This window comes from Phyllobates terribilis, unplaced genomic scaffold, assembly GCF_046119375.1.
Source record: "Phyllobates terribilis strain yellow unplaced genomic scaffold, ASM4611937v1 Scaffold_11__3_contigs__length_659146591, whole genome shotgun sequence".
In the NCBI taxonomy this organism is placed as follows: domain Eukaryota; kingdom Metazoa; phylum Chordata; class Amphibia; order Anura; family Dendrobatidae; genus Phyllobates; species Phyllobates terribilis.
Window position 1 is genome coordinate 586,761,831 of NW_027362771.1, and position 144,179 is coordinate 586,906,009.

The 144,179-nt window shown below is 48.7% G+C and overlaps 2 protein-coding genes across 6 annotated transcripts; one reads left to right on the forward strand and one right to left on the reverse strand.

Annotated features, from left to right (window-relative positions):
- Positions 1-8,445: 8,445 nt before the first annotated feature.
- On the reverse strand, positions 8,446-49,965 carry CC2D1A (coiled-coil and C2 domain containing 1A). The gene is made up of 29 exons (XM_073654353.1): positions 49,780-49,965; positions 26,540-26,666; positions 26,214-26,314; positions 25,985-26,050; positions 25,769-25,900; positions 25,441-25,699; positions 25,229-25,347; positions 25,053-25,125; positions 24,719-24,787; positions 24,424-24,554; positions 24,070-24,142; positions 23,781-23,938; positions 23,574-23,661; positions 23,273-23,445; positions 23,087-23,197; positions 22,804-22,862; positions 22,115-22,231; positions 21,968-22,035; positions 21,835-21,893; positions 21,699-21,750; positions 21,520-21,619; positions 21,359-21,449; positions 11,290-11,421; positions 11,131-11,183; positions 10,983-11,043; positions 10,778-10,904; positions 10,395-10,471; positions 10,183-10,230; positions 8,446-9,913 (listed from the first exon to the last, which is right to left on the reverse strand). The coding sequence occupies exons 1-29, from the start codon at positions 49,846-49,848 to the stop codon at positions 9,893-9,895; spliced, it is 2,814 nt and encodes a 937-aa protein (XP_073510454.1). The 5' UTR covers positions 49,849-49,965; the 3' UTR covers positions 8,446-9,892.
- BRME1 (break repair meiotic recombinase recruitment factor 1) lies at positions 49,964-117,411 on the forward strand. Of its 5 annotated transcripts, none has more exons than XM_073654356.1 (9): positions 49,964-50,106; positions 50,530-50,566; positions 51,453-51,616; positions 70,187-70,927; positions 71,151-71,264; positions 71,757-71,846; positions 74,238-74,341; positions 97,718-97,789; positions 116,957-117,316. In XM_073654356.1, the coding sequence occupies exons 2-9, from the start codon at positions 50,542-50,544 to the stop codon at positions 117,054-117,056; spliced, it is 1,410 nt and encodes a 469-aa protein (XP_073510457.1). In that variant the 5' UTR covers positions 49,964-50,106; positions 50,530-50,541; the 3' UTR covers positions 117,057-117,316. The 5 variants fall into 5 exon arrangements, with proteins under 5 accessions (XP_073510457.1, XP_073510458.1, XP_073510455.1 ...); XM_073654357.1 differs by having other exon boundaries at positions 49,972-50,090; positions 116,957-117,320; XM_073654354.1 differs by lacking the exons at positions 49,964-50,106; positions 50,530-50,566 and adding an exon at positions 50,391-50,525 and having other exon boundaries at positions 116,957-117,401.
- The last annotated feature ends 26,768 nt before the right edge of the window (positions 117,412-144,179 follow it).

Genomic DNA, 144,179 nt, shown 5'->3' on the forward strand with positions numbered 1-144,179 from the left:
AGTAGTGTGTATGGCCCCCACGTGTCTGTATATACTCCTGACATCCCATAATGTGATCAGTAGTGTGTATGGCCCCCACGAGTCTGTATGTACTCCTGACATCCCATAATGTGATCAGTAGTGTGTATGGCCCCCACGTGTCTGTATGTACTCCTGACATCCCATAATGTGATCAGTAGTGTGTATGGCCCCATGTGTCTGTATGTTCTCCTGACATCCCATAATGTCATCAGCAGTGTGTATGGCCCCATGTGTCTGTATGTTCTCCTGACATCCCATAATGTGATCAGTAGTGTGTATGGCCCCCACGTGTCTGTATATACTCCTGACATCCCCATAATGTGATCAGCAGTGTGTATGGCCCCCACGTGTCTGTATATACTCCTGACATCCCATAATGTGATCAGTAGTGTGTATGGCCCCCACGAGTCTGTATGTACTCCTGACATCCCATAATGTGATCAGTAGTGTATATGGCCCCCATGTGTCTGTATGTACTCCTGACATCCCATAATGTCATCAGTAGTGTGTATGGCCCCATGTGTCTGTATATACTCCTGCCATCCCATAATGTGATCAGCAGTGTGTATGGCCCCACATGTCTGTATATACTCCTGACATCCCATAATGTGATCAGTAGTGTGTATGGCCCCCACATGTCTGTATGTACTCCTGACATCCCATAATGTGATCAGTAGTGTGTATGGCCCCCACGAGTCTGTATGTACTCCTGACATCCCATAATGTGATCAGTAGTGTATATGGCCCCCATGTGTCTGTATGTACTCCTGACATCCCATAATGTGATCAGTAGTGTATATGGCCCCCATGTGTCTGTATGTACTCCTGCCATCCCATAATGTGATCAGCAGTGTGTATGGCCCCACATGTCTGTATATACTCCTGACATCCCATAATGTGATCAGCAGTGTGTATGGCCCCACATGTCTGTATATACTCCTGACATCCCATAATGTGATCAGTAGTGTATATGGCCCCCACGTGTCTGTATGTACTCCTGACATCCCATAATGTCATCAGTAGTGTGTATGGCCCCATGTGTCTGTATATACTCCTGCCATCCCATAATGTCATCAGCAGTGTGTATGGCCCCCACGAGTCTGTATGTACTCCTGACATCCCATAATGTGGTCAGTAGTGTGTATGGCCCCATGTGTCTGTATGTACTCCTGACATCCCATAATGTCATCAGCAGTGTGTATGGCCCCCACGTGTCTGTATGTACTCCTGACATCCCATAATGTGATCAGTAGTGTGTATGGCCCCATGTGTCTGTATGTACTCCTGACATCCCATAATGTGATCAGTAGTGTGTATGGCCCCCACGAGTCTGTATGTACTCCTGACATCCCATAATGTGATCAGCAGTGTGTATGGCCCCCACATGTCTGTATGTACTCCTGACATCCCATAATGTGATCAGTAGTGTGTATGGCCCCCACGAGTCTGTATGTACTCCTGACATCCCATAATGTGATCAGTAGTGTGTATGGCCCCCACGTGTCTGTATATACTCCTGACATCCCATAATGTGATCAGTAGTGTGTATGGCCCCCACGAGTCTGTATGTACTCCTGACATCCCATAATGTGATCAGTAGTGTGTATGGCCCCCACGTGTCTGTATGTACTCCTGACATCCCATAATGTGATCAGTAGTGTATATGGCCCCCATGTGTCTGTATGTTCTCCTGACATCCCATAATGTCATCAGCAGTGTGTATGGCCCCACATGTCTGTATGTACTCCTGACATCCCCATAATGTGATCAGCAGTGTGTATGGCCCCCACATGTCTGTATGTACTCCTGACATCCCATAATGTGATCAGTAGTGTGTATGGCCCCCACGAGTCTGTATGTACTCCTGACATCCCATAATGTGATCAGTAGTGTATATGGCCCCCATGTGTCTGTATGTACTCCTGACATCCCATAATGTCATCAGTAGTGTGTATGGCCCCATGTGTCTGTATATACTCCTGCCATCCCATAATGTGATCAGCAGTGTGTATGGCCCCACATGTCTGTATATACTCCTGACATCCCATAATGTGATCAGTAGTGTGTATGGCCCCCACATGTCTGTATGTACTCCTGACATCCCATAATGTGATCAGTAGTGTGTATGGCCCCCACGTGTCTGTATGTACTCCTGACATCCCATAATGTCATCAGCAGTGTGTATGGCCCCCACGAGTCTGTATGTACTCCTGACATCCCATAATGTGGTCAGTAGTGTGTATGGCCCCCACATGTCTGTATGTACTCCTGACATCCCATAATGTGATCAGTAGTGTGTATGGCCCCACATGTCTGTATGTACTCCTGATATCCCATAATGTGGTCAGTAGTGTGTATGGCCCCCACGTGTCTGTATGTACTCCTGACATCCCATAATGTCATCAGCAGTGTGTATGGCCCCCACGAGTCTGTATGTACTCCTGACATCCCATAATGTGGTCAGTAGTGTGTATGGCCCCATGTGTCTGTATGTACTCCTGACATTCCATAATGTCATCAGCAGTGTGTATGGCCCCCACGTGTCTGTATGTACTCCTGACATCCCATAATGTGATCAGTAGTGTGTATGGCCCCATGTGTCTGTATGTACTCCTGACATCCCATAATGTGATCAGTAGTGTGTATGGCCCCCACGAGTCTGTATGTACTCCTGACATCCCATAATGTGATCAGCAGTGTGTATGGCCCCCACATGTCTGTATGTACTCCTGACATCCCATAATGTGATCAGTAGTGTGTATGGCCCCCACGAGTCTGTATGTACTCCTGACATCCCATAATGTGATCAGTAGTGTGTATGGCCCCCACGTGTCTGTATATACTCCTGACATCCCATAATGTGATCAGTAGTGTGTATGGCCCCCACGAGTCTGTATGTACTCCTGACATCCCATAATGTGATCAGTAGTGTGTATGGCCCCCACGTGTCTGTATATACTCCTGACATCCCATAATGTGATCAGTAGTGTGTATGGCCCCCACGTGTCTGTATATACTCCTGACATCCCATAATGTGATCAGTAGTGTGTATGGCCCCCACGAGTCTGTATGTACTCCTGACATCCCATAATGTGATCAGTAGTGTGTATGGCCCCCACGTGTCTGTATGTACTCCTGACATCCCATAATGTGATCAGTAGTGTATATGGCCCCCATGTGTCTGTATGTTCTCCTGACATCCCATAATGTGATCAGTAGTGTGTATGGCCCCCACGAGTCTGTATGTACTCCTGACATCCCCATAATGTGATCAGCAGTGTGTATGGCCCCCACATGTCTGTATGTACTCCTGACATCCCATAATGTGATCAGTAGTGTGTATGGCCCCCACGAGTCTGTATGTACTCCTGACATCCCATAATGTGATCAGTAGTGTATATGGCCCCCATGTGTCTGTATGTACTCCTGACATCCCATAATGTCATCAGTAGTGTGTATGGCCCCATGTGTCTGTATATACTCCTGCCATCCCATAATGTGATCAGCAGTGTGTATGGCCCCACATGTCTGTATATACTCCTGACATCCCATAATGTGATCAGTAGTGTGTATGGCCCCACATGTCTGTATGTACTCCTGACATCCCATAATGTGATCAGTAGTGTGTATGGCCCCCACGAGTCTGTATGTACTCCTGACATCCCATAATGTGATCAGTAGTGTGTATGGCCCCCACGAGTCTGTATGTACTCCTGACATCCCATAATGTGATCAGTAGTGTATATGGCCCCCATGTGTCTGTATGTACTCCTGACATCCCATAATGTCATCAGTAGTGTGTATGGCCCCATGTGTCTGTATATACTCCTGCCATCCCATAATGTGATCAGCAGTGTGTATGGCCCCATGTGTCTGTATATACTCCTGACATCCCATAATGTGATCAGCAGTGTGTATGGCCCCACATGTCTGTATATACTCCTGACATCCCATAATGTAATTAGTAGTGTGTATGGCCCCATGTGTCTGTATATACTCCTGCCATCCCATAATGTAATTAGTAGTGTGTATGGCCCCATGTGTCTGTATGTACTCCTGACATCCCATAATGTAATCAGTAGTGTGTATGGCCCCCACATGTCTGTATGTACTCCTGACATCCCATAATGTAATCAGTAGTGTGTATGGCCCCCACATTTCTGTATGTACTCCTGACATCCCATAATGTGATCAGTAGTGTATATGGCCCCATGTGTCTGTATATACTCCTGCCATCCCATAATGTGATCAGTGTGTGTATGGCCCCCACGTGTCTGTATGTACTCCAGACATCCCATAATGTCATCAGTAGTGTGTACGGCCCCCACGTGTCTGTATATACTCCTGACATCCCATAATGTCATCAGTAGTGTGTATGGCCCCCATGTGTCTGTATGTACTCCTGATATCCCATAATGTGATCAGTAGTGTGTATGGCCCCATGTGTCTGTATGTACTCCTGACATCCCATAATGTGATCAGTAGTGTGTATGACCCCCACGTGTCTGTATGTACTCCTGACATCCCATAATGTCATCAGTAGTGTGTATGGCCCTCATGTGTCTGTATGTACTCCTGACATCCCATAATGTGATCAGTAGTGTGTATGGCCCCCACGAGTCTGTATGTACTCCTGACATCCCATAATGTGATCAGTAGTGTGTATGGCCCCCACGAGTCTGTATGTACTCCTGACATCCCATAATGTGATCAGTAGTGTGTATGGCCTCCACGTGTCTGTATGTTCTCCTGACATCCCATAATGTGATCAGTAGTGTATATGGCCCCCACGTGTCTGTATGTACTCCTGACATCCCATAATGTGGTCAGTAGTGTGTATGGCCCCCACGAGTCTGTATGTACTCCTGACATCCCATAATGTGATCAGTAGTGTGTATGGCCCCCACGAGTCTGTATGTACTCCTGACATCCCATAATGTCATCAGCAGTGTGTATGGCCCCATGTGTCTGTATGTACTCCTGACATCCCATAATGTGATCAGTAGTGTGTATGGCCCCCACGAGTCTGTATGTACTCCTGACATCCCATAATGTCATCAGTAGTGTGTATGGCCCCCACGTGTCTGTATGTACTCCTGACATCCCATAATGTGATCAGCAGTGTGTATGGCCCTCACGTGTCTGTATGTACTCCTGACATCCCATAATGTGGTCAGTAGTGTGTATGGCCCCCACGTGTCTGTATGTACTCCTGCCATCCCATAATGTGGTCAGTAGTGTGTATGGCCCCCACGTGTCTGTATGTACTCCTGACATCCCATAATGTGGTCAGTAGTGTGTATGGCCCCCACATGTCTGTATGTACTCCTGACATCCCATAATGTGGTCAGTAGTGTGTATGGCCCCCACGTGTCTGTATGTACTCCTGACATCCCATAATGTCATTAGTAGTGTGTATGGCCCCCACCTGTCTGTATGTACTCCTGACATCCCATAATGTGGTCAGTAGTGTGTATGGCCCCACGTGTCTGTATGTACTCCTGACATCCCATAATGTCATTAGTAGTGTGTATGGCCCCACGTGTCTGTATGTACTCCTGACATCCCATAATGTCATTAGTAGTGTGTATGGCCCCCACCTGTCTGTATGTACTCCTGCCATCCCATAATGTGATCAGTAGTGTGTATGGCCCCCACATGTCTGTATGTACTCCTGCCATCCCATAATGTGGTCAGTAGTGTGTATGGCCCCCACGTGTCTGTATGTACTCCTGCCATCCCATAATGTGATCAGTAATGTGTATGGCCCCCATGTGTCTGTATGTACTCCTGACATCCCATAATGTGATCAGTAGTGTGTATGGCCCCCATGTGTCTGTATATACTCCTGACATCCCATAATGTGATCAGTAGTGTATATGGCCCCCATGTGTCTGTATGTACTCCTGACATCCCATAATGTGGTCAGTAGTGTGTATGACCCTCACGTGTCTGTATATACTCCAGACATCCCATAATGTCATCAGTAGTGTGTATGGCCCCCACGTGTCTGTATGTACTCCTGACATCCCATAATGTGATCAGTAGTGTGTATGGCCCCATGTGTCTGTATGTACTCCTGACATCCCATAATGTGGTCAGTAGTGTGTATGGCCCTCACGTGTCTGTATGTACTCCTGACATTCCATAATGTGATCAGTAGTGTGTATGGCCCCCATGTGTCTGTATGCACTCCTGACATCCCATAATGTCATCAGTAGTGTGTATGGCCCCCATGTGTCTGTATGCACTCCTGACATCCCATAATGTGGTCAGTAGTGTGTATGGCCCCCACGTGTCTGTATGTACTCCTGACATCCCATAATGTGGTCAGTAGTGTGTATGGCCCCCACGTGTCTGTATGTACTCCTGACATCCCATAATGTCATCAGTAGTGTGTATGGCCCCCATGTGTCTGTATGCACTCCTGACATCCCATAATGTCATCAGTAGTGTGTATGGCCCCCATGTGTCTGTATGCACTCCTGACATCCCATAATGTCATCAGTAGTGTGTATGGCCCCCATGTGTCTGTATGCACTCCTGACATCCCATAATGTGGTCAGTAGTGTGTATGGCCCCCACGTGTCTGTATGTGCTCCTGACATCCCATAATGTGATCAGTAGTGTGTATGGCCCCCACGTGTCTGTATGCACTCCTGACATCCCATAATGTGATCAGTAGTGTGTATGTGTGCCCTCCTGCCGTCTGGACATGCTCCTGATGGTGGACGGTGCCAGTGATCTCCAGGCCAGTCTGCGGCTCTCTTTTTGGTGTCGGCTGCACTGATGATACAGAAGGTCCCAGAGGTCCTCACTTGGATTCAGTCCTGGGGACCATGAGGAGCAGTCTCGGGCATCACGCCATCATTATCCAGGAGCGGTCTACACTCTGCCCCCGAGGCTGGGCATTGTCCTGCACCAGGAGGAGCCCATGGCAAACGAGGTCTAACAATGGCTCAGATTTCATCCCATGACCTAACAGCAGTCAGGGGAGCATTGGCGTCATGAGCAGGTTTGTGGGACCCTCCAAGGATTTGCCTCCCCTGATCCTCAACTGAGCCCCCACCATACCGGTCCTGCTGATTTTACCGGCAGAATAACGTTCACCACGACGTCTCCAGATTCTTTCCCGCCAGTCATGTGCTCAGTGACTCTGCTCTCATCTGTCAAGAGACTGGGGCACCAATGGTGGGCCTGGCAATCTGGCCTTCTCTGGTAAACGCCAATCAAGCTGCCTGGTGCTGGACTGTGACCACAGATCCCAATACAGGACGTCGGACCCTCATGGAGTTTTTTCCAACACACCCTTAGCTGTAGGTTATTTTCTAGGCTCTGGCCATCTCCTCCTGTCCCTCCTCGCACAGAGGAGTAGACCACGGTCCTACCACTGGGTTGATGCTCTTCTATGGCCCATAATGACCCGTGTCCTGGTGTCTGCTCTGTGCTCTGCAGACTGTGCTGGGAGATAATGGAAATCTTCTTGTGATGGCACATATGGATGTACCACCCTGGAGGAGCCGGACCACCTGTACAACCTGAGTGGGCTGCAACTACCACCTCATGTTACCAGTAATGACCAGGACACGTCCCCATTATTTACACGGCATAGGTCATACTTGCCAATTCTTCTGGAATATTCAGGTTCCTGCAAAAAGTAAAACCCTCCAGGAGATTCTTGGTGGAAGGCGCCAGAAAGCTCCATGATCAGATGAAGCTCCGCCATCCAAACACACGTTCAGGGGGACAGTAATGGGTGATCCTGGAAGTAACGTGCCACCACCAGGCACAGCCCAGTCGTCGATTCCTGAAAACTATGGATGTGACATATGGGATGAGGAGAAAAACTGTATGATTCCAAAATAAGGGGTAAATGTAACACTGTGGAGGATGAAATAAACTGAAGTGACCAGTGCCAGGAGGCTGCGGCAAAAGGTAAAGGAAACATTCGTGCATTAATGGGGCCATGTTGAGAACATGCCACCTGCCGTATAAGACATAGCAGAGCTGGAACCAGGACGCGTCCACCCTCAGAAGGGTGTAGTGATCTGATCCCGATCGGGGCAGTAATTATTCTGTATGAGTCACCTATAGGAAAAGGGAGATCTATCCAGGCACTGCAATATACAGGTTTTTGTAGGGCGTGCTGTAGGATGTGTTTTGTTATTCATGCAATACTCCAGATGAATACGCTGGTGGTCTACGAGCACCATACAGGACCCCCGCCAACCCTCCTATCGGCTGACGTGACCACACGCAGTGTTAGATATATATAGAATTTAATGTGTCGATCGTGGCATATACAATAACTACACTATGCATAGTATTCATGGCGATAGTACCGGGCACAAGGCGGTGGTGGAGGCAGCCAGGGTCTTCACTGACACGGTATATAGGACGATGCTTGGTAGTGATACGGCAGAGACCGGAGACAGACGTTTATTAGTAAGTGATGATGTGACAGCACCTGACCCAGAGAAGCCATGGTATAGGGGAGTTAACGTCTAGTGCCGGCTATTGGGGGGCTACCCTGTCAGACATGAAGGACTGGGACTGCTGAGAAATGGAAGATCAGTGGTGTTTGGGGAGAGCTCAGCCCCCCGGGACCCTCACCGCTCGCATGGTTTTTGGATGAAGCGACTACCACTCTGTAGAGTTGGGCAAAACGGCTCACAGGAGAATGTCAGGGTCACTGTATACAGCGGAGTATTGCAGTATATAGGACAAGCGATCAAATGATCACTAAAAATAAAAACATCTAGACAGGAGAGCCCCCTATAGGTGGCACTAGGGAGCACTGCTTCCTCCTTGCATACATTGCTCCATATGGGGGTTATGGTGCCGGTGTCGTCGGCCGCCTGGTAAAGGAATAGGACAGCGGTTTGGCAGCAATATGGCCATCCTGTGAGGACCTGACCGTGTACGATTGCTCCGCATATTTGCTATATGATGTGTTGAACCTTTCTGCACCCCGCTGAGGTTGCCCGTACACACCGTCCCAATCATCCTGCACTCAACGCAGGGGGGGTTAGGGGCCGTAGAGACGGCAAACTGACACTAGACAGTCCTAAGACACAGCGGTCATCTAAAGCAAGAAAAAAAAAGGATAATCGTGCACCGAGAACTTCGTGTTATCTACTTTAACCTGTGATAAGCCCCCTGAGGTTTTATAAAAAGTTAATTCCCCCCCCCCCCCCAGGAATAGAGCCACTATCCTTCATTGGCTGCGTCTGGTACTGCAGCTCAGCCCAAAGAAAGTAAATGGAGCTCAGATGCAATATCAGACTTAGGATAGGGGCAGAGGGGGCACAAACATGACATTGGTGCAATGATGTCACACATTCACAGCAGCGATGATGATGTATGACGGCTGCCATATTGGTATAATGCCTTTATTACTATTCTTAGCAGCAGCTAGGTGATCATGTATCGTATAATTTACACATAAAAAGCTGACGGACTGATGAGGATGAGCGCTCGCACCATTCTCATGTAGTGTGGATGGGTCTGATACAGGCAGACGCAGCAGTACAGTACTAGGGCGGTGACGACACGCGCTCACACAACAATGCATGCTCACTAGTGCCGCAGAGCGGTAAGAAAGTGCTGGAGAGGTCTGATTGTCACCGGAGATGATGGCGTGCCAACATGGTGTGTGTGCTCGGAGGGATAAGGCACTGGTCCCCAACTTCTATTGGAGTGTATGTGGGGGAGGGGGGTATGTAAACATCTGGAGGAGCCTCCTGGGGTGAGAATGCCTCCCAAGGGACGAGAGAGTCTCCAGGAAGGAGAGCCTCCCAAGGGGCGAGAGAGTCTCCAGGAAGGAGGAGAACCACCTAAGGGCGAGAGTCTCTCACATCTGCAACAGTCTTCATCTGGACATTTTCTGCAGCTGAGGACAAGAAAGGAAAAATCACTATTCAGGCAGGACCCTAGCCCATCAGCCACGTCAGTAGTCTGTGGCCGACGTCCCAGAGCCCTGCGACCCGCCGGCATCCCCGGAACCTCTTCTCATTAGTAGGACACAGTTGTGCCGTACACATGACGTGGCACCAGGCCTATTAATCAGAGGAGAAGCCAGAGGTGGCTACTGCACCGGGGTCTTAAGAATCATTTTGCTCCACACTGGCCCACATTGCCCGGCGCCCGCCATGTACCCACCTCGTTGCCTACAAGGTTCCTCTTGTATAAAGCCTCTTTTGCCGCTTCCTATAAAGGTGAACAGAAAGGGATGACATGATGGGTTGCCGATCTGCAGCGCTGCACGTGGCGGTATATTCTCTACTTTCCCATATGGCGCCATATGGCCTGGTGTCTGGTCTGTACCCCACGGATCTACATGATGTCCATGCACAGGACGATTGCCCACTTACCCTGTTCCCCTCTTGACCCAGACGCCGAGCAGAATCGGAGTAAAACTGCAGGTAGCGGTCCAGCTGCCGGACATATTCTGAAATGAGCAAGAAATACAAAGAGATGCAAAAAGCCTCTGACAAGTGCACCCCCTACAGTCCTGGGGGTGACCTACGTAGGGAGCCCTGTAACCTGGGGTTACTTATCGGGGTCTTCTCACAGCAGTAGTTAAGCTGTGGGGGGGGGGGTGCAGGTTCCGATGTCTGAGGATCCCCATAGAGTAAAGATACAATAACCGCAGATTTCGGCAGGTGTATGGGGGATTTGTAGGTGCACAGTCGCCTGATACACAACCTTCAGGGAGAGCAGATCCTGGTTCGCCCCCCACCGCCCTGGTGCTCACCGGCGCGGATGGCAGGTCCTCCCTGGCGGAGCTGCAGAACCTGTTGCTGGCTGCGTTGAGTGACATCATTAAGCAGCGTTATGAGGTCATCAGGAGGGGCGCGGTGCTGCTGTCTGTAGGCGACAATCTGCGGGAGAAGACAAGGTTGGGATCAGAGGATACGGGTGAGAACGAGGTCTGTAGGGAGAGGCACAGATATACTCGCCTTCTTCTCCAGCTTCTCCTTCTCAAACGCCAAGACGCTCAGGCAGTGGAGGGTCTGGGGGCTGAAATACAAGGACGGGGGGTTTATAGGTCGGGTACAGAGGGTACCACGTCACTAGTCATGCCAATCACGTACCCATTGCACTCACCCACTGGAAGGAGATTTCATTTGAGTTGGCTGTTTGGGTTTCGAAACTGGAGCCTGTAAAATACAAGAAGAGGTGTCAGAGTCCCCCCAAACAATCTACCGCTAGGAAGGCTGGGTGCCAAAGGGTGGGGGGCCGGGAGTCAGACCCGAGCGTAAGTACCGGAGGAAGGGCGATGGGCTCTATCACCAGCCACTTCTCTGTGCTGCTGCTCAGCTGCTGAGACGTGAAGGGTTCGCGTATTCGGACGCACACCTCTAGTTTACCCCCGGTGGGTCTGCGGCCCTCCATCACCTGGAGGAAAGAAGGGATGGGATATGATGGAGGAGAGTAAGGAAAATGGTGTTGGTCTGAAAAGGAGGAAAAAGCAAAATGGAGGAGCTAACACCTACTCAGGGTGGCGAGGAGGTGGTAATACCTACAGGGCGGAGGAGGAGGAGGAAGAGGTGGTAATACCTACAGGGCGGAGGAGGAGGAGGAAGAGGTGGTAATACCTACAGGGCGGAGGAGGAGGAGGAAGAGGTGGTAATACCTACAGGGCGGAGGAGGAGGAGGAAGAGGTGGTAATACCTACAGGGCGGAGGAGGAGGAGGAAGAGGTGGTAATACCTACAGGGCGGAGGAGGAGGAGGAGGAAGAGGTGGTAATACCTACAGGGCGGAGGAGGAGGAGGAAGAGGTGGTAATACCTACAGGGCGGAGGCGGAGGAGGAGGAAGAGGTGGTAATACCTACAGGGCGGAGGCGGAGGAGGAGGAGGAGGAAGAGGTGGTAATACCTACAGGGCGGAGGAGGAGGAGGAAGAGGTGGTAATACCTACAGGGCGGAGGAGGAGGAGGAAGAGGTGGTAATACCTACAAGGCGGAGGAGGAGGAAGAAGAGGTGGTAATACCTACAGGGCGGAGGAGGAGGAGGAGAAGGAAGAGGTGGTAATACCTACAGGGCGGAGGAGGAGGAGGAGGAGGAGGAAGAGGTGGTAATACCTACAGGGCGGAGGAGGAAGAGGTGGTAATACCTACAGGGCGGAGGAGGAGGAGGAAGAGGTGGTAATACCTACAGGGCAGAGGAGGAGGAAGAGGTGGTAATACCTACAGGGCAGAGGAGGAGGAAGAGGTGGTAATACCTACAGGGCAGTGAGGAAGAGGAGGGTAATACCTACAGAGCGGTGAGGAGGAGGGTAATACCTACAGGGCAGTGAGGAGGAGGAGGAGGAGGGTAATACCTACAGGGCGGTGAGGAGGAGGGTAATACCTACAGGGCAGTGAGGAGGAGGAGGGTAATACCTACAGGGCGGTGAGGAGGAGGAGGGTAATACCTACAGGGCGGAGGAGGAGGAGGAGAAGGAAGCGGTGGTAATACCTACAGGGCGGAGGAGGAAGAGGTGGTAATACCTACAGGGCGGAGGAGGAGGAAGAGGTGGTAATACCTACAGGGCGGAGGAGGAGGAAGAGGTGGTAATACCTACAGGGCGGAGGAGGAGGAGGAAGAGGTGGTAATACCTACAGGGCGGTAAGGGTGAGGAGGAGGGTAATACCTACAGGGCGGTGAGGAGGAGGAGGAGGGTAATACCTACAGGGCGGTGAGGAGGAGGAGGAGGGTAATACCTACAGGGCGGTGAGGAGGAGGAGGAGGATAATACCTACAGGGCGGTGAGGAGGAGGGTAATACCTACAGGGCGGTGAGGAGGAGGGTAATACCTACAGGGCGGTGAGGAGGAGGGTAATACCTACAGGGCGGTGAGGAGGAGGGTAATACCTACAGGGCGGTGAGGAGGAGGGTAATACCTACAGGGCGGTGAGGAGGAGGGTAATACCTACAGGGCGGTGAGGAGGAGGGTAATACCTACAGGGCGGTGAGGAGCAGGGTATTACCTACAGGGCGGTGAGGAGCAGGGTATTACCTACAGGGCGGTGAGGAGGAGGGTATTACCTACAGGGCGGTGAGGAGGAGGGTAATACCTACAGGGCGGTGAGGAGGAGGGTAATACCTACAGGGCGGTGAGGAGGAGGGTAATACCTACAGGGCGGTGAGGAGGAGGGTAATACCTACAGGGCGGTGAGGAGGAGGGTAATACCTACAGGGCGGTGAGGAGCAGGGTATTACCTACAGGGCGGTGAGGAGGAGGGTATTACCTACAGGGCGGTGAGGAGGAGGGTAATACCTACAGGGCGGTGAGGAGGAGGGTAATACCTACAGGGCGGTGAGGAGGAGGGTAATACCTACAGGGCGGTGAGGAGGAGGGTAATACCTACAGGGCGGTGAGGAGGAGGGTAATACCTACAGGGCAGTGAGGAGGAGGAGGTAATACCTACAGGGCGGTGAGGAGGAGGAGGTAATACCTACAGGGCGGTGAGGAGGAGGAGGTAATACCTACAGGGCGGTGAGGAGGAGGAGGAGGTAATACCTACAGGGCGGAGGAGGAGGAGGAGGAAGAGGAAGAGGTGGTAATACCTACAGGGCAGAGGAGGAGGAGGAGGAGGAGGAAGAGGTGGTAATACCTACAGGGCGGAGGAGGAGGAGGAGGAGGAAGAGGTGGTAATACCTACAGGGCGGTAAGGGTGAGGAGGAGGGTAATACCTACAGGGCGGTGAGGAGGAGGAGGAGGGTAATACCTACAGGGCGGTGAGGAGGAGGAGGAGGGTAATACCTACAGGGCGGTGAGGAGGAGGGTATTACCTACAGGGCGGTGAGGAGGAGGGTATTACCTACAGGGCGGTGAGGAGGAGGGTAATACCTACAGGGCGGTGAGGAGGAGGGTAATACCTACAGGGCAGTGAGGAGGAGGGTAATACCTACAGGGCAGTGAGGAGGAGGAGGTAATACCTACAGGGCGGTGAGGAGGAGGAGGTAATACCTACAGGGTGGTGAGGAGGAGGAGGTAATACCTACAGGGCGGTGAGGAGGAGGAGGAGGTAATACCTACAGGGCGGTGAGGAGGAGGTAATACCTACAGGGCGGTGAGGAGGAGGAGGTAATACCTACAGGGCGGTGAGGAGGAGGAGGTAATACCTACAGGGCGGTGAGGAGGAGGGTAATACCTACAGGGCGGTGAGGAGGAGGAGGTAAAACCTACAGGGCGGTGAGGAGGAGGGTAATACCTACAGGGCGGTGAGGAGGAGGGTAAAACCTACAGGGCGGTGAGGAGGAGGGTAAAACCTACAGGGCGGTGAGGAGGAGGAGGTAAAACCTACAGGGCGGTGAGGAGGAGGAGGTAATACCTACAGGGCGGTGAGGAGGAGGAGGTAATACCTACAGGGCGGTGAGGAGGAGGAGGTAAAACCTACAGGGCGGTGAGGAGGAGGAGGGTAATACCTACAGGGCGGTGAGGAGGAGGGTATTACCTACAGGGCGGTGAGGAGGAGGGTAATACCTACAGGGCGGTGAGGAGGAGGGTAATACCTACAGGGCGGTGAGGAGGAGGAGGAGGTAATACCTACAGGGCGGTGAGGAGGAGGAGGTAATACGTACAGGGTGGTGAGGAGGAGGAGGAGGTAATACATACAGGGCGGTGAGGAGGAGGAGGAGGTAATACCTACAGGGCGGTGAGGAGGAGGTAATACCTACAGGGTGGTGAGGAGGAGGAGGTAATACCTACAGGGCGGTGAGGAGGAGGAGGAGGTAATACCTACAGGGCGGTGAGGAGGAGGTAATACCTACAGGGCGGTGAGGAGGAGGAGGTAATACCTACAGGGCGGTGAGGAGGAGGAGGTAATACCTACAGGGCGGTGAGGAGGAGGAGGTAATACCTACAGGGCGGTGAGGAGGAGGGTATTACCTACAGGGCGGTGAGGAGGAGGGTAATACCTACAGGGCGGTGAGGAGGAGGGTAAAACCTACAGGGCGGTGAGGAGGAGGGTAAAACCTACAGGGCGGTGAGGAGGAGGAGGTAAAACCTACAGGGCGGTGAGGAGGAGGAGGGTAAAACCTACAGGGCGGTGAGGAGGAGGAGGTAATACCTACAGGGCGGTGAGGAGGAGGAGGTAATACCTACAGGGCGGTGAGGAGGAGGAGGTAATACCTACAGGGCGGTGAGGAGGAGGAGGTAAAACCTACAGGGCGGTGAGGAGGAGGAGGTAAAACCTACAGGGCGGTGAGGAGGAGGAGGTAATACCTACAGGGTGGTGAGGAGGAGGAGGTAATACATACAGGGCGGTGAGGAGGAGGAGGAGGTAATACCTACAGGGCGGTGAGGAGGAGGTAATACCTACAGGGCGGTGAGGAGGAGGAGGTAATACCTACAGGGCGGTGAGGAGGAGGAGGTAATACCTACAGGGCGGTGAGGAGGAGGGTAATACCTACAGGGCGGTGAGGAGGAGGAGGTAAAACCTACAGGGCGGTGAGGAGGAGGGTAATACCTACAGGGCGGTGAGGAGGAGGGTAAAACCTACAGGGCGGTGAGGAGGAGGGTAAAACCTACAGGGCGGTGAGGAGGAGGAGGTAATACCTACAGGGCGGTGAGGAGGAGGAGGTAATACCTACAGGGCGGTGAGGAGGAGGAGGTAAAACCTACAGGGCGGTGAGGAGGAGGAGGTAAAACCTACAGGGCGGTGAGGAGGAGGAGGGTAATACCTACAGGGCGGTGAGGAGGAGGGTATTACCTACAGGGCGGTGAGGAGGAGGGTATTACCTACAGGGCGGTGAGGAGGAGGGTAATACCTACAGGGCGGTGAGGAGGAGGGTAATACCTACAGGGCGGTGAGGAGGAGGAGGAGGAGGTAATACCTACAGGGCGGTGAGGAGGAGGAGGTAATACGTACAGGGTGGTGAGGAGGAGGAGGAGGTAATACATACAGGGCGGTGAGGAGGAGGAGGAGGTAATACCTACAGGGCGGTGAGGAGGAGGTAATACCTACAGGGTGGTGAGGAGGAGGAGGTAATACCTACAGGGTGGTGAGGAGGAGGAGGTAATACCTACAGGGCGGTGAGGAGGAGGAGGAGGTAATACCTACAGGGCGGTGAGGAGGAGGTAATACCTACAGGGCGGTGAGGAGGAGGAGGTAATACCTACAGGGCGGTGAGGAGGAGGAGGTAATACCTACAGGGCGGTGAGGAGGAGGGTATTACCTACAGGGCGGTGAGGAGGAGGAGGGTAATACCTACAGGGCGGTGAGGAGGAGGGTATTACCTACAGGGCGGTGAGGAGGAGGGTATTACCTACAGGGCGGTGAGGAGGAGGGTATTACCTACAGGGCGGTGAGGAGGAGGGTAATACCTACAGGGCGGTGAGGAGGAGGGTAATACCTACAGGGCGGTGAGGAGGAGGAGGGTAATACCTACAGGGCGGTGAGGAGGAGGAGGAGGTAATACCTACAGGGCGGTGAGGAGGAGGAGGTAATACGTACAGGGTGGTGAGGAGGAGGAGGAGGTGGTAATACATACAGGGCGGTGAGGAGGAGGAGGAGGTAATACCTACAGGGCGGTGAGGAGGAGGTAATACCTACAGGGTGGTGAGGAGGAGGAGGTAATACCTACAGGGCGGTGAGGAGGAGGAGGAGGTAATACCTACAGGGCGGTGAGGAGGAGGTAATACCTACAGGGCGGTGAGGAGGAGGAGGTAATACCTACAGGGCGGTGAGGAGGAGGAGGGTAATACCTACAGGGCGGTGAGGAGGAGGGTATTACCTACAGGGCGGTGAGGAGGAGGGTATTACCTACAGGGCGGTGAGGAGGAGGGTAATACCTACAGGGCGGTGAGGAGGAGGGTAATACCTACAGGGCGGTGAGGAGGAGGAGGAGGTAATACCTACAGGGCGGTGAGGAGGAGGAGGTAATACGTACAGGGTGGTGAGGAGGAGGAGGAGGTAATACATACAGGGCGGTGAGGAGGAGGAGGAGGTAATACCTACAGGGCGGTGAGGAGGAGGTAATACCTACAGGGTGGTGAGGAGGAGGAGGTAATACCTACAGGGCGGTGAGGAGGAGGAGGAGGTAATACCTACAGGGCGGTGAGGAGGAGGTAATACCTACAGGGCGGTGAGGAGGAGGAGGTAATACCTACAGGGCGGTGAGGAGGAGGAGGTAATACCTACAGGGCGGTGAGGAGGAGGAGGTAATACCTACAGGGCGGTGAGGAGGAGGGTATTACCTACAGGGCGGTGAGGAGGAGGGTAATACCTACAGGGCGGTGAGGAGGAGGGTAAAACCTACAGGGCGGTGAGGAGGAGGAGGTAAAACCTACAGGGCGGTGAGGAGGAGGAGGGTAAAACCTACAGGGCGGTGAGGAGGAGGAGGTAATACCTACAGGGCGGTGAGGAGGAGGAGGTAATACCTACAGGGCGGTGAGGAGGAGGAGGTAATACCTACAGGGCGGTGAGGAGGAGGAGGTAAAACCTACAGGGCGGTGAGGAGGAGGAGGTAATACCTACAGGGTGGTGAGGAGGAGGTGGTAATACATACAGGGCGGTGAGGAGGAGGAGGAGGTAATACCTACAGGGCGGTGAGGAGGAGGTAATACCTACAGGGCGGTGAGGAGGAGGTAATACCTACAGGGCGGTGAGGAGGAGGAGGTAATACCTACAGGGCGGTGAGGAGGAGGAGGTAATACCTACAGGGCGGTGAGGAGGAGGAGGTAATACCTACAGGGCGGTGAGGAGGAGGGTAATACCTACAGGGCGGTGAGGAGGAGGAGGTAAAACCTACAGGGCGGTGAGGAGGAGGGTAATACCTACAGGGCGGTGAGGAGGAGGGTAAAACCTACAGGGCGGTGAGGAGGAGGGTAAAACCTACAGGGCGGTGAGGAGGAGGAGGTAATACCTACAGGGCGGTGAGGAGGAGGAGGTAAAACCTACAGGGCGGTGAGGAGGAGGAGGTAAAACCTACAGGGCGGTGAGGAGGAGGAGGTAAAACCTACAGGGCGGTGAGGAGGAGGAGGGTAATACCTACAGGGCGGTGAGGAGGAGGGTATTACCTACAGGGCGGTGAGGAGGAGGGTATTACCTACAGGGCGGTGAGGAGGAGGGTAATACCTACAGGGCGGTGAGGAGGAGGGTAATACCTACAGGGCGGTGAGGAGGAGGAGGAGGTAATACCTACAGGGCGGTGAGGAGGAGGAGGTAATACGTACAGGGTGGTGAGGAGGAGGAGGTAATACATACAGGGCGGTGAGGAGGAGGAGGAGGTAATACCTACAGGGCGGTGAGGAGGAGGTAATACCTACAGGGTGGTGAGGAGGAGGAGGTAATACCTACAGGGCGGTGAGGAGGAGGAGGAGGTAATACCTACAGGGCGGTGAGGAGGAGGTAATACCTACAGGGCGGTGAGGAGGAGGAGGTAATACCTACAGGGCGGTGAGGAGGAGGAGGTAATACCTACAGGGCGGTGAGGAGGAGGAGGTAATACCTACAGGGCGGTGAGGAGGAGGGTATTACCTACAGGGCGGTGAGGAGGAGGGTAATACCTACAGGGCGGTGAGGAGGAGGGTAAAACCTACAGGGCGGTGAGGAGGAGGAGGTAAAACCTACAGGGCGGTGAGGAGGAGGAGGGTAAAACCTACAGGGCGGTGAGGAGGAGGAGGTAATACCTACAGGGCGGTGAGGAGGAGGAGGTAATACCTACAGGGCGGTGAGGAGGAGGAGGTAATACCTACAGGGCGGTGAGGAGGAGGAGGTAAAACCTACAGGGCGGTGAGGAGGAGGAGGTAAAACCTACAGGGCGGTGAGGAGGAGGAGGGTAATACCTACAGGGCGGTGAGGAGGAGGGTATTACCTACAGGGCGGTGAGGAGGAGGGTAATACCTACAGGGCGGTGAGGAGGAGGGTAATACCTACAGGGCGGTGAGGAGGAGGAGGTAATACGTACAGGGTGGTGAGGAGGAGGAGGAGGAGGTAATACATACAGGGCGGTGAGGAGGAGGAGGAGGTAATACCTACAGGGCGGTGAGGAGGAGGTAATACCTACAGGGCGGTGAGGAGGAGGAGGTAATACCTACAGGGCGGTGAGGAGGAGGAATTAAAACCTACAGGGCGATGCGGAGGAGGAGGTGGTAATACCTACAGGGCAGTGAGGAAGAGGAGGGTAATACCTACAGGGCGGTGAGGAGGAGGGTAATACCTACAGGGCGGTGAGGAGGAGGGTAATACCTACAGGGCGGTGAGGAGGAGGAGGAGGTAATACCTACAGGGCGGTGAGGAGGAGGAGGAGGTAATACCTGCAGGGCGGTGAGGAGGAGGAGGTAAAACCTACAGGGCGGTGAGGAGGAGGAGGGTAATACCTACAGGGCGGTGAGGAGGAGGGTATTACCTACAGGGCGGTGAGGAGGAGGGTAATACCTACAGGGCGGTGAGGAGGAGGGTAATACCTACAGGGCGGTGAGGAGGAGGGTAATACCTACAGGGCGGTGAGGAGGAGGAGGAGGGTAATACCTACAGGGCGGTGAGGAGGAGGAGGAGGTAATACCTACAGGGCGGTGAGGAGGAGGAGGTAATACGTACAGGGTGGTGAGGAGGAGGAGGAGGTAATACATACAGGGCGGTGAGGAGGAGGGTATTACCTACAGGGCGGTGAGGAGGAGGGTAATACCTACAGGGCGGTGAGGAGGAGGAGGTGGTAATACCTACAGGGCGGTGAGGAGGAGGAGGTAATACCTACAGGGCGGTGAGGAGGAGGAGGTAATACCTACAGGGCGGTGAGGAGGAGGGTAATACCTACAGGGCGATGCGGAGGAGGAGGTGGTAATACCTACAGGGCAGTGAGGAAGAGGAGGGTAATACCTACAGGGCGGTGAGGAGGAGGGTAATACCTACAGGGCGGTGAGGAGGAGGGTAATAACTACAGGGCGGTGAGGTGGAGGAGGAAGTAATACCTACAGGGCGGTGAGGTGGAGGAGGAAGTAATACCTACAGGGCGGTGAGGAGGAGGAGGAGGTAATACCTACAGGGCGGTGAGGAGGAGGAGGAGGTAATACCTACAGGGCGGTGAGGAGGAGGAGGTAAAACCTACAGGGCGGTGAGGAGGAGGAGGTAAAACCTACAGGGCGGTGAGGAGGAGGAGGGTAATACCTACAGGGCGGTGAGGAGGAGGGTATTACCTACAGGGCGGTGAGGAGGAGGAGTTAAAACCTACAGGGCGATGCGGAGGAGGAGGTGGTAATACCTACAGGGCAGTGAGGAAGAGGAGGGTAATACCTACAGGGCGGTGAGGAGGAGGGTAATAACTACAGGGCGGTGAGGTGGAGGAGGAAGTAATACCTACAGGGCGGTGAGGTGGAGGAGGAAGTAATACCTACAGGGCGGTGAGGAGGAGGAGGAGGAGGTGGTAATACCTACAGGGCGGTGAGGAGGAGGAGGTAAAACCTACAGGGCGGTGAGGAGGAGGAGGGTAATACCTAGAGGGCGGTGAGGAGGAGGGTATTACCTACAGGGCGGTGAGGAGGAGGGTAATACCTACAGGGCGGTGAGGAGGAGGAGGTGGTAATACCTACAGGGCGGTGAGGAGGAGGAGGTAATACGTACAGGGTGGTGAGGAGGAGGTAATACATACAGGGCGGTGAGGAGGAGGTGGTAATACCTACAGGGCGGTGAGGAGGAGGAGGTAATACCTACAGGGCGGTGAGGAGGAGGAGGTAAAACCTACAGGGCGGTGAGGAGGAGGAGGAGGTAAAACCTACAGGGCGATGCGGAGGAGGAGGTGGTAATACCTACAGGGCAGTGAGGAAGAGGAGGGTAATACCTACAGGGCGGTGAGGAGGAGGGTAATACCTACAGGGCGGTGAGGAGGAGGGTAATAACTACAGGGCGGTGAGGTGGAGGAGGAAGTAATACCTCCTCCTCCTCACCGCCCTGTAGGTATTACTTCCTCCTCCTCCTCACCGCCCTGTAGGTATTACCTCCTCCTCCTCACCGCCCTGTAGGTAATACCTACAGGGCGGTGAGGAGGAGGAGGAGGTAATACCTACAGGGCGGTGGGGAGGAGGAGGAGGTAAAACCTACAGCGCGGTGGGGAGGAGGAAGAGGTAATTCCTACACGGCGGTGGGGAGGAGGAGGAGGTAAAACCTACAGGGCGGTGCAGAGGAGAAGGTGGTAATACCTACAAGGTGGTGATGAGGTAAAACCTACAAGGCGGTGAGGAGGAAGAGGAGGAGGTAAAACCTACAGGGCGGTGCGGAGGAGGAGGTGGTAATACCTACAGGGGGGTGCGGAGGAGGAGGTGGTAATACCTACAGGGGGGTGCGGAGGAGGAGGTGGTAATACCTACAGGGGGGTGCGGAGGAGGAGGTAGGCAATGTAAGTGAATTACCTCCAGGATGTCCCGGATCTCACAGTTGCTCTCTAAAGTCTCCAACTTGAGATGTGCGGTTCCCAAAGTTCGGTCGTTCTTGAATAGCCCCCTATATATACAGCACGGCATTAATACGGAGTATAACCAACTGTCCTGCCAGGTTATCACCCCTCATTTACCCCTTCTGGATGACTTCGAATTTGATCCCCTTTGCTTGTATCGCCCTCTTCAGGCCGCGGTGGTTGCGATTTATCTGCAGGTTGAACTTCTCTTTATAGACTGGAGACAGAGAAGATCCCGTGAGTCGGGGGGCACAGACATGTGACATAAGCGCCATGTGCCCCTCGCCCCAACAAACCTGGGGAGTTGGTCCCTTTGATGACGCTGGTCTTATCTCTTTGCGCTTCCTCCTGTAATGATGAGAGTACATATTTGTATCCGATGGGGATTATTACTTTATGGGGCGGCGAATCTGTGTGATCAGCTCCTCTTACCAGACTGGGATAAGCAAATTCAAAGCGCACGTAAGTGTCCATATCACTGGGCGACGACCCTGTAACAAGACACGGATCAGCTGAGAACACAGACGGACGAAGAGCGGACAGACGCGAGGACGACAGGACCCACCTGTGGGTAAGTTCACCGCCTTATTCACATACAACACCAGGTCCGAATTGGTCAGTTCTGGAAATATCCTGCGGGGGCAGACACGAGTCAGGAGTGGCCCGGACCCCTAGATACATATATATCACTGCTCGCCATACAATTACTCACTTGACAACACTGATGGTCCGCTCCTCATAGTGACAGTGCGGCACTGGAAGCCCCCTGCTGTGTGCCTGCTTCACCGTCTCTATGTACTTCATACACTCCTCCGCCAGCTTCTCGTATCTGAAGATGAAGAAAAGGGGGTAAGAAAGTGTGAAGGAAGAGGGGACCTCGCAGGCAGCGAGAGGCGTCCCAGAGTGAGGGGCCACGAGCCGGGCAGCGACAGGCGTCCCAGAGTGCGGGGCCACGAGCCGGGCAGCGACAGGCGTCCCAGAGTGCGGGGCCACGAGCCGGGCAGCGACAGGCGTCCCAGAGTGCGGGGCCACGAGCCGGGCAGCGACAGGCGTCCCAGAGTGCGGGGCCACGAGCCGGGCAGCGACAGGCGTCCCAGAGTGCGGGGCCACGAGCCGGGCAGCGACAGGCGTCCCAGAGTGCGGGGCCACGAGCCGGGCAGCGACAGGCGTCCCAGAGTGCGGGGCCACGAGCCGGGCAGCGACAGGCGTCCCAGAGTGCGGGGCCACGAGCCGGGCAGCGACAGGCGTCCCAGAGTGCGGGGCCACGAGCCGGGCAGCGACAGGCGTCCCAGAGTGCGGGGCCACGAGTCGGGCAGCGACAGGCGTCCCAGAGTGCGGGGCCACGAGCCGCTCACGTGGGAGATACAGAAGAGACATCCAGAGAAGTTGGGGTGTACTCACTTTGCCGTCTCCGTGATGTTTCCCAGATGAGTGAACTGCTGAGAATACGACATCGACATCTGAGAGGAGAGAAGGAAGTCATCAATAACCAGAGAATCTGCACCGACTACCTGACAACGGTGCCTGCAGGGAGGGGGCATCATCCACTGAGTGATCGGCCCGTGCAACAGGGGCCACAGGGGGATGTCTGGAAGACTGGGTCAGAACATCTCCAAGGTGGCCAGACATGCCCTCGCCACGCTCGCGGCCAGACTCGCCCTCGCGACTCTCCCAGGGGTCTTACCTCGTGCTGCTTCTTCAGCTGCTCCATCAGCTTGGCATACTTCTCGCTGCTCTGCCCCTTACTCTGCCGGTCCAGGGTGAAATCATCCTGGTTTACAGGAGCCGGAGGGACCTGAGGAAACCAGCGACAACTCAGCTCCTGTGTGCTGCAGCGGTTGTCAGATCTCTGACCACACCATTTTCTTACCTTGGTGATATCTACTGGCAGGCCTCCCCGTGCGGCCTCGATCATGGGGTCCAGGCCCTTGGATTGCCGCAGGTACATTTTCGCCCCCTCCATGTCTTTGTGCTGCTTGGAGCGGAGGGCGGCCGTCAGGAGCAGCTTCTTTCTTCCTTCTAAAAACTGAAGCTGCTGCTGAGCTGCAAGAAGGGAGCAAGACCCAAAACGGAGGAGAAGGAGAGAAAAAAAAGTAAGATGCCTTTAATCCAGCATCGATGGATCAGATAAGTGCCGGATTATTAGGCAGGGTCCCGGACTATAAACGCACCTTTTCCGGAGAGTTTGGGACTCTTGGGGGGAGACGGTTTGGGTGCAGCCAGCGGCAGATTAGACCCAGGTCCCGGGCGGGCGACAGGCTGTAAGGAAAATATGAGTATTTGGGGTCTATATAATGTATTGTTTCATAATGGGGGGTCCTCGCTGCTAGCACTAGAAGCGGTAATGGTGGAAGACCCCTTAAAGCACATCACATAACCTTTGGAGCTACGACGGGCCCTTTCTTTTCCTCCTCGTCATCATCATCGTCGTCACCATCTCCATCCTGCAGATTGGCCAGCTTCATGGCCGTTTCCAGCACACCAACCAGACTCTGCTCCTGGGGGAAGGCATCAGACCCTTGGATTGGTGGGAAACCTAAAGAGCAGTGAACAAAATGGTAAGGTAAAGCATGGAGGACAAGACAGGGGCTAAATTGTGAGGAGTACATGGACAGAGAAACATGGGGGTTGAGGGGGGGGGGGTTCATCCACGTGACCCCTACAGACCTGGGGGCACGGGTAACTCGGCGAGATTGACTTGTTTCCCAGCCTTGTGGCTCCGCACGGCGTCTTGGTATTGCTGCAGGGAGGCGAGAGACAAGACGGAGCTTCTTAGGATTAGAAATCGGAGTGAACGTTTGTCTTACACTTTGTGGTTCAATGTCTCAACTGTCTTCAAGATCTCTGCTTGCTGTCAGTGAAGACGAAAAGCCTGGAAAACTCAAATCCAATACTGATCACAGCCCGGGGGGAATCCAGTGTAACGAGGCCTGTGCAGGCTGCAGACAAGAACGGCGCCATTCACTGCCAGCAAGCAGAGATCTTCAGCTGCAGAACTTTCCCCAGTGACCCCGGCTGCACCTTCACAATGCGCTCGTGCATCCGCGCCTTGCGCTCGTCTCCCTTGGCTTTTGCCTGCTCGGCTGCGCTGCGGTACCTGTCCATCCTCTGCTGCAGCGCCTCCAGGGTGTCCCGAGGAGGAGGAGGCAGACCTGCAACAGAACGGCTATTCTTTATTCCATAAGGACCTTCACTTATAAGCTCGCAGGTAAATATTGGCCCCTGGTGGGCCGGTGGGGCTGCAGCCAAGTGCTATAGCGTCCGTCAGTCACAGTGTGACCATTTCTCTATATCCAGCAGGGGGCGTACAACTCACCAGAGGACAGGGAAGGGTCTGCACTCACTGGGGATTGAGGGGTCGTCACCTTACTTGGGGCCAGCTGAACTGTGTAGGCAAAAAAAAAAAAAAGAATACATATGAAAATACAATCCCATAATAGAGTAATATGACAGGCTGTCAGTATATAGAAACACTCACCCATCATGATATAGCTGATGTCTTCCAAAACCAGCGCCACGCCTGTCTATGGCAGCTTAGTCCTATTCACTTAAATGGAGAGGAGCTGCAATACTGGACACAGCCTGTAGACAGGTGTGGCACTGGTTTTTGGGAAGAAAGCATGTTTTTTTTCTAATAAGGGGGGACTCACCGGGTGGAGGGGGGAGGCTGTCCAAGTCCAGTGTCTGTCCAGAATCTAACGCCGACAACATGGGATCCAGAGACTGTAGGAAGGAGGACGGGCGTGAAAGTTGGGCGACAAGCCATTAGAGACAGGCTTCAGGAACGCTGGGTGACCGTAGTATATTGGGAGGAGGGTGTACTTACTTTAGCCACGCGGTAATACTTGGTGGCCCGCTCAGTGTCCCCCTGCTGCTTGCTTTGAATGGCCGCCAGCTTATACTCTCTCTGCAGATCCATCACTCGCGTCTTGTTCTCATCCGATGCTGCGAGGACAGAGTGACAAGAGGGACCCCCGTTACACCGCGGCCCACCACGAGGTTACCCCTGTACCCTGGGGCATATCCCGCGCTGCTTACCTGGGCTTGGCGTGGCTGGGGCAGATGAGGTGATGGGGGCAGCAATGGTCACCGGCTGCAGAAAGCTTTGAGGTTTGATGGCCACCGGCGGAGGGGTCTTTGCTGGTATTCCGTTCACTGCAGGGGGGTCCGGCGTGATGACGGCACTGGGCAGGGGAGCAGGAGCACTGGGGGTTTTGCCGGCGGCCACGGGGGGTGGGATGTCTTCTGCGGCCACAGAGCCGCCCTTTTTAACTGTACGCAGCATGTCCTCCAGAGTCTGGTGGATAGAGGGAGAGTGAGGGAATGTCGGGCGGCGGGTACGGAGGGGGCATTACCGGCAGCGCACCTTCACGCCTCGCTCGTATCTCCGGACTTTGCTTCCTTCCCCGGCCTGCTTGGCATTACTCAGGGCTTCCTTGTACATGGCCAGACGCTCCTGCACCGTGCCCTCCATGCTGCCCGCTGAAGCTAGCACAACCTAAGGGGACACAAAAAAAAAACACATATTGGCAACGGGTCCAGCAGGATTTCTGGGTTTGGCACGAGCACTGAGCATGTCTACCTGTGAGGGGAGAGTCGTCACTTTCGGCTCTTCTTCCTCCTCTGCCAGGACCTCATTTAGTTCTGCCTGTCGATGATAAGGAGAGCTGACAGTCTATGGCCGTAACAATCCACATAGATGACTCCTATTGTACACCCTCCACGAGGGCTACCAGCAGAGCGCTCACTCCCCTCTCCGCAGAGCTCGGCTGACAGCTCTCTTGTGTGCACGGCCAGGACTCAGGACTCACCATCAAGTCTTCATCGTCATCCACATCGTCATCAATGTCCTCGTCCACATCTTGCATACAGAGGGCGGCCATGCGCTCAATGTGCTCCATGGGGAGGGGGTCTGGAGGGAGAACGGGGCAAAACATTGATAAAGACGGGGGGCAGCACATCCTCAGACAAGTCACACGACCGGCCAAGATTACTGAGCACGTCTGGCCGATACATACGACTCCACGACAAGTTGGGGGAAACCGTCCATTACTCAGAGTTCTCCTGGACCCAAGGTGCTGCCACTGGACCAGCAGAACTATTATAGGACATGTGCAGGAATGCTCCCATTACTCACTTTTTCCTTTGGGCTTCTCCTTCCGTGCAGCTTTGTTCGCCCCAGTGATGGCCATGAGCTCGGCCTCCAGACTCCCATCATCATCATCCGAGTCTCCAGCATTGGGAAAACCGAGGAGGAACGGGGCCTGAGGGGCATGTGTATATACGGTAATGACAGGGGTGTGTGTGTGTGTGTATATACGGTAATGACAGGGGTGTGTGTGTGTGTGTATATACGGTAATGACAGGTAGGTGCCTGTGCGTGTGTGTATATACGGTAATGACAGGTAGGTGCCTGTGTGTGTATATACGGTAATGACAGGGGGGTGTGTGTGTGTGTGTATATACGGTAATGACAGGTAGGTGCCTGTGTGTATATACGGTAATGACAGGTAGGTGCCTGTGCGAGTGTGTATGTACGGTAATGACAAGTAGGTTTCTGTGTGTGTGTATATACGGTAATGACAGGTAGGTGCCAGTGTGTGTGTATATACGGTAATGACAGGTAGGTGCCAGTGTGTGTGTGTATATACGGTAATGACAGGTAGGTGCCTGTGTGTGTGTGTATATACGGTAATGACAGGTAGGTGTGTGTATATACGGTAATGACAGCTAGGTGCGTGTATATATACGGTAATGACAGGTAGGAGCCTGTGTGTGTGCATATACGGTAATGACAGGGAGGTGTGTGTATATACGGTAATGACAGGTAGGTGCCTGTGTGTGTGTATATACGGTAATGACAGGTAGGTGTGTGTATATACGGTAATGACAGGTAGGTGCCTGTGTGTGTATATACGGTAATGACAGGTAGATGCGTGTGTGTGTGTGTGTGTGTATATACGGTAGTGACAGGTAGGTGCTTGTGTGTGTGTGTGTGTGTATACGGTAGTGACAGGTAGATGTGTGTGTGTGTGTGTGTGTGTGTGTGTGTGTGTGTGTATACGGTAGTGACAGGTAGGTGCCTGTGTGTGTGTATATACGGTAATGACAGGTAGGTGCCCGTGTGTGTGTATACGGTAATGACAGGTAGGTGCCCGTGTGTGTATATACGGTAATGACAGGTAGGTGCCTGTGTGTGTATATACGGTAGTGACAGGAAGGTGCCTGTGTGTGTATATACGGTAGTGACAGGTAGGTGCCTGTGTGTGTATATACGGTAATGACAGGTAGGTGCCTGTGTGTGTGTATATACGGTAATGACAGGTAGGTGCCTGTGTGTGTGTATATACGGTAATGACAGGTAGGTGCCTGTGTGTGTGTATATACGGTAATGACAGGTAGGTGCCTGTGTGTGTGTGTATACAGTAATAACAGGTAGGTGCCTGTGTGTGTGTATACGGTAGTGACAGGTAGGTGCCTGTGTGTGTATATACGGTAGTGACAGGTAGGTGCCTGTGTGTGTGTATATACGGTAATGACAGGTAGGTGCCTGTGTGTGTGTATATACGGTAATGACAGGTAGGTGCCTGTGTGTGTGTATACGGTAATGACAGGTAGGTGCCTGTGTGTGTATATACGGTAATGACAGGTAGGTGCCTGTGTGTGTGTATATACGGTAATGACAGGTAGGTGCCTGTGTGTGTATATACGGTAATGACAGGTAGGTTCTTGTGTGTGTGTATACGGTAATGACAGGTAGATGCCTGTGTGTGTGTATACGGTAATGACAGGTAGGTTCCTGTGTGTGTATACACGGTAGTGACAGGTAGATGCCTGTGTGTGTATATACGGTAATGACAGGTAGGTGCCTGTGTGTGTATATACGGTAATGACAGGTAGGTTCTTGTGTGTGTGTATACGGTAATGACAGGTAGGTGCCTGTGTGTGTATATACAGTAATGACAGGTAGGTGACTGTGTGTGTGTGTATACGGTAATGACAGGTAGGTGCCTGTGTGTGTGTGTATACGGTAATGACAGGTAGGTGCCTGTGTGTGTGTATATACGGTAATGACAGGTAGGTGCCTGTGTGTGTATATACGGTAATGACAGGTAGGTGCCTGTGTGTGTATATACGGTAATGACAGGTAGGTGTCTGTGTGTGTATATACGGTAATGACAGGTAGGTGCCTGTGTGTGTATATACGGTAATGACAGGTAGGTGCCTGTGTGTGTATATACGGTAATGACAGGTAGATGCCTGTGTGTGTATATACGGTAATGACAGGTAGGTGCCTGTGTGTGTATATACGGTAATGACAGGTAGATGCCTGTGTGTGTATATACGGTAATGACAGGTAGGTTCTTGTGTGTGTGTACACGGTAATGACAGGTAGGTGCCTGTGTGTGTATACACGGTAATGACAGGTAGGTGCCTGTGTGAGTATATACGGTAATGACAGGTAGGTGCCTGTGTGTGTATATACGGGAATGACAGGTAGGTGCCTGTGTGTGTATATACGGGAATGACAGGTAGGTGCCTGTGTGTGTGTATACGGTAATGACAGGTAGATGCCTGTGTGTGTATACACGGTAGTGACAGGTAGATGCCTGTGTGTGTATATACGGTAATGACAGGTAGGTGCCTGTGTGTGTATATACGGTAATGACAGGTAGGTTCTTGTGTGTGTGTATACGGTAATGACAGGTAGGTGCCTGTGTGTGTATATATACGGTAATGACAGGTAGGTGCCTGTGTGTGTGTGTGTGTGTGTGTGTGTGTGTGTATATACGGTAATGACAGGTAGGTGCCTGTGTGTGTATATACGGTAATGACAGGTAGATGCCTGTGTGTGTATACACGGTAATGACAGGTAGGTGCCTGTGTGTGTATACACGGTAATGACAGGTAGGTGCCTGTGTGTGTATACACGGTAATGACAGGTAGGTGCCTGTGTGTGTATATACGGGAATGACAGGTAGGTGCCTGTGTGTGTATATACGGGAATGACAGGTAGGTGCCTGTGTGTGTATACACGGTAGTGACAGGTAGATGCCTGTGTGTGTATATACGGTAATGACAGGTAGGTTCTTGTGTGTGTGTATACGGTAATGACAGGTAGGTGCCTGTGTGTGTATATACGGTAATGACAGGTAGGTTCTTGTGTGTGTGTATACGGTAATGACAGGTAGGTGACTGTGTGTGTGTGTGTGTGTGTATATACGGTAATGACAGGTAGGTGCCTGTGTGTGTATATACGGTAATGACAGGTAGGTGCCTGTGTGTGTATATACGGTAATGACAGGTAGGTGACTGTGTGTGTGTGTGTGTGTGTATACACGGTAGTGACAGGTAGATGCCTGTGTGTGTATATACGGTAATGACAGGTAGGTTCTTGTGTGTGTGTATACGGTAATGACAGGTAGGTGACTGTGTGTGTGTGTGTATATACGGTAATGACAGGTAGGTGCCTGTGTGTGTATATACGGTAATGACAGGTAGGTGCCTGTGTGTGTATATACGGTAATGACAGGTAGGTTCTTGTGTGTGTGTATACGGTAATGACAGGTAGGTGCCTGTGTGTGTATACACGGTAATGACAGGTAGGTGACTGTGTGTGTGTGTGTGTGTGTGTGTGTGTGTGTGTGTGTGTGTGTGTGTGTGTATACGGTAATGACAGGTAGGTGCCTGTGTGTGTATATACGGTAATGACAGGTAGGTGCCTGTGTGTGTGTACACGGTAATGACAGGTAGGTGCCTGTGTGTGTGTACACGGTAATGACAGGTAGGTGCCTGTGTGTGTATATACGGGAATGACAGGTAGATGCCTGTGTGTGTATACACGGTAGTGACAGGTAGATGCCTGTGTGTGTATATACGGTAATGACAGGTAGGTGCCTGTGTGTGTGTATATACGGTAATGACAGGTAGGTTCTTGTGTGTGTGTATACGGTAATGACAGGTAGGTGCCTGTGTGTGTATATACGGTAATGACAGGTAGGTGACTGTGTGTGTGTGTGTGTGTGTGTGTGTGTGTATATACGGGAATGACAGGTAGGTGCCTGTGTGTGTATATACAGTAATGACAGGTAGGTGCCTGTGTGTGTATATACGGTAGTGACAGGTAGCTGCCTGTGTGTGTGTATATACGGTAATGACAGGTAGGTGCTTGTGTGTGTATACGGTAATGACAGGTAGGTGCCTGTGTGTGTATATACGGTAATGACAGGTAGGTGACTGTGTGTGTGTGTGTGTGTATATACGGGAATGACAGGTAGGTGCCTGTGTGTGTATATACGGTAGTGACAGGTAGCTGCCTGTGTGTGTGTATATACGGTAATGACAGGTAGGTTCTTGTGTGTGTGTATACGGTAATGACAGGTAGGTGCCTGTGTGTGTATATACGGTAATGACAGGTAGGTGACTGTGTGTGTGTGTGTGTGTGTATATACGGGAATGACAGGTAGGTGCCTGTGTGTGTATATACGGTAATGACAGGTAGGTGCTTGTGTGTGTATACGGTAATGACAGGTAGGTGCCTGTGTGTGTGTATATACGGTAATGACAGGTAGGTGCCTGTGTGTGTGTATATACGGTAATGACAGGTAGGTGCTTGTGTGTGTGTGTGTATATACGGTAATGACAGGTAGGTGCCTGTGTGTGTGTGTATACGGTAATGACAGGTAGGTGCTTGTGTGTGTGTATACGGTAATGACAGGTAGGTGCCTGTGTGTGTGTATATACGGTAATGACAGGTAGGTGCCTGTGTGTGTATATACGGTAATGACAGGTAGGTGCCTGAGTGTGTGTATATACGGTAATGACAGGTAGGTGCCTGTGTGTGTGTGTGTGTGTGTGTGTATACGGTAATGAAAGGTAGGTGCCTGTGTGTGTATATACGGTAATGACAGGTAGGTGCCTGTGTGTGTGTGCATATACGGTAATGAAAGGTAGGTGCCTGTGTGTGTATATACGGTAATGACAGGTAGGTGACTGTGTGTGTGTGTGTGTGTGTGTGTGTGTATATACGGGAATGACAGGTAGGTGCCTGTGTGTGTATATACGGTAGTGACAGGTAGCTGCCTGTGTGTGTGTATATACGGTAATGACAGGTAGGTTCTTGTGTGTGTGTATACGGTAATGACAGGTAGGTGCCTGTGTGTGTATATACGGTAATGACAGGTAGGTGACTGTGTGTGTGTGTGTGTGTGTGTATATACGGGAATGACAGGTAGGTGCCTGTGTGTGTATATACGGTAATGACAGGTAGGTGCTTGTGTGTGTATACGGTAATGACAGGTAGGTGCCTGTGTGTGTGTATATACGGTAATGACAGGTAGGTGCCTGTGTGTGTGTATATACGGTAATGACAGGTAGGTGCTTGTGTGTGTGTGTGTGTGTGTATATACGGTAATGACAGGTAGGTGCCTGTGTGTGTGTGTATACGGTAATGACAGGTAGGTGCTTGTGTGTGTGTATACGGTAATGACAGGTAGGTGCCTGTGTGTGTGTATATACGGTAATGACAGGTAGGTGCCTGTGTGTGTATATACGGTAATGACAGGTAGGTGCCTGAGTGTGTGTATATACGGTAATGACAGGTAGGTGCCTGTGTGTGTGTGTGTGTGTGTGTATACGGTAATGAAAGGTAGGTGCCTGTGTGTGTATATACGGTAATGACAGGTAGGTGCCTGTGTGTGTGTGCATATACGGTAATGAAAGGTAGGTGCCTGTGTGTGTATATACGGTAATGACAGGTAGGTGCCTGTGTGTGTGTATACGGTAATGACAGGTAGGTGCCTGTGTGTGTGTATACGGTAATGACAGGTAGGTGCCTGTGTGTGTATATACGGTAATGACAGGTAGGTGCCTGTGTGTGTATATACGGTAATGACAGGTAGGTGCCTGTGTGTGTGTGTGTGTGTGTGTGTGTGTGTATACGGTAATGACAGGTAGGTGCCTGTGTGTGTATATACGATAATGACAGGTAGGTGCCTGTGTGTGTGTGTGTGTGTGTATACGGTAATGACAGGTAGGTTCCTGTGTGTGTATATACGGTAATGACAGGTAGGTGCCTGTGTGTGTGTGTGTGTGTGTATATACAGTAATGACAGGTAGGTGCCTGTGTGTGTATATACGGTAGTGACAGGTAGGTTCCTGTGTGTGTATATATGGTAGTGACAGGTAGGTTCCTGTGTGTGTATATACGGTAGTGACAGGTAGGTGCCTGTGTGTGTGTGTATATACAGTAATGACAGGTAGGTGCCTGTGTGTGTATATACGGTATTGACAGGTAGGTGCCTGTGTGTGTATATACGGTAGTGACAGGTAGGTGCCTGTGTGTGTGTGTATATACAGTAATGACAGGTAGGTGCCTGTGTGTGTATATACGGTAGTGACAGGTAGGTGCCTGTGTGTGTATATACGGTAGTGACAGGTAGGTGCCTGTGTGTGTGTGTGTGTGTGTGTGTGTATACGGTAATGACAGGTAGGTGCCTGTGTGTGTATATACGATAATGACAGGTAGGTGCCTGTGTGTGTGTGTGTGTATATACGGTAATGACAGGTAGGTGCCTGTGTGTGTATATATATACGGTAATGACAGGTAGGTGCCTGTGTGTGTGTGTGTGTGTGTATATATACAGTAATGACAGGTAGGTGCCTGTGTGTGTATATACGGTAGTGACAGGTAGGTTCCTGTGTGTGTATATACGGTAGTGACAGGTAGGTGCCTGTGTGTGTGTGTATATACAGTAATGACAGGTAGGTGCCTGTGTGTGTGACGCGCCCCTGGGCCTGAGTCGCGCAGCGTTGCGCACGCGGGAGCCTACCCGGAGCCGGATCAGATGGGGGTAGTAGTCTCGTGGCGGTGACCCGGTCCGTGCCCAGGGAGTCAGACTAAGTGGCAGTCTATTAGCAGTAGATGGTGGATGACTACGCCACCCGTTGAATGCAGCTATGGAGCTGCCGCTGCAGGGCAGACCGCTGAGGCCGGTGGAAGGATGGTGCAGCGTGGATGGTATAACCCCCAACGGGAGGGGTATGGCCTCAGGGCAGCCGACGTGGATGATGGGGATAGTAGGGACCACTCAGAGACGATGCGGTGTAGTTCAGGGTCTTTACTGGTGACAAAGATAGACCCTCCCGGAGTACTTGCTAGCAATCGGGGCCTGGTCAGTCCTTGAGCAGATGGGATCTCCCCTGGCCAGGCGGAGTTGTAGGCCTTCCCAACTAACTGTACTCTTCTGGCTACCTTGCTAGAGGCAGGTAAAAGTAGCCCACGTCCCTGAGTGTACCGTGTGGTGCTCACCCGTATGGCCGGTGACTCGGGGCCTTCTAATGGCTTCCGCTCCACGATGGCGGTGCTGGTCCCACGCGTGTGACCGTGCCTTCGGGTTTCTGGGCCAGAGGACCTGCAATCCCCTGCCGGTCGGTTTCTGCTGCTGGGTAGAGATTAGTCCCCACAGCCTCGGACTCCGGGTCCGGTGATACTTCTCAGTCAGGGCGAGCTCTGCAGCTGCCAGCCCCTGACTCCTTGTATCACTGCTCCCACAGAGCTCCTGATATTCTGTTCCTATATTTGCTTCTTTTCTCTGTCTCTACTTCTTCTCTACTCACTAACCCTGCCTCAGCCCTAGGTTTATATAGGGGAAGTTCTTCCCCTCCCAGGACTGGGCAGGAGGTGTGGCATGCATAGGATCCCTGACCAAGAGACCTCCCACCTGCTCTCAGACGTAATATCTCTATCACTTTGGCAACCAGACCCCTGGGGTGTCACATTCCCCCCTAGTGAAATTTAGTACTCCGGGACTAAACATATTTTTGGAAAAACATAATAAGGTATAACAATAACAATACAATAAAGAAACACATAAAGGTGGTCACGGCATGTCCGTAACCGGGTGCAGTCTTTGAAGAAAGCAAGGTGTCCATTTCACCAAAACAGGGAGACGTAACCAGGTAGGGGTCTGTCCTGCCCCGAGTCCTTAACAGTCTTTAGTCCGTCCTGGGTTACGCTCCAACTATGTACAAAGGATTCCCGGTAAATCCACCAAAGTCTCCTATAAACAACTAGAAACACATAATTATACACAAGCAACAAGAAAAACAGGTAACCACAAATAAAACAATTTATACATTTCAAATCCTCCAACGTGCGGGTAACTGGCCTCTAGTGGCCCTAGTGGACCTACGGAGCTGACTGTCTAGCCCTGAACTACAGGGTGTAGGAGCTGTCAAGGGTAAACTGGGCAGCTGTCTACCGGCTCCTTGGCTCACTAGGGGTACGGCAGGCTCACTATAAGCAGAGGGTTGATCCTCCTGTTCTGCTTGTGTGGAGTCTTCTGCCTCCTGGACCGGCTGCTCTTCCAGCTCTACCTGTCGCTCCGTAGGTGCTTGGGATGCTGGTTGGAGGAAGGTGAGTACGGGTACCACAACTGCGCCATTGACTTGAGTCCAAGACCGAGGGAAGTCTCCGAGCACAGTACTAACCATGTCTTCCCTTTCCTCTACGGGTCGAGGGTCTTCTTGTTCCTCTTCAGGGTTCCGTAGCTGTTCGGGACACTTCTTCAGGTGATCCCGGGATACAATGGTTGTGGTTTCCCCTCCGTCTTTACTGATGGTACAGACCTTTGGGTTGTCGTGGCTTGAGGGCAGTACGGTGTACGGGTCCTTCTCCCACTGGTCGTCCAACTTGTGGAGCCGTCTTTTTCTCTTCAAGACCTGCTCTCCGGGTACCAGGGGAACAGCGGGAGCATACTGGTTGTAAGTTTTCTCTTGTCTTTCCCTAGCCTGACAGAGACTTCGCTCCACGCTCTCCTGTACTCTCCGGTACTGCTGCTGCCTCTCTGTGTCCCAGTCTGCTTCTGGTGAGGTGTCCTCGGGTGTCAGGACTCCCATTTCCAGGTCAACAGGTAACTTACCAGGTCTTGCCCTCATTAGGTAAGCCGGGGTACAGTTGGTGGAACCTACCGGGATGTGGTTGTATAGGTCCACCAGATCGGGCAGCTTCTCAGGCCACAGACCGCGTTCTTCCAGGGGCAACGTTTTCAGAAGATCCATTACCACCTGGTTCATTTTCTCACAAAGTCCATTAGTTTGCGGATGATAGGGTGTCGTCCTTATCTTCCGGCAGCCATACAGAGTGCAGAATTCTTGGAAGACCTCCGCTTCAAAGGCAGGTCCCTGGTCTGTCAACACTTGGTCCGGGTACCCGTGTGGACGGCAGAAATGCTGCTGGAAGGCTCTAGCTGCTGTTCGAGCTGTTAAGTCCTTGACGGGGACGACAACCAAGAACCGGGAGTAGTGATCCACGATGGTTAGTGCGTAGACGTAGCCACTTCTGCTTGGGGTCAGTTTTACATGATCCAAGGCTACCAGTTCCAACGGCTGCCGGGTGACGATGGACTGCAGGGGAGTCTTCTGGCTGGCACGGTCCTTCCTTCTTAGGTTGCACGGGCCACAGTCTCTGCACCACCTCTCGATGGTTCCCCTCATGCCTACCCAGTGGAACCGCTCGCGCAGCAGGAACTCCAGCTTCTTCCATCCGAAGTGTCCAGCCCCGTCGTGGTATGCCTCCATCACCATGGCTGCGTCTCTTCGTGGCACCACTACTTGCCAGATTAGTTCATGCGTCCGGGAGTTAACCATTCTGCGGCACAACTTCCCCTTGTAAAGGAACAGTCTACTCTTTTCTGCCCACAGTTGCTTGGCTTCCTCCGGAGCGTCTGGGTCAAGGCGAGCCTCTGGCCGAGTCAGCATCTCCTTCACCAGCCGGACGGCAGGGTCACTGTCCTGCGTTTCCGCCCAGTTGTAGTGAGGTAAGGGGTTAAGCGTAGCGCCTTGCTTACTCCTTACCCGATGGGAATACTGGATAGTCCCATGACGGTGAAACGCGGGGAGTTCGACTTCTTCCAGTCCCTCTGGATCTTCTCCTATGTCCGGTAGGTTTGGCATCCTGGACAGGGCGTCCGCGTTGGTATTGGAGCGTCCTGCCCGGTATTTGATGGTGAACTCGTAGTTGGACAGGCGGGCCATCCATCTCTGCTCTAGGGCACCGAGTCTTGCCGTGTCCAGGTGTGTCAACGGGTTGTTATCCGTGTACACGACGAACCGGGAAGAAGCGAGGTAGTGCTTAAAGCGTTCGGTGACTGCCCACACCACTGCCAGGAACTCTAGCTTAAATGAGCTGTAATTCTCAGGGTTTCTTTCGGTGGGTCGCAGTTTTCGGCTGGCGTAAGCGATTACTCGCTCTTTCCCCTGCTGGATCTGGGACAGCACGGCTCCTAGCCCGATGTTACTTGCGTCGGTGTAGAGGATAAAGGGCTGGCTGTAATCCGGGTACGCCAGGATTTCATCCCCCGTGAGGGCCATCTTCAGCTGGCGGAAGGACTCTTCTTCTAACTTCTCCCATCTGAAGGGCGGCTTCTGGTTCTTGGCCTTCCGGGACTGGCCTATCAGGAGGTCTTGCATAGGCGCTGCCTTTTTGGTGAAACCGGGGATGAACCTGCGGTAGTAGCCTACCAACCCGAGGAACTGCCGCACTTCCTTTACACTGGAGGGACTTGGCCATTCCTTAATTGCGGTGATCTTATCAGGGTCGGGAGCCACTCCGTCAGCGCTCACCACGTGTCCCAGGTACTGCACCTTTGGTTTCAGGAGGTGACACTTGGAGGGTTTCACCTTTAGGCCGTAGCTTGCCAGAGCTTCGAACACTTCCGCCAGGTGTTTCAGGTGGTCCTCATAAGTCTTAGAATATACGATGACATCGTCCAGGTACAACAGGACCGTCTCGAAGTTTCTGTGGCCCAGACAGCACTCCATTAATCGTTGGAAGGTTCCTGGTGCGTTGCAGAGTCCGAACGGCATACAGGTAAACTCGCTAAGTCCCATCGGGGTGGTGAATGCGGTCTTCTCCCGGTCCGCCTCTGCTACAGGAACCTGCCAGTACCCACTAGTGAGATCCAAGGTAGAGAAGAAGTTAGCAGATCTTAAAGCAGCCAAAGACTCCTCTATCCTTGGTAAGGGGTACGCATCCTTGTGTGTGATACGGTTGATTTTCCGGTAATCTACACACATCCTCATGGTGTTGTCTTTCTTTTTGACTAAGACTAGTGGAGCTGCCCAGGGGCTACAGCTATCCCTGATCACCCCAGCCTCCTTCAGGTCTCTAAGCATCCCCTTGGCGTGTTGGTAGTGTGCAGGGGGTACGGGTCGATACCTCTCTTTTATGGGAGGATGGTCTCCCGTGGGGATGTGGTGTTCTACCCCCTTGACTCGCCCGAAGTCTAACGGGTGTTTACTAAACACTCTCTCGTACTCTTGAACCACCCGATAGACTCCCTGTTTCTGGTGTGAGGGAGTGGAGTCAGTACCCAAATGTAGTTGCTGACACCAGTCCTCCATTGTTTTCTTAGAGCCGTTACCTTCCTCCGGGTGAGATGGAGGCAAGGGTTCCACAGATTGTATAGCATTTTGGTTGATGGTATATAATTTGGCTAGCGTGGCATACCGGGGCAGGTACACTTCCCTCTTCCCGATATTGATTATGCGAACGGGCACCCTCCCATGGCGTACATTAACCACCCCCCGTGCTGTCAAGATGGTGGGCCTACTGTCTGAGTAAACTGGCTCTACCATTGCCTGGTAATCTCTACCTCTCAGACCAATAGCTGCCCGGCACCAAATCATCATTTCACTTTTTGGGGGCATGGCAATAGGGAAAGGGTCACACATTCTCACGCTACCAATCTCACCGCCGGAGAGTTCCACCTGTTGCCGTCGCATCAGTGCCCGGATCTCTTTTTGGAGCACTCGCTGCTCGCCGGAGCTGGCGTTCTTGGCAACCTGCTGTAAAAGGAAAATCACCTCTGCAAGACAATTTTCAATTACATTAGTTCCTAGAGTTATCTTTGGGTGACTCTCGTGTTTGTCAATGTCTACAATGATCAGTCCCTGTGCTGCCAGTTCAACTCTACCAATTTTAATGGTCACCTCTTTAAATCCGATCTGTGGCACGGGCTGACCATTGCTGGCGATGATACTCAAATCGTCGTCAGGGTAGCGGGTAATATCCGAGTCATTCCAGTACTGCTTGAAGAGCACGTACGGGATGGTGGTGACCTGTGATCCGGTGTCCAGTAGGGCACTCATAGGAATGCCATCCAGTACCACAGGCAAGACTGGACGTCCGCCCACATATTTGTCGCGCCAGTTCGATGGGCCTGATGATCTTTTTCCTAGGGGTTGGCCCTCTACCCTAGGTTGTGCCCGTTTAAAGGACAGTACCTTGCCATATGTCCGGGTTGATTGCAGCGGCAGCAGATGGGTTGTCCGTCCTCGTTGTATCGGTCGCTGGGTCTTCCTCTGGCCGGTGGGGTCCTCCTTGGTCGACGCCACGGGATGTCCTCCGGTCCGGATGCCAGCTGGATCTTCCCTGGAGTGGAAACCTGTAAAGACTGCACAGTTCGGGTTAGCGCAGCAACGCTTTTAGCTAGCTCTTGGACCTGATGGTGCAGGTCTGGAGCCGAGTCATTGTTCAAAGCCTGCGCATCAGCTCCCACAGGCCCTGCCGACAAGGGCGCCGCCTCCTGGTGGTAAGTGGTAGTGGGGCGTCTGTGGGTCACAACGCCACCTGGTGCCGGTTCTCGGAGCACCCGGATGGCTCTGTCCTTGAACTGTGCAAATCCCAGATGAGGGTCCTGTAAGGCCATTGCCCGCAACTGGGTTCGGTGGGCATTGCAATATAAACCCTCTATAAATTGTTCAGTTAACAGCCTGTGCTCGTCTCCCACGCCGTCAGGGTCGGTCTGCTTAATGGCCCTCAGGGCCTCTTGTAGGTTCAGGGCATAGTCCCTTATACTCTCATGTGCCCGCTGTTTGCACCCGTAGAATCTAAGATTGATCTCGGCTGAGGTGCGGGTATCAAAGGTGTCCCTCAGCCGGGTTAGTATCCCTGCGACAGTCCTCCCCCCAGGTGGCCAGGACTTTACCTCCCTTTGGGCTGCCCCGGTTAATTGGGCCACCAGGATGCTCACTTTTTGCTCTTCTGTGAGGGGGTACACCTGGAAGAGGCTATCCAGTTTTTCTCTAAAGTCCTGCAGGGTATGTGACTCCCCTGAGTACTGGGGTAGCCAGGCTGCCCCCGGGATATAGGGCATGGTGAAAGGCATGACCGCCACAGCGGTGGCGCTGGCGGGGGTTGGTGCGGTGAAGCTCTCCTCCGTATCCGACATCCTTCTCCCCCCTAGTGGACCGTGGCCTACCTTGCGATGATCCTCTTCCGTAGGCCGCGGCTCCGCAGTGGATCGTCAGGGTTGAGGACCTTCCGTCGCGCTCCTGTGACGTCGGCGTCTGCTGGGCTCCTTCCAGGACCTTACGCGACGTCCGGACGTGAGGCGGGGCTTCAGTTCTCGCGCGCTTTCGGAGTCCACGCCCCTCTTCTTCCCGCGCGGCGTCTTCAAGATGGCGGCCAACGGCGGGAAAACTCCACGGATGGCGGGAAGAAGGCTGAAGATGGCGCCGGATGGCGGGAAAACCTCACGGATGGCGGGAAGAAGGCTGAAGATGGCGCCGGATGGCGGGAATCTTCACGGATGGCGGGAAGAAGGCTGAAGATGGCGCCGGATGGCGGGAAAACTTCACGGATGGTAAGTTTTAAAAGTCTCTTTTTCAGGACGCAGTACCCGGTGGTTGCGGGCACGAAATCCTGCCGACTACGCCAAAAGTTGACGCGCCCCTGGGCCTGAGTCGCGCAGCGTTGCGCACGCGGGAGCCTACCCGGAGCCGGATCAGATGGGGGTAGTAGTCTCGTGGCGGTGACCCGGTCCGTGCCCAGGGAGTCAGACTAAGTGGCAGTCTATTAGCAGTAGATGGTGGATGACTACGCCACCCGTTGAATGCAGCTATGGAGCTGCCGCTACAGGGCAGACCGCTGAGGCCGGTGGAAGGATGGTGCAGCGTGGATGGTATAACCCCCAACGGGAGGGGTATGGCCTCAGGGCAGCCGACGTGGATGATGGGGATAGTAGGGACCACTCAGAGACGATGCGGTGTAGTTCAGGGTCTTTACTGGTGACAAAGATAGACCCTCCCGGAGTACTTGCTAGCAATCGGGGCCTGGTCAGTCCTTGAGCAGATGGGATCTCCCCTGGCCAGGCGGAGTTGTAGGCCTTCCCAACTAACTGTACTCTTCTGGCTACCTTGCTAGAGGCAGGTAAAAGTAGCCCACGTCCCTGAGTGTACCGTGTGGTGCTCACCCGTATGGCCGGTGACTCGGGGCCTTCTAATGGCTTCCGCTCCACGATGGCGGTGCTGGTCCCACGCGTGTGACCGTGCCTTCGGGTTTCTGGGCCAGAGGACCTGCAATCCCCTGCCGGTCGGTTTCTGCTGCTGGGTAGAGATTAGTCCCCACAGCCTCGGACTCCGGGTCCGGTGATACTTCTCAGTCAGGGCGAGCTCTGCAGCTGCCAGCCCCTGACTCCTTGTAACACTGCTCCCACAGAGCTCCTGATATTCTGTTCCTATATTTGCTTCTTTTCTCTGTCTCTACTTCTTCTCTACTCACTAACCCTGCCTCAGCCCTAGGTTTATATAGGGGAAGTTCTTCCCCTCCCAGGACTGGGCAGGAGGTGTGGCATGCATAGGATCCCTGACCAAGAGACCTCCCACCTGCTCTCAGACGTAATATCTCTATCACTGTGGCAACCAGACCCCTGGGGTGTCACATGTGTATATACGGTAGTGACAGGTAGGTGCCTGTGTGTGTATATACGGTAGTGACAGGTAGGTTCCTGTGTGTGTATATACGGTAGTGACAGGTAGGTGCCTGTGTGTGTGTGTATATACGGTAGTGACAGGTAGGTGCCTGTGTGTGTGTGTATATACGGTAATGACAGGTAGGTGCCTGTGTGTGTATATACGGTAGTGACAGGTAGGTGCCTGTGTGTGTATATACGGTAATGACAGGTAGGTGCCTGTGTGTGTGTATATACGGTAATGACAGGTAGGTGCCTGTGTGTGTGTATATACGGTAATGACAGGTAGGTGCCTGTGTGTTTGTATATACGGTAATGACAGGTAGGTGCCTGTGTGTGTGTATATACGGTAATGACAGGTAGGTGCCTGTGTGTGTGTATATACGGTAATGACAGGTAGGTGCCTGTGTGTGTGTGTATATACGGTAATGACAGGTAGGCGCCTGTGTGTGTATATACGGTAGTGACAGGTAGATCTCTGTGTGTGTATATACGGTAGTGACAGGTAGGTTCCTGTGTGTGTGTGTATGTATATACGGTAGTGACAGGTAGGTTCCTGTGTGTGTGTGTGTATATACAGTAATGACAGGTAGGTGCCTGTGTGTTTGTATATACGGTAATGACAGGTAGGTGCCTGTGTGTGTGTATATACGGTAATGACAGGTAGGTGCCTGTGTGTGTGTGTATATACGGTAATGACAGGTAGGTGCCTGTGTGTGTGTATACGGTAGTGACAGGTCGGTGCCTGTGTGTGTGTATACGGTAGTGACAGGTAGGTGCCTGTGTGTGTATATACGGTAATGACAGGTAGGCGCCTGTGTGTGTATATACGGTAGTGACAGGTAGATCTCTGTGTGTGTATATACGGTAGTGACAGGTAGATCTCTGTGTGTGTATATACGGTAGTGACAGGTAGATCTCTGTGTGTGTGTGTGTGTGTGTGTATATATACGGTAGTGACAGGTAGGTTCCTGTGTGTGTGTGTGTATATACAGTAATGACAGGTAGGTGCCTGTGTGTGTATATACGGTAGTGACAGGAAGGTGCCTGTGTGTGTGTATATACGGTAATGACAGGTAGGTGCCTGTGTGTGTGTATATACGGTAATGACAGGTAGGTGCCTGTGTGTGTGTATATACGGTAATGACAGGTAGGTAGGTGCCTGTGTGTGTATATACGGTAATGACAGGTAGGTGCCTGTGTGTGTATATACCGTATATACAAACACACAGGCACCTACCTGTCACTACCGTATATATACACAGGCACCTACCTGTCATTACCGTATATACAAACACACAGGCACCTACCTGTCATTACCGTAATGACAGGTAGGTGCCTGTGTATATATACGGTAGTGACAGGTAGGTGCCGGTGTGTGTATATATACGGTAGTGACAGGTAGGTGCCTGTGTGTGTGTATATACGGTAGTGACAGGTAGGTGCCTGTGTGTGTATATACGGTAGTGACAGGTAGGTGCCTGTGTGTGTATATACGGTAATGACAGGTAGGTGCCGGTGTGTGTATATACGGTAATGACAGGTAGGTGTCGGTGTGTGTATATACGGTAATGACAGGTAGGTGCCTGTGTGTGTGTGTATATACAGTAATGACAGGTAGGTGCCTGTGTGTGTATATACGGTAATGACAGGTAGGTGCCTGTGTGTGTATATACGGTAATGACAGGTAGGTGCCTGTGTGTGTATATACGGTAATGACAGGTAGGTGCCTGTGTATATATACGGTAATGACAGGTAGGTGCCTGTGTGTGTATATACAGTAATGACAGGTAGGTGCCTGTGTGTGTGTATACGGTAATGACAGGTAGGTGCCTGTGTGTGTGTGTATATATACGGTAATGACAGGTAGGTGCCTGTGTGTGTATATACGGTAATGACAGGTAGGTGCCTGTGTGTGTATATATACGGTAATGACAGGTAGGTGCCTGTGTGTGTATATATACGGTAATGACAGGTAGGTGCCTGTGTGTGTATATACGGTAATGACAGGTAGGTGCCTGTGTGTGTGTATATACGGTAATGACAGGTAGGTTCCTGTGTGTGTATATATACGGTAATGACAGGTAGGTGCCTGTGTGTGTGTGTGTATATACGGTAATGACAGGTAGGTGCCTGTGTGTGTGTATATACGGTAATGACAGGTAGGTTCCTGTGTGTGTGTGTATATATACGGTAATGACAGGTAGGTGCCTGTGTGTGTGTGTGTATATACGGTAATGACAGGTAGGTGCCTGTGTGTGTGTGTGTATATACGGTAATGACAGGTAGGTGCCTGTGTGTGTGTGTATATACGGTAATGACAGGTAGCTGTGTGTGTGTATATACGGTAATGACAGGTAGGTGCCTGTGTGTTTGTATATACGGTAATGACAGGTAGGTGCCTGTGTGTGTATATACGGTAGTGACAGGTAGGTTCCTGTGTGTGTATATACGGTAATGACAGGTAGGTGCCTGTGTGTGTATATACGGTAATGACAGGTAGGTGCCTGTGTGTGTATATACGGTAATGACAGGTAGGTGCCTGTGTGTGTGTATATACGGTAATGACAGGTAGGTGTCGGTGTGTGTATATACGGTAATGACAGGTAGGTGCCTGTGTGTGTATATACGGTAATGACAGGTAGGTTCCTGTGTGTGTATATACGGTAATGACAGGTAGCTGTGTGTGTGTGTATATACGGTAATGACAGGTAGGTGCCGGTGTGTGTATATACGGTAATGACAGGTAGGTGCCGGTGTGTGTATATACGGTAATGACAGGTAGGTTCCTGTGTGTGTATATACGGTAATGACAGGTAGCTGTGTGTGTGTGTATATACGGTAATGACAGGTAGGTGCCGGTGTGTGTATATACAGTAATGACAGGTAGGTGCCTGTGTGTGTATATACGGTAATGACAGGTAGGTTCCTGTGTGTGTATATACGGTAATGACAGGTAGCTGTGTGTGTGTGTATATACGGTAATGACAGGTAGGTGCCGGTGTGTGTATATACGGTAATGACAGGTAGGTGCCGGTGTGTGTATATACGGTAGTGACAGGTAGGTTCCTGTGTGTGTATATACGGTAATGACGGGTAGCTGTGTGTGTGTGTGTATACGGTAATGACAGGTAGGTTCCTGTGTGTGTATATACGGTAATGACAGGTAGGTGTGTGTGTATATACGGTAATGACTGGTAGGTGTGTGTGTATATACGGTAATGACAGGTAGGTGCCTGTGTGTGTATATACGGTAATGACAGGTAGGTTCCTGTGTGTGTGTATATACGGTAATGACAGGTAGGTGTGTGTGTATATACGGTAATGAGAGGTAGGTGTGTGTGTATATACGGTAATGAGAGGTAGGTGTGTGTGTATATACGGTAATGACAGGTAGGTGTGTGTGTATATACGGTAATGACAGGTAGGTGCCTGTGTGTGTGTATACGGTAATGACAGGTAGGTGCCTGTGTATATATACGGTAATGACAGGTAGGTGCCTGTGTGTGTATATACAGTAATGACAGGTAGGTGCCTGTGTGTGTGTATACGGTAATGACAGGTAGGTGCCTGTGTGTGTGTATATATACGGTAATGACAGGTAGGTGCCTGTGTGTGTATATACGGTAATGACAGGTAGGTGCCTGTGTGTGTATATATACGGTAATGACAGGTAGGTGCCTGTGTGTGTATATACGGTAATGACAGGTAGGTGCCTGTGTGTGTGTATATACGGTAATGACAGGTAGGTTCCTGTGTGTGTATATATACGGTAATGACAGGTAGGTGCCTGTGTGTGTGTGTGTGTATATATACGGTAATGACAGGTAGGTGCCTGTGTGTGTGTGTGTATATACGGTAATGACAGGTAGGTGCCTGTGTGTGTGTGTATATACGGTAATGACAGGTAGGTGCCTGTGTGTGTGTGTATATACGGTAATGACAGGTAGCTGTGTGTGTGTATATATACGGTAATGACAGGTAGCTGTGTGTGTGTATATACGGTAATGACAGGTAGGTGCCTGTGTGTTTGTATATACGGTAATGACAGGTAGGTGCCTGTGTGTGTATATACGGTAGTGACAGGTAGGTTCCTGTGTGTGTATATACGGTAATGACAGGTAGGTGCCTGTGTGTGTATATACGGTAATGACAGGTAGGTGCCTGTGTGTGTGTATATACGGTAATGACAGGTAGGTGCCTGTGTGTGTGTATATACGGTAATGACAGGTAGGTTCCTGTGTGTGTATATACGGTAATGACAGGTAGGTGCCTGTGTGTGTGTATATACGGTAATGACAGGTAGGTGCCTGTGTGTGTGTATATACGGTAATGACAGGTAGGTGTCGGTGTGTGTATATACGGTAATGACAGGTAGGTGCCTGTGTGTGTGTGTATATACAGTAATGACAGGTAGGTGCCTGTGTGTGTATATACGGTAATGACAGGTAGGTTCCTGTGTGTGTATATACGGTAATGACAGGTAGCTGTGTGTGTGTGTATATACGGTAATGACAGGTAGGTGCCGGTGTGTGTATATACGGTAATGACAGGTAGGTGCCGGTGTGTGTATATACGGTAATGACAGGTAGGTGCCGGTGTGTGTATATACGGTAGTGACAGGTAGGTTCCTGTGTGTGTATATACGGTAATGACGGGTAGCTGTGTGTGTGTGTGTATACGGTAATGACAGGTAGGTTCCTGTGTGTGTATATACGGTAATGACAGGTAGCTGTGTGTGTGTGTATATACGGTAATGACAGGTAGGTTCCTGTGTGTGTATATACGGTAATGACAGGTAGGTGTGTGTGTATATACGGTAATGACTGGTAGGTGTGTGTGTATATACGGTAATGACAGGTAGGTGCCTGTGTGTGTATATACGGTAATGACAGGTAGGTTCCTGTGTGTGTGTATATACGGTAATGACAGGTAGGTGTGTGTGTATATACGGTAATGACAGGTAGGTGTGTGTGTATATACGGTAATGACAGGTAGGTGTGTGTGTATATACGGTAATGACAGGTAGGTGCCTGTGTGTGTATATACGGTAGTGACAGGTAGGTTCCTGTGTGTGTATATACGGTAATGACAGGTAGCTGTGTGTGTGTGTATATACGGTAATGACAGGTAGGTTCCTGTGTGTGTATATACGGTAATGACAGGTAGGTGTGTGTGTATATACGTTAATGACAGGTAGGTGTGTGTGTATATACGGTAATGACAGGTAGGTGCCTGTGTGTGTATATACGGTAATGACAGGTAGGTGCCTGTGTGTGTATATACGGTAATGACAGGTAGGTGCCTGTGTGTGTATATACGGTAATGACAGGTAGGTGCCTGTGTGTGTATATACGGTAATGACAGGTAGGTGCCTATGTGTGTATATACGGTAATGACAGGTAGGTGCCTGTGTGTGTATATACGGTAATGACAGGTAGGTGTGTGTGTATATACGGTAATGACAGGTAGGTGCCTGTGTGTATATACGGTAATGACAGGTAGGTGCCTGTGTGTGTATATACGGTAATGACAGGTAGGTGCCTGTGTGTGTATATACGGTAATGACAGGTAGGTGCCTGTGTGTGTGTATATACGGTAATGACAGGTAGGTGCCTGTGTGTGTGTATATACGGTAATGACAGGTAGGTGCCTGTGTGTGTGTATATACGGTAATGACAGGTAGGTGCCTGTGTGTGTGTATATACGGTAATGACAGGTAGGTGCCTGTGTGTGTGTATATACGGTAATGACAGGTAGGTGCCTGTGTGTGTATATACGGTAATGACAGGTAGGTGCCTGTGTGTGTATATACGGTAATGACAGGTAGGTGCCTGTGTGTGTATATACGGTAATGACAGGTAGGTTCCTGTGTGTGTATATACGGTAATGACAGGTAGGTTCCTGTGTGTGTATATACGGTAATGACAGGTAGGTTCCTGTGTGTGTATATACGGTAATGACAGGTAGGTTCCTGTGTGTGTGTGTATATACAGTAATGACAGGTAGGTGCCTGTGTGTATATACAGTAATGACAGGTAGGTGCCTGTGTGTGTATATACGGTAATGACAGGTAGGTGCCTGTGTGTGTGTGTGTATATACGGTAATGACAGGTAGGTGCCTGTGTGTGTGTGTATATACGGTAATGACAGGTAGGTGCCTGTGTGTGTATATACGGTAGTGACAGGTAGGTGCCGGTGTGTGTGTATATACGGTAGTGACAGGTAGGTGTGTGTGTATATACGGTAATGACAGGTATGTGCCTGTGTGTGTGTATACGGTAATGACAGGTAGGTGCCGGTGTGTGTATATACGATAATGACAGGTAGGTGCCTGTGTGTGTATATACGGTAGTGACAGGTAGGTGTGTGTGTGTATATACGGTAATGACAGGTAGGTGCCTGTGTGTTTGTATATACGGTAGTGACAGGTAGGTGTGTGTGTGTATATACGGTAATGACAGGTAGGTGCCTGTGTGTGTATATACGGTAGTGACAGGTAGGTGTGTGTGTGTGTGTGTGTATATACGGTAATGACAGGTAGGTGCCTGTGTGTGTATATACGGTAGTGACAGGTAGGTGCCTGTGTGTGTATATACGGTAATGACAGGTAGGTTCCTGTGTGTGTATATACGGTAATGACAGGTAGGTTCCTGTGTGTGTATATACGGTAATGACAGGTAGATGCCTGTGTGTGTATATACGGTAGTGACAGGTAGGTGCCGGTGTGTGTGTATATACGGTAATGACAGGTAGGTGTGTGTGTGTGTATATACGGTAGTGACAGGTAGGTGTGTGTGTGTGTATATATGGTAGTGACAGGTAGGTGCCGGTGTGTGTATATACGGTAGTGACAGGTAGGTGTGTGTGTGTGTGTGTATATACGGTAATGACAGGTAGGTGCCTGTGTGTGTATATACGGTAATGACAGGTAGGTGCCTGTGTGTGTATATACGGTAATGACAGGTAGGTGCCTGTGTGTGTATATACGGTAATGACAGGTAGGTGCCTGTGTGTGTATATACGGTAATGACAGGTAGGTGCCTGTGTGTGTATATACGGTAATGACAGGTAGGTGCCTGTGTGTGTGTGTGTGTGTGTGTGTGTGTGTGTGTGTGTGTGTGTGTGTGTGTGTGTGTGTGTGTGTGTATATATACGGTAGTGACAGGTAGGTGCCTGTGTGTGTATATACGGTAGTGACAGGTAGGTTCCTGTGTGTGTATATACGGTAATGACAGGTAGGTGCCGGTGTGTGTATATACGGTAATGACAGGTAGGTGCCTGTGTGTGTATATACGGTAGTGACAGGTAGGTGCCTGTGTGTGTGTGTGTGTGTATATACGGTAGTGACAGGTAGGTTCCTGTGTGTGTATATACGGTAATGACAGGTAGGTGCCTGTGTGTGTGTGTATATACGGTAATGACAGGTAGGTGCCGGTGTGTGTGTGTATATACGGTAATGACAGGTAGGTGCCGGTGTGTGTGTATATACGGTAGTGACAGGTAGGTGTGTGTGTGTGTGTGTGTGTGTGTGTGTGTGTGTGTGTGTGTGTGTGTGTATATATACGGTAATGACAGGTAGGTGCCTGTGTGTGTGTATACGGTAATGACAGGTAGGTGCCTGTGTGTGTGTATACGGTAGTGACAGGTAGGTTCCTGTGTGTGTATATACGGGAATGACAGGTAGGTGCCTGTGTGTGTGTATATGGTAATGACAGGTAGGTGCCTGTGTGTGTGTATATACGGTAATGACAGGTAGGTGCCTGTGTGTGTATATACGGTAATGACAGGTAGGTGCCTGTGTGTGTATATACGGTAATGACAGGTAGGTGCCTGTGTGTGTGTGTATATACGGTAGTGACAGGTAGGTTCCTGTGTGTGTATATACGGTAATGACAGGTAGGTGCCTGTGTGTGTGTATATACGGTAGTGACAGGTAGGTGCCGATGTGTGTGTATATGGTAATGACAGGTAGGTGTGTGTGTGTGTATATACGGTAGTGACAGGTAGGTGCCGATGTGTGTATATACGGTAGTGACAGGTAGGTGCCTGTGTGTGTGTGTATATACGGTAATGACAGGTAGGTGCCGATGTGTGTATACGGTAGTGACAAGTAGGTGCCTGTGTGTGTGTGTATATACGGTAATGACAGGTAGGTGCCTGTGTGTGTGTGTGTATATACGGTAATGACAGGTAGGTGCCTGTGTGTGTGTGTGTGTATATACGGTAGTGACAAGTAGGTGCCTGTGTGTGTGTGTGTGTGTATATACGGTAGTGACAGGTAGGTGCCTGTGTGTGTGTATACGGTAATGACAGGTAGGTGCCTGTGTGTGTGTGTATATACGGTAGTGACAAGTAGGTGCCTGTGTGTGTATATACGGTAATGACAGGTAGGTGCCTGTGTGTGTGTGTATATACGGTAATGACAGGTAGGTGCCTGTGTGTGTATATACGGTAATGACAGGTAGGTGCCTGTGTGTGTATATACGGTAATGACAGGTAGGTGCCGGTGTGTGTGTATATACGGTAGTGACAGGTAGGTGCCTGTGTGTGTATATACGGTAGTGACAGGTAGGTGCCGGTGTGTGTATACGCAGTACGCATTCCATATTGATCACCTCACCCCTTTGTGTGGCGGCGGCGGCGCCGTGTTCCTCTTTCCTTCTCCCCGTGCCTCTCTCCGGCCGCTCATCCTCTTTAGCACGGTGAAATCAAGTACGAATTTACCGAGCACTACTTCCGTGTCCGGCGTCACGTGACTGAGGCATAACTACAACTCCCGACGTGCCCCTCGGCTTCCTAAGCTTCACGCGTCACATGATCCGTTTTCGGCCAAGGCGGGAAGAACTGCGCGCAGAGCGGTGGGCGGAGTCTGTGAACTCTGTAGCCTTTGTGCGGTCGCAGTGAGGCGCGGCTCTGCGGGGTTGCCGCCAGGTGTGACTGCGCTCCTGTAAGCACGTAGTGTCCAACCGCTGACACATATACAGCCGTATACACAGTGTTATGGGGGGTGGTGGTGGTGTCCCTGTATGTACCGGGTCATGTGACTCCACATGCTCTGTGGCCCCTTACTTCTGACCTGGGGGCCACGGTTACTGCAGGACTGCAATACTTTTGTGCCCCCAAGTCACAGGTCTGAGGCTGCACTACTGTGCATGGCCATGTGTGACTCAGTAGTGCAGCCTCAGGCTTTGGGCCTGTAGTTGGTCGTATCTCAGCGGAGAATACAGATACTGATTTGCGGTTTTCACATATTTATGTGGCGATCTCTGGAGAATCTGGTAGTGGTGTCGTCCGGTCACTCCACCCACAGGAGAAGAGGACGGATCGCAGACCGATGGTTTACTACTGAGGCTTTCTTCTTTTTTTGTAGGTGTATAAAGCAATGAAGAGGAAAAGGAAGGAGAAAAGTGAGCGCTGTGTGCCGCCATTATTACCCCCTCCCCCGCCGGCTATATACGGCTGAGGCGTCATGGGGCAAATATCAGCGTCTCCTCCCAATATTCTCCAAACAGATGGCTCCCGAGGACGTTCAGAGCCGTGCCGGACCCCCTGTAACAGACAACTCCGCCACAATATCACCTGGCCGGAGCTACAGAACGTTTTCAGAAAGTCTCCAATTGTCTCCTGTCATCAGGGATCCACTAGATCGGATGAAATAATAAACTCGCCCCGTCCCACCGCCGCCTATTAACATTTTTGTCCTTTTTCTCTTCCTCTTCTGCTTCCATTACCCATAACTGTACTTATTTTTTAATAGAATCCTTATGTGACTCATGCCACTTATTTATTACATTTTTTTTTTTTTGCAATGACCAAAAATCTGTATAGGTTAAATAATTTAATATTTTGATAAATTGGGACGTTTGTGAACACGGTGACACCAGATCTTATAAGAGCCGTGACGGGATTTCAGCAAACCTCTGTCAGCCACCGCAGCGAATAAGCACCCCGTGATCAGGAGGCCTATGGGCACCCGAATGGCCACCTTTGAAAGATCACACCACGGACAAAGATTGACAGTGACATTTAAGGGGTTAAACAGCAGCAATCAGACCCTGCCTCAGTCATTGCTAGCAGCTGGCACTTGGGCATCAGCTCCGGAGCCTGCGCCATTCATTCACAATCACTCCATGACAGATTTAGGCATCATAGAGTGGGAAGGAGGTAGATGAGGAAATGTAAAAGTAGAGTTCCCCTTTAGTCGGGTCCCATTAGTCCATATATAAGTGCTGATTCTGGGTGGAGAATCCCTTTAATCCTCTTTCAGGTCATTTCTGTGTTTCTGCCCTTCAGATACCGGCTCGGCTTTGAGGAACGCATCGAAAAGAGGCGCCATGTCTCCCGGATCGACCTCTCAGCCTGCAGAGATCTGCGGGAAGGAAGATGACGGCAGAGGAGACCACAACAGAAAGCTGGAAGCCCCTCATCAGAACGAGGAAGAGACGGGAAACTGCCCGGCACGTATCCCTATAATATGTGTGTACTAAGGCCGAGGGCACAGTATATAACCTGCTGTATACAGTGGTGACCAAAAGTTTCCATTTTTTTAAAAAATGTGATGACTTTTGTCTTGTTGTGATGCCATTTTCCTGGTGATTTTAGTAAACCAGAAGCAAATGGCTATAAGGAAGAAAATTGTTGTATTCATACTTCCATGACAGCACCACGAAAGAGAGAGGATCCGCCCATCATGGACAGGAAACCTACCGGTTAAAAAGGGCGGCACCTCTCTCCCACCTCAGTTTAGGTTTCCTGTCCATGATGGGAGACCTGTCAGGTTCCTGCAGGAGGAATATTGGAGCGGTCTCTTGCCCAGAGGGATAGACAGGGTACCTGGAGCGATGAGGTTCCTCCCCTGGTTGGTGCTCTTCTTCCTGGAGATGCCACGGCAGGGGGAGTTTTTACGAAACTGGTGGCAGAAGTGATGGCCCACATAAGAGAAAAAGATATTTTAATATTCCCGTACCTTGATGATTTCCTGATAGTGGGGGACTCCTTTGCACAATGCGAAGCCCATCTTCAGGTAACAATTTCTATCCTACAAAGACTAGGTTGGTTTCTAAATTTAGAAAAATCTAGATTGATTCCACAAAAAGCCCAACAGTTCCTGGGGGTCATTTTAGATTCAGATAAGCAGTTATGTCATTTATCAGATGAGAAAATTACGAAAATTCATGGACTAGTGAAACACTGTATAGATAGTCCCTCTAGGACACTGCACAAAGCCATGTCCTTATTGGGGACCCTGACCTCAAGTTTTTCGGCAGTACGCTGGTCCCAATTGTAACATACCTGGCGGCGTCCTTGCATGGTGGTCCATCTCCCACTGTGCAAGAGCGCGCACTTGATCTCCAGTCCAGAATGTCTCTTTGGCTTCCCTCCATGCTGTCTGTTTGTGTCTGTTTCTGCTGCTTAAGGGCGGCGCCCGATCACTTCCTGCTTTTTGTACCTGCTGTGGGTCACACCCCTTGTGCGTCCTCAGCCTATTGCTGTCTGTCACCTGGTATATAGCTCAGCTGCTCCCATCTATTCCTGCCTGAGCATAGTGTTTCATTCAGTGTGCGCTTGCACTCTGAAGGTGCCAGGTCCCGTTCTGTGTTCTCTTGTCTGCCTATCCTGGAGGCTGTATTTCCAGGCCTGTCTGAACACGCTCCTAGCCTGTTCCTCTCGCCTTCTAGGGGCCGATTACCTAGACCCGTTCCTGTATCTTGTCTGACCTGTCTGAACACGCTCCTAGCCTGTTCCTCCCGCCTTCTAGGGGCCGATTACCTAGACCCGCTCCTGTATCTTGTCTGTCCTGTCTGAACACGCTCCTTGCCTGTTCGTCCTGCCTCTCTGGGGGCCGTATTCCCAGACCCGCTCCTGTATTCCGCTGCAGTGTCGGTCTCTTCCGTACACTCAGTTCCAGTCTGAACTCTCTCCTATCCTTTACCTGTTTTTGCCTCTATGTCCGTTCCCTTCCTTTTTCTGCAGAGTCTGAACTCGTACCTAACTCCTGCTTGTTGTCTCTGTACTCCCGTTTGTGAGTTTGTGGTCCACTCGCTACTTCTCTGCAAGTACCCTGTGGGTGTCTGGCTCTGCCTTTCCCTTCCTGTCTGTTCCGTGTGAACAGAGCCCTGTCCCCCCTACTTAGCCTTGCCTGCTCTGACTCCTTTGCTCACCGCTCCGGCGGTTCTAGCCTGCTCTGACTCCTTTGCTCACCGCTCCGGCGGTTCTAGCCTGCTCTGACTCCTTGCTCACTGCTCCGCAGCCTTGCTCCGCTCTGACCCTTTTGCTCACTGCTCCGGCAGCCTTGCTCCGCTCTGACCCTTTTGCTCACTGCTCCGGCAGTCCTGTCCTGCCCTGCTTCTGCCCGCTGCTCCGGCAGTCCTGTCCTGCCCTGCTTCTGCCCGCTGCTCCGGCAGTCCTGCCCTGCCCTGCTTCTGCCCGCTGCTCCGGCAGTCCTGCCCTGCCCTGCTTCTGCCCGCTGCTCCGGCAGTCCTGCCCTGCCCTGCTTCTGCCCGCTGCTCCGGCAGTCCTGCCCTGCCCTGCTTCTGCCCGCTGCTCCGGCAGTCCTGCCCTGCCCTGCTTCTGCCCGCTGCTCCGGCAGTCCTGTCCTGCCCTGCTTCTGCCCGCTGCTCCGGCAGTCCTGTCCTGCCCTGCTTCTGCCCGCTGCTCCGGCAGTCCTGTCCTGCCCTGCTTGTGCTCGCTGCTCCTGCAGCCCCGTCCTGCTCTGTTCTTGCCCACCGCTTCGGGCATTCCCTCTCTGCTGTGGTTGTCTACCGCATCTGCGGTTCTGTGACCCAGTCTGTACTGGGTCTTAACCTTTCTGTGCTCCAGCCCGTCCTTTCGGCCAGTACCTCCCTGCCTGCATACTCGCCTGTATCCACCCATCTGCATACCTGCCGTGTTTGCTTACATCCACCAGTCTGTGCCAGCCTAACCTGCCTGTTCCTGAGTCCCAGTGTGTACTGGGTCCTATCCCGCCTGTGTTCCTACCTGCTAGTGCCTCCCTGTCTGCACTCTAGCTGTGCTTGCCTGTACCCCTCTGCCTGTATTGTTCCTGAGTCCCAGTGTGTACTGGGTCCTATCCCGCCTGTGTTCCTACCTGCTAGTGCCTCCCTGTCTGCACTCTAGCTGCGCTTGCCTTTACCCGCCTGCCTGCATACCAGTCGTGCCTGCCTATACCCTCCAGTCTGTGCGCCAGCCTAACCAGCCTGTTCCAGTAATCCCTGTGTGGGTCAACCCCCGTGTCCGGAGTTTGACCTGGAGTAGCACCTGGTCCCTCTGCCCGGTTTCTCCCTGGTGCACTGGCGTCGTATGCCGTCGTGCCATCTTGGTCGGATCGGCCAGATACTTAGTCACGCCCCTCCAGGCACTCTCCGGTTCATGGTCCAGTGGAACCACAACACCCGCACACGCCAGTCAGTCCGGGCGTGTGCATAACACCAATTTCATTCAAGGGCTCTTCAATGGGATGTCTTGTATAACGACTCACTCCTAGATGGACATCTAGACCAGGAGTTTACCTTGGGCCCTCGCTCCTTACAATCCCTTCGCTGGTGGTTAGTTTACACTAATCTTTCTAGGGGAGTCCCTTGGGAAAATAAACCTACGGCAGTTGTAACTACAGATGCAAGTGCTACAGGTTGGGGAGCTCATTTTGAAAACAGCTTAATTCAGGGAACCTGGTCAGAAAATGAAGTACGGTTTTCCTCAAATGTTAAGGAACTTTTGGCGATTGATTATGCGCTCAATGGGTTCCTTGTATATTTACAGGGCCAGGATGTCCGTATACTCTCGGACAATCAAGTCTCAGTAGCGTATATAAACCATCAAGGGGGGACCCGTTCAAGAGACTTAATGAGAGTATCAGACAGACTTCTTCAAAAAGCAGAAGATCATTTTCTCTACCTTTCTGCGGTGCATCTAAGAGGAAAAGAAAACATCAGGGCAGATTTTCTCAGCTGCAATTCCCTAAAGGAAGGAGAATGGTCCTTGAACCCTCGAATATTCTCCAGGATCGTGGCAATGTGGAGTCTTCCAGCAGTGGACTTGTTCGCAACGAAGTCCAATCGGAAAGTGACAACATTTTGTTCTCTAGACCCCAGAGAAAAGCCCCTGGCGGTGGATGCCTTCATGATACCTTGGGAGTTTCCTTTGGTGTACGCCTTCCCTCCTATGGTCCTGCTTCCGTCAGTCCTAAGAAAGATCAGGACAGACGAAGCCAGAGTGATCCTCATATGCCCCTTTTGGCCCAAGAGGCCATGGTTCTCTTGTCTCCGCAAGATGTCAATATCAGACCCCTGGATCCTTCCGGAAATCCCGAACCTTCTTACTCAGGGTCCGGTTTCCCATCCTCCAGCCTCAAATCTCCATTTAACGGCATGGAATTTGAGAGGGCACTGTTAGCCAGCAAAGGGTTTTCCTCAAATTTGGTAAACACTCTCTTAAGTAGTAGAAAGCCCGTTACTACCCGGATCTATGCTAGAACTTGGAGAAAATTCCTATCTTTTACAGAATTCAAGCTGGAGGATGGGATCCCTATTGGGAAGATACTAGAGTTCCTACAACGGGGGTTAGAACAGGGTCTAACCACTAGTACCTTGAAGGTACAGGTGTCAGCTTTAGGGGCCTTATTTGCATCTGATATAGCAGCAAACTATTGGGTAGCACGGTTTATAAAGGCCTCTTTCAGATGTAGACCTATCATTAAATCCAAACCCTCTCCCTGGGATCTAAACCTGGTCTTAAATGCCTTAACTAACCCCCCCCTTCGAACCTCTAGATTCAGCCACTCATAAAATTATATTTCTTAAAACAGCCCTGTTAGTGGCCCTGACTTCGGCCAGAAGAGTAAGTGACATACAGGCCTTTTCTATATCCCCTCCATTTACCCAAATTATGGATGATAGAATTGTGTTAAAGCCTGATCCAGCTTTTCTCCCAAAAGTAGTCTCGCGGTTTCATAGAACTCAAGAGGTAAATCTTCCAACCTTTTGTTTCCCCCCTAAGAATCAGAAAGAGGAGAAACTACATACATTAGCTGTTAGGAGGTGCGTGCTTAAATATCTGGAGGTTTCACACAATTTTAGGAAAGATAGTTCCCTATTTATATGCCATCAAGGGGCCAGAAAAGGTTGTAAAGCTTCAAAATCCACAATCGCAAGGTGGATTAGAGAGGCCATCTCCCTCGCTTACTCCTCGGGGGATAGGGAATTACCGGAAGGGTTGAGAGCACACTCCATCAGAGCGGTAGCAACTTCCTGGGCCGAGAAGACGGGGGTTTCCATTGAAGACATATGTAAGGCTGCCACCTGGTCTTCTCCCTCCACCTTCTATAGGCATTATAGATTGGACTTGGGTGACTCTTCTGACCTCACCTTTGGGAGAAGGGTGCTTCAAGCTGTGATCCCTCCCTAATCTCCTTTCGTCTCTGTAATTCTCTCGTGGTGCTGTCATGGGAGAACGAATAAAGCCTTAGTTACTTACCAGTAACGGGATTTTTCGGAGCCCATGACAGCACCTTTATATTCCCTCCCTACACTGGTGTTGTTATTGCACTCCCGTAGAGTTATTTCTTTTTGCACCTTTGGGGGAAGTTACTTAAAGTAATTGGCTTAAAATGAATTTGTTTTGTTGTTATTAACCTTGGCGGTCCTCTCATGCTCTGTTAACTAAACTGAGGCGGGAGAGAGGTGCCGCCCTTTTTAACCTGTAGGTTTCCTGTCCATGATGGGCGGATCCTCTCTCTCGTGGTGCTGTCATGGGCCCCGAAAAATCCCGTTACCGGTAAGTAACTAAGGCTTTTGACATTATTTTATCCCTTTATGTGTTCGTTTTCATCATTTCCTGGGCCAAATGTTTTGCATATTTTGTCATGGGTAGTCGAATTTTGCCTAAAAAAAATTTGTGTGTGTTTTTTTTAGGTTAAAACATGACAAAGACAAAGCCAAATTCATCACCAGATGTCAGGAAGCTTATTATTCTGAGAGTGAAGACAGGCAAAAGCCAAAAAGAGGAATTCAACTGTTCTCAGAGTCAGGTGTCACGTACATTAACCCCTTTACGACCTTGGGATTTTCCATTTTTGTATTTTCGTTTTTTGCTCCCCATGTTCCCAGAGCCATAGCGTTTTTATTTTTGGGGCAATATGGCCGTGTGAGGGCTTATTTTTTGCGGGATGAGTTGTACTTTTAAACGCCATTACTAGTTTTACCATATTGTGTACTGGAAAATGGGAAAAAAATTCCAAGTGCGGTGAAATTGCAAAAAAATGCAATTCCACGGTTGTTTTTATTTTTCTTTCCACGCTCACTGGATGCTAAAACTGACCTGCCATCATTATTCTCCAGGTCATTATGAGTTTGTAGACACCAAACATGTATAGGTTCTTTTTTATTTAAGTAATGAAAAAAAAATCCAAAATTTGGTTAAAAAAAAAAAAAAAAGGCGCCATTTTCCGAGACCCATAACGTCTCCATTTTTGGGGATCTGGGGCCGGTTGAGGGCTTATTTTTTGCACGCCAGGCTGTCGTTTTTATTGATACCATTTTGGGGTAGATACGATGTTTTGATCGCCCGTTATTGCATTTTATTGCAATGTTGTGGCAACCAAAAAAACGTAATTCTGGCGTTTGGAATTTTTTTCTCATTACGCCGTTTACTGATCGGATTAATTCTTTTTTTATATTGATAGATCGGGCGATTCTGAACCCGGCAATACCAAATAAGTGTATGTGGGGTTTATTTTTTATTATTTTATTTTGAATGGGGCAAAAGGGGGTGATTTAAACTTTTATATTTTTTTAATATTTTTAAAAACATTTTTTTTACACTTTTTGCTTGCTTCTATAGTCTCCATAGGAGACTAGAAGCAGCAACTGTCTGACCACCTCTGCTACATAGAGGTGATGAGCAGATCACCTCTATGTAGCAGAAATGCTCCTGTACTATGAGTGCCAACCATTAGGTGGCGCTCATAGCGATCTTTACATGACAACCACTGGGGTCTGCTGCAGACCCAGGGTTGTCATGCCCACCCATCAGTGACCCGCGATCACGTGAACGGGGTCACCGATGGGCGGGGTAAGTGATGCGCTTCCGGCGTGGTGCCGCTGTCAGAGATTGACAGCGGCATTTAACTGGTTAACAGCCGCGAGTGGATCTCGATTCCACCTGCGGCTGTTGCAGGCACATGTCAGCTGTAAGAATAAGCTGACATGTGCCCTGTTCAGTGCGGGCTCAGCACTGGAGCCCGTGCTGAACTGGGGGTGATAGCCTGGGGCGTACTAATACGCCCCAGGCCAGTAAGGGGTTAAAGAAAGAAAATGAAGGTTATGAAGCAGCTGACAAACCTAGAAGTGGACAACCACAGAAAACGTCCTCCAGAGTTGATCACTTTATTAAGAAAAAGTCAGTATCTGATGTCCATAAAAGAGCTGTACAGATTTCACACTAAATGAACGAAGTATACGGGATGAAAGTGAGTCTCCAAACTGTGGTACGACGGCTAAGAGCAGTAGGGCTGAATGCACGACCTCCAGTCAAGAAGCCTTTCATCTCTGCAAAGAGCCAGAAGGTCCGACTTGAGTTTGCCAAAGAACAAAGAACACAGCCAATGGAAAGAGACAGATTGGTCTAAGGTGTTGTTGGATGAATCCAAGTTCAATCTGTTTGGTAGTGATGGCAAGTATTATATATAGTGGGTACGAAAAGTATTCAGACACCTTTAAATTTTTCACTCTTTGTTTCATTGCAGCCATTTGGTAAATTCTAAAAAGTTCATTTTTTTTTCATTAAAGTACACTCTGCACCCCATCTTGACTGATAAAAAACAGAAATGTAGAAATTTTTGTAAATTTATTAAAAAAGAAAAACTGAAATATCACATGGTCATAAGTATTCAGACCCTTTGCTCAGTATTGAGTACAAGCACCCTTTTGAGCTAGTACAGCCATGAGTCTTCTTGGGAATGATGCAACAAGTTTTTCACATCTAACATAGTAACATAGTTTTTAAGGTTGAAGGAAGACTAAGTCCATCTAGTTCAACCCATAGCCTAACATGTTGATCCAGAGGAAGGCAAAAAAACCCATGTGGCAAACACTAAGCTCCACATTGGGGAAAAAAATTCCTTCCCGACTCCATACGACAATCAGACTAGTTCCCTGGATCAACGCCCTATCAAGGAATCTAGTTTTTGTAACCTGTAATATTATACTTTTCAAGAAAGGCATCCAGGCCCTTCTTAAATTTTAACAGTGAATCACTCATTACAACATCATGCGGCAGAGAGTTCCATAGTCTCACTGCTCTTACAGTAAAGAATCCGCGTCTGTGATTATGATTAAACCTTCTTTCCTCCAGACGTAGAAGATGCCCCCTTGTCCCCGTCTCAGGCCTCAGAGTAAAAAGATCAGTAGAAAGGTCTTTGTACTGTCCCCTCATATACTTGTACATAGTAATAAGGTCACCCCTAAGCCTTTGTTTTACCACAGTAAATAACCCCAAGTGTAGTAACCTGTCTTGGTATTGCAGACCCCCCAGTCCTCTAATAACCTTGGTCGCTCTTCTATGCACCCGCTCTAGTTCAGCTATGTCTTTCTTATGCACAGGAGACCAGAACTGTACACAGTATTCTAAGTGTGGTCGCACTAGTGACTTGTAGAGAGGTAAAATTATCTTCTCCTCATGAGCATCTATGCCTCTTTTAATGCATCCCATTATTTTATTTGCCTTTGCAGCAGCTGCCTGACACTGGCCACTAAACGTGAGATTGTCGTCCACCAATACACTCAGGTCTTTTTCAATGACAGTTTTTCCCAGTGTTTTACAATTAAGCATATAATTATACATTTTATTTCCTCTGCCCAAGTGCATTACCTTACATTTATCCCCATTAAAGTTCATTTGCCATTTATCAGCCCAAGCTCCTAGTTTACATAGATCCTCCTGTAATATAAAATTGTCCTCCTCTGTATTGATTACCCTGCAGAGTTTAGTGTCATCTGCAAATATTGAAATATTACTCTGTATGCCCCCTACAAGGTCATTAATAAATATGTTAAAAAGAAGTGGGCCCAATACTGACCCATGTGGTACCCCACTGTTAACTGAGACCCAGTCGGAGTGTGTTCCATTAATAACCATCCTTTGTTTCCTATCACTGAGCCAATTCTTAACCCACTTACATATATTTTCCCCTATCCCCATTGTTCTAATTTTATGTATCAACCTTTTGTGTGGAACCGTATCAAAAGCTTTTGAAAAGTCCATATAGACAACATCCACTACATTTCCTTGGTCCAGTCCAGAACTTGCCTCCTCATAAAAACTGATCAGATTAGTCTGACAGGAACGGTCCCTCGTAAACCCATGTTGATATTGGGTCATGAGGTTATTCTTCTTCAGATACTCTAGTATAGCATCTCTTAGGAAACCCTCCAGGATTTTACCCACAGTAGAGGTTAAGCTTACCGGCCTATAATTTCCAAGTTCGGTTTTTGTCCCCTTTTGGAATATTGGCACCACATTTGCTATATGCCAGTCCTGTGGTACAGACCCTGTTATTATGGAATCTTTAAAGATTAAAAATAATGGTCTATCTATGACGTTACTTAATTCCTGCAGTACTCGCGGGTGTATCCCATCCGGGCCTGGGGATTTGTCAACTTTAGTGATTTTTAGACGCCGCCGTACTTCCTGCTGGGTTAAGCAAGTGACATTTAATGGAGAATTTTTGTTATCACTAATCATGTTTTCTGTCATGCGATTTTCTTGTGTAAAAACGGTTGAAAAAAAATCATTTAGCATATTGACTTTTTCCTCATCCTCATCCACCATTTCACCCAGACTATTTTTAAGAGGGCCAAGACTATCATTTTTTAGTTTTTTACTATTTATGTACTTAAAGAATATTTTGGGATTATTTTTACTTTCTCTGGCAATGATTCTCTCTGTCTCAATCTTTGCTGCCTTGATTTGTCTTTTACATAATTTATTTAATTTTCTATATTTATTTAATGCCTCATCACTACCTACTTGCTTTAGTTCTCTAAATGATTTCCTTTTGTCACTTATTGCGCCCCTTACAGCTCTATTTAGCCATAGTGGTTTCCTCCTATTTCTAGCATGTTTATTCCCATAGGGTATATATTGTGCACAGGTCCTATTCAGGATGCTAATAAATGTCTCCCATTTGCTTTGTGTAGCTTTAGGTCTCAGGATATCGTCCCAGTTTATTGCACTAAGATCATTTCTCAACCTTTGGAAATTTGTCTTCCTGAAGTTTAGTGTCCTTGTAACCCCTCTACTACACATCTTATTAAAGGATACATGAAAACTTATTATTTTGTGAACTGATCACTATTACCCAAGTGACCCCCAACTCGTATATTTGATATGCGGTCTGGCCTGTTGGTTAATAGGTCTAGCAATGCCCCCCTTCTTGTTGGGTCCTGAACCAGTTGTGAAAGGTAATTGTCTCTCATAGTTGTCAAAAACCTATTACCTTTGCTTGAACTACAGGTTTCTGTCCCCCAATGTATTTCAGGGTAGTTGAAGTCCCCCATAATAATGACTTCTCCTTGAGTCGCTGCTTCATCTATTTGCTTTACGAGGATATTCTCCGCTGCTTCCATTATTTTTGGAGACTTATAACAAACCCCTATCAGTAATTTATTATTTTTTCCCCCTCCCCTTATCTCCACCCACAGGGACTCTACATTTTCATTAGATTCACATATATCCTCCCGCAAGACAGGTTTTAAGGATGATTTTACATGTAAACACCCCCCCCCTCGCTTGTTTGTACGGTCATTTCTGAACAGACTATAGCCCTGTAAATTAACTGCCCAGTCATGGCTCTTGTCCAGCCATGTCTCAGATATCCCCACCATGTCATAATTATTTTCCAACAAAATTAATTCTAATTCCTCCATTTTGTTAGTGAGGCTTCTGGCATTAGTGTACATGCATTTTATGTATCTCTGTACCTCTATTCCTTCTTACTTTATTGACTGTTCTAACCCCACCCCCAATTTCTTTATTTGTGCCCAGGTCACTATCTGCACTATCTTCCCCACCTATAAAATGAATACCCTCCCCCCCCAATCCCTAGTTTAAACACTCCTCCAACCTTCTAGCCATTTTCTCCCCCAGCACAGCTGCACCCTCCCCATTGAGGTGCAGCTGGTTCCTAGCGTAGAGTCTGCAGCCAACTGAGAAGTCGGCCCAGTTCTCCAGGAACCCAAATCCCTCCTTCCTACACCAGTTCTTGAGCCACTTATCTCCCTAATCTCCCGTTGCCTCTCTGGCGTAGCACGTGGTACAGGCAGTATTTCAGAGAATACCACCTTGGAGGTCCTTGCTTTAAGCTTGCAGCCTAATTCCCTGAAATCATCTTTAAGGACCTTACACCTACCTCTAACTTTGTCATTTGTGCCAATGTGCACTATGACTGCTGGGTACTCACCAGCCCCCCCCCCCCTCCAGTAATCTGTCAACCCGATCAGCGATGTGCCTGGACTCGAGCGCCAGGTAGGCAGCACACTGTTCGACGATCCCTGTCTTTGTGACAGATTGCCCTATCTGTTCCCCTAATAATTGAGTCCCCCACTACCAGCACCTGCCTGGCCTGCCCTGCTCTCCTATTTCGCTCTTTACTGGAGCTGACATTCCTCCGGCTTTCAGGGGACATTCCTTGCTGCAGTAGTGCTACCCCTGTACCGTCACCCCCCTCATCTGCCAACTTTGCAAACTTATTGGGGTGTGCCAGATCAGGACTAGCCTCCCTGGCACTCTTCCCTCTACCCCCCTTCTAACTGTCACCCAGCTAGCTGCCTCACTGTCCTGCAACACTGTCCCTACTACCACCCTCCCCCACATCTACCCCAGGGAGCAGCTGCTCAGTGAGCAGCAGACTCCTTTCCATATTGTCATTGGATCTCAGTGTTGCCAGCTGCTCATTTAGATCCAGTACCTGGGCTTCCAAACGCACAACGTGCACACATCTCGCGCAGCAGTAAGCAACCCCGACCTGCTGTTCAAGGAATGCATACATGTGGCAAGATGTACACAGGATAGCATTGCCAATAATGGAGCTCATTTCCTAATGGGGATTGCACTAGACAGAAATGTTAGGTAAAAATAAATGTAAAGAATTAATACAATACAGACAGCAATTCAGTCCAAATTCCTCCCTTCCAAACTCCCTGAATCCAAGTCACTGAAAAACAAGTCACACACTTACTTCCGTTTGCACTTACACTCTCGTCACACTCAGCTCGTTCACACTCGCTAAGGAAGAAGATTTAAAGAGTTTTTTTTTTTCCCCCTTTTGCACCAATGCACCCTACAGTTCAATGCACTTCCAAAGGCAACCTGGATTTGGGGATCCTCTGCCATTCTTCCTTGCAGATCCTCTCCAGTTCTGTCAGGTTGGATGGTGACAGCCATTTTCAGGTCTCTCCAGAGATGCTCAATTGTGTTTAGGTCAGGGCTTTGGCTTGGCCAGTCAAGAATGGTCATAGAGTTGTTCTGAAGCCACTCCTTTGTTATTTTAGCTGTGTGCTTAGGGTCATTCTCTTGTTGGAAGGTGAACCTTCGGCCAAGTCAGGACCAGAGCACTCTGGAAGAGGTTTTCATCCAGGATATCTCTGTACTTGGCCGCATTCAATTGCAACCAGTTGTCCTGTCCCTGCAGTTGAAAAACACCCCCATAGCATGATGCTGGCACCACCATGTTTCACTGTTGGGATTGTATTGGGCAGGTGATGAGCAGTGCCTGGTTTTCTCCACACATACCGCTTAGAATTATCACCAAAAAGTTCTATCTTCATCTCATCAGACCAGAGAATCTTATTTCTCATAGTCTGGGAGTCCTTCATGTGTTTTTGAGCAAACTCTATGCGGGCTTTCATATGTCTTGCACTGAGGAGAGGCTTCCGTCGGGCCACTCTGCCATAAAGGCCCAACTGGTGGAGGGCGTCAGTGATAGTTGACTTTATGGAACTTTTTCCCATCTCCCTACTGCATCTCTGGAGCTCAGCTGCAGTGATCTTGGGGTTCTTCTTTACCTCTCTCACCAAGGCTCTTCTCCCACGATTGCTCAGTTTGACTGGACGGCCAGGTCTAGGAAGACTTCTGGTGGTCTCAAACTATGTCCATTTAAGGATTATGGAAGCCACTGTGCTCTTAGGAACCTTGAGTAATGCAGAAATTCTTTTGTACCCTTGGCCAGATCTGTGCCTTGCCACAATTCTGTCTCTGAGCTCCTTCGGCAGTTCCTTTGAGCTCATGATTCTCATTTGGTCTGACATGCACTGTGAGCTGTGAGGTCTTATATAGACAGGTGTGTGCCTTTCCAAATCAAGGCCTATCAGTTTAATTAAACACAGCTGGACTCCAATGAAGGAGTAGAACCATCTCAAGGAGGATCACAAGGAAATGGACAGCATGTGACTTAAATATGAGTGTCTGAGCAAAGGGTCTGAATACTTATGACCATGTGATATTTCAGTTTTTCTTTTTTAATAAATTTCCAACAATTTCTACCTTTCTGTTTTTTTTCAGTTAAGATGGGGTGCAGAGTGTACTGTAATGAGAAAAACAAGAACTTTTTAGAATTTACCAAATGGCTGCAATGAAACAAAAAGTTAAAATTCAAAGGGGTCTGAATACTTTCCGTACCCACTGTATACTGCCCAATTGGAAAACATAATGACATAAGGTACCAAACACCTACAGTGAAGCATGGTGGTGGCAATGTCATGGTTTGGGGCTGCTTTTCTGCATCTGCAGATGGCCCTCTAGATAGAATTGATGGAAATATGAATGCTACCATATACAAAGATATACTGGAGAATATAATGCTGCCACATGGTAAAACCAAAGTAGGCAGCAGATGGAAATTCCAGCAACACCATGATCCTAAGAACACATCCAATTTAGTCAAAAATTGGTTAGCAAAGAAAATGTTCGGCTGTTGCAATGGCCGAGCCAATCACCGGATTTACACCCTATAGAGCACCTTTGGGATGAGTTGGGGCACGTACCCATAGCATAGGGATCAATTGTTTGCAGATTTGCAAATGGAGCAAGATCCCTCAAGATGTCTTGAATACCCTAGTGGCCAGTACCCATCGGTGCGGGGCAGTAATTAAAACAAGAGGTTATGCTACAAAATACTAAGTTATGGCATTGTAACCAATGAATTACACTCAGGCTGTGTGCCCACTATGCGTTTTTTAAGCGTTTCCGCAGCGGCAATTCCACTGCAGAAACGGTTAAAAACGCTTGGTAGAAGGTCTGCCATGTTCCCCAATGATAATCCGCATGTGCTGTGTACATGCTGCGGAAATTTCTGCTGTGGATTATCATTGCGGAAAAAAACGCAGCACTACCAATTATTTTGCGGAAGCGCGGTGTTTTCGCTGCCATTGACTTGCATTAGAACGCATGGAATCCGCATCACTGGAACTGTACATGCAGAATCCATGCATTTCAGTGCGCGGATGGTACCCGGGTGTGGAGGACAGGAGACTCTCCTCTGGACCCGGGTACCATAGTACCTGTAAAAAAAAAAAGAATAAAATAATTATTATACTTACCTTCTGATGGCCCCCGGTCTCCATAGCGATGCGTCCTGGCTTGCCGGCAACTCGCGATGGTCTGAAAAGGACCTGCCGTGACGTCATTTAGTCATGTGACGGGTCACGTGACTGCTGATGTCGGCAGGTCCTTTAGTGTACCGCGAGCTGCCGGCAAGCCGAGACGCATCGGATAAAGACACCGGGGGCCATCAGAAGGTAAGTATAGATTTATTTTTTACCATTCTTTACGGTCACACTATATAAATCCATGCCGGCTGCATGGATTTATATATTGTGACCAAGTTGGTCAAGCACTTTCCAAGTGATGCTAAAATCGCCTGGAAAGCGCTTGTCAACCCGCATGCGGAAATGCAATTGAAGAACGCTTCACATCCGCATGTCCCTGGCAGGAAAAACGCATGTACAATCCGCATGTACAATCCGCATGTACAATCCGCATGCGTTTTTTCTGCCAGGGAGATGCAGAAACGCTCCGGAGCATTTCTGCATCGTGGGCACATAGCCTCAGTCATTTGTTTTTTTTACCTTGAGAAAGGAGCCGGTCCGGCGCAGAAACGCGTTGGTATTAATAAAAACCGTCTTGGAATCCCGAGCCTCTTCATTCCCGCAGCACAGCCCGCCTAAACGTGCCAGCTTCCATCTTTTGCCATTACCTCTGGAAGAACCATTTCCTCCAGCCACGAGGCAGCAGCGGCTTTTGATGCATTTATAGGTGTTGTGCCTGCACACAACACCTTTAGGTGAGTGCCACCATTGATTATACTTACCCCTTGCCCGATGGTATTGCTCTATTTTGTGTGCACTTTTGTCCCTCTCCAGAGCTTCTTTAGTTATGGCATTCTAGCCAATGAATTACTCTCTATGTTGTGATCAGTAAATAGTAGATGCAAAACTTTTGGCAGTCAGTTTTCTTTGATTAAATGACCACATCTACAGGTGCATCTCACAAAATTAGAATATCATCAAAAAAGTTTATTTCAGTTCTTCAATACAAAAAGTGAAACTGATATATTATATAGCGTCATTACACACAGAGTGATCTATTTCAGGTGTTTATTTCTGTTAATGTTGATGATTATGGCTTACAGCCAATGAAAACACAAAAGTCATTATCTCAGTAAATTAGAATACTTTATAACAACAGCTGGAAAAATGATTTTCAAATCTGAAATGTCCTACTGAAATGTATGTTCTGTAAATGCCTCAATACTTGGTCGGGGCTCATTTTGCATCAATTACTGCATCAATGCGGCAATGTGGCATGGAGGTGATCAGCCTGTGGCCCTGCTGAGGTGTTATGGAAGCCCAGGTGGCTTTGATAGAAGCCTTCAGCTCGTCTGCATTGTTGGGTCTGGTCTCTCATCTTCCTCTTGACAATACCCCATAGATTCTCTATAATAGATTCTCTATGGGGTTAAGGTCAGGCGAGTTTGCTGCCAATCAAGCACAGTGATACTGTTGTGTGTAAACCAGGTATTGGTACTTTTGCAGTGTGGACAGGGGCCAAGTCCTGCTGGAGAATGACATTTCCATCTCCAAAAAGCTTGTCAGCAGAGGGAAACATGAAGTGCTCCAAAATGTCCTGGTAGACGGCTGCGCTGACTTTGGTCTTGATAAAGCACAGTGGACCTACACCAGCAGATGACATGGCCCCCAAACCATCACTGATGGTGGAAACTTCACACTAGACCTCCAGCAGCTTGGATTGTGGCCTCTCCACTCTTCCTCCAGACTCTGGGACCTTGTGGAGTGTGTCAATGACTGCCTTCTGGACATCTGTCAAGTCAGCAGTCTTCCCCATGATTGTGGAGCCTACTGAAACAGACTAAGGGACATTTTTAAACACTTAGGAATCCTTTGCAGGTGTTTTATGTTAATTATTTTAATTTACTGAGATAATGACTTGTGTTTTCATTGGCTGTAAGCCATAATCATCAACATTAACAGAAATAAACACTTGGAATAGATCACTGTGTGTAATGACTCTATATAATATATGATTTTCACTTTTTGTATTGAAGAACTGGAATAAATTAACTTTTTGATGATATTCTAATTTAGTGATATGCACCTGTATATTCAAAAGCATTTAATTTAAAATTAAGGTCTTGCATGACGACAACTTCATGCACTTTCAATTCATCACCAGGAAAATGGCATCACAACAACCAGACAAAAGAAATCACACTTTTAAAAAAAAATGCAAAACTTTTGGTCGCCGCTGTATATTTTACCTGCACAAGCACTGCAGGCGTAGGACGGAGCAGAAGAAGGGACCCCAAAGTGTCCAGCCTGAAGCTGTCAGTGATGTCATCATGCCTGGAGCAGTGATGTCACCTCCTGCACCGTCTGGTTATATCACATGTTGTCTTATAATATTTAGCACTTACAAGGAAAAAACGAGAACCTGCAAAAAACAAATAAAAATAGCGAAGGAGGAAACAGAGAGATGTATTGCTAGGGAAAGTAGATCAAATCCCAAACTGTTCTTTACGTATATAAATAGTAAAAGGATTAAATCGGATAATATTGGACCGATAAAAAGTGAGGAAGGCAAAATCATAGAGAAAGATGAGGATAAAGCTAATCTATTAAATCATTTTTTTTCGACAACTTTCACAAAGGAAAAAGAACTAACAGGAGAAATGAGAAATGACAAGCTTAATCCTCCACTAAGTATGACAAATCTAACCCAAGCTGGGGTACAGAAACGCCTCAGTAACATTAAAATAAACAAATCACCAGGACCTGATGGCATACACCCACGGGTACTAAGGGAACTAAGTCATGTGATAGACAGACCATTATATCTTATATTTAAGGACTCTGTTGAGACTGGGTCTGTACCACTTGATTGGCGACAGGCGAATGTAGTGCCAATATTCAAAAAGGGAGCAAAAAGTGACGCCGGAAACTATCGGCCGGTGAGTCTGACGTCCGTTGTGGGCAAAATTTTTGAAAGCTTCATTAAAGAGGCAATTACGGAGCATCTTGATGCTAATAATCTTTTAATCCCGAACCAACATGGATTCATGAGGAATCGCTCCTGCCAAACAAACCTGATTGACTTCTACGAGGAGGTTAGCTCTCGAGTAGATCAGGGGGAACCAGTGGATGTCGTGTATCTCGACTTCTCAAAAGCGTTCGATAGCGTGCCACATAATAGGTTGGTATACAAAATGAGAATGATGGGGCTGGGGGAAAATGTCTGCAAGTGGGTAGCTAACTGGCTAAAGGATAGAAGGCAGAGGGTGGTTATAAATGGAATATACTCAGATTGGGTAAGCGTCACTAGTGGGGTACCACAGGGGTCTGTACTAGGCCCAATGTTATTTAATATCTTTATTAACGACATAGTCAACGGGATAAATAGTAAAATATCAATATTTGCAGATGACACAAAGTTATGTAAAACAATTAATACAAAAGAGGACAGTGCAGACCTACAGAGGGATTTGGATAAGCTGGGTAGGTGGAGCATTAAATGGCAAATGAGGTTTAACGAGGAGAAATGTAAGGTCATACATATGGGAAGGAAAAATGGAAGTCACCAGTACTCACTGAATGGGAAACCATTGGGGAATTCAGAGATGGAGAAGGACTTGGGCATCTTGATTGATAGCAAACTAAATTGGAGTGCCCAAAGTCAGGCCGCTGCTGTAAGGGCAAACAGGGTAATGGGATGTATCAGAAGAGGTATAGCTGCAAAGGATGAGAACATTGTTCTTCCACTGTACAAAGCACTGGTCAGACCACACTTGGAATACTGTGCTCAGTTATGGGCCCCAATATATAGAAAGGATAGAAATGAGCTTGAAAAGGTACAAAGGAGGGCAACAAAATTAATAAAGGGAATGGAGGGACTGCAATACCCAGAGAGGTTGGCAAAACTAGGACTATTCAGCCTGGAAAAGAGAAGGTTGAGGGAGGACATAATAAATGTGTACAAATATGTTAGGGGACAGTATAGAGACCTTGCCCGGGATTTGTTCAAAAGGAGGGATATTACGGTAACAAGAGGGCATTCACTAAGACTGGAGGAGAAAAGGTTTCCGCACCAGCATAGGAAGGGGTTCTTTACGGTAAGAGCAGTGAGAATATGGAATTCACTGAGTGAGGAGACGGTAATGTCCGATTCACTACACCAGTTCAAGCGGGGACTGGATGCTTTTCTAGATACCAGGCAGATTTCTGCATATACTTAAAAATAAAATAGTAGGTTGATACAGGGATTTATTCTGACTGCTGGTTTCAGAGTCGGGAGGGAATTTTTCCTCAGGTGAAGATTGGCCAAATCATTTGGGGTTTTTGCCCTCCTCTGGATCAACATTAGCAATTACAGAACTAACAGGTCGAACTTGATGGACGCAAGTCTTTATTCGGCTTTACAAACTATGTTACTATGTTTTTAATTAATTTTTTCATCTATTTTAGAGTCTCTCTGACGGACAATTAAATGCAACTAATCCTGAAGTGCCGATCACTGTAGTACTCGTAACCTGCCACCAGGTGGAGCACCATGATGGTGGAGACGCAATGGTAGAGATGACCACTACTGATTACATACGACCAATCCATGCTGGGACCACAGGTTACCTCAGCCCCACGACGGCCACAGAGAAGACTGCAAGAAGTGTCCAGGGCCCTAATGACACAGATGTGACGGCCACCAGTATAACAGAGACCATAGAAGTCACTGGAGACCATCGCTCCCTCATGTTCATGGACGGGCAGTGTATGATAAGTAATGGCTGTGAGTCAGGGGAGGCTTGTATGGACCAAAACTCCTCCACCCTCCGAGAAGACCCAAACTCAACTTCACAAGTTTCCCAGAAATTTCAGCCCCTCAATGCGACCCCAGATCTGCACGGTCTATCCAATACTCCCATTATTCCAGAAATCATCTCCCAGTTACAGTCTGGTATCTTCCAGTCAGAGATACTGGTTTTCCACGGAGTAGAAGAGAGGGGAGATGAGGGAGATTGCCGAGATCCAGATCCACTGTCACCAGAAGTGACCTGCGCACAACAAACGCTCCGCCGCGGAGCAGAAGTCATCCCGTCACAACAGAGCGATGCTCCGGAAGAGGATTCGAGAGGAGCGGCCATTGGCCTGAACCTGCTAGACAGCCAGCTGCTGGGAGCGCTGGAAGAGAGCCTGTATGATCCCGGAAAGGTACGGTTTATGGATTACAGAAAAACACCGGAATGGCTCTGTAACGCCGCAGGGCGCGGAGCATGACACTTACACAAATAAATGCACTACAGGTAACAGTGCACCCCTACTGCCCCGAGCAGCCCTTTAAATATTGCCATTTTCCGCCTAGATTTTTATTATCATTTACTCCAATTTCTGGGGTAATTTATGGCAAATTTCTTGTATTTTTTTTTTCTTTTAGAAAAGTTGCAAGCAGCTGAAAAAAAAAAAAGTGCAAATAAGGTGCAGGAGGAAACGGGCGACAGATTCCCATCCAATGTCTTCTCCTATCACCCCAGTGATACATATTGTTCTTGTATGTATGAAAATACAGGCGTCACTTATCTGGGGAAAACAATATTCAATGAAGTATCGATCCAGATCACCTTCTACACCAATATATGAGGGATGCAGCACTTCTGCCCCCTACAGTCTAATGTGTATGGGGACCCCCGACTCTCCACCCACAGATAAAGTTGGGAAGAGAAGAGGACGGCCTGCTAAATATCAACCACAAAGAGTTCTCTTAAGGAATCAGCGGTGGGAAAATATATATAGAAGAGGGGTCTCTGGTCGAAGGACTCACATGTTTTCACTGTCAGGCACTACTGTCCCCATCATACCAATTGGAGACAGTTGGGAGACCCCCATACACATCAGATGGTCGGCCGATCTCTGAAATCGCCGGGGGTCAGCCAACTCCAATGCATGGCTACAAAAATGGTAGATTTGTCATTTCTGTCCTTTGTGTGGAGATGAGAAGACGCCCTTATATTCTAAGCTTTCGTCCTATCTCCCCTACATACAGACCCCCCGAGGAGAGGAGAGGGAGCTGCCGGCATCACAGCCCCAGACCAGACCTCCACCAGTGAACGATACCACTGTCACGCTCCTTGGGGTATGTGCACACATTGACTATTTGCAGCAGATTTTTCTGCTGCAAAACAGAGCGTCGACAGGAAAAACGCTGCTTAAAATACCAAAATATTTAGATTTGAGAGTCCTCAGTGGTTGATACCTTTTAATGGCTATCCGAAAAGATGGTAACAAATTGCAAGCTTTCGAGACTACTCGGGTCCCTTCATCTGGTATAGACCCGAGTAGTCTGGAAAGCTTGCACTGAGGACTTTCAAATCTAAGTATTTTTCTATCTACTGGCTAACACGGTACTAGAATATATATTTTCCCTATATGCTTAAAATACCTGCTTTCTTACACTTTTTTATTAGTTTTTACTTGCACTTTTTCCTTCATTCATTTGAATGTAGGAAAACCCTGAAAAGAACTGACAAAAAAAAAAAACTTTCTGCCAGGAAAAAATGAGCAACGTGTGCAGGAGATATCAGAAATCTCATTCATGGTGCTGGTCATGTAAAACACTATTTTTTTTTGTTTTTTTTAACGCACGGAAAAAAGCGCAACGTCTGAACAATCCTTTATCTGTGAACTGCACGGATATTTCCTTGCTTTTTCTCTTCCCATATTCATAGATCGGCCTCGCGTCACTTGTCTTATTGCTGCTCTGTTCTGTATAAGTATGTGACCCCTCAGATGCCTGAGGTACAGAAGCCACTTTTCGTCGCCATCTTTTCTGCTTCTTCCCCAAGGACTCTGTTTTGACTCCTTTTTCTATTTGCTCTCTGACACGGCACACAGATGTAACATTTATATATTTGTTTTCTGACCTTTTTTACTTTCCACACCCCCATATAGTTTCCATACATGTTTACACAAGGGGATTTGCAGCCCCCACAAATAATAAATTTAGTGGGGACAGACAATGTAAATCCTTTTATGCCCAAAAAAGTTTTCTAGGAGTGACACCTTTATGGGCTAACCAGAAGGATTATGTGTGCAGCTTTCCGAGCCCCGAGGCTCCTTCTTCAGGCAGGATTGCAAATGAAGGACTGAGACAAGAGCACAACATTTAATACATATTACAATAGACCATTTGTGCATGGGGTGAAGCCTCCTAAAGATAAGCCAAGGAAATCACATTAAGGGTTTTGTTACAAATGGAGAGAAGGTGGGCGAGCTGGATAGTGATCTGGAGTCCGTCTGATGGAGGTGTGAACTGTGTCCAGGCAGCGAGTCATAAATCCCGAGTCCCATTGTCAAAGAGTTGATCATTCTTATCTACATTCCCAGATTTTTTTTCTCTCTGCTGAAGCCCATAGCAGTGCAGCACAATCTCAAGTCTCCGCTATTGAAGTCAGTGAAAAGTGTGGAAAAAAAAAAGTTTTTAAAAATATGAAAACATTTTTTTTTAAAAAAAGTTCAAATCACCCCCCTTTTGCCCCATTGAAAAAAAAAACAACAAAAAAACATATATTTGTTATTGCAACATTCAGAATCGCCCGATCTATCAAAATATAAAAATAATTAATTCGATCGGTAACTAGCGTAACCAGAAAAAAAAAAAGAAAACGCCAAAATTACGTTTTTTTTGGTCGTCGCAACATTGCAATAAGAGGCGATCAAAACATCATATCTACCTCAATGGTATCAATAAAAACGTTAGCTCGGCGTGCAAAAAATAAGCCCTGACCCAGCCCCAGATCCCAAAAAATGAAAACGCTACTGGTCTCGGGAAATTGTGACATAAGTAAACTTTTTTTTTTTTTTCTTATAAATTTCGGAATTTTTTTTCACCACTTAAATAAAAAAAAAAACCCTATACATGTTTGGTATTGGCGTACTTGTACTGACCTGGAGAATCATAATGGCAGTCAGTTTTAGCATTTAGTGAACATGGTAAATAAAAACCCCAAAAAACAATTGTGGAACTGCACTTTTTATGCAATTTCATCGCACTTGGAATTTTTTTCCCGTTTTCCAGTACACGATATGGTAAAATCAATGGTGTCATTCAAAAGTACAACTCCTCGCTCAAAAATTGAGGCCTCATAAGGCTATGTGGACGGAAAAATAAAAAGTTTGGGCTCTTTGAAGAAGAGTGCGCATCATGGGTTTCTTAGTTCCATCTTTCTAAGGCCCTTTGGCAAAGATTGATGATCGCCCAAATGAACATATTTGATCGCAGCCTACAAATCTTTATTGGTCGGCAGCACATCCCCGAATGTAATCAGGAAGTGCTGCTGAGAATAAAGCGCTGTAATAATAGCAATGACAAACAGCAGAATTGTGAATGCAGCTCTGGACTCAGTACAGGATGATTCGTGCAATGTAAGGTGCTACAAAGTGACTACATAATGGGGGCCTGTAGATGAGTACGGTACGTAGACCCCCGTCTGTGGTGTCCGGTAAATATGAGGCATTGTACTTGCAGATGGATGAGAACCACATCAGCGAGCACCAACGGGAGACACTGCAGACCGCTACCTCACCTCCAAGTCTACCCGAAGAGGCTGCATCGGCGCGTGGTGTAAGGGAGTAAGTAATAATCCCAGAATTTTTATCACTTGCCTCTCCTTACCTCAACTCCCCTGTATGGTGTCCGTGTGCCGTGTGGACAAGCGTTGTCGTCTTGAGAAAACCCGTTTACAATTGCCACCCCATCCTGTCCCGATATCCAGGCCATTGCTAGCCAACTTTGGCCATTGGGATGCTTATTGGAGACCACTAACTCCCTCAGGACCGGGTCTATTTTGGTCTTCAGGATGCTGCACTTTTTTAATTTTTATTATTTTCTTTTTCCTTTATTTATTATCACATTCCAGAAGTCATATCTTTAACTTTTTCTTCTTTTTTTTCAGATCCTGTTTTATTTTTCCTGGCCAACATTATGTTGTACAAATAACATTACATTTTATTAACTCTTTTTTTTTGGGACCCCATTTGGGAAGTTATACCCCTCTGGGAATTTATCTACAGGTGTAGTGATGATTTTGACTCCATGGGTGTTTTCCAGAATCCAGAAACAAGCAGCAGTGGATGTTACTGAGTGAAAATTGCAAACTGTCATTGTAGTGCCCAGTACGCTGTAGTGCCCAGTACGCTGTAGTGCCCAGTACGTTGTAGTGCCCAGTACGTTGTAGTGCCCAGTATGTTGTAGTGAACAGTACATTGTAGTGCTCAGTACATTATAGTGCAGTTATATTATGCCCAGCTTGTGCTGGATACATGCATCAGTAAATTAGACAGGCTCTCATCGCTAAAGTAATGCAAAACATGTGGACTCTAACTGCGGTGTAGGCACACTGTGGGTCTCAGAAGGGAGGGGATGGCATTTGGATTTGGGAGTGCAGAATTTGCTGGATTTCTCTTGGATGCGAGCCATGTCACTTTTTCAGAGCCTTTGTGTTACCAGTAATGTGGAAGCCCCTTACATTTCTGTTGACAGATGAGAGACATGAGTGGGGACTTGCTTTTTGTGGGGTGCGTAGACTCTTTTGTTGGTGGCATTTTGGGTTACAGGATATTTGGGATCACATTTATCCGGCGCTCTATTCTGAGCACTTATATTGGGGTTTCCATCTAAATCTGCAAAATGTGATTCAGATGAAACCCCCAAGGGATCCATTCACTATAATGAGGCAGCAGAGTTACTCTGCACTCGGTCTGGCCTCTGTTCAGCAGTGTCCATTTTTCTAGAGGTGCAGAAAACTGTCGCCGACTGTGCTTTTATGCACACCTAAAAAGACGGACACCGTGGGATCACAGGCCAGACGGCGTCCACAGTGTCTCCATCTGCCTCATTACCAGGGCTGTGGAGTCGGAGCCCATTTTTGTGGAGTCGGAATTGGAGTCGGTATAAAATGGACCGACTTCGACTCTTAAAATATATAATAAATTGGGTACAGTTGTTCAATGCAGTTTGTGGGGAATATTTTTTCATAAGAGTTTGGGAAAGTTATGACATGTCCTATAAATGTCTGTCCTATTCCTGATCTAAGGGTCTAGACTTTTAGCTGAGATGAATCTGTGCTACGGTAAATTTATCACTTAAACATGAGCCGTGTATGAGGGAGTCGGAGTCGTGGAGTCAGAGTTGGTGTCATGGAAATTGAGTAGTCGGAGGTTTGGCTTACCGAATCCACAGCCCTGCTCATTACGGGAAATCTTTCACCGGGGGTTCTGTCTGAATCACTTATTTCAGATATTTATAGGGAAATCCCATTGTAAGCGATCGAGCCTTACTGCGATCTTAGGGAGGTAGAATGAACAAATCAACAGCCAGTGAAGAATTGGTTTTATTTATTTTTTACACCATTCCTCATGCGGTATAAGTGATTTGACGACTTTATTCTTCCGGACACTATGATTACAGCGATACCAGATTTACTGTATGTAAAAAAGAAAATTCTGCTGCTTTTGCACCCTAAGAACACTTTTGTAGGAAAGCAAGTTGTTTATACACTGCCTTATTCTCACAGCTAAAGCTTTTATACTGACATTTTCATATATTTTATTTTTTTCTGTTCGCTCTATATGTTAAGTAGTGAGTGTCGTTCCAAATGCAGCAATATCAAATATTTTTTTATTTTGACTAATTTTGTTGTCACATAAAAAATGTAAAGTTATTGGCAAAACTATTTTTTGTGATTTTTTTTTTTTTTTTTTTTTTTTTTTCAACATTTTCTTAACTTTATTTTACTTAGTTCTTCTATGGGACTTGAACATTTTAACATCTGATTGCTGGTCTGATATCCTTCAATGTTTATGCATTTAAATACTAAGCAGTCACCCGCTCCATGAAATGGTAGGTTGTGAGTGATTGTCTCATCAGTATTTTGCACCTGTGTAGTGTGAGGTATCGCTATTCATCACGCTGGGGGCACTCGCTTCACCGGGTCAATTAAAGCACACCTGCAACGTTTTTCCGGTAATTCACAGTCCAGCAGTTTATTACATCTCATAAACCGCTCATAACATAGTCCATCTCAGTGGCTTGCCGACATGTTACACATAATATCCCAGAGCCTTTCTAGTGACAGATATGCCCACTTGGTTCCAGATACAGCCTTCAGCAAGGTAACAATATCAATGTCCACATCAAGCAGCTTCAGTCAGCTCGGTTCTGCCACAGCTGTGGCTTTAAGGCTTCCCAGATGGGGCCTCCGGGCCACGTACCTTCCAAGGCTACTGGTATCTCAAACACCGGGGATCCAGCCTCTGCCTTCCAGGCTTCACCAGGCCTCTCTCTCTAGGCCTCACCAGGCCACTCTTTTCTCTACCTGTTTCAAAACTACCAGGGTTTATATATCCTTTTGTGCATACAGGACCTGCGATGATGTCACAGTCACGTGATCAGTCACCTGAGGGGGAGGTAAATGGTCAGCTAGAGCACACTCCCTGGACATTCTAGCAATGCAGCAAGCCGCTGCATTACTGTAGCCGACATCTTTATGTGGGTCTGCTGCATCCTGGTAGTGCATTTGGCTTTGAAGATCTGGGCAGGTAAACATTGCTGCCCTTTTTTGCTGTTTTTTCTTGAATTTTTGGGGGAATTTTAATTCTTCTTAGTGTGGCTTTTGCTGTTAGTGTTTGGAGTAGGACTCGTAAGCATGAGGACCCTTGACGCGGGTTACAAGCTTACGTATTTTGGCCAAAATATAAACTAATACCTCATATATTATATATATAAATGTTTATGCATTGTAGGCTACTAGACCTGTTTTCTTATGGCAGGACCTACCAGGGCACCCGGTGGACCCAGAGGTACGACCATCGACTCCCTGCGATTGAGTCGCGGGGGACCTGATGGGGCAGAAGAGTGTGCCCCTTCCATCTCACATTGGCTCCCTGCAATCGAGTTGTGGGGGACCTGATGGGGCAGAAGAGTGAGCCCCTTCCATCTCACATTGGCTCCCTGCAATCAAGTTGCGGGGGACCTGATGGGGCAGAAGAGTGAGCCCCTTCCATCTCACATCGGCTCCCTGCAATCGAGTTGCGGGGGACCCTGATGGGGCAGGAGAGTGAGCCCCTTCTCACCAGCAGCTCATGTGCCCCCCGACACCAGCAGCTCATGTGCCCCCCGGCACTAGCAGCTCATGTGCCTCCCGACACCAGCAGTTCATGTACCCCCAGACACTAGCAGCTCATGTGCCTCACGACACCGGCAGCTCATGTGCCCCCCGACACCGGCAGCTCATGTGCCCCCGACACCGGCAGCTCATGTGCCCCCGACACCGGCAGCTCATGTGCCCACCAGCATCTCATATGCCCCCCCCCCGCCACCAGCATCTCATGTGCCCCCCCGCCACCAGCAGCTCATGTGCCCCCCGCCACCAGCAGCTCATGTGCCCCCCGCCACCAGCAGCTCATGTGCCCCCCCTGACACCAGCAGCTCATGTGCCCCCCCCTGACACCAGCTGCTCATGTGCCCCCCCCTGACACCAGCAGCTCATGTGCCCCCCCCGACACCAGCAGTCCATGTGCCCCCCCCGACACCAGCAGTCCATGTGCCCCCCCCGACACCAGCAGCTCATGTGCCCCCCGACACCGGCAGCTCATGTGCCCCCCGACACAAGCAGCTCATGTGCCCCCGACACCAGCAGCTCATGTGCCCCCGACATCAGCAGCTCATGTGCCCCCCCCTCGACACCGGCAGCTCATGTGCCCCCGACACCGGCAGCTCATGTGCCCCCCCCGACACCGGCAGCACATGTGCCCCCCCCGACACCAGCAGCTCATGTGCCCCCCCTGACACCAGCAGCTCATGTGCCCCCCGACACCAGCAGCTCATGTGCCCCCCGACACCAGCAGCTCATGTGCCCCCCTGACACCAGCTGCTCATGTGCCCCCCCTGACACCAGCAGCTCATGTGCCCCCGACACCAGCAGCTCATGTGCCCCCCCCTGACACCAGCAGCTCATGTGCCCCCCGACACCAGCAGCACATGTGCCCCCCTGACACCAGCAGCACATGTGCCCCCCTGACACCAGCAGCTCATGTGCCCCCGACACCAGCAGCTCATGTGCCCCCGACACCAGCAGCTCATGTGCCCCCGACACCAGCAGCTCATGTGCCCCCGACACCAGCAGCTCATGTGCCCCCGACACCAGCAGCACATGTGCCCCCCTGACACCAGCTGCTCATGTGCCCCCCCTGACACCAGCTGCTCATGTGCCCCCCGACACCAGCAGCTCATGTGCCCCCCGACACCAGCAGCTCATGTGCCCCCCGACACCAGCAGCTCATGTGCCCCCCTGACACCAGCAGCTCATGTGCCCCCCGACACCAGCAGCTCATGTGCCCCCCCTGACACCAGCAGCTCATGTGCCCCCCCTGACACCAGCAGCTCATGTGCCCCCCCTGACACCAGCAGCTCATGTGCCCCCCCTGACACCAGCAGCTCATGTGCCCCCCCCTGACACCAGCAGCTCATGTGCCCCCCCCTGACACCAGCAGCTCATGTGCCCCCCCCTGACACCAGCAGCTCATGTGCCCCCCCCTGACACCAGCAGCTCATGTGCCCCCCCCTGACACCAGCAGCTCATGTGCCCCCGACACCAGCAGCTCATGTGCCCCCCGACACCAGCAGTCCATGTGCCCCCCGACACCAGCGGCTCATGTGCCCCCCGACACCAGCGGCTCATGTGCCCCCGACACCAGCAGCTCATGTTCCCCCGACACCAGCAGTCCATGTGCCCCCCGACACCAGCAGCTCATGTGCCCCCGACACCAGCAGCTCATGTTTCCCCGACACCAGCAGTCCATGTGCCCCCCGACACCAGCAGCTCATGTGCCCCCGACACCAGCAGCTCATGTGCCCCCCGACACCAGCAGCTCATGTGCCCCCGACACCAGCAGCTCATGTGCCCCCCGACACCAGCAGCTCATGTGCCCCCGACACCAGCATTCCATGTGCTCCCCGACACCAGCAACTCCTGTGCCCCTGACACCAGCAGCTCATGTGCCCCCCCCTGACACCAGCAGCTCATGTGCCCCCCCGACACCAGCAGCTCATGTGCCCCCCCCCTGACACCAGCAGCTCATGTGCCCCCCCCTGACACCAGCAGCTCATGTGCCCCCCCGACACCAGTAGCTCATGTGCCCCCCCGACACCAGCAGCTCATGTGCCCCCCGACACCAGCAGCTCATGTGCCCCCCGACGCCAGCAGCTCATGTGCCCCCCTGACACTAGCAGCTCATGTGCCCCCCCCTGACTCTAGCAGCTCATGTGCCCCCCCTGACACTAGCAGTCCATGTGCCCCCCGATACCAGCAGCTCATGTTCCCCCCGCCACCAGCAGCTCATGTTCCCCCCGCCACCAGCAGCTCATGTGCCCCCCGCCACCAGCAGCTCATGTGCCCCCCGCCACCAGCAGCTCATGTGCCCCCGACACCAGCAGCTCATGTGCCCCCCCCTGACACTAGCAGCTCATGTGCCCCCGACACCAGCAGTCCATGTGCCCCCGACACCAGCAGTCCATGTGCCCCCTGACACCAGCAGCTCATGTGCCCCCCGACACCAGCAGCTCATGTGCCCCCCGCCACCAGCTGCTCATGTGCCCCCGCCACCAGCAGTCCATGTGCCCCTGACACCAGCAGTCCATGTGCCCCCTGACACCAGCAGCTCATGTGCCCCCCGACACCAGCAGCTCATGTGCCCCCCTGACACTAGCAGCTCATGTGCCCCCCCCTGACTCTAGCAGCTCATGTGCCCCCCCCTGACACTAGCAGTCCATGTGCCCCCCGATACCAGCAGCTCATGTTCCCCCCGCCACCAGCAGCTCATGTGCCCCCCGCCACCAGCAGCTCATGTGCCCCCCGCCACCAGCAGCTCATGTGCCCCCCGCCACCAGCAGCTCATGTGCCCCCCGCCACCAGCAGCTCATGTGCCCCCGACACCAGCAGCTCATGTGCCCCCCCCTGACACTAGCAGCTCATGTGCCCCCGACACCAGCAGCTCATGTGCCCCCCCCTGACACTAGCAGCTCATGTGCCCCCGACACCAGCAGTCCATGTGCCCCCCGACACCAGCAGCTCATGTGCCCCCCGACACCAGCAGCTCATGTGCCCCCCGCCACCAGCTGCTCATGTGCCCCCGCCACCAGCAGTCCATGTGCCCCTGACACCAGCAGTCCATGTGCCCCCTGACACCAGCAGCTCATGTGCCCCCCGACACCAGCAGCTCATGTGCCCCCCGACACCAGCAGCTCATGTGCCCCCGACACCAGCAGCTCATGTGCCCCCCTGACACTAGCAGCTCATGTGCCCCCCCCTGACACCAGCAGCTCATGTGCCCCCCGATACCAGCAGCTCATGTTCCCCCCGCCACCAGCAGCTCATGTGCCCCCCGCCACCAGCAGCTCATGTGCCCCCGACACCAGCAGCTCATGTGCCCCCCCCTGACACTAGCAGCTCATGTGCTCCCGACACCAGCAGTCCATGTGCCCCCCGACACCAGCAGCTCATGTGCCCCCTGACACCAGCAGCTCATGTGCCCCCCCTGACACCAGCAGCTCATGTGCCCCCCCCTGACACCAGCAGCTCATGTGCCCCCGACACCAGCAGCTCATGTGCCCCCCCCTGACACCAGCAGTTCATGTGCCCCCGACACCAGCAGCTCATGTGCCCCCGACACCAGCAGCTCATGTGCCCCCGACACCAGCAGCTCATGTGCCCCCGACACCAGCAGTCCATGTGCCCCCCGACACCAGCAGCTCATGTTCCCCCGACACCAGCAGTCCATGTGCCCCCCGACACCAGCAGCTCATGTGCCCCTGACACCAGCAGCTCATGTGCCCCCGACACCAGCAGCTCATGTGCCCCCGACACCAGCAGCTCATGTGCCCCCCGACACCAGCAGCTCATGTGCCCCTGACACCAGCAGTCCATGTGCCCCCCGACACCAGCAGCTCATGTGCCCCCGACACCAGCAGCTCATGTGCCCCCCCCTGACACCAGCTGCTCATGTGCCCCCCCCTGACACTAGCAGCTCATGTGCCCCCCCTGACACTAGCAGTCCATGTGCCCCCCGATACCAGCAGCTCATGTTCCCCCCGCCACCAGCAGCTCATGTGCCCCCCGCCACCAGCAGCTCATGTGCCCCCGACACCAGCAGCTCATGTGCCCCCCCTGACACTAGCAGCTCATGTGCCCCCGACACCAGCAGTCCATGTGCCCCCCGCCACCAGCAGCCCATGTGCCCCCCGCCACCAGCAGCCCATGTGCCCCCCGCCACCAGCAGCTCATGTGCCCCCCGCCACCAGCAGCTCATGTGCCCCCGACACCAGCAGTCCATGTGCCCCCGACACCAGCAGCTCATGTGCCCCCCTGACACTAGCAGCTCATGTGCCCCCCCCCTGACACTAGCAGCTCAGGTGCCCCCCCCTGACACTAGCAGTCCATGTGCCCCCCGATACCAGCAGCTCATGTTCCCGCCGCCACCAGCAGCTCATGTTCCCGCCGCCACCAGCAGCTCATGTGCCCCCCGCCACCAGCAGCTCATGTGCCCCCCGCCACCAGCAGCTCATGTGCCCCCCCCTGACACTAGCAGCTCATGTGCCCCCGACACCAGCAGTCCATGTGCCCCCCGACACCAGCAGCCCATGTGCCCCCCGACACCAGCAGCCCATGTGCCCCCCGCCACCAGCAGCCCATGTGCCCCCCGCCACCAGCAGCCCATGTGCCCCCCGCCACCAGCAGCTCATGTGCCCCCCGCCACCAGCAGCTCATGTGCCCCCTGACACCAGCAGTCCATGTGCCCCCTGACACCAGCAGCTCATGTGCCCCCGACACCAGCAGCTCATGTGCCCCCGACACCAGCAGCTCATGTGCCCCCGACACCAGCAGTCCATGTGCCCCCGACACCAGCAGTCCATGTGCCCCCCGACACCAGCAGCTCATGTGCCCCCCGACACCAGCAGCTCATGTGCCCCCCCCTGACCCCAGCAGCTCATGTGCCCCCGACACCAGCAGCTCATGTGCCCCCCCCTGACACCAGCAGCTCATGTGCCCCCGACACCAGCAGCTCATGTGCCCTCGACACCAGCAGTCCATGTGCCCCCCGACACCAGCAGCTCATGTGCGCCCGACACCAGCAGTCCATGTGCCCCCCGACACCAGCAGCTCATGTGCGCCCGACACCAGCAGTCCATGTGCCCCCCGACACCAGCAGCTCATGTTCCCCCGACACCAGCAGTCCATGTGCCCCCCGACACCAGCAGCTCATGTGCCCCCAACACCAGCAGCTCATGTGCCCCCAACACCTGCAGCTCATGTGCCCCCGACACCAGCAGCTCATGTGCCCCCCGACACCAGCAGCTCATGTGCCCCCGACACCAGCAGTCCATGTGCCCCCCGACACCAGCAGCTCATGTGCCCCCGACACCAGCAGTCCATGTGCTCCCCGACACCAGCAACTCCTGTGCCCCTGACACCAGCAGCTCATGTGCCCCCCCCTGACACCAGCAGCTCATGTGCCCCCCCCGACACCAGCAGCTCATGTGCCCCCCCCTGACACCAGCAGCTCATGTGCCCCCCCCTGACACCAGCAGCTCATGTGCCCCCCCCTGACACCAGCAGCTCATGTGCCCCCCCGACACCAGCAGCTCATGTGCCCCCGACACCAGCAGCTCATATGCCCCCCGACACCAGCAGCTCATGTGCCCCCCGACACCAGCAGCTCATGTGCCCCCCTGACACTAGCAGCTCATGTGCCCCCCCCTGACACTAGCAGCTCATGTGCCCCCCCTGACACTAGCAGTCCATGTGCCCCCCGATACCAGCAGCTCATGTGCCCCCCGCCACCAGCAGCTCATGTGCCCCCCGCCACCAGCAGCTCATGTGCCCCCCGCCACCAGCAGCTCATGTGCCCCCCCTGACACTAGCAGCTCATGTGCCCCCGCCACCAGCAGTCCATGTGCCCCCTGACACCAGCAGCTCATGTGCCCCCGACACCAGCAGCTCATGTGCCCCCCTGACACTAACAGCTCATGTGCCCCCCTGACACTAACAGCTCATGTGCCCCCCCCTGACACCAGCAGCTCATGTGCCCCCCCCGCCACCAGCAGCTCATGTGCCCCCCCCGCCACCAGCAGCTCATGTGCCCCCCCCGCCACCAGCAGCTCATGTGCCCCCCCCGCCACCAGCAGTTCATGTGCCCCCGACACCAGCAGCTCATGTGCCCCCCGACACCAGCAGCTCATGTGCCCCCCGACACCAGCAGCTCATGTGCCCCCCGACACCAGCAGCTCATGTGCCCCCGACACCAGCAGTCCATGTGCCCCCCGACACCAGCAGTCCATGTGCCCCCCGACACCAGCAGCTCATGTGCCCCCGACACCAGCAGTCCATGTGCCCCCGACACCAGCAGTCCATGTGCCCCCCGACACCAGCAGCTCATGTGCCCCCACCTGACACCAGCAGCTCATGTGCCCCCCCGACACCAGTAGCTCATGTGCCCCCGACACCAGCAGCTCATGTGCCCCCCGACGCCAGCAGCTCATGTGCCCCCCCTGACACCAGCAGCTCATGTGCCCCCCTGACACTAGCAGCTCATGTGCCCCCCCTGACTCTAGCAGCTCATGTGCCCCCCCCTGACACTAGCAGTCCATGTGCCCCCCGATACCAGCAGCTCATGTTCCCCCCGCCACCAGCAGCTCATGTGCCCCCCGCCACCAGCAGCTCATGTGCCCCCCGCCACCAGCAGCTCATGTGCCCCCGACACCAGCAGCTCATGTGCCCCCCCCTGACACTAGCAGCTCATGTGCCCCCGACACCAGCAGTCCATGTGCCCCCCGACACCAGCAGCTCATGTGCCCCCCGACACCAGCAGCTCATGTGCCCCCCGCCACCAGCTGCTCATGTGCCCCCCGCCACCAGCTGCTCATGTGCCCCCCGCCACCAGCAGCTCATGTGCCCCCGACACCAGCAGTCCATGTGCTCCCCGACACCAGCAACTCCTGTGCCCCTGACACCAGCAGCTCATGTGCCCCCCCCTGACACCAGCAGCTCATGTGCCCCCCCCGACACCAGCAGCTCATGTGCCCCCCCCTGACACCAGCAGCTCATGTGCCCCCCCCTGACACCAGCAGCTCATGTGCCCCCCCCTGACACCAGCAGCTCATGTGCCCCCCCGACACCAGCAGCTCATGTGCCCCCGACACCAGCAGCTCATATGCCCCCCGACACCAGCAGCTCATGTGCCCCCCTGACACTAGCAGCTCATGTGCCCCCCCCTGACACTAGCAGCTCATGTGCCCCCCCTGACACTAGCAGTCCATGTGCCCCCCGATACCAGCAGCTCATGTGCCCCCCGCCACCAGCAGCTCATGTGCCCCCCGCCACCAGCAGCTCATGTGCCCCCCGCCACCAGCAGCTCATGTGCCCCCCCTGACACTAGCAGCTCATGTGCCCCCGACACCAGCAGTCCATGTGCCCTCCGACACCAGCAGCTCATGTGCCCCCCGACACCAGCAGCTCATGTGCCCCCCGACACCAGCAGCTCATGTGCCCCCGCCACCAGCAGTCCATGTGCCCCCTGACACCAGCAGCTCATGTGCCCCCGACACCAGCAGCTCATGTGCCCCCCTGACACTAACAGCTCATGTGCCCCCCTGACACTAACAGCTCATGTGCCCCCCCCTGACACCAGCAGCTCATGTGCCCCCCCCGCCACCAGCAGCTCATGTGCCCCCCCCGCCACCAGCAGCTCATGTGCCCCCCCCGCCACCAGCAGCTCATGTGCCCCCCCCGCCACCAGCAGTTCATGTGCCCCCGACACCAGCAGCTCATGTGCCCCCCGACACCAGCAGCTCATGTGCCCCCCGACACCAGCAGCTCATGTGCCCCCCGACACCAGCAGCTCATGTGCCCCCGACATCAGCAGTCCATGTGCCCCCCGACACCAGCAGTCCATGTGCCCCCCGACACCAGCAGCTCATGTGCCCCCGACACCAGCAGTCCATGTGCCCCCGACACCAGCAGTCCATGTGCCCCCCGACACCAGCAGCTCATGTGCCCCCACCTGACACCAGCAGCTCATGTGCCCCCCCGACACCAGTAGCTCATGTGCCCCCGACACCAGCAGCTCATGTGCCCCCCGACGCCAGCAGCTCATGTGCCCCCCTGACACTAGCAGCTCATGTGCCCCCCCCTGACACTAGCAGCTCATGTGCCCCCCCTGACACTAGCAGTCCATGTGCCCCCCGATACCAGCAGCTCATGTTCCCCCTGCCACCAGCAGCTCATGTGCCCCCCGCCACCAGCAGCTCATGTGCCCCCGACACCAGCAGCTCATGTGCCCCCCCCTGACACTAGCAGCTCATGTGCCCCCGACACCAGCAGTCCATGTGCCCCCCGACACCAGCAGCTCATGTGCCCCCCGACACCAGCAGCTCATGTGCCCCCCGCCACCAGCTGCTCATGTGCCCCCCGCCACCAGCTGCTCATGTGCCCCCGACACCAGCAGTCCATGTGCCCCTGACACCAGCAGTCCATGTGCCCCCTGACACCAGCAGCTCATGTGCCCCCGACACCAGCAGCTCATGTGCCCCCCTGACACTAGCAGCTCATGTGCCCCCCCCTGACACTAGCAGCTCAGGTGCCCCCCCCTGACACTAGCAGTCCATGTGCCTCCCGATACCAGCAGCTCATGTGCCTCCCGATACCAGCAGCTCATGTGCCCCCCGCCACCAGCAGCTCATGTGCCCCCCGCCACCAGCAGCTCATGTGCCCCCGACACCAGCAGCTCATGTGCCCCCCCCTGACACTAGCAGCTCATGTGCTCCCGACACCAGCAGTCCATGTGCCCCCCGACACCAGCAGCTCATGTGTCCCCCGCCACCAGCAGCTCATGTGTCCCCCGCCACCAGCAGCTCATGTGCCCCCCGCCACCAGCAGCTCATGTGCCCCCTGACACCAGCAGTCCATGTGCCCCCTGACACCAGCAGCTCATGTGCCCCCCGACACCAGCAGCTCATGTGCCCCCCGACACCAACAGCTCCTGTGCCCCCCGACACCAGCAGCTCATGTGCCCCCACCTGACACCAGCAGCTCATGTGCCCCCCCTGACACCAGCAGCTCATGTGCCCCCCCCTGACACCAGCAGCTCATGTGCCCCCCCCTGACACCAGCAGCTCATGTGCCCCCCCCTGACACCAGCAGCTCATGTGCCCCCCCCTGACACCAGCAGCTCATGTGCCCCCCCCTGACACCAGCAGCTCATGTGCCCCCGACACCAGCAGTCCATGTGCCCCCCGACACCAGCAGCTCATGTTCCCCCGACACCAGCAGTCCATGTGCCCCCCGACACCAGCAGCTCATGTGCCCCCCGACACCAGCAGCTCATGTGCCCCCCGACACCAGCAGCTCATGTGCCCCCCGACACCAGCAGCTCATGTGCCCCCCGACACCAGCAGCTCATGTGCCCCCCGACACCAGCAGCTCATGTGCCCCCCCCCTGATACCAGCAGCTCATGTGCCCCCCCCCTGATACCAGCAGCTCATGTGCCCCCCCGACACCAGCAGCTCATGTGCCCCCCCGACACCAGCAGCTCATATGCCCCCGACACCAGCAGCTCATGTGCCCCCCGACACCAGCAGCTCATGTGCCCCCCGACACCAGCAGCTCATGTGCCCCCCTGACACTAGCAGCTCATGTGCCCCCCCCTGACACTAGCAGCTCATGTGCCCCCCCCTGACACTAGCAGCTCATGTGCCCCCCCCTGACACTAGCAGTCCATGTGCCCCCCGATACCAGCAGCTCATGTTCCCCCCGCCACCAGCAGCTCATGTGCCCCCCGCCACCAGCAGCTCATGTGCCCCCGACACCAGCAGCTCATGTGCCCCCCCCTGACACTAGCAGCTCATGTGCCCCCGACACCAGCAGCTCATGTGCCCCCCGACACCAGCAGCTCATGTGCCCCCCGACACCAGCAGCTCATGTGCCCCCCGACACCAGCAGCTCATGTGCCCCCGACACCAGCAGCTCATGTGCCCCCCTGACACCAGCAGCTCATGTGCCCCCCTGACACTAGCAGCTCATGTGCCCCCCTGACACTAGCAGCTCATGTGCCCCCCCCCGCCACCAGCAGCTCATGTGCCCCCCCCGCCACCAGCAGCTCATGTGCCCCCCCTGACACCAGCAGCTCATGTGCCCCCCCCTGACACCAGCAGTTCAATTTGCCCCCCCCACACCAGCAGCTCATGTGCCCCCGACACCAGCAGCTCATGTGCCCCCCGACACCAGCAGCTCATGTGCCCCCCGACACCAGCAGCTCATGTGCCCCCCGACACCAGCAGCTCATGTGCCCCCCGACACCAGCAGCTCATGTGCCCCCCTGACACTAGCAGCTCATGTGCCCCCCCCGACACTAGCAGTCCATGTGCCCCCCGATACCAGCAGCTCATGTTCCCCCCGCCACCAGCAGCTCATGTGCCCCCCGCCACCAGCAGCTCATGTGCCCCCGACACCAGCAGCTCATGTGCCCCCCCCTGACACTAGCAGCTCATGTGCCCCCGACACCAGCAGTCCATGTGCCCCCCGACACCAGCAGTCCATGTGCCCCCCGACACCAGCAGTCCATGTGCCCCCCGACACCAGCAGCTCATGTGCCCCCCGCCACCAGCAGTCCATGTGCCCCCGACACCAGCAGTCCATGTGCCCCCGACACCAGCAGTCCATGTGCCCCCTGACACCAGCAGTCCATGTGCCCCCGACACCAGCAGCTCATGTGCCCCCCTGACACCAGCAGTCCATGTGCCTCCCGATACCAGCAGCTCATGTTCCCCTTGCCACCAGCAGCTCATGTTCCCCTTGCCACCAGCAGCTCATGTGCCCCCCGCCACCAGCAGCTCATGTGCCCCCCGCCACCAGCAGCTCATGTGCCCCAGACACCAGCAGTCCATGTGCCCCCTGACACCAGCAGCTCATGTGCCCCCCCTGACACCAGCAGCTCATGTGCCCCCTGACACCAGCAGCTCATGTGCCCCTGACACTAGCAGTCCATGTGCCTCCCGATACCAGCAGCTCATGTTCCCCCCGCCACCAGCAGCTCATGTTCCCCCCGCCACCAGCAGCTCATGTGCCCCCCGCCACCAGCAGCTCATGTGCCCCCGCCACCAGCAGCTCATGTGCCCCCGCCACCAGCAGCTCATGTGCCCCCGCCACCAGCAGCTCATGTGCCCCCGCCACCAGCAGCTCATGTGCCCCCGACACCAGCAGCTCATGTGCCCCCGACACCAGCAGCTCATGTGCCCCCGACACCAGCAGCTCATGTGCTCCCGACACCAGCAGCTCATGTGCCCCCGACACCAGCAGCTCATGTGCCCCCGACACCAGCAGCTCATGTGCCCCCGACACCAGCAGTCCATGTGCCCCCCGACACCAGCAGCTCATGTGCCCCTCCCTGACACTAGCAGCTCATGTGCTCCCGACACCAGCAGTCCATGTGCCCCCCGACACCAGCAGCTCATGTGCCCCCCGACACCAGCAGCTCATGTGCCCCCCCCTGACACTAGCAGCTCATGTGCTCCCGACACCAGCAGCTCATGTGCCCCCCGACACCAGCAGCTCATGTGCCCCCCGACACCAGCAGCTCATGTGCCCCCCGACACCAGCAGCTCATGTGCCCCCCGACACCAGCAGCTCATGTGCCCCCGCCACCAGCAGCTCATGTGCCCCCGATACCAGCAGTCCATGTGCCCCCTGACACCAGCAGCTCATGTGCCCCCGACACCAGCAGCTCATGTGCCCCCGACACCAGCAGTCCATGTGCCCCCTGACACCAGCAGCTCATGTGCCCCCCCCTGACACCAGCAGCTCATGTGCCCCCGACACCAGCAGCTCATGTGCCCCCTGACACCAGCAGTCCATGTGCCCCCTGACACCAGCAGCTCATGTGCCCCCTGACACCAGCAGTCCATGTGCCCCCGACACCAGCAGTCCATGTGCCCCCGACACCAGCAGCTCATGTGCCCCCGACACCAGCAGCTCATGTGCCCCCGACACCAGCAGTCCATGTGCCCCCCGACACCAGCAGCTCATGTGCCCTCCGACACCAACAGCTCATGTGCCCCCCCCGCCACCAGCAGCTCATGTGCCCCCCCCGCCACCAGCAGCTCATGTGCCCCCCCTGACACCAGCAGCTCATGTGCCCCCGCCACCAGCAGCTCATGTGCCCCCCCCTGACACCAGCAGCTCATGTGCCCCCCGACACCAACAGTTCATGTGCCCCCGACACCAGCAGCTCATGTGCCCCCCCCTGACACCAGCAGCTCATGTGCCCCCGACACCAGCAGTTCATGTGCCCCCGACACCAGCAGCTCATGTGCCCCCGACACCAGCAGCTCATGTGCCCCCGACACCAGCAGCTCATGTGCCCTCCGACACCAACAGCTCATGTGCCCCCCTGACACTAGCAGCTCATGTGCCCCCCCCCTGACACTAGCAGCTCATGTGCCCCCCCCTGACACTAGCAGCTCATGTGCCCCCTCCTGACACTAGCAGTCCATGTGCCCCCCGATACCAGCAGCTCATGTTCCCCCCGCCACCAGCAGCTCATGTGCCCCCCGCCACCAGCAGCTCATGTGCCCCCGACACCAGCAGCTCATGTGCCCCCCCCTGACACTAGCAGCTCATGTGCCCCCGACACCAGCAGTCCATGTGCCCCCCGACACCAGCAGCTCATGTGCCCCCCGACACCAGCAGCTCATGTGCCCCCCGACACCAGCAGCTCATGTGCCCCCCGACACCAGCAGCTCATGTGCCCCCCGACACCAGCAGCTCATGTGCCCCCCGACACCAGCAGCTCATGTGCCCCCCTGACACTAGCAGCTCATGTGCCCCCCCCGACACTAGAAGTCCATGTGCCCCCCGATACCAGCAGCTCATGTTCCCCCCGCCACCAGCAGCTCATGTGCCCCCCGCCACCAGCAGCTCATGTGCCCCCGACACCAGCAGCTCATGTGCCCCCCCCTGACACTAGCAGCTCATGTGCCCCCGACACCAGCAGCTCATGTGCCCCCCGCCACCAGCAGCTCATGTGCCCCCCGCCACCAGCAGCTCATGTGCCCCCCGCCACCAGCAGCTCATGTGCCCCCGATACCAGCAGTCCATGTGCCCCCTGACACCAGCAGCTCATGTGCCCCCGACACCAGCAGCTCATGTGCCCCCTGACACCAGCAGTCCATGTGCCCCCTGACACCAGCAGCTCATGTGCCCCCCCCTGACACCAGCAGCTCATGTGCCCCCGACACCAGCAGCTCATGTGCCCCCCGCCACCAGCAGCTCATGTGCCCCCGACACCAGCAGCTCATGTGCCCCCTGACACCAGCAGTCCATGTGCCCCCTGACACCAGCAGTCCATGTGCCCCCTGACACCAGCAGTCCATGTGCCCCCCGACACCAGCAGCTCATGTGCCCCCGACACCAGCAGCTCATGTGCCCCCGACACCAGCAGCTCATGTGCCCCCGACACCAGCAGCTCATGTGCCCTCCGACACCAGCAGCTCATGTGCCCTCCGACACCAGCAGCTCATGTGCCCCCGACACCAGCAGCTCATGTGCCCCCGACACCAGCAGCTCATGTGCCCCTGACACCAGCAGCTGATGCGCCCCCCGACACCAACAGCTCATGTGCCCCCCGACACCAGCAGATCATCTGCCCCCGACACCAGCAGTCCATGTGCCCCCCGACACCAGCAGCTCATGTGCCCCCCGACACCAGCAGCTCATGTGCCCCCCGACACCAGCAGCTCATGTGCCCCCGACACCAGCAGTCCATGTGCCCCCCGACACCAGCAGCTCATGTGCCCCCCGACACCAGCAGCTCATGTGCCCCCGACACCAGCAGCTCATGTGCCCCCCCGACACCAGCAGTCCATGTGCCCCCCGACACCAGCAGCTCATGTGCCCCCCGACACCAGCAGTCCATGTGCCCCCCGACACCAGCAGCTCATGTGCCCCCGACACCAGCAGTCCATGTGCCCCCGACACCTGCAGTCCATGTGCCCCCTGACACCAGCAGTCCATGTGCCCCACATAAGGACGCGGCCACCACCATGTGTCACTGCAGGCACCCGGCATTTTTCCTTGCTTTCGTCATCTCACAGTTTTGAAGCCGTCCGTTCCAGAAGCTTTTATCTTGGTCTCATCCCTGCAGAGTATGGAGGCCCCGGATCTTCATGGTTTTCATCGTGGACCCTGGCACATTGCAGGTGGCTTTCCTGTGCATGGGCTTTAGGAGAGGATTCCCTCGTGGACGACCCCCATACGTGTAGTTCCCCTGACCTGTACCCCATATTGTGTCACCCCAGTTTGGCTTTCTGTTTCTTTAGATAACAGCAGTGATAATTACAGGTGGATTTTCTTCATCCCTTCTCATCAGAAGACGCTCCTGTCTAGGTGGTAACTTCCGTGCTCGGCCCGGACTCTATGAGATGGTCGCAGTTCCATCTACCATCACTTTTGCTCCAGTATCTTACCGATAAGTAAAGCTTTGCTGATCTTGTAGCTTTTTTTTTTAAAAAAAAGGAAAAAAATGACTCTGCACCATCCAATATATCTCGTGTTAGGGTTTCTCCACACAAACCTTCTGGCTGTCGGGATATTGTGGTGCTCAACCGAGAAGAGAGAAGGCAAAAGATCAACAAAAAAGTATGCAAATTGCCTCTTCAGAGAAAAAGAGGACTTGTACTCTATAGCGCCACCTATTGGAAGCAGCAATCCTACAAGTCACTATCAACCCTTTAACGAGTCTTGCAATATGACTTAGGATAAAAGCCAAATTAGAATCTTAATCTGCAGACACGGTGTTTCGGGCTGTTGGCCCTCGTCAGTGCAAAGTATGAGAACTGATTTGGCTAGATGAGAGGCTCTGGACTGAGGTCTAAGGGGTAACGTTTCTCCGTATGGAGAGTGACATACCAGCTCTGGCACGTCAAGGTAAGGAGGCTTATTCGTGCCAATCACCATCCCAGCAAAACACTTTATTCAGAATTCATTAAAAAATAGATGCAGGAGGATGTAGGCATCATCATTAATTATCCTTAACTACAGGAACTGGCTATAAGGGAGAGACCTTTTCAGGTGGAAGGGGAATTCGTGGTAGGTTTTCTATAGGTTTCTGTTCTTCACTGGCCTCCATTTGAACTTCCAAAAATTCCAACTCGGAACCTCCAAGAACAATGTTCCCTGACGAGCCATCACATCATCCCATTTCTTTATTATTTCTAATGCTTTTAATTCTCCTTTGCTCATGTTAGATGGTAACTCTGGATAGATAAGAACTTCAACATCCTTAACCACTTGGTCATGGGATAAGCCCTGCTAGTGTGGGGGGCATAAAAGACGAATTAATACCACCAGTCAACTTCCTCACCTGGGGAACCTGCTGAGATAAGATCACCACATCACTACTGACCAAGGTGAACGCTCCACCATAAACACCAAGGGGCCAGAAGGACAAGGTTTTTCTCCCTGATGCACAATAGGATTCATCTCATTAGTTGAACAAAAAGATTTAAACAAATGGATTTTTTCGAATGGATTTAAGTGAATCAATTCTGAAGTCTGAACAAATCAGATTTCTCTGATGAGCAACAACTCAAACCTTTTGACAATCCCGATGGAGCGTCCTCGTCCGTGAGAATCACCACCTCGTTCTGGAACCCGTCATCGCCCATCAATGTCTCCACAATACCGGCTTATGCTTGGTTCCCAAACCAAGGTTTATTCTCAATTCCATAGGAAAAATTTGTCCCGATTCATAATCCTAATTCTTGTCCTTTTTTCTTTGTTTAATTTCTGCCTGAATAGGAATTTAATCTTTTTATCTAATTTTTATAAAAAAAAAAAAAAAAAAAAAGCCTGCCGTAGGTTTTCAGTAAGGCGTGTGCACAGTTCGGACTTAGATTTTTTAAGCTCTAAATTAACCTCCATATAGTCTTTCTCATTCTGTTTTAAGACTAATTTCATCAAGTTGCAAGAGACACAGGGAGAAGAGAGAGAAGACAGCGCAGGAGACAGCACGAGAGTGCCGAGAGCGCCGCAGGTGCATCTGCTCCCATTCACAAACAAACTCTTTATCATCTTGATAATGGGAAACCTCCTTAAACATGTAAACCTCTTGGCACTATCTCATTCATCATAGGATTTAACAGTCCAAAACAGCTGTCTTTATCAGCCAGGACCTTAATTTATGCTCCAAGGTCTTAGTGCTTCTGACCTGCAGTTCTGTGGCACAGTCTGATTTATTGCAGCAGCTTGGACCTCCATCCAGATCAGGTCGCGCTGTCAGTGGGGTCATCGGCTCCAGGTCACCCGATCTGTAACTCAGTGAGGGTCAGATAGACCTACTGCAGACAGTGTATACAGCACCCGGGACTGACTGATCTCAGCCTACTGTAGTATCAGTATAGCACATCCAGTGTACGCGTTGTTATACACCATCTGATGTCTGTAGTCACAGTACAGTATATACTAATCTGTATACTGGTTGTGCTGTACAGTGTGCACAGACATCAGACCGTCAGTGGTGTAACCAGAGTCCTATGGACCCCAAAGCAAAATTTTGACTGGGGCCCCCATCAGCATGTTGGTCAGATCTATGGGCCCCTGGAATAGTGTCCTCTATCCTGGCCCTATCCTGTAATAATGTCCCAGTCCTGGGCCCTGTATGTAATAATGTCCCAGTCCTGGGCCCTGTATGTAGTAATGTTCCAGTCCTGGGCCCTGTATATAATAATGTCCCAGTCCTGGGCCCTGTATGTAATAATTCCCGGTCCTGGGCACTGTATGTAGTAATGTTCCAGTCCTGGGCCCTGTATATAATAATGTCCCAGTCCTGGGCCCTGTATGTAATAATGTCCCAGTCCTGGACCTTGTATGTAATAATGTCCCCGTCCTGTTCCTGTATGTAATAATATGCCCGTCCTTATCCCTGTATGTAATAATGTCCCTGTCCTGGGCCCTGCACGTAATAATGTCCCCTTCCTGGGTCCTGTATATAATAATGTTTTCGTCCTGGGCCTTGTATGTAATAATGTCCTCGTCCTTGGCCCTGCATGTACTAATGTCCCTGTCCTGGGCCTTGTATGTAATAATGTCCCTGTCCTGGGCCCTGCATGTAACAAATATTCCCGTCCTGGGCCCTGCATGTAATAATGTCCCCGTGTTGGGCCCTACATGTAATAATGTCCCCATCCTGGGCCCTGCATGTAATAATGTCCCCGTCCTGGGCCCTGCATGTAATAATATCCCCTTCCTGGGCCCTTTCTTTCAACACTTTGCAATCATCTTTGCAATATTGTTTCTTTTGTTACAGAATCTATAACTAGTAAAGTAACTAGCAGTAGTAAACTTGGTTCTGTTATTGTATGTTTGTACTGTTAGTACGCTTGGTTCTGTTACTGCCTCTATAAGTTAAAGGGGTTTTTCAAGTTGTAGACAAATTTCTGTAGTCCCTCTGTCACTGCAGCTAGTTGAATAGTGATAGTCTACTATGCTCGCACTGTCACAGTTCCTCTGTATTCCCAGCGTAGTGAATGCAAGTGTACAATTTCCATAGTTATGGTCACGTGCCGACTACAGTCTCAGCAGCTTTTCTCAGTAGAACATTGAGAGAAGCAGATGAGAATCTAGTCGGTATTTGACTGCAACTATGAAAAACTAGGAAAACGTCGGTGGTATTTTTTTGTGAAGTGTCTTCACTGGTGGCTTTGACGTCATTTTCTGCAGTGGATACCCCTGCTTTTTTCTTAATTTTACACTATAGTGGAGAGCGGCTTAAGCAAAAAATGAGAGTGTCATTTCTTTTAACCTCTTCACGGTTTCTGAACCCTGAAGTGGCTAAAATAGGCAGCAAAACACTGAACACATGCACAGCAATGTCGTTTTTACATTGCTGTGCATTATGTTCAATTTTCGCTGCGCTTTTACAGGCTGATTCCAGGCGGAATCCACCCGAAAAAGATTAGTATCCTAAGGCTATGTTCACATGCAGCATTTTAGCAGCTGTTTTTTTTCGGTTTTTTTTTTTTTATTATGTAAATTAAATGCTGCTTTTTACAGTATCCGCAAAAGCTCTGAGGTTTCAGAAATCTCGTGCACACGTTGTTGTTTTTTTTTATCCTGACTGAATTTAAAACCTGCAGCGTGTCAATTCTTCCAGCATTTTTTCACCCTTAGAAAAAAATGAGAAAGCGAAAAAATGCTGCAAAAAAAACACAACGCCTTTTTTTGCTGCATTTTTGAAGTGTTTTGGTAATACTAACTTTATTAAGCATGTACTGTAGACAGAGCACACGTGTAATCCAGACCCAAAAACGCCACGAAAACGCTGAAAAACAGGTGTGTTTACTGCCAAGGAAGCAGATTTTGCCTGTAGAAAAAAACACAGCAAAAAGGCTGCATGTGAACATAGCCTAAGCTTGGTTTTGGTACCATATCTGTGTAGTAGGTTTGGTTCTTTTACTGCTGCTATGTACTTAGCTTTGTTGTAGTACCATGTCTGTGTAATGAGCATCAGATCTTTGGCGAGGATGTTTCTGTATAGAGTCTAATATATTAAGACCGCCTTAATGGTGAATTTCATATTGTAAACACATTACGGATGGGCCGCTGCTGTGTGCTTGCCTACCAAGCCAATATTTGCCAGCCAAATCTATCTCCATGGGTATATCCATATATCCACCTCCATGAGAATACTGGCTATGGATGTGCTCAAGGATCAAACGTTTTTGAAAAAAGGAAAAAACTTTAAGAATGACCCGACACCATCCAATATATCTTGTATTTAGGGGTTATCCCCATTCACCTTATGGGTGTCGGTATATCGTGGTGCTCCATCAAGAAGAGTGAATGATGTTCTTGCAGTTTTTACCTTTCTTATGTAATGAAATTATTTTCTTTCTCACGTCTGGTGACATTTCTCTTCCATGTGGTGCCATTAGTGACAACATGAAATGTGAATGGGTTTTCTTTACATAACGACCCTTTATAGTGACAGCGGTGTAATGAATAACTACACTTGAATTCTTGTTAATTAGAATTTTGTAGTCTAAACTTAAATCTTTTTATTTTTATTCATAACATTTTTGAGTAATATACGACATTTTGATCACTTTTTATATCTGTTAGGGAGCTGCAGAGACCGATAAAAACGTCAATTCGATTATTTTTACAACATTTACAGAATGAGTTAATTATTTTTTTATTCTCATAGATTGGACTCTCACGGAAGTGGCAATACTCTGTGTGCTTTTTTTATTATTATTTTTACTTTAATTTCGTTTTGAACTGGAAAAAGAAAATTCAAACTTTTTGTATTTTTATTTAAAACGTTTGTGTCTTATTCTCATTGCCAAAGGACACATCGGCTCCCCTGTGCCATCCACCTCCTTACTTTCTTTATCTCTTCTTCTGTAACTTTTCCGAGTTCCTCTTTGTCCCATTGTCTGGAGTGGTCGGTCCCTTCCAGTACTGGGGGGTGAGAGCTCAAGTATTTATTACTTCAATCTCTTGGGTTGTGTTATTCCAGACACACTGGATATAATGGAGGACGGGTGTGAAGGTTGTATTCAATGTCAGAATTGATATGGATAAACATTAAATGTAGTAGGGACCCTCAAGGTCTCCGCTGCGTCTCAGACAAAAGACGTTTGCTGCAGAAAATCAAGTACGACTTGTGATAATAAACCACAGAAAACCTCACCTGCGTATCAGGACAGGTCATCATTAGTAAGTACAGGGCTGAGCTTGCTCATAGGTCGGCAAGGTGTGGCAGTATTAAAGTGGGTGGCACATATTAGGTTCATGGCAGGACCCAATGTCACTGGGATAAGACACCGGCAGGCACTTCTGCCTTTCCCAGTATGAGTTTGTTTTTTTATTTTTATTTTTTTTTTGCATTATTGACAGACGCCAGGAAAGAAGAACAGAAGATGCTTCCTCTACTGTACAAGGTCTTATAATGGAGCTGTCAAATATCAAGTAATTATCAAGAAATAAGATTATAACATGAATGTGTTCAAAACTATAACTACTATAATACTGCCCCTATATACAAGAATATAACTACTATAATACTGCTCCCTATGTACAAGAATATAACTACTATAATACTGCCCCCTATGTACAAGAATATAACTACTATAATACTTATCCTATGTACAAGAATATAACTACTATAATACTGCTCCCTATGTACAAGAATATAACTACTATAATACTTCCCCCTATGTACAAGAATATAACTACTATAATACTGCCCCCTATGTACAAGAATATAACTACTATAATACTGCCCGCTATGTACAAGAATATAACTACTATAATACTGCCCCCCTATGTACAATAATATAACTACTATAATACTGCTCCTATGTACAAGAATATAACTACTATAATACTGCCCCCTATGTACAAGAATATAACTACTATAATACTGCTCCCTATGTACAAGAATATAACTACTATAATACTGCCCCTATGTACAAGAATATAACTACTATAATACTGCCCCTATGTACAAGAATATAACTACTATAATACTGCCCCTATGTACAAGAATATAACTACTATAATAGTGCTCCTATGTACAAGAATATAACTACTATAATTCTGTCCTATGTACAAGAATATGACTACTATAATACTGCCCCTATGTACAAGAATATAACTACTATAATACTGCCCCTATGTACAAGAATATAACTACTATAATACTGCTCCCTATGTACAAGAATATAACTACTATAATACTGCCCCTATGTACAAGAATATAACTACTATAATAGTGCTCCTATGTACAAGAATATAACTACTATAATTCTGTCCTATGTACAAGAATATGACTACTATAATACTGCCCCTATGTACAAGAATATAAGTACTATAATACTACCCCATGTACAAGAATATAACTACTATAATACTGCCCCCTATGTACAACAATATAACTACTATAATACTGCCCCCTATATACAAGAATATAACTACTATAATACTGCCCCCTATGTACAAGAATATAACTACTATAATACTGCTCGTATGTACAAGAATATAACTACTATAATACTGCCCCCTATGTACAAGAATATAACTACTATAATACTGCTCGTATGTGCAGGAATATAACTACTATAATACTACTCGTATGTACAAGAATATAACTACTATAATACTGCCCCCTATGTACAAGAATATAACTACTATAATACTGCCCCCTATGTACAAGAATATAACTACTATAATACTGCCCCCTATGTACAAGGATATAACTACTATAATACTGCCCCCTATGTGCAAGAATATAACTACTATAATACTGCCCCCTATGTGCAAGAATATAACTACTATAATACTGCCCCCTATGTACAAGAATATAACTACTATAATACTGCTCGTATGTACAGTAATATAACTACAATAATACTGCTCGTATGTACAAGAATATAACTACTATAATACTGCCCCCTATGTACAAGAATATAACTGCTATAATACTGCTTGTATGTACAAGAATATAACTGCTATAATACTGCCTCCTATGTACAAGAATATGACTGCTATAATACTGCTCGTATGTACAAGAATATAACTACTATAATACTGCCCCCTATGTACAAGAATATAACTACTATAATACTGCCCCTATATACAAGAATATAACTACTATAATACTGCCCCCTATATACAAGAATATAACTACTATAATACTGCCCCCTATATACAAGAATATAACTGCTATAATACTGCCCCCTATATACAAGAATATAACTACTATAATACTGCCCCCTATGTACAAGAATATAACTACTATAATACTGCCCCCTATGTACAAGAATATAACTACTATAATACTGCCCCCTATGTACAAGGATATAACTACTATAATACTGCCCCCTATGTGCAAGAATATAACTACTATAATACTGCCCCCTATGTGCAAGAATATAACTACTATAATACTGCTCATATGTACAAGAATATAACTACTATAATACTGCTCATATGTACAAGAATATAACTACTATAATACTGCTCCTATGTACAAGAATATAACTACTATATTACTGCTCATATGTACAAGAATATAACTACTATAATACTGCTCCTATGTACAAGAATATAACTACTATAATACTGCCCCTATATACTGTACAAGAATATAACTACTATAATACTGCCCCCTATGTGCAAGAATATAACTACTATAATACTGCCCCCTATGTACAAGAATATAACTACTATAATACTGCTCATATGTACAAGAATATAACTACTATAATACTGCTCGTATGTACAGTAATATAACTACAATAATACTGCTCGTATGTACAAGAATATAACTACTATAATACTGCCCCCTATGTGCAAGAATATAACTACTATAATACTGCTCATATGTACAAGAATATAACTACTATAATACTGCTCATATGTACAAGAATATAACTACTATAATACTGCTCCTATGTACAAGAATATAACTACTATATTACTGCTCATATGTACAAGAATATAACTACTATAATACTGCTCCTATGTACAAGAATATAACTACTATAATACTGCCCCTATATACTGTACAAGAATATAACTACTATAATACTGCCCCCTATGTGCAAGAATATAACTACTATAATACTGCCCCCTATGTACAAGAATATAACTACTATAATACTGCTCATATGTACAAGAATATAACTACTATAATACTGCTCCTATGTACAAGAATATAACTACTATAATACTGCTCATATGTACAAGAATATAACTACTATAATACTGCCCCCTATGTACAAGAATATAACTACTATAATACTGCCCCCTATGTACAAGAATATAACTACTATAATACTGCCCCCTATGTACAGTAATATAACTACTATAATACTGCCCTCTATGTACAAGAATATAACTACTATAATACAGCCCCCTATGTACAAGAATATAACTACTATAATACTGCTCCCTATGTACAAGAATATAACTACTATAATACTGCTCCTATGTACAGGAATATAACCACTATAATACTGCTCCTATGTACAAGAATATAACTACTATAATACTGCTCCCTATGTACAAGAATATAACTACTATAATACTGCTCCCTATGTGCAAGAATATAACTACTATAACACTGCTCATATGTACAAGAATATAACTACTATAATACTGCTCATATGTACAAGAATATAACTACTATAATACTGCTCCTATGTACAAGAATATAACTACTATAATACTGCTCATATGTACAAGAATATAACTACTATAATACTGCTCCTATGTACAAGAATATAACTGCTATAATACTGCCCCCTATATACTGTACAAGAATATAACTACTATAATACTGCTTCTATGTACAAGAATATAGCTACTATAATACTGCTCCTATGTACAAGAATATAACTACTATAATACTGCCCACTATGTACAGTAATATAACTACTATAATACTGCCCCCTATGTACAGTAATATAACTACTATAATACTGCCCCCTATGTACAAGAATATAACTACTATAATACTGCTCCCTATGTACAAGAATATAACTACTATAATACTGCTCCTATGTACAAGAATATAGCTACTATAATACTGCCCCCTATGTACAAGAATATAACTACTATAATACTGCCCCCTATGTACAAGAATATAACTACTATAATACTGCCCCCTATGTGCAAGAATATAACTACTATAATACAGCCCCCTATGTACAGTAATATAACTACTATAATACAGCCCCCTATGTACAGTAATATAACTACTATAATACTGCTCCTATGTACAAGAATATAACTACTATAATACTGCTCATATGTACAAGAATATAGCTACTATAATACTGCCCCCTATGTACAAGAATATAACTACTATAATACTGCTCCTATGTACAAGAATATAACTACTATAATACTGCTCCCTATGTACAAGAATATAACTACTATAATACTGCTCCTATGTACAAGAATATAACTACTATAATACTGCTCCTATGTACAAGAATATAACTACTATAATACTGCTCCTATGTACAAGAATATAACTACTATAATACTGCCCCCAATGTACAGTAATATAACTACTATAATACTGCTCCTATGTACAAGAATATAATTACTATAATACTGCTCCTATGTACAATATTATAACTACTATAATACTGCTTCTATGTACAAGAATATAGCTACTATAATACTGCCCCCTATGTACAAGAATATAACTACTATAATACTGCTCCTATGTACAAGAATATAACTACTATAATACTGCTCCTATGTACAAGAATATAACTACTATAATACTGCTCCTATGTACAAGAATATAACTACTATAATACTGCCCCCTATATACTGTACAACAGGGGTCTCAAACACGCGGGCCGCATGCGGCCCCTGAGGCTGCTTTATGCGGCCCGCAGGCACAGACCCCTTGACGATCCCGACCTGGTCCAGGAGGAGCCGCCGACAGCAGCGCTGAATTGCCACACAGAGACTGTTCCCCAGCACTGCATTTCCAATGCCAGCCGCTGGCCAATCAGAGGCCAGCAGCTGATATCTGCGTGTCGGCGCAGCGAGTATGACGTCATTGCCATATGCAGATGTCAGCTGCTGGCCTCTGATTGGCCGGCGGCTGACATTGAAAATGCTGTGCTGGGAGACAGTCTCTGTACGGCAATGCAGCGCTGCTGTCGGCGGCTCCTCCTGGACCAGGTCGGGATCGTCAAGGGGTCGGACTCTGTGGTGCCTGCGGGCCACATCTGCAGGAAGGCCGCCGAGGGAACGGAGGACAGGTGAGAATCATCTTTTTTTTTTTCTATTTTATGTGTGTGAAGAACAGCACAGGGGGCACAGAGCCACAACATGGGGACCGGGATGGGGCACAGAGCCACAACATGGGACCTGGATGGGGCACATAGCCACAAGATGGGGACCTGGATGGGGCACAGAGCCACAAGATGGGGACCTGGATGGGGCACAGAGCCACAAGATGGGGACCTGGATGGGGCACAGAGCCACAAGATGGGGACCTGGATGGGGCACAGAGCCACAAGATGGGGACCTGGATGGGGCACAGAGCCACAAGATGGGGACCTGGATGGGGCACAGAGCCACAAGATGGGGACCTGGATGGGGCACAGAGCCACAAGATGGGGACCTGGATGGGGCACAGAGCCACAAGATGGGGACCTGGATGGGGCACAGAGCCACAGGGATGGGGACCTGGATGGGGCACAGAGCCACAGGGATGGGGACCTGGATGGGGCACAGAGCCACAAGATGGGGACCTGGATGGGGCACAGAGCCACAAGATGGGGACCTGGATGGGGCACAGAGCCACAAGATGGGGACCTGGATGGGGCACAGAGCCACAAGATGGGGACCTGGATGGGGCACAGAGCCACAAGATGGGGACCTGGATGGGGCACAGAGCCACAAGATGGGGACCTGGATGGGGCACAGAGCCACAAGATGGGGACCTGGATGGGGCACAGAGCCACAAGATGGGGACCTGGATGGGGCACAGAGCCACAAGATGGGGACCTGGATGAGGCACATTAGTACAAGATGGGCGCCAGGATGGGGAACGTTGCCACAGGATGGGGACCTGGATGGGGCACATAGCCACAAGATGGGGACCTGGATGGGGCACAGAGCCACAAGATGGGGACCTGGATGGGGCACAGAGCCACAAGATGGGGACCTGGATGGGGACCAGAGCCACAAGATGGGGACCAGAGCCACAAGATGGGGACCAGAGCCACAAGATGGGGACCTGGATGGGGAACATTGCCACAGGATGGGGACCTGGATGGGGAACATTGCCACAGGATGGGGACCTGGATGGGGAACATTGCCACAGGATGGGGACCTGGATGGGGAACATTGCCACAGGATGGGGACCTGGATGGGGAACATTGCCACAGGATGGGGACCTGGATGGGGCACATTAGTACAAGATGGGGACTTGGATGGGGAACATTACTACAAGATGTTTTCCATTATTACCATATGATGCTAATTGTAAGACAATATTACTGTATGTGGCCAATTGGGGGAAATAAAATTGTAAAAAAAATAAAATAAAGCATGAAAAAATATTGGGCACTAAAAATGCTGTTTTATATGTAAACTAAAGTAAACACAAAAAAGTGCACGTTTATTATCGCCACATCCATAACGACCCAAGCCATAAAAAAATAAACACGGCAAAAATGTTCAAAAGGTGTATACAAAAAAAATGGTATCACTAAAAATGTCACATTGAACAAAGAATGCGGCCCCCCCAAATTCAAATTTTTTCCATGTGCGGCCCATATACCCAGCCGAGTTTGAGACCCCTGCTGTACAAGAATATAACTACTATAATACTGCTCATATGTACAAGAATATAACTACTATAATACTGCTCCTATGTACAAGAATATAGCTACTATAATACTGCCCCCTATGTACAAGAATATAACTACTATAATACTGCCCCCTATGTGCAAGAATATAACTACTATAATACTGCCCCTATGAACAAGAATATAACTACTATAATACTGCCCCCTATGTACAAGATTATAACTACTATAATACTGCTTCTATGCACAAGAATATAGCTACTATAATACTGCTCCTATGTACAAGAATATAACTACTATAATACTGCCCACTATGTACAGTAATATAACTACTATAATACTGCCCCCTATGTACAAGAGTATAACTACTATAATACTGCCCCTATGTACAAGAATATAACTACTATAATACTGCTCCTATGTACAAGAATATAACTACTATAATACTGCCCCCTATGTACAGTAATATAACTACTATAATACTGCTCCCTATGTACAAGAATATAACTACTATAATACTGCCCCCTATGTACAGTAATATAACTACTATAATACTGCCTCCTATGTACAAGAATATAACTACTATAATACTGCCCCCTATGTACAAGAATATAACTACTATAATACTGCTCCCTATGTACAAGAATATAACTACTATAATACTGCTCCTATGTACAAGAATATAACTACTATAATACTGCTCCTATGTACAAGAATATAACTACTATAATACTGCCCCCTATATACTGTACAAGAATATAACTACTATAATACTGCTCCTATGTACAAGAATATAACTACTATAATACTGCCCCCTATGTACAGTAATATAACTACTATAATACTGCTCCCTATGTTCAAGAATATAACTACTATAATACTGCCCCCTATGTACAAGAATATAACTACTATAATACTGCCCCATGTACAAGAATATAACTATTATAATACTGCTCCTATGTACAAGAATATAACTACTATAATACTGCCCCCTATGTACAGTAATATAACTACTATAATACTGCCCCCTATGTACAGGAATGTAACTACTATAATACTGCTCCTATGTACAAGAATATAACTACTATAATACTGCCCCTATGTACAAGAATATAACTACTATAATACTGCTCCTATGTACAAGAATATAACTACTATAATACTGCTCCCTATGTACAAGAATATAACTACTATAATACTGCTCCCTATGTACAGTAATATAACTACTATAATACTGCCCCCTATGTACAGTAATATAACTACTATAATACTGCCCCCTATGTACAAGAATATAACTACTGTAATACTGCCCCTATGTACAAGAATATAACTACTATAATACTACCCCCTATGTACAAGAATATAACTACTATAATACTGCTCCTATGTACAAGAATATAACTACTATAATACTGCCCCCTATATACTGTACAAGAATATAACTGCTATAATACTGCTCCTATGTACAAGAATATACCTACTATAATACTGCCCCCTATGTACAGTAATATAACTACTATAATACTGCTCCCTATGTACAAGAATGTACCTACTATAATACTGCTCCTATGTACAAGAATATAACTACTATAATACTGCCCCTATGTACAAGAATATACCTACTATAATACTGCTCCTATGTACAAGAATATAACTACTATATTACTGCTCATATGTACAAGAATATAGCTACTATAATACTGCCCCCTATGTACAAGAATATAACTACTATAATACTGCCCCCTATGTACAAGATTATAACCACTATAATACTGTCCCCTATGTACAAGAATATAACTACTATAATACTGCCCCCTATGTACAAGATTATAACTACTATAATACTGCTTCTATGTACAAGAATATAACTACTATAATACTGCCCCCTATGTACAAGAATATAACTACTATAATACTGCTCATATGTACAAGAATATAACTACTATAATACTGCTCCTATGTACAAGAATATAGCTACTATAATACTGCCCCCTATGTACAAGAATATAACTACTATAATACTGCCCCCTATGTGCAAGAATATAACTACTATAATACTGCCCCTATGAACAAGAATATAACTACTATAATACTGCCCCCTATGTACAAGATTATAACTACTATAATACTGCTTCTATGCACAAGAATATAGCTACTATAATACTGCTCCTATGTACAAGAATATAACTACTATAATACTGCCCACTATGTACAGTAATATAACTACTATAATACTGCCCCCTATGTACAAGAGTATAACTACTATAATACTGCCCCTATGTACAAGAATATAACTACTATAATACTGCTCCTATGTACAAGAATATAACTACTATAATACTGCCCCCTATGTACAGTAATATAACTACTATAATACTGCTCCCTATGTACAAGAATATAACTACTATAATACTGCCCCCTATGTAGAGTACTATAACTACTATAATACTGCCTCCTATGTACAAGAATATAACTACTATAATACTGCCCCCTATGTACAAGAATATAACTACTATAATACTGCTCCCTATGTACAAGAATATAACTACTATAATACTGCTCCTATGTACAAGAATATAACTACTATAATACTGCTCCTATGTACAAGAATATAACTACTATAATACTGCTCCTATGTACAAGAATATAACTACTATAATACTGCCCCCTATATACTGTACAAGAATATAACTACTATAATACTGCTCCTATGTACAAGAATATAACTACTATAATACTGCCCCCTATGTACAGTAATATAACTACTATAATACTGCTCCCTATGTTCAAGAATATAACTACTATAATACTGCCCCCTATGTACAAGAATATAACTACTATAATACTGCCCCATGTACAAGAATATAACTATTATAATACTGCTCCTATGTACAAGAATATAACTACTATAATACTGCCCCCTATGTACAGTAATATAACTACTATAATACTGCCCCCTATGTACAGGAATGTAACTACTATAATACTGCTCCTATGTACAAGAATATAACTACTATAATACTGCCCCTATGTACAAGAATATACCTACTATAATACTGCTCCTATGTACAAGAATATAACTACTATATTACTGCTCATATGTACAAGAATATAGCTACTATAATACTGCCCCCTATGTACAAGAATATAACTACTATAATACTGCCCCCTATGTACAAGATTATAACCACTATAATACTGTCCCCTATGTACAAGAATATAACTACTATAATACTGCCCCCTATGTACAAGATTATAACTACTATAATACTGCTTCTATGTACAAGAATATAACTACTATAATACTGCCCCCTATGTACAAGAGTATAACTACTATAATACTGCCCACTATGTACAGTAATATAACTACTATAATACTGCCCCCTATGTACGGTAATATAACTACTATAATACTGCCCCCTATGTACGGTAATATAACTACTATAATACTGCTCCCTATGTACAAGAATATAACTACTATAATACTGCCCCTATGTACAAGAATATAACTACTATAATACTGCTCCTATGTACAAGAATATAACTACTATAATACTGCCCCCTATGTACAAGAATATAACTACTATAATACTGCCCCCTATGTACAAGATTATAACTACTATAATACTGCTTCTATGTACAAGAATATAGCTACTATAATACTGCTCCTATGTACAAGAATATAACTACTATAATACTGCCCACTATGTACAGTAATATAACGACTATAATACTGCCCCCTATGTACAAGAGTATAACTACTATAATACTGCCCCTATGTACAAGAATATAACTACTATAATACTGCTCCTATGTACAAGAATATAACTACTATAATACTGCACCCTATGTACAGTAATATAACTACTATAATACTGCTCCCTATGTACAAGAATATAACTACTATAATACTGCCCCCTATGTACAGTAATATAACTACTATAATACTGCCTCCTATGTACAAGAATATAACTACTATAATACTGCCCCCTATGTACAAGAATATAACTACTATAATACTGCTCCCTATGTACAAGAATATAACTACTATAATACTGCTCCCTATGTACAAGAATATAACTACTATAATACTGCTCCTATGTACAAGAATATAACTACTATAATACTGCTCCTATGTACAAGAATATAACTACTATAATACTGACCCCTATATACTGTACAAGAATATAACTACTATAATACTGCTCCTATGTACAAGAATATAACTACTATAATACTGCCCCCTATATACAGTAATATAACTACTATAATACTGCTCCCTATGTTCAAGAATATAACTACTATAATACTGCCCCCTATGTACAAGAATATAACTACTATAATACTGCCCCTATGTACAAGAATATAACTACTATAATACTGCTCCTATGTACAAGAATATAACTACTATAATACTGCCCCCTATGTACAGTAATATAACTACTATAATACTGCCCCCTATGTACAGGAATGTAACTACTATAATACTGCTCCTATGTACAAGAATATAACTACTATAATACTGCCCCTATGTACAAGAATATAACTACTATAATACTGCTCCTATGTACAAGAATATAACTACTATAATACTGCTCCCTATGTACAAGAATATAACTACTATAATACTGCTCCCTATGTACAGTAATATAACTACTATAATACTGCCCCCTATGTACAGTAATATAACTACTATAATACTGCCCCCTATGTACAAGAATATAACTACTGTAATACTGCCCCTATGTACAAGAATATAACTACTATAATACTACCCCCTATGTACAAGAATATAACTACTATAATACTGCTCCTATGTACAAGAATATAACTACTATAATACTGCCCCCTATATACTGTACAAGAATATAACTGCTATAATACTGCTCCTATGTACAAGAATATAACTACTATAATACTGCCCCCTATGTACAGTAATATAACTACTATAATACTGCTCCCTATGTACAAGAATGTACCTACTATAATACTGCTCCTATGTACAAGAATATAACTACTATAATACTGCCCCTATGTACAAGAATATACCTACTATAATACTGCTCCTATGTACAAGAATATAACTACTATATTACTGCTCATATGTACAAGAATATAGCTACTATAATACTGCCCCCTATGTACAAGAATATAACTACTATAATACTGCCCCCTATGTACAAGATTATAACTACTATAATACTGCCCCCTATGTACAAGAATATAACTACTATAATACTGCCCCCTATGTACAAGATTATAACTACTATAATACTGCTTCTATGTACAAGAATATAACTACTATAATACTGCCCCCTATGTACAAGAGTATAACTACTATAATACTGCCCACTATGTACAGTAATATAACTACTATAATACTGCCCCCTATGTACGGTAATATAACTACTATAATACTGCTCCCTATGTACAAGAATATAACTACTATAATACTGCCCCTATGTACAAGAATATAACTACTATAATACTGCTCCTATGTACAAGAATATAACTACTATAATACTGCCCCCTATGTACAGTAATATAACTACTATAATACTGCCCCCTATGTACAGGAATGTAACTACTATAATACTGCTCCTATGTACAAGAATATAACTACTATAATACTGCCCCTATGTACAAGAATATAACTACTATAATACTGCTCCTATGTACAAGAATATAACTACTATAATACTGCTCCCTATGTACAAGAATATAACTACTATAATACTGCTCCCTATGTACAGTAATATAACTACTATAATACTGCCCCCTATGTACAGTAATATAACTACTATAATACTGCCCTCTATGTACAAGAATATAACTACTGTAATACTGCCCCTATGTACAAGAATATAACTACTATAATACTACCCCCTATGTACAAGAATATAACTACTATAATACTGCTCCTATGTACAAGAATATAACTACTATAATACTGCCCCCTATATACTGTACAAGAATATAACTGCTATAATACTGCTCCTATGTACAAGAATATAACTACTATAATACTGCCCCCTATGTACAGTAATATAACTACTATAATACTGCTCCCTATGTACAAGAATGTACCTACTATAATACTGCTCCTATGTACAAGAATATAACTACTATAATACTGCCCCTATGTACAAGAATATACCTACTATAATACTGCTCCTATGTACAAGAATATAACTACTATATTACTGCTCATATGTACAAGAATATAGCTACTATAATACTGCCCCCTATGTACAAGAATATAACTACTATAATACTGCCCCCTATGTACAAGATTATAACTACTATAATACTGTCCCCTATGTACAAGAATATAACTACTATAATACTGCCCCCTATGTACAAGATTATAACTACTATAATACTGCTTCTATGTACAAGAATATAACTACTATAATACTGCCCCCTATGTACAAGAGTATAACTACTATAATACTGCCCACTATGTACAGTAATATAACTACTATAATACTGCCCCCTATGTACGGTAATATAACTACTATAATACTGCTCCCTATGTACAAGAATATAACTACTATAATACTGCCCCTATGTACAAGAATATAACTACTATAATACTGCCCCTATGTACAAGAATATAACTACTATAATACTGCTCCTATGTACAAGAATATAACTACTATAATACTGCCCCCTATGTACAAGAATATAACTACTATAATACTGCCCCCTATGTACAAGATTATAACTACTATAATACTGCTTCTATGTACAAGAATATAGCTACTATAATACTGCTCCTATGTACAAGAATATAACTACTATAATACTGCCCACTATGTACAGTAATATAACGACTATAATACTGCCCCCTATGTACAAGAGTATAACTACTATAATACTGCCCCTATGTACAAGAATATAACTACTATAATACTGCTCCTATGTACAAGAATATAACTACTATAATACTGCCCCCTATGTACAGTAATATAACTACTATAATACTGCTCCCTATGTACAAGAATATAACTACTATAATACTGCCCCCTATGTACAGTAATATAACTACTATAATACTGCCTCCTATGTACAAGAATATAACTACTATAATACTGCCCCCTATGTACAAGAATATAACTACTATAATACTGCTCCCTATGTACAAGAATATAACTACTATAATACTGCTCCTATGTACAAGAATATAACTACTATAATACTGCTCCTATGTACAAGAATATAACTACTATAATACTGCTCCTATGTAAAAGAATATAACTACTATAATACTGACCCCTATATACTGTACAAGAATATAACTACTATAATACTGCTCCTATGTACAAGAATATAACTACTATAATACTGCCCCCTATGTACAGTAATATAACTACTATAATACTGCTCCCTATGTTCAAGAATATAACTACTATAATACTGCCCCCTATGTACAAGAATATAACTACTATAATACTGCCCCTATGTACAAGAATATAACTACTATAATACTGCTCCTATGTACAAGAATATAACTACTATAATACTGCCCCCTATGTACAGTAATATAACTACTATAATACTGCCCCCTATGTACAGGAATGTAACTACTATAATACTGCTCCTATGTACAAGAATATAACTACTATAATACTGCCCCTATGTACAAGAATATAACTACTATAATACTGCTCCTATGTACAAGAATATAACTACTATAATACTGCTCCCTATGTACAAGAATATAACTACTATAATACTGCTCCCTATGTACAGTAATATAACTACTATAATACTGCCCCCTATGTACAGTAATATAACTACTATAATACTGCCCCCTATGTACAAGAATATAACTACTGTAATACTGCCCCTATGTACAAGAATATAACTACTATAATACTACCCCCTATGTACAAGAATATAACTACTATAATACTGCTCCTATGTACAAGAATATAACTACTATAATACTGCCCCCTATATACTGTACAAGAATATAACTGCTATAATACTGCTCCTATGTACAAGAATATAACTACTATAATACTGCCCCCTATGTACAGTAATATAACTACTATAATACTGCTCCCTATGTACAAGAATGTACCTACTATAATACTGCTCCTATGTACAAGAATATAGCTACTATAATACTGCCCCTATGTACAAGAATATACCTACTATAATACTGCTCCTATGTACAAGAATATAACTACTATATTACTGCTCATATGTACAAGAATATAGCTACTATAATACTGCCCCCTATGTACAAGAATATAACTACTATAATACTGCCCCCTATGTACAAGATTATAACTACTATAATACTGCCCCCTATGTACAAGAATATAACTACTATAATACTGCCCCCTATGTACAAGATTATAACTACTATAATACTGCTTCTATGTACAAGAATATAACTACTATAATACTGCCCCCTATGTACAAGAGTATAACTACTATAATACTGCCCACTATGTACAGTAATATAACTACTATAATACTGCCCCCTATGTACGGTAATATAACTACTATAATACTGCTCCCTATGTACAAGAATATAACTACTATAATACTGCTCCTATGTACAAGAATATAACTACTATAATACTGCTCCTATGTACAAGAATATAACTACTATAATACTGCCCCCTATGTACAGTAATATAACTACTATAATACTGCCCCCTATGTACAGGAATGTAACTACTATAATACTGCTCCTATGTACAAGAATATAACTACTATAATACTGCCCCTATGTACAAGAATATAACTACTATAATACTGCTCCTATGTACAAGAATATAACTACTATAATACTGCTCCCTATGTACAAGAATATAACTACTATAATACTGCTCCCTATGTACAGTAATATAACTACTATAATACTGCCCCCTATGTACAGTAATATAACTACTATAATACTGCCCTCTATGTACAAGAATATAACTACTGTAATACTGCCCCTATGTACAAGAATATAACTACTATAATACTACCCCCTATGTACAAGAATATAACTACTATAATACTGCTCCTATGTACAAGAATATAACTACTATAATACTGCCCCCTATATACTGTACAAGAATATAACTGCTATAATACTGCTCCTATGTACAAGAATATAACTACTATAATACTGCCCCCTATGTACAGTAATATAACTACTATAATACTGCTCCCTATGTACAAGAATGTACCTACTATAATACTGCTCCTATGTACAAGAATATAACTACTATAATACTGCCCCTATGTACAAGAATATACCTACTATAATACTGCTCCTATGTACAAGAATATAACTACTATATTACTGCTCATATGTACAAGAATATAGCTACTATAATACTGCCCCCTATGTACAAGAATATAACTACTATAATACTGCCCCCTATGTACAAGATTATAACTACTATAATACTGTCCCCTATGTACAAGAATATAACTACTATAATACTGCCCCCTATGTACAAGATTATAACTACTATAATACTGCTTCTATGTACAAGAATATAACTACTATAATACTGCCCCCTATGTACAAGAGTATAACTACTATAATACTGCCCACTATGTACAGTAATATAACTACTATAATACTGCCCCCTATGTACAGGAATGTAACTACTATAATACTGCTCCTATATACAAGAATATAACTACTATAATACAGCCCCCTATGTACAAGAATATAACTACTATAATACTGCTCCTATGTACAAGAATATAACTACTATAATACTGCTCCCTATGTACAAGAATATAACTACTATAATACAGCCCCCTATATACAAGAATATAACTATTATAATACAGCCCCCTATGTACAGTAATATAACTACTATAATATTGCTCCTATGTACAAGAATATAACTACTATAATACTGCTCCCTATGTACAAGAATATAACTACTATAATACTGCTCCCTATGTACAAGAATATAACTACTATAATACTGCTCCTATGTACAAGAATGTAACTACTATAATACTGCTCCCTATGTACAATTATATACCTACTATAATACTGCCCCTATGTACAAGAATATAACTACTATAATACTGCTCCTATGTACAAGAATATAACTACTATAATACTGCCCCCTATGTACAGTAATATAAGTACTATAATACTGCCCCCTATGTACAAGAATATAACTACTATAATACTGCTCCTATGTACAAGAATATAACTACTATAATACTGCCCCCTATGTACAGTAATATAACTACTATAATACTGCCCCCTATGTACAAGAATATAACTACTATAATACTGCCCCCTATGTACAAGAATATAACTACTATAATACTGCCCCCTATGTACAGTAATATAACTACTATAATACTGCTCCCTATGTACAAGAATATAACTACTATAATACTGCCTCCTATGTACAAGAATATAACTACTATAATACTGCTCCCTATGTACAAGAATATAACTACTATAATACTGCCTCCTATGTACAAGAATATAACTACTATAATACTGCTCCCTATGTACAAGAATATAACTACTATAATACTGTCCCCAATGTACCAGAATATAACTACTATAATACAGCCCCCTATGTACAAGAATATAACTGCTATAATACTGCTCCCTATGTACAAGAATATAACTACTATAATACAGCCCCCTATATACAAGAATATAACTATTATAATACAGCCCCCTATGTACAGTAATATAACTACTATAATACTGCTCCTATGTACAAGAATATAACTACTATAATACTGCTCCCTATGTACAAGAATATAACTACTATAATACTGCTCCCTATGTACAAGAATATAACTACTATAATACTGCTCCTATGTACAAGAATGTAACTACTATAATACTGCTCCCTATGCACAAGAATATACCTACTATAATACTGCCCCTATGTACAAGAATATAACTACTATAATACTGCTCCTATGTACAAGAATATAACTACTATAATACTGCCCCCTATGTACAGTAATATAACTACTATAATACTGCCCCCTATGTACAAGAATATAACTACTATAATACTGCCCCCTATGTATAAGAATGTAACTACTATAATACTGCTCCTATGTACAAGAATGTAACTACTATAATACTGCTCGTATGTACAAGAATGTAACTACTATAATACTGCTCCTATGTACAAGAATATAACTACTATAATACTGCCCCTATGTACAAGAATATAACTACTATAATACTGCTCCTATGTACAAGAATATAACTACTATAATTCTGATCCTATGTACAGTAATATAACTACTATAATACTGCTCCTATGTACAAGAATATAACTACTATAATACTGCTCCTATGTACAAGAATATAACTACTATAATACTGCCCCCTATGTACAGTAATATAAGTACTATAATACTGCCCCCTATGTACAAGAATATAACTACTATAATACTGCTCCTATGTACAAGAATATAACTACTATAATACTGCCCCCTATGTACAGTAATATAACTACTATAATACTGCCCCCTATGTACAAGAATATAACTACTATAATACTGCCCCCTATGTACAAGAATATAACTACTATAATACTGCCCCCTATGTACAGTAATATAACTACTATAATACTGCTCCCTATGTACAAGAATATAACTACTATAATACTGCCTCCTATGTACAAGAATATAACTACTATAATACTGCTCCCTATGTACAAGAATATAACTACTATAATACTGCCTCCTATGTACAAGAATATAACTACTATAATACTGCTCCCTATGTACAAGAATATAACTACTATAATACTGTCCCCAATGTACCAGAATATAACTACTATAATACAGCCCCCTATGTACAAGAATATAACTGCTATAATACTGCTCCCTATGTACAAGAATATAACTACTATAATACAGCCCCCTATATACAAGAATATAACTATTATAATACAGCCCCCTATGTACAGTAATATAACTACTATAATACTGCTCCTATGTACAAGAATATAACTACTATAATACTGCTCCCTATGTACAAGAATATAACTACTATAATACTGCTCCCTATGTACAAGAATATAACTACTATAATACTGCTCCTATGTACAAGAATGTAACTACTATAATACTGCTCCCTATGCACAAGAATATACCTACTATAATACTGCCCCTATGTACAAGAATATAACTACTATAATACTGCTCCTATGTACAAGAATATAACTACTATAATACTGCCCCCTATGTACAGTAATATAACTACTATAATACTGCCCCCTATGTACAAGAATATAACTACTATAATACTGCCCCCTATGTATAAGAATGTAACTACTATAATACTGCTCCTATGTACAAGAATGTAACTACTATAATACTGCTCGTATGTACAAGAATGTAACTACTATAATACTGCTCCTATGTACAAGAATATAACTACTATAATACTGCCCCTATGTACAAGAATATAACTACTATAATACTGCTCCTATGTACAAGAATATAACTACTATAATTCTGATCCTATGTACAGTAATATAACTACTATAATACTGCTCCTATGTACAAGAATATAACTACTATAATACTGCTCCTATGTACAAGAATGTAACTACTATAATACTGCTCCCTATGTACAAGAATGTAACTACTATAATACTGATCCTATGTACAGTAATATAACTACTATAATACTGCTCCCTATGTACAAGAATATAACTACTATAATACTGCACCTATGTACAAGAATATAACTACTCTAATACTGCCCTTCCTGCTGACTGTACGTTATGTGGTGACTCTCGGCTCCTCTCTGTTGTAGCCGTCTGATTATGAGCACTTATCGAGAATTGAGGCAGAAGAGAGGTCGACATCCCCCAGGACGAGGGGCCGTGGGAGGAAAGAGGCGCCGTGAGAAGTGACACCGTGGACAACGCCATTTTTCTATTTCCATATTGTATGCTGTTGTTTTCAGTGGATGCTGGTGACGTGTGAGGCTGGAGGTGCTGTATGCCTCATGCCTCTCTGACCATATAGCGGCTTTATATTTCTTTGTTGTTATTGTTACTTTTTTTAACCATATAATGATGTTACAGACAGAAGTTTGTGGTGATTGATTTTTTTCTCCCTCATTTGCCCCCAGGCACATTGCAGACAGGTCATACAGGACAAGACGTAAGAAACGCACAGGGAGAACATGCGCTCTGCATGTAGATCGTGTTCCTGGCAGTGGTAACCACTGAGGGAGCTGTACTAATAGGAGGAATTGTAGCTCTTAAAGGGGGTTTCCATACATTAATGTTATAATGAATGACCAAAACCTTGATATAGGTTAATATCCGACACCCAGATCCCCCACCCATCAGCTGTTTAACCTCTAGCAGCGGCCACTTCCCGGGTTCCCGCCATACACTGCGTACATCCGGCCAGTGCTGGAGATTTGTGGCTGTGCCAGGTGTTGGCCAAGTGCTGTGTGTAAAGGAGGCCGAATGACTACTTATTACAGTGACTAACCAGCCTCCTTCTTTCCCTATTCATCTCTTATGAGAAGGAGGCTGACTTAGCTATTGAAATGAGCAGTCAGCCAGCCCCCTTCACACACAACACTGGTCACGTACCGACACCAGATCATGACACACAGATTCTCTGAAAATGTTCTGTTGAGCTCCTCAAGAACAACAGGCTGGTAAGTATGACTTCAGTTGTGGTTTTCTAAGAGACACTGTCCCGGAGATCGTCAAGAAACATGTGATTAAGAGGGATCGGTCCTGTCAGGCCAATCTGATCGACATCTATGGGGAGGTGCGTTCCAGACTGGACCAGAAGGCGTGGATCGTGGATGTCGCCTGTTACCTAGTGGGGTACCACAGGGATCAGTATTTGTGGGGTCCCAGTTACTAGCGTGGTACCACAGAGGTCAATATTGGAGGGGGTCACCGTTACTAGTGGGGTACCAAAGGGTCAGTATTTGAGGGGACCCAGTTACTAGCTGGGTACCACAGAGGTCAGTATTAGAGGGGCTCACAGTCAATAGTGGGGTACCACAGGGTCAGTATTGGAGGGGTTGCAGGAACTAGCGGGGCACAACAGGGTCATTATTGGAGGGGTCCCAGAAACTACTGGAGTACCAGAGGGCTCAATATTGGAGGGGGGCCCAGTTACTAGCAGGGTATCACAGAGGTCAGTATTGGAGGGAAGACCAGTTACTAGCGGGGTATCACAGATGTCCGTATTGGAGGCCGGGCCCAGTTACTAGCGGGGTATCACAGATGTCAGTGTTGGAGGCGGGCCCAGTTACTAGCGGGGTATCACAGAGGTCAGTATTGGAGGGGGGCCCAGTTACTAGCCGGGTATCACAGAGGTCAGTATTGGAGGAGGGCCCAGTTACTAGCGGGGTATCACAGAGGTCAGTATTGGAGGGGGGCCCAGTTACTAGCGGGGTATCACAGAGGTCAGTATTGGAGGGGGGCCCAGTTACTAGCGGGGTATCACAGAGGTCAGTATTGGAGGGGGGCCCAGTTACTAGCGGGGTATCACAGAGGTCAGTTTTGGAGGGGGGCCCAGTTACTAGCGGGGTATCACAGAGGTCAGTATTGGAGGGAAGACCAGTTACTAGCGGGGTATCACAGATGTCCGTATTGGAGGCCGGGCCCAGTTACTAGCGGGGTATCACAGATGTCAGTGTTGGAGGAGCACCTAAAGTAACTAGTGGTGTATCAAAAGGGTCAGTATTAGAAGGGTCACAATTACTAGTGGGGCATCAGAGGGGTCAGTTTTGGAGGGGTCCCATTTACTAGTGGGGTACTACAGTGGTCAGCATTGGAGGGGGATATGTTCACCATGGGAGTACCAGAAAGGTCACACTTGGGATACTATGAACATCAGTACTGCATGGGTCAGAGCCATCAGTGGAGTATCACGAGGAGGGGGTGGGCAGTATTGTAGAGGTCAGTTACTAGTGGGATACAACAGGGGTCAGTATTGGGCCCTCTTCTATAGGATTTCTCAAACACAAAGCATCAGGATTATGGGACATATGACCTGATATAAGAATGTTCTGATGCACAGTTCTTCTGGACTGGGGTTTGAAAAGTTGGCTAAAGACACTAGATAGTGGGTGTCTGAAATCCAGAGTTGGCGACACTTACTGGACAGAAAGAAGTGAAAAAGGAACAGAACCTGCTTGATCCCTGGATCTTTCCAACATGGAACACAGTTGGGTTGTCCCACATACAGAGATTGTCACCGCTAATGGCCTCTATAGTGGGGTACCTGTGTATGGTATTGCCCCCTCTGTGTGCTCTGTCCGCCCCTCTATGATAAACCTGGATTTTTATTAGACAAGTTTTATCACATAAATGACAAGTGGGCGTGCACACAATGGTATACATATGTGAGAAAAAAAACGTTCCGTATTCTGGACCGAAAAAACAGACGAGTGCCATGAGATTGCTATGCGATTTTCTCACTTAGCATCCGTATGACATGCGTATGCAAGGCGATTTTAACATGGGGTTTTACATAGGGGAAAAGTCTAGGGCTTTTACACAGTTTTCTATGGCAATATTCTTAACTACACATATAAATATGTGTATAGATAGATATTTTTATATATCTATATCTCTCTCTCTGTAGCGTCGGCATCCCTGCCTCCTGCTAGGCAGGGACGCTGTTCCCCTCACCTCTCTGCTCCGTGCCCGGCGGCTTCCTCCCGCTCTGCCTGCAGCGCCCGCTCTCCCCCGGTCACTGTGCTTAGGGCGCGCGCGCGCGCGCCGCCCTAAGAAGTCCCCGGCCAATGGCCGGAAGATCCCTCCATATATAAGGCACCTCCTCCAAAATGGAGATGCCCGAGCAATGTTGTTGCACTGTTCACTACTCTGCTTCAGCCCTCAGGTCCCGTTGCCAGTTTGCTGCCTGATTCCTGCCTGTCATCCGCTTTCCTGCTTGCTAGCCTGAGGTCCGACGGTCTGCCTTCCGACACCTGTCAGTCTGTCTATGGACCAGCTTGCCCTCTCACCTGGGAGCGCTCACCTGCTACCTGCCTGATAGCCTACCTGGAGGCTCCGCCGTCACGTGCTGTGACCACCTGCCAGTCCAGAGACTCTTGCCCGCTCACCTGGGAGCGCTCATCTGCTACCTGCCTGTTAGCCTACCTAGAGGCTCCGCCGTCACGTGCTGTGACCACCTGCCAGTCCAGAGACTCTTGCCCGCTCACCTGGGAGCGCTCATCTGCTACCTGCCTGTTAGCCTACCTGGAGGCTCCGCCGTCACGTGCTGTGACCACCTGCCAGTCCAGAGACTCTTGCCCGCTCACCTGGGAGCACTCATCTGCCATCTGCCTGCTAGCCTACCTGGAGGCTCAGCCGTCACAGGTCGTACCTGCCCGTTTACCCAGAGACTGCCCCGATCACTTGCCGTGACCTCCTGCCCGTTTACCCAGAGACTGCCCTGGTCACTTGCCGTGACCTTCTGCCCGTTTACCCAGAGACTGTCCCGGTCACTTGCTGTGACCTCCTGCCCGTTTACCCAGAGACTGTCCCGGTCACTTGCTGTGACCTCCTGCCCGTTTGCCCAGAGACTGTCCCGGTCACCTGCTGTGACCGCCTGCCTGTCTTCCCTGGTCGCCACCCGCTTCCTTACAAGGACTGCCCCCTTGTATAAGTTGCTCAGAGGTTCCGCCTCCCAGACCCGTTACACTCACTCACTCTCTCTCTCTCTCTCTCTCTCTCTCTCTCTCTCTCTCTCTCTCTCTCTCTCTCTCTCTCTCTCTCTCTCTCTCTCTCTCTCTCTCTCTCTCTCTCTCTCTCTCTCTCTCTCTATATATATATACAGATTGTTAGATACATACACAAAATCTAATTTATATATCCATATATATATATAAATATGTAAGTGCTACATATTTAGTCTTGGGTTGTATTTTTTCAATAAAATATTTATTATAAAAAAAATTGGCGTGGGGTCTCCCGTAATTTTATAGTCTAGCAGAAGGAAAGCGGATAGCTGGGGCAGATGTTTTTAGCCTGGGAAGGGGGTAATACCCATGGACCTTCCCAGGCTACTAATATCAGCCCCCAGCTGAATACCTAGCCTTTACTAGCTATTAAAATGGGGGACCCCAAAAAATAAAAATGACAAAAATTTTAACAGCTAGCAAAGGCTATGCAGACAGCTGGGGGGCTGATATTAATAGCCTAGGAAGGGGCCATGAATATTTTCCCCCTCCGAGGCTAGAAACAGGAGCCCTCAGCCACCCCAGAAATGGCACTTAGCCTCGCTCTTCCCACTGCCCTGTAGCGGTGGCAGTGGGGCAATAGGGCTGGGGTTGATGTCAGCTTATAATGCCAGCTGACATCAAGCACCGGTTAGTAATGGAGAGTCGTCTATAAGACACCATTACTAACCCCATAGTGAGGGTGAAATGTGCAATAAAGACAACCACACCATGATTAAAATAATTTATTTGAAATAAAGACTGACACACTTTAATAATCTAAATTAAACTCTCCCTGCGCATGCGCTGATGTCATTTGCCGGCACTGCAAGCATGAGAATTCTCCCACGCTCACAGTGACGTCAATGAGGTGAACGGAGTTCATGTTACATGAACTCAGCTCATCTCAATGCCGTCACAGCGAGTCACTGAGGAGCGCACGCATGCGCTCCTCCATGTCCCTGTAGGGTGGCAGGCTGGATGGTCGCATCAAGCTACTATGCAGCCTGCCATCTAGATGTAGCAGAGCTGGAGCCGTTGCGGGACACATGGATGTTCCTCACATCGGAAAGGTAAGGATGAGGTTGGTTTTTTATTTTATTTTTATTACAGGTGACATTGGCTTCAGCTGGAATGGGCGTGATGGTAAGTATGGTTTAATTTAGATTATTAAAGTGTGTCAGTCTTTATTTCAAATAAATTATTTTAATCACGGTGTGGTTGTCTTTATTGCACATTTCACCCTCACTCTGGGATTAGTAATGGGGGTGTCTCATAGACGCCTCTCCTTTACTAACCTGGGCTTGATGTCAGCTGGCATAAGCTGACATCAACCCCAGCCCTATTACCCCACTGCCACCGCTACAGGGCAGTGGGAAGAGCGAGGCTAAGTGGCAGAATTGGCGCATCTTGTGGATGCGCCATTTCTGGGGCGGCTGACGGCTGGTGTTTCTAGCCTGGGAGGGGGCCAATATTCATAGCACCCTTCCTAGGCTATTAATATCAGCCCCCAGCTGTCTGCATAACCTTTGCTGTTAAAATAGGGGGAACCCCACGTCTTGTCTTTTTTGGGGTCCCCCATCTTAATAGCCAGTAAAGGCTAGGTATTCAGCTGGGGGCTGATATTAGTAGCCTGGGAAGCTCCATGGGTATTACCCCCTTCCCAGGCTTCTAACATCTGCCCCAGTCATCTGCTTAACCTTTGCTAGACTATAAAATTATGGGGGACCACAAGCCAATTTAAAAAAAAAAAACACAGAATATAGATATATATCACTCACATATTTATACATATATGGCTATTTAAATCTGATTTTGTGTATGTATCTAACAATCTGTGTATATATAGAGAGATAAAAATATCTAGCTATATATATATATACACATATATATGTGTAGTGAAGAATATTGCCATAGAAAACTGTAAAAGCCCTAGACTGTTCCCCTATGTAAAAGCCCATATTAAAATCGCATTGCATACGGATGTCAGATGGATGTCATACGGATGCTAGATAAGAAAATCGCATGCCACTCGTCCGTTTTTCAGTCGAGATTACAGACCGTTTTTTTTCCTCACATATGGGTATGAGCCCTAAAGCTCAATATAATAAAAGGTGGAGTTCCCCTTTAAATCCTAACATGATCAGGTATGAACCACTTTTCCTCGTTCTCTAAAAAGTTTTTAATCCTAAATTATTCATAATACATAAATCAAAACTGAGGATCTCAGTGTACATGGACAGCTGGGACTTGTAGTGCCTCAATATTACCCAGATCATTGATAATATTTTTGCAAACCAAATGCTTAACAGATGAAGCTTCCCATAAAACACACAGCACGCAAGTCAGTAATATAAGTGGCTTTACTTTAGTAACATCGGCTTTAAATAACAAAACGGGCACTGGCCACAAGTACAGTGCCCAAAATATACAAACAAAACTTCTACCAACAGTATAAAAGCGGAATAAACTTTTTAAAATATAAATAACACAACAGTAAGAAACAAAAAGTGCAGAACAAAAAAAAACAAAAGAAGTTCCAAAATAATAAGTACCCACTCAATGCCATCTGGGCTCCTGGAGGTGGAGTGGTGCAGTGATGTGCCAGTCTGGACTGATGGCCAGTGCCCACTCAATGCCATCCGGGGGTGGGGTGGTGCACAGGGATGTGACAGTCAGGACTGATGGCCAGTGCCCACTCAATGCCATCTGGGCTCCTGGAGGTGGAGTGGTGCAGTGATGTGCCAGTCTGGACTGATGGCCATTGCCCACTCAATGCCATCCGGGGGTGGGGTGGTGCACAGGGATGTGACAGTCAGGACTGATGGCCAGTGCCCACTCAATGCCATCTGGGCTCCTGGAGGTGGAGTGGTGCAGTGATGTGCCAGTCTGGACTGATGGCCAGTGCCCACTCAATGCCATCCGGGCTCCTGGGGGTGGGGTGGTGCACAGGGATGTGCCAGTCTGGACTGATGGCCAGTGCCCACTTAATGCCATACGGGGTCCTGGAGGTGGAGTGGGGCACATGGATATGGCAGAGTGAACTCCGGATGATCTTTAGGTCCCACTTAGGTCTGGGCACTTACATCATGGGTCCCAGTGGCATCTACTTTTTCTGTTTGCCATCCTGGCTCCTGGCTGTGGAGTGGTACACAGAGGTATAAGTGCCTGATGTTAAAGGGCAAAATCTTCTGGTGTGGGCCTTGTTCCCTGTGGCCCCACACTGAGGGCAGATGTAGCTCCTAAGCACTGGGCACAGCACTTTCCCACTCTGGTCCTTCAGGCAGTGGGCATTGTAGAAGCTGGGGGCCTCCCCATTGTGCTTACAGAAGGAGCACTGGGTAAAGTCCACATCCTTTATGGTGCCTGGCTCTGGGGTGGCAGGATCCATAGGTGGCAGAGGGCATCTGCGCCGGTTCCTTCCTTTCCTGCCTCGCTCACTTGTTGATGCTGTTTTGGAGCCTTCCTGACTCTGAGCTCTCTTCTCCACATCTTGTGCCATGCAAACCCATGCCATCTCTGCCGTCGCCATAGGAAGCTTTAGTGCCTCATCAATGGGTGGTAAGGTGCCATAGTCTCCTGCTGTGTCTTGGCTGCTGGCACAAGCTGGCACCAGGCTGGACAGAGCTGCTTTCTCAGTGGCACCACGGCACCATGGTACCACAGCTGTGGGCACAGGAAGGTCCACAGCCTCATCTGCTGCTTCTTCTTGGCTGTTTGTATGGAAGGTGGCACCGAGGCCCAAATAATCTGCCCACATATTAAATGTCATGGCTGTCCTGTGTGCTGCTGTCTGTACAAGAGGACATCAGATTAAGTACACCATGCACTCTCACCTCCCCCTAACCCCCCCATCACAGCAGCCCCTACAAGGAGTCATCTGATAACGGTTAACCCCAGAACTGCCAGGCGCTGTCTCCAACATACTATTGTTTGCTGACATAGGACCCAAGTGTTACTTTTACTCCTGATCATTGTATGTTAATTCTTTAGAGACGGTAATGCAATTTCTGGGATTCAGAAACTATTGGCTCCAACTTTTTCTAGCGCCGAAAACTTCTTACCTGACGGTTGCAAAAGCAAAGCTGCAGTACCGCAATACAGACACAAGATGGCGCTAGCACACCTGGCAGAGCTCAGGAGACGGATGACATCCTGTCCTTGGACACAAAGTTTCTCTCTTTTCTTCCGATCTTGTGACTGCAGAGACTGTGAGGGGCCAGGTGGGTTCACGCCGAGGGCAGGGTGATAAAGTGGGTTCTTCTATTTTCAAGTAATATATTTATATTCAAGCAAGTAAAAAAAGTTGCTGGTTCTTGTATTTTCTACTTTTTCATGCGGTTTATACTTTGCACTTCTCAAAAAGTCTCTTTTTTATTTTATAGGTCCCTAAAGCTGGGAAGCCCCCAACATTGGCTGTGGCTAAATAAGATGGGGGGTGGAAGTCTCCGCTGTGTCTATTATGGGGGGTTCTAATCCCACCAGCCTGACCTCATAGTGCGCCATTTTATGAACAGGGGTGTAACCAATAGGTGCAGGGGTTGCAATCGCATTGGGCCCTGGAGCCTAAGGGGCTTGAAATTCCCTTTGCCCTAGGAAAATACAAATACTATTAGAGACTTGCAATAATTGGGGGCCCCGTTGGAGCTTTTGCATTGGGGCCCTTGAGCTTCAAGTTACGTCACTGCTTATGTGTCACCTATTTCTCCATCCCTTTTTCCCATCGGTCAGACTGGTTACTTACTGGCACAGTACAGTGAGAAGGGGCAGCAGTGTCGCCCCCTAGTGTGCTGGTAATATTGACAATGTGCCACCTCATTCAGGAGAGCACGGTGTGAATACAAGGCAAGAACTGCTGCTTATTGGATTTATTAACTTGCCATGCTAACTGCCCCCTAGGAGATAATAATAATAATCTTTTTATTTATATAGCAGCAACATATTCTGCAGCGCTTTACAATTCAGACAATTTACAGACAATATCAGCCCTAACCCCATTGGGGCTCACAATCTACATTCCCTATCAGTCTTTGGAGTGTGGGAGGAAACTGGAGAACCTGGAGGAAACCCATGAAAACACAGGGAGAACATACAAACACCTTGCAGATGTTGTCCTTGGTGGGATTTTAACCCAGGACCCCAGCGGTGCAAGGCTGCAGTGCTAACCACTGAGCCACCATGCTGCCCGAAGTGGCATAGTCATAACACATTAGATGATGGTCATTAGTTCATCTCTCAGCCCATGTTTTCCAGGTCAAGTTCTAGATCAGGGGTCTCAAACATGCAGCCCCCCAGGGCTCCATTGTGTGGCCACACTTGACCCTGAGCTCCCTAGAGGATCACGTGCAGGGAGTCGGAACCACCGATACCAGAGCTTGTTGTGACCGAGGAAGTACATTGAATTGAATTGTATGGTGGTGCAGAGACCAGCTCTCTGCACCACTACACCTATAGCAGCCACCAGCCAATCAGAGGTCATTGTGCCCATCAGCTGCCTAGTTGCTTTGATCCTAGGGGGCCGGGGTTTCCACCGGATGACTATATTAGCCACCCGATGTTCTAGCAACCTCACCGGACCCAGTGTGCATAATGTACTGGGGCGACCCAGGGCAAAGCCGCCTTTTCCAAAGATTCCACACTTGATCTTAGCCAAAAGACCGAGACACGATGGGTAGTAATGTAATAAGGGGCTTTATAGTTATAACTCCAAAAGCCCCCAAACTGACATTGCTTCTCCCCATTTCATCAGCCTGACATTTGGTGCCCCCCACTTCATTGTAGGAGACAAACGTGACACCCCCCACCCTCAACTCCCTTCTCCCCCCCCCCATCCATGTGCTGATTGTGATCCATTTATACCTCCTTTTGTTGCCATATCTTCTGATAAGGTCATTACTTACAACACAAGGACAGAAGGACAGGACCTATAAAAGGGCGTGTGGATGTGATATGTGGCCTGAAGCCCCCATTCATCAGCTTATCATCATCAGAGCCCCCCATGAATGAGTTCTATGAATCACACATCCCTGGTTGATCTCTGTAGACACTTTACACTTTAGTTAAAAGATCATTGTTCTGGAAGAAAGAAGACGACCGGCTATCAAGGTAGAATTTACTAATGGGATCAGCGGAAATGGGTTTATAAAACAGGCGATCTCCTTATAGTGGGGGGTGGGGGTGGGGCTGTAGGAAAAGCTGTTGGCCAAACAAGTGCAAGAAAATATCAGATCTCCATGGAGTAGACACAATAAGGATAATTGTTGGAAAGGACACTGAATCACCAGAATCTTCTTCTTTCTTTTTATATAGCGCCAACATATTCCACAGTGCTTTACAATTCAGACAATATCATTACTCTCCCCATTGGGGCTCACAATCTACATTCCCTATTAGTATGTCTTTAGAGTGTGGGAGGAAACCCATGCAAGCACAGGGAGAACATACAAACTCCTTGGTGGGATTTGAACCCAGGACCCCAGTGCTGCGAGGCTGCAGTGCTAACCACTGAGCCACCATGCTGCCCATAACTAGATGGTAATCTACTGGATCAGCAGGCAAGACTGTGGAACCATTGAATTACCAGGAATGAGTACCAATGGATCACCAGCAATAAATGGCAAATCATTGGATAACCAGGAATGACTGTAAAATCTATGGATCACTAGGAAACCAGGAATAAGTGCTGAACCAATGCATTATTGTAAATTAAAGATAAATTACTGGATCAACAGGAATGATTGATAAACTCGTGTCCCTCCGGGAAATCATAGTGTTGGGTCACCGCAGGTGGTCAGGGCTCTGCGGCCAAATCATCACTTCCAGGACTCCGTGTTCTTCTTTACGCCAAAGAACAAGAAAAACAGGCGGATACTTCCCCATTGTGTAACACCATCAGGGAGGCATCTGATTGGCTCTAAGTTTATTCTGCAGGGACCCCAAACATCCAACCAATGTAATTAAGAGCAAAGAGTCCTGGAAGTGATGATCCGGCCCCACAGAGCCCTGATCTAGCATCATCCAGTCTGTCTGGGATCACATGAAGAGACTGAAGGATCTGCACAAGCCTCATTCACAGAAGATCTGGGGTCAGTTCTCCAAGATGTTTGGAATGACCTCCTGCTGAGATCCTTCAAGAAGTTCGTGCAAGTACCGAGAAGAAGTGATGAAAATGAAGGGCGGTCACCAAATATTACTGGGATTTACATTTCTCTTTTGTTCATTCACTTTACAGTTTGTTAATTGATAAATGAATAACTTAATACATTAGACTATTATTGCTTCCAGTTTCCAAAAAATTCTTAATTTGCAGCATTTTTTCCTCTCCTGCCTGAAACCGTCACACAGTACTGTGTGTATATATATTGTATATATATGAGTGTGTATGTGTATATATATATATAATATATGCGTATATATATATATATATATATATATATATATATATATAGGAGTGTGAGGAGAGGGAGTCACGGTGACACAGCAGGTTTCCGGCCCATTAGAGACAACTGGTAAAATTGTCTTCACCTTATTAATCCTGTTCATCTTCATGTAAATGATCCGCTGGTGCCGGAGGGTGACGTCAGCCGGGGATTAGTGGCAGCGAGTCTCGGCACGGCCCGGGCATGCTTCTTCTTGTAGTTCTCGTGCAGACGGCAGCAGGTTTTCACCATAACTTTCTGCCTTCATTTCACCACTTAATCCTTCACCTTAGCATCACTAGACTCAGATTCATGTACGTAATATCTCAGGCATGGAGGATTTTTTCTCCTTAAAGGGGTGGTCCATTTTTTTGTACATAAATACATGTAATTGGGGATTACAAACACTTTTGCGATTGGCTTCCATTAACAATGTTGCACCGTTTTCCTTCTATATCCTCTCTTCTGCACTGTTTACTGCAGGCTGCAGAAGGAGTTAACTGAGAATCCGTCAGTGAGCTCGCTATGACGATCTGATGGGGAGTTTGCATATGGTTTATCTGTCTTTTTCTGAGCTCCTCTCAGCTGATTTATGACCACATCAAAGGGCCTGTGAAAGTAACATTTTAAATAAACCAAATTGGAAAAATAATTTTTAGTCTCATTTAAGAATAATCATTTTCCGCAAAGGTGGACAACCCCTTCAGGGGTGTATCTTCATTAATGGTGCAGGTACAAAATATGTAGCTTTTGGATCTGTTCCACTTGTAGGGTTGGCGGGTGGGGCGGCTGTCGATTCACAGTGGAGCAGTATGCGGCGGGTGGGGCGGCTGTCGATTCACAGTGGAGCAGCATGCGGCGGGTGGGGCGGCTCTAGATCCACAGTGGAGCAGCACGCGGCGGGTTGGGTGGCTCTGGATCCACAGTGGAGCAGCACGCAGCGGGTGGGGCAGCTCTGGATCCACAGTGGAGCAGCACGCAGCGGGTGGGGTGGCTCTGGATCCATAGTGGAGCAGCGCGCTGCGGGTTGGGCGGCTCTGGATCCACAGTGGAGCAGCACGCAGCAGGTGGGTGGCTCTAGATCCACAGTGGAGCAGCACGTGGCGGGTGGGGTGGCTCTGGATCCACAGTGGAGCAGCATGCAGCAGGTGGGATGGCTCTGGATCCACAGTGGAGCAGCGCGCGGCAGGTTGGGCGGCTCTGGATCCACAGTGAAGCAGCGCGCGGCGGGTTGGGAGGCTCTGGATCCACAGTGGAGTAGCACGCGGCGGGTGGGGTGGCTCTGGACCCACAGTGGAGCAGCACGCAGCGGGTGGGGTGGCTCTGGATCCACAGTGGAGCAGCACGCAGCGGGTGGGGCAGCTCTGGATCCACAGTGGAGAAGCACGCAGCGGGTGGGGTGGCTCTGGATCCATAGTGGAGCAGCGCGCTGCGGGTTGGGCGGCTCTGGATCCACAGTGAAGCAGCACGCAGCAGGTGGGTGGCTCTAGATCCACAGTGGAGCAGCACGTGGCGGGTGGGGTGGCTCTGGATCCACAGTGGAGCAGCATGCAGCAGGTGGGATGGCTCTGGATCCACAGTGGAGCAGCGCGCGGCAGGTTGGGCGGCTCTGGATCCACAGTGAAGCAGCACGCGGCGGGTTGGGAGGCTCTGGATCCACAGTGGAGTAGCACGCGGCGGGTGGGGTGGCTCTGAACCCACAGTGGAGCAGCACGCAGCGGGTGGGGTAGCTCTGGATCCATAGTGGAGCAGCGCACGGCTGGTTGGGCGGCTCTGGATCCACAGTGGAGCAGCACGTGGTGGGTGGGGTGGCACTGGATCCACAGTGGAGCAGCACGCAGCAGGTGGGGCGGCTCTAGATCCACAGTGGAGCAGCACGCAGCAGGTGGGGTGGCTCTGGATCCACATTGGAGCAGCACGCTGCGGGTGGGGCGGCTCTAGATCCACAGTGGAGCAGCACGCGGCAGGTTGGGTGGCTCTGGATCCACAGTGGAGCAGCACGCAGCGGGTGGGGCAGCTCTGGATCCACAGTGGAGCAGCACGCAGCGGGTGGGGCGGCTCTGGATCCACAGTGGAGCAGCGCGCGGCGGGTTGGGCGGCTCTGGATCCACAGTGGAGTAGCACGCAGCAGGTGGGGCGGCTCTAGATCCACAGTGGAGCAGCACTTGGCGGGTGGGGTGGCTCTGGATCCACAGTGGAGCAGCATGCAGCAGGTGGGGCGGCTCTAGATCCACATTGTAGCAGCACGCTGCGGGTGGGGTGGCTCTGGATCCACAGTGGAGCAGCACGCAGCAGGTAGGGCGGCTCTAGATCCACAGTGGAGCAGCGCGCAGCGGGTGGGGTGGCTCTGGATCCACAGTGGAGCAGCACGCAGCGGGTGGGTGGCTCTGGATCCACAGTGGAGCAGCACGCAGCGGGTGGGGTGGCTCTGGATCCACAGTGGAGCAGCACGTGGCGGGTTGGGCGGCTCTGGATCCACAGTGGAGCAGCACGCAGCGGGTGGGTGGCTCTAGATCCACAGTGGAGCAGCACGCAGCGGGTGGGTGGCTCTGGATCCACAGTGGAGCAGCACGCAGCAGGTGGGGCGGCTCTAGATCCACAGTGGAGCAGCACGCAGCGGGTGGGTGGCTCTGGATCCACAGTGGAGCAGCACGCAGCAGGTGGGGCGGCTCTAGATCCACAGTGGAGCAGCACGCAGCAGGTGGGGCGGCTCTAGATCCACAGTGGAGCAGCACGCAGCAGGTGGGGCGGCTCTAGATCCACAGTGGAGCAGCACGCAGCGGGTGGGTGGCTCTGGATCCACAGTGGAGCAGCACGCAGCAGGTGGGGTGGCCAACCATTAATCAGAAATGGGAAACACAGACGTCAGGAGATTAGTGCAGGGAGCGTCCGCAGAGCATCGCTCCAACTGGGGCACAGAGCTCTGCAGTCATCATTGTCGGCACATGCAACCTCTCACCCGTTACACTTCCCGTGCTGCGCACCGGGCACACGCGGAGCACTGTACTGCACACCGGGCACATGCGGAGCACTGTACTGCACACCGGGCACCCGAGGAGCACTGTACTGTACACTGGGCACACGCGGAGCACTGTACTGCACACCGGGCACACGCGGAGCACTGTACTGCACACCGGGCACACGCGGAGCACTGTACTGCACACCGGGTACACGCGGAGCACTGTACTGCACACCGGGCACACGCGGAGCACTGTACTGCACACCGGGCACACGCGGAGCACTGTACTGCACACCGGGCACATGCGGAGCACTGTACTGCACATCGGGCACAAGCGGAGGACTGTACTGCACACCGGGCACACGCGGAGCACTGTACTGCACACCGGGCACAAGCGGAGCACTGTACTGCACACCGGGCACATGCGGAGCACTGTACTGCACACCGGGCCCCCGCGGAGCACTGTACTGCACATCGGGCACCCGCGGAGCACTGTACTGCACATCGGGCACCCGCGGAGCACTATACTGCACACCGGGCACACGCGGAGCACTGTACTGCACACCGGGCATCCGCGGAGCACTGTACTGCACACCGGGCACCCGCGGAGCACTGTACTGCACACCGGGCACACGCGGAGCACTGTACTGCACACCGGGCACCCGCGGAGCACTGTACTGCACACCGGGCACATGCGGAGCACTGTACTGCACACCGGGCACAAGCGGAGCACTGTACTGCACACCGAGCACATGCGGAGCACTGTACTGCACACCGGGCACTGTACTGCACACCGGGCACACGTGGAGCACTGTTCTGCACACCAGGCACCTGCGGAGCACTGTACTGCACACCGGGCACCCGCGGAGCACTGTTCTGCACACCAAGCACCTGCGGAGCACTGTACTGCACACCAGGCACATGCGGAGCACTGTACTGCACACCGGGCACCCGCGGAGCACTGTACTGCACACCGGGCACATGCGGAGCACTGTACTGCACACCGGGCACAAGCGGTGCACTGTACTGCACACCGGGCACACGTGGAGCACTGTACTGCACACCGGGCACACGTGGAGCACTGTTCTGCACACCAGGCACCTGCGGAGCACTGTACTGCACACCGAGCACCCGCGGAGCACTGTACTGCACACCGGGCACCTGCGGAGCACTGTACTGCACACCGGGCACAAGCGGAGCACTGTACTGCACACCGGGCACACGCGGAGCACTGTACTGCACACCGGGCATCTGCGGAGCACTGTACTGCACATCGGGCACACGCGGAGCACTGTACTGCACACCGGGCACACGCGGAGCACTGTACTGCACACCGGGCACATGCGGAGCACTGTACTGCCCACCGGGCACAAGCGGAGCACTGTACTGCACACCGGGCACATGCGGAGCACTGTACTGCACACCGGGCACACGCGGAGCACTGTACTGCACACCGGGCACCCGCGGAGCACTGTACTGCACACCGGGCACAAGCGGAGCACTGTACTGCACACCGGGCACAAGCGGAGCACTGTACTGCACACCGGGCACATGCGGAGCACTGTACTGCACACCGGGCACTGTACTGCACACCGGGCACACGTGGAGCACTGTTCTGCACAACAGGCACCTGCGGAGCACTGTACTGCACACCGGGCACCCGCGGAGCACTGTACTGCACACCGGGCACATGCGGAGCACTGTACTGCACACCGGGCACCCGCGGAGCACTGTACTGCACACCGGGCACATGCGGAGCACTGTACTGCACACCGGGCACAAGCGGAGCACTGTACTGCACACCGGGCACATGCGGAGCACTGTACTGCACACCGGGCACACGTGGAGCACTGTTCTGCACACCAGGCACCTGCGGAGCACTGTACTGCACACCGGGCACATGCGGAGCACTGTACTGCACACCGGGCACCCGCGGAGCACTGTACTGCACACCGGGCACATGCGGAGCACTGTACTGCACACCGGGCACAAGCGGAGCACTGTACTGCACACCGGGCACATGCGGAGCACTGTACTGCACACCGGGCACTGTACTGTACACCGGGCACACGTGGAGCACTGTTCTGCACACCAGGCACCTGCGGAGCACTGTACTGCACACCGGGCACCCGCGGAGCACTGTACTGCACACCGGGCACCTGCGGAGCACTGTACTGCACACCGGGCACATGCGGAGCACTGTACTGCACACCGGGCACACGCGGAGCACTGTACTGCACACCGGCCACCCGCGGAGCACTGTACTGCACACCGGGCGCACGCGGAGTCTTGGGGTGAATTTTATTAAGAACGTCTTGAGCACGGTTCTTGTAAGGAGATCTAAGACGCTGTGTATCTATTACACACGGGGAGGAGTATAAGTGTGTGTATATATACAATATATATATGTGTGTGTGTGTGTCCCCACCCAGAGCGTGAGTCACAGGATGCCAGATTCTTCAGTGTGAGTCAGCAGCATCAGTGCCAGGGAGCCGCCCGCTGCCTGCCAGATCAGTGTGCAGCGGAGGAGCGACACCAAGAAGCATCAGACAGCGCCAGTGATGGTGATGGCACTGTATGTGGAGTGTGCGAGCGGCTCCATCTCCTGATATAATTATATATGTACAGCCGGTAAAACCTGGGCATCTCCTGTATATAATTATATATGTACAGCTGGTATAACCTGGGCATCTCCTGCATATAATTATATATGTACAGCTGGTATAACCTGGGCATCTCCTGTATATAATTATATATGTACAGCTGGTATAACCTGGACATCTCCTGTATATAATTATATATGTACAGCTGGTATAACCTGAGAATCTCCTGTATATAATTATATATGTACAGCTGGTATAACCTGGGCATCTCCTGCATATAATTATATATGTACAGCCGGTATAACCTGGGCATCTCCTGTATATAATTATATATGTACAGCTGGTATAACCTGGGCATCTCCTGTATGTAATTATATATGTACAGCTGGTATAACCTGGGCATCTCCTGTATATAATTATATATGTACAGCTGGTATAACCTGGGCATCTCCTGTATATAATTATATATGTACAGCTGGTATAACCTGGGCATCTCCTGTATATAATTATATATGTACAGCTGGTATAACCTGGGCATCTCCTGTATATAATTATATATGTGCAGCTGGTATAACCTGGGCATCTCCTGTATATAATTATATATGTAAAGCTGGTATAACCTGGGCATCTCCGGTATATAATTATATTTGTACAGCTGGTATAACCTGGGCATCTTCTGTATGTAATTATATATGTACAGCTGGTATAACCTGGGCATCTTCTGTATATAATTATATATTTACAGCTGGTATAACCTGGGCATCTCCGGTATATAATTATATATGTACAGCTGGTATAACCTGGGCATCTTCTGTATATAATTATATATGTACAGCTGGTATAACCTGGGCATCTCCTATATATAATTATATATGTACAGCTGGTATAACCTGGGCATCTCCTGTATATAATTATATATGTACAGCTGGTATAACCTGGGTATCTTCGGTATATAATTATATATGAGCAGCTGGTATAATCTGGGCATCTCCTGTATATAATTATATATGTACAGCTGGTATAACCTGGGTATCTTCTGTATATAATTATATATGTACAGCTGGTATAACTTGGGTATCTTCTGTATATAATTATATATGTACAGCTGGTATAACCTGGTTAGCTTCTGTATATAATCATATATGTACAGCTGGTATAACCTTGGCATCTCCTCTATATAATTCTATATGTACAGCTGGTATAACCTGGGTATCTCCTGTATATAATTATATATGTACAGCTGGTATAACCTGGGTATCTCCTGTATATAATTATATATGTGCAGCTGGTGTAACCTGGGTATATTCTGAATACAATTATATATGTCCAGCTGGTATAACCTGGGTATCCCCTGTATATAATTATATATGTACATCTGCCATAACCTGGGTATCCCCTGTATAGAATTATATATGTACAGCTGGTATAACCTGGGCATCTCCTGTATATAACTATATCTGTACAGCTTGTATAACATGGGCATCTCCTGTATATAACTATATCTGTACAGCTGGTATAACCCGGGCATCTCCTGTATATAATTATATATGTACAGCTGGTATAACCTGGGTATCTTCTGTATATAATTATATATGTGCAGCTGGTATAACCTGGGAATTTCCTGTATATAATTATATATGTACAGCTGGTATAAGCTGGGTATATTCTGTATATAATCATATATGTACAGCTGGTATAACCTGGGTATCTTCTGTATATAATCATATATGTACAGCTGGTATAATCTGGGCATCGCCTGTATATAATTCTATATTTACAGCTGGTATAACCTGGGCATCTCCTGTATATAACTATATCTGTACAGCTTGTATAACCTGGGCATCTCGTGTATATAACTATATCTGTACAGCTGGTATAATCTGGGGATCTCCTGTATATAACTATATCTGTACAGCTGGTATAACTTGGGCATCTCCTGTATATAATTATATATGTGCAGCTGGTATTACCTGGGCATCTCCTGTATATAATTATATATGTGCAGCTGGTATAACCTGGACATCTCCTGTGTATAATTCTATACAGTGCTGGCCAAAAGTATTGGCACCCCTGCAATTCTGTCAGATAATGCTCAGTTTCTTCCTGAAAATGATTGCAATCACAAATTCTTTGGTATTATTATCTTCATTTAATTTGCTTGCAAGGAAAAAACACAAAAGAGAATGAAGCAAAAATCCAATCATTGATCATTTCGCACAAAACTCCAAAAAAGGGCCGGACAAAAGTATTGGCACCCTCAGCCTAATACTTGGTTGCACAACCTTTAGCCAAAATAACTGCAAACAACCGCTTCCGGTAACCATCAATGAGTTTCTTACAATGCTCTGCTGGAATTGTAGACCATTCTTCTTTGGCAAACTGCTCCAGGTCCCTGATATTTGAAGGTGCCTTCTCCAAACTGCCATTTTGAGATCTCTCCACAGGTGTTCTATGGGATTCAGGTCTGGACTCATTGCTGGCCACCTTAGAAGTCTCCAGTGCTTTCTCTCAAACCATTTTATAGTGCTTTTGGAAGTGTATTTTGGGTCATTGTCCTGCTGGAAGACCCATGACCTCTGAGGGAGACCCAGCTTTCTCACACTGGGCCCTACATTATGCTGCAAAATTTGTTGGTAGTCTTCAGACTTCATAATGCCATGCACACGGTCAAGCAGTCCAGTGCCAGAGGCAGCAAAGCAACCCCAAAACATCAGGGAACCTCCACCATGTTTGACTGTAGGGACCGTGTTTTTTTCTTTGAATGCCTCTTTTTTTTCCCTGTACACTCTATGTTGATGCTTTTTCCCAAAAAGCTCTACTTTTGTTTCATCTGACCAGAGAAAATTTTTCCAAAACGTTTTAGACTTTCTCAGGTAAGTTTTGGCAAACTCCAGCCTGGCTTTTTTAGGTCTCGGGGTAAGAAGTGGGGTCTTCTTGGGTATCCTAACATACAGTCCCTTTTCATTCAGACGTCGACGGATAGTACGGGTTGACACTGTTGTACCCTCGGACTGCAGGGCAGCTTGAACTTGTTTGGATGTTAGTCGAGGTTCTTTATCCACCATCCGCACAATCTTGCATTGAAATCTCTCGTCAATTTTTATTTTCCGTCCACATCTAGGGAGGTTAGCCACAGTGCCATGGGCTTTACACTTCTTGATGACACTGCGCACGGAAGACACAGGAACATTCAGGTCTTTGGAGATGGACTTGTAGCCTTGAGATTGCTCATGCTTCCTCACAATTTGGTTTCTCAAGTCCTCAGACAGTTCTTTGGTCTTCTTTCTTTTCTCCATGCTCAATGTGGTACACACAAGGACACAGGACAGAGGTTGAGTCAACTTTAATCCATGTTAACTGGCTGCAAGTGTGATTTAGTTATTGTCAACACCTGTTAGGTGCCACAGGTAAGTTACAGGTGCTGTTAATTACACGAATTAGAGAAGCATCACATGATTTTTCAAAGGGTGCCAATACTTTTGTCCACCCCCTTTTTTAGGTTTGGTGTGGAATTATATCCAATTTGGCTTTAGAACAATTCTTTTTGTGTTTTTTTCATTGAAGACAAATTAAATGAAGAGAATAATACCAAAGAATTTGTGATTGCAATCATTTTCAGGAAGAAACTGAGTATTATCTGACAGAATTGCAGGGGTGCCAATACTTTTGGCCAGCACTGTATGTACAGCTGGTATAACCTGGGCATCTCCGGTATATAATTCTATATGTACAGCTGGTATAACCTGGGCATCTCCTGTATATAATTATATATGTACAGCTGCTATAACCTGGGTATCTCCTGTATATAATTATATATGCACAGCTGGTATAACCTGGGCATCTCTTGTATATAATTATATATGTACAGCTGGTATAACCTGGGCATCTCCTGTATATAATTATATATGCATAGCTGGAATATATGTATGTCGGGGGGCTGTGTACAGTTGTTGGTGGGCAGCGGGTGACGTGCTGCTGTGACGTTCTGTGGGTTTCTGCTTTCGATGACTTCCTGCCCCGTGACCACAGTCTCTGCCGGTTGCTTAGTAACCAGACACACACGGGCTTAACAACGTCTGTATTATGGGGGTGACGGCGTTTTCTCCAAATCCGTTACATATCTACGGAGACGGCACAGATTCCTCCACAAGTGCGGAGTGCGTGTGACTGTCAGCCCCGCTCTGTGCGGTCCTGTGACCACTGCACCTACCCCAGGACCTGAGTTATTGAACATGGTTGCTATGGCGACCTCGGCCTCCTCTTATACAGGAATTATACATTCAGCACGGCCCAAGGCCATATCTGCCAACCTCAACCAGCGTCTACCACTGAGACACCAAATGCCATGTGACAGTGTGCCAACCACAGATGTTACCGAAATACTGTACCAGCCACAGATGCCACCGTTACAGTGTACCAACCACAGATGTTACCGTAACAGTGTACCAACCACAGATGTTACCGTAACAGTGTGCCAGCCACAGATGCCACCGTGACAGTGTGCCCACCACAGATGTTACCGTAACAGTGTACCAACCACAGATGTTACCATAACAGTGTACCCACCACAGATGTTACCGCAACAGTGTACCCACCACAGATGTTACCGTAACAGTGTACCAGCCACAGATGTTACCATAACAGTGTACCCACCACAGATGTTACCGCAACAGTGTACCAACCACAGATGTTACCGTAACAGTGTACCAACCACAGATGTTACCGTAACAGTGTACCAGCCACAGATGCCACGTAACAGTGTACCAACCACAGATGTTACCGTAACAGTGTACCAACCACAGATGTTACCGTAACAATGTACCAACCACAGATGTTACCGTAACAGTGTACCAACCACAGATGTTACCGTAACAGTGTACCCACCACAGATGCCACCGTGACAATGTACCAACCACAGATGTTACCGTAACAGTGTACCAACCACAGATGTTACCGTAACAGTGTACCCACCACAGATGCCACCGTGATAGTGTACCAGCCACAGATGTTACCGTGACAGTGTACCAACCACAGATGTTACTGTAACAGTGTACCAACCACAGATGCCACCGTGATAGTGTACCAGCCACAGATGTTACCGTGACAGTGTACCAACCACAGATGTTACCGTAACAGTGTACCAACCACAGATGTTACTGTAACAGTGTACCCACCACAGATGCCACCGTGATAGTGTACCAGCCACAGATGTTACCGTGACAGTGTACCAACCACAGATGTTACTGTAACAGTGTACCCACCACAGATGCCACCGTGATAGTGTACCAGCCACAGATGTTACCGTGACAGTGTACCAACCACAGATGTTACCGTAACAGTGTACCAACCACAGATGTTACCGTAACAGTGTACCCACCACAGATGCCACCGTGATAGTGTACCAGCCACAGATGTTACCGTGACAGTGTACCAATCACAGATGTTACCGTAACAGTGTACCAACCACAGATGTTACCGTAACAGTGTACCAACCACAGATGTTACCATAACAATGTACCAACCACAGATGTTACCGCAACAGTGTACCAACCACAGATGTTACCGTGACAGTGTACCAACCACAGATGTTACCGTAACAGTGTACCAACCACAGATGTTACCGTAACAATGTACCAACCACAGATGTTACCGCAACAGTGTACCAACCACAGATGTTACCGTGACAGTGTACCAACCACAGATGTTACCGTAACAGTGTACCAACCACAGATGTTACCGTAACAATGTACCAACCACAGATGTTACCGTAACAGTGTACCAACCACAGATGTTACCGTAACAGTGTACCCACCACAGATGCCACCGTGACAGTGTACCAGCCACAGATGTTACCGTAACAGTGTACCAATCACAGATGTTACCGTAACAGTGTACCAGCCACAGATGTTACCGTAACAGTGTACCAGCCACAGATGTTACCGCAACAGTGTACAAGCCACAGATGTTACCGTAACAGTGTACCAACCACAGATGTTACCGTAACAGTGTACCAGCCACAGATGTTACCGCAACAGTGTACCAGCCACAGATGTTACCGTAACAGTGTACCCGCCACAGATGTTACCGTAACAGTGTACCAGCCACAGATGTTACCGTAACAGTGTACCAACCACAGATGTTACCGAAATACTGTACCAGCCACAGATGCCACCGTTACAGTGTACCAACCACAGATGTTACCGTAACAGTGTACCAACCACAGATGTTACCGTAACAGTGTGCCAGCCACAGATGCCACCGTGACAGTGTACCCACCACAGATGTTACCGTAACAGTGTACCCACCACAGATGTTACCGTAACAGTGTACCAGCCACAGATGTTACCATAACAGTGTACCCACCACAGATGTTACCGCAACAGTGTACCAACCACAGATGTTACCGTAACAGTGTACCAACCACAGATGTTACCGTAACAGTGTACCAGCCACAGATGCCACGTAACAGTGTACCAACCACAGATGTTACCGTAACAGTGTACCAACCACAGATGTTACCGTAACAATGTACCAACCACAGATGTTACCGTAACAGTGTACCAACCACAGATGTTACCGTAACAGTGTACCCACCACAGATGCCACCGTGATAGTGTACCAGCCACAGATGTTACCGTGACAGTGTACCAACCACAGATGTTACTGTAACAGTGTACCAATCACAGATGTTACCGTAACAGTGTACCAACCACAGATGTTACCGTAACAGTGTACCAACCACAGATGTTACCATAACAATGTACCAACCACAGATGTTACCGCAACAGTGTACCAACCACAGATGTTACCGTGACAGTGTACCAACCACAGATGTTACCGTAACAGTGTACCAACCACAGATGTTACCATAACAATGTACCAACCACAGATGTTACCGCAACAGTGTACCAACCACAGATGTTACCGTGACAGTGTACCAACCACAGATGTTACCGTAACAGTGTACCAAACACAGATGTTACCGTAACAGTGTACCCACCACAGATGCCACCGTGATAGTGTACCAGCCACAGATGTTACCGTGACAGTGTACCAACCACAGATGTTACTGTAACAGTGTACCAATCACAGATGTTACCGTAACAGTGTACCAACCACAGATGTTACCGTAACAGTGTACCAACCACAGATGTTACCGCAACAGTGTACCAACCACAGATGTTACCGTGACAGTGTACCAACCACAGATGTTACCGTAACAGTGTACCAACCACAGATGTTACCGTAACAATGTACCAACCACAGATGTTACCGCAACAGTGTACCAACCACAGATGTTACCGTGACAGTGTACCAACCACAGATGTTACCGTAACAGTGTACCAACCACAGATGTTACCGTAACAATGTACCAACCACAGATGTTACCGTAACAGTGTACCAACCACAGATGTTACCGTAACAGTGTACCCACCACAGATGCCACCGTGACAGTGTACCAGCCACAGATGTTACCGTAACAGTGTACCAATCACAGATGTTACCGTAACAGTGTACCAGCCACAGATGTTACAGTAACAGTGTACCAGCCACAGATGTTACCGTAACAGTGTACCAACCACAGATGTTACCGTAACAGTGTACCAGCCACAGATGTTACCGCAACAGTGTACCAGCCACAGATGTTACCGTAACAGTGTACCCGCCACAGATGTTACCGTAACAGTGTACCAGCCACAGATGTTACCGTAACAGTGTACCAACCACAGATGTTACCGCAACAGTGTACCAGCCACAGATGCCACGTAACAGTGTACCAGCCACAGATGTTACCGTAACAGTGTACCAACCACAGATGTTACCGTAACAGTGTACCAGCCACAGATGCCACGTAACAGTGTACCAGCCACAGATGCCACGTAACAGTGTACCAACCACAGATGTTACCGCAACAGTGTACCAGCCACAGATGTTACCGTAACAGTGTACCAACCACAGATGTTACCGTAACAATGTACCAACCACAGATGTTACCGTAACAGTGTACCCACCACAGATGTTACCGTAACAGTGTACCAAACACAGATGTTACCGCAACAGTGTACCAGCCACAGATACCACGTAACAGTGTACCAGCCACAGATGCCACCATAACAGTGTACCAGCCACAGATGCCACCGTGACAGTGTACCAGCCACAGATGTTACCGCAACAGTGTGCCAGCCACAGATGCCACGTAACAGTGTACCCACCACAGATGTTACCGCAACAGTGTACCAACCACAGATGTTACCGCAACAGTGTACCAACCACAGATGTTACCGTAACAGTGTACCAGCCACAGATGTTACCGCAACAGTGTACCAACCACAGATGTTACCGTAACAGTGTACCAGCCACAGATGTTACCGTAACAGTGTACCAGCCACAGATGTTACCGTAACAGTGTACCAACCACAGATGTTACCGTAACAGTGTACCAGCCACAGATGTTACCGTAACAGTGTACCAGCCACAGATGTTACCGTAATAGTGTACCAGCCACAGATGTTACCGTAACAGTGTACCAACCACAGATGTTACCATAACAGTGTACCAGCCACAGATGTTACCGTAACAGTGTACCAGCCACAGATGTTACCGTAACAGTGTACCAACCACAGATGTTACCGTGACAGTGTACCAGCCACAGATGTTACCGTAACAGTGTGCCAGCCACAGATGCCACGTAACAGTGTACCAACCACAGATGTTACCATAACAGTGTACCAGCCAGATGCCACCGTGACAGTGTACCAGCCACAGATGTTACCATAATACTGTACCAGCCACAGATGCCACGTAACAGTGTACCAACCACAGATGTTACCATAACAGTGTACCAACCACAGATGTTACCGCAACAGTGTACCAGCCACAGATGTTACCGTAACAGTGTACCAGCCACAGATACCACGTAACAGTGTGCCAGCCACAGATGGTACCGCAACAGTGTACCAGCCACAGATGTTACCGTAACAGTGTACCAACCACAGATGTTACCGCAACAGTGTACCAACCACAGATGTTACCGCAACAGTGTACCAGCCACAGATGTTACCGTAACAGTGTACCAGCCACAGATGTTACCGTAACAGTGTACCCACCACAGATGTTACCATAACAGTGTACCAGCCACAGATGTTACCGTAACAGTGTACCCACCACAGATGTTACCGCAATAGTGTACCAGCCACAGATGTTACCGTAACAGTGTACCAGCCGCAGATGCCACCGTGACAGTGTACCAGCCACAGATGTTACCGTAACAGTGTGCCAGCCACAGATGCCACGTAACAGTGTACCAACCACAGATGTTACCATAACAGTGTACCAGCCAGATGCCACCGTGACAGTGTACCAGCCACAGATGTTACCATAATACTGTACCAGCCACAGATGCCACGTAACAGTGTACCAACCACAGATGTTACCATAACAGTATACCAGCCACAGATGCCACCGTGAGTGTTCCAGCCACAGATGTTACCATAATACTGTACCAGCCACAGATGCCACATAACAGTGTACCAGCCGCAGATGTTACCATAATACTGTACCAGCCACAGGTGCCACATAACAATTTACCAGCCAAAGAGGCCACGTAACAGTGTACCAGCCACAGATGCCACGTAACAGTGTACCAGCCACAGATGTTACCGTAACAGTGTGCCAGCCACAGATGCCACCGTGACAGTGTACCAGCCACAGATGCCACGTAACAGTGTACCAGCCACAGATGTTACCATAATACTGTACCACTCACAGATGCCACGTAACAATGTACCAGCCAAAGAGGCCAAATAACAGTGTACCATCCACAGATGCCATGTAACAGTTTACCAGCCACAGATATCACCGTAATAGTGTACCAGTCACAGATGCCACATAACAATGTACAAGCCACAGATGCCACGTAACAGTGTACCAGCCACAGATATCACCGTAACAGTGTACCAGCCACACAGGCCACCGTAATAATGTACCACCCACAGATGCCATCATAACAGTGTACCAGCCACAGAGGCCACCATGACAGTGTACCAGCCACACAGGCCATTGTAACAATGTACCACCCACAGAGGCCACGTAACAGTGTACCAGCCACAGATGTTACCATAACAGTGTACCAGCCACAGATGCCACGTAACAGTGTACCAACCACAGATGTTACCATAACAGTGTACCAGCCACAGATGCCACCGTGACAGTGTACCAGCCACAGATGTTACCATAATACTGTACCAGCCACAGATGCCACATAACAGTGTACCAACCACAGATGTTATCATAACAGTGTACCAGCCACAGATGCCACCGTGAGTGTACCAGCCACAGATGTTACCGTAACA

Excerpts from the sequence above, each read along its gene's own strand:
- BRME1 (XM_073654354.1), top strand. The coding sequence starts at position 50,414 with ATGTGGCGATCTCTGGAGAATCTGGTAGTGGTGTCGTCCGGTCACTCC. Across the intron at positions 71,847-74,237 it reads CCACTGTCACGCTCCTTGGG|ATGGATGAGAACCACATCAG; the intron begins GTATGTGCACAC and ends TTGTACTTGCAG. Across the intron at positions 97,790-116,956 it reads ATGGAGCTGTCAAATATCAA|CCGTCTGATTATGAGCACTT; the intron begins GTAATTATCAAG and ends TCTCTGTTGTAG.
- CC2D1A (XM_073654353.1), bottom strand. The coding sequence starts at position 49,848 with ATGAGCGGCCGGAGAGAGGCACGGGGAGAAGGAAAGAGGAACACGGCG. Across the intron at positions 25,126-25,228 it reads AGTATTACCGCGTGGCTAAA|TCTCTGGATCCCATGTTGTC; the intron begins GTAAGTACACCC and ends TCCTTCCTACAG. Across the intron at positions 21,620-21,698 it reads CAAAGGGACCAACTCCCCAG|TCTATAAAGAGAAGTTCAAC; the intron begins GTTTGTTGGGGC and ends CTCTGTCTCCAG.